A 142,040-nucleotide genomic window follows, 5' to 3' on the forward strand; every position below is an offset into this window, starting at 1 on the left:
AAGACGTTCCCAGCCTCCACCCCACCCTCCGTAATTCCCTACCTCGAGCAAGCCTAGAGTCCCTCTGCGTGAGGTATCCCACGCCCCCCGGCTGGCCCAGCAGACTACCCCCGACTTTGAGCAGGGGGTGTGGAAACCTCGCGCTACCACGTTAGATCCCACCACCCCAACAAATCAGCCGCCCCCTACTGCCAAAAAACGTAAGCCAGGAAAGCACACACGCACACCCATTTTTATTAGCCTTCCCTGGGATGGGGGTTTGTACCAATTCTAAAGTGCAACGTGCGTTTGAAGTTTGTGCACAAGCCAAGGAGAGGCAAAGCGCCCCGTTTGCGTCCGAGTCTCAGTGGGTCCACCAAACTCTCGCACAGCCAGCCTGCCTGTGGTTTGTGCAACCGTGTGTGTGAGTGTGTGTGCGCGCGCGCTCGCATCCGTGCCCGCGGCGCACGCGAGCCAGAGAGCCGGCCGTGGGCGCTGTCAGGCCCTGGGCGGGGGAGGGGGGTGGTGCTGGGGCAAGCGTGGGGCGGGGGCCGGGGCTCGGCCCGCCCCGGGAGCCGGCCCCTTGGAGCCTCGGGCCCTGCAATGGGACGTGTTCTCCTTTAAGAGTTAAGAAACTTGAAACCTTGTTTGCGCAACAATCAGCGCCGCGGAGCCGCCAAAGTGTCTAGACTGGCATATGATGGGAGGCAGCCAATGACTCCGCGGCGCTCCTCCGGGGGCCCTCAGTGTGCGTTTGAGGAGAACAAAAAAGAGAGAGAGAGAGCCGAGTCGGGGAGCGAGCGAGGGAGTCGAGCCGAGAGAAAGAGCCGCCGGGCGCTGCCTCGCCAGACCTCGCCGGGACCGCGGGGCCACCGGGAGGCACTTTTTGTGGAGGGGGAGGGGGGCGACCTCTGCAGCCACAGCGTCCTGGGCGTCCGAGTGGAGCGTGGGGCGGGCTATGACCTCTGCCTCGGTGGATTGCATTTTAATTAAGGATTCCCAGCAGCTCTTTGGGATTTTTACAGTTTCCACTCATGTGTTGACACCGCGTTCAGGAGAAATTCGCTCCAAGTGCATCTAGCGCCTGGGACCTGAGACAGAGTTGGCCTTTCGTGCATGCAATTCCAGGGATTTTGGTCTTGTTTGGGGTTCTTTTTCTTTCTTTCCTTTTTTTTTTTTTTCCTTTTCTTTTTGCAGGGAGTAAGAAGGAAGCCGAGGCTATCATCAACAAGCCTGCCTTTCGGATCCTGCAGGAAAAACCCATGTAGTGAAGCGCTTGGGTTTTAAAGGCAGGGCTTTCCAGACACATTTGGGGAGTTCAGCTCCAGCGCTTTGTGCTCATGGACCAACCGCGCAACTTTTGAAGGCTCGCCGGCCCATGCGGGGTCTTTCTGGCGGCGCGCCGCCTGCAGTCCCTCTAAAGCGCCGGGGCTGGAGTTGCTGAGCCTCCCGGCCGCCGGGGTCCATGTAGCCGCGGGCCGGGCGCGGACTGCGGATCGGCGTGCGCGCGTTCCACGCCGTCCAGCCCCGGCGAGCTCCCTCATGTTGCAGCCCTGCGGTGCCCCTTCGACGACAGGCTGTGCGCGGTTTGCACGGCGCCCGGCGGCAGAGCTTCATGTGGGGCTGCGGCCCGCGCAGCCGGCGCCTCGCTGAGGAAACGGACCCCCGGTAACCGGAGACCGCCTCCCCCCCCTCCCCCGGCGCCAAAGGATATCGTATGTTCAGGTCCAAACGCTCGGGGCTGGTGCGGCGACTTTGGCGAAGTCGTGTGGTCCCCGACCGGGAGGAAGGCGGCGGCAGCGGCGGCGGCGGTGGCGACGAGGATGGGAGCGTGGGCAGCCGAGCTGAGCCGGCCGCGCGGGCACGAGAAGGCGGAGGCTGCGGCCGCCCCGAGGTCCGCCCGGTAGCCCTGCGGCGGCCCCGGGACGCGGTGGGACAGCGAGGCGCCCAAGGCGCTGGGAGACGCCGGCGCTCAGGGGGCCCCCCGAGGCCCATGTCCGAGCCGGGGGCCGGCTCTGGAGGCTCCTCGCTGGACGTGGGGGAGCCGGGAGGCCAGGGCTGGCTGCCCGAAAGTGACTGCGAGACGGTGACCTGCTGTCTCTTCTCGGAGCGGGACGCCGCCGGAGCTCCCCGAGAAGCCGGCGAACCCCTGGTCGGGGCGGCCCAGGAGCCAGAGGGCGGCGGGCGGAGTCGCGAAGCCCGCTCGCGGCTGCTGCTGCTGGAGCAGGAACTCAAGACGGTCACGTACTCGCTGCTGAAGCGGCTCAAGGAGCGCTCGCTGGACACGCTGCTGGAGGCGGTGGAGTCCCGCGGCGGCGTGCCGGGCGGCTGCGTGCTGGTGCCGCGCGCCGACCTCCGCCTGGGCGGCCAGCCCGCGCCGCCGCAGCTGCTGCTCGGACGCCTCTTCCGCTGGCCCGACCTGCAGCACGCCGTGGAGCTCAAGCCCCTGTGCGGCTGCCACAGCTTCGCCGCCGCCGCCGACGGCCCCACAGTGTGCTGCAACCCCTACCACTTCAGCCGGCTCTGCGGGCCAGGTGAGCACGCCGCGCCCGGCGGGTCCTCGCGGTTCCCCTCCAGCCACCTTCCGTGGCCTTCTCTCTCCCCTTGACACTCGGGAGGGAGGACGAAGCTGCGGGTGTTCCCCTGGGTGCCCCGGGGCGTGGGAGTTCCCAGTGGAGGCGCCTCACCCTGGCAGCAAAACCGGGTAGTGGGTATGTGGGCGCATACATCAAATGGCAACTTCATCTAAGGCTTCAGCAAACTCATACGGGCGCGCTGCCGTCCATGGGGTCGCGAAGAGTCGGACACGACTCGGCGACTAAACAAACTCAGAAAGGTGCACGTTGCACTTTTCTCTGTGCAGCTTCAGGGACTTAAGGCAGACCCCAACTTTGTAGACAGTGGGAGAGAAGGGCAGGTCTAGGAGAGGCCAAAGACACCCCCCCACCCCCCAATTTATTTACCCCTAGTCCGAGCCGCGGCCTGAGGCATTGTGTGCGTATGCCTACACCTATGGTATACTTTGTTGGATCCAAGTAGATGCAAGTTGTAAATTCTGGTGTAGACCGTTCATGGCTGGAGTCAAAGGTGTTCGTAAATTGTCCCACTTGTTCCTGTCTATACTTTGGAGCAAAGCTTTTGCAGGGTAGCCTTTCTCAGAGTGAAGACCACCGTCTTCTTCAGATTGTTGCCAGCATCCCTTGGGTGTCAAATACCAGGGCCTTCTGTCATCATCATTCTCAATTCTGTGTCCAGCTTTTCTAGAGAATCAGGAGTCCTGGAGGTGTGTAGGTAGGGAAGGAAGCAGGCTATTTTAGTACCTTTGAGAACCGCTCCCCTTCTTTGTTCTGTTCCTGGGATTTTCTGTACACGTGATCTACCCAGTCCTGCTTACCTGAGCAGGCTCTGGATGCTGGAGCAGAGGGGAGGACAGATGGAGACTCCTGCATCCTCACCCCCTTCCCCTTGCACTACAGGGATCACACATTTTAGCCTGTAGCATCGTCTGGGTGTATGCATCTTAGGTGGCATGGAGGGGCGTTTGGGGTAGGGGGGAGAGGGGTGTTCTGCAGGGGTGTTGGGTCTGGGCAGGCCCTGAGTTCTTCCAGTCTGGCCCTTCTGGGGAGAGACAACACCCAGCCTGGGGGCATTTAACAGGGTCGGATCACACAGGTCTCCTGACTCCCGTTGTGGAAGGGAAGGGCGGGGCTGGAAGCACCGCTGTGTCCCAGGTGTCTTGTTTTTGTCTGGGGTGGTGGCTGGAGGGGAAGGACGGTGCTTCAGCAGTTGTTCCTGAAGACAGAGCCCTGAAGGGGGCTGGGGAGAGGCAGCGCTGATCTGATTGCCTGCTCCCTGTGCGGTCATTCGGATTGTCAGGGGCTTGGTCAGTCCCTTATCTGTGGCCCACTGCGGGCCTTTTGTGTTCCTTGTTCCTCTGACTGCTTCCCCTGGAAGTGGATTTTCCCACTCTTCCTCTCTGACTCCTCCCTGCCTCTGAGGAGTAGGACCTAATTGTGGTTGCCCTGTTCCTGGTCCCTTTTTTTCCAGTGGGAAAGAATATGTGGGGTTCCCTCTGCTCTTTCAGAAGGCCCCGCTGGGCATTTTCTTTCTCACCATGTCAGTCTGCTAGGGGATATTTGTTGAGCACTTACTGTGCCAGGGACCACGGTGGGTGATGTAGTGGGGAGAGTGGAAATATGAGTAGGATCCATGCCCTCAAGAAACAGAATCTTTGGGTAGGGGTCGGAGGAGAGACGGGACAGAGATGGGGGAAGTAGGGCCAGGCCGGGCGTCTGGGGTGTGCGTGTAACAGGAGCACCTCTAGGAGCCTTGCAGGATGGGTGGTAAAGGGAGATGAGTGTTGAAGGGGAGGAGGAGGGGGCCTGCTGAGAGTTAAGGTACCAAGCAAGTTCAAGTGCGTGGGTGGGAAGAGATGGGATGAAGAGATTGGAGACAGGCAGGACCCACCCTGCCCATACTTTTTGGATAAGTCAACTTGGGTCTTGGTTTGAATCTGGTGAACTTGAGCAGTTTTAAGTTAAAGGGCAAACTGCAGTGGAATGGTTCTGACCCACAGACCTGGTCCTAGGCTCTGTCCTGCCAGTATGACAACTTGACCTTGGAGGGGGAGTAATCTCCCCTCTCTGTCTACCTGTGGGTCAATGGGGTTGGCTTTAGAAAATTCTCAACATCAAGTTCCAGACTCAGCATTGGCACTTGACTCCTCTCCTTGTCCCAGAAGGAGGCGCTGTTGCAGGAGCTGTGCCTGTTCTCCGGCTTCTTCACTAGCTCAGCGCTGCACCCGGCCCACCCCCCCCACCCCCATTCAAGCCACTCCAGGGGCATTTGAGAGCACTGGTGGTCTGGGAAGAGTGTCCTATATGCACCAGATTGACCCTTTTGCTTCATCCTCTGCCTGATGGCTTAGGCCACCAGGACTGAGAACTGGGGGTCTGGCGGGGGGTGGGGCGCGGGGGGGCGGTACTGTGCTCTTTGCTGCCCACCCCACCCCCGCCTCCTGGCCGCCAGCCTGACTCCCTGAGCTGGGCGGGTGCATAGCTGGAGCTCAGCCGTGCGCGTCCTGATAAGGAGACTGCTCCTTCCAGGCCCCTGGGGGAGAGGGCTGGGGCACCGGCGCAGGCAGACAGACTGACAGATCTACACACACAGCAGACACACAGAGAGTAGGCTGGAATACACAGCAGGCCAACTGAGGGACACCCACCCGCACCCCACTGCCCCCTAGCACAGGGATCCCTAGTGACAGGCGGTCCCTCTCTGGGCAGTGTGGCTCCCTGCTGCTCAGAGCAAGCGCTGTCCATCCTTCAGCTTGCTTTGGGGCATTGGGACCAGTTTTCCTTGGGCCTCTTTTCTCATCTGTAAAGCCAGGGGGCGAACAGCATCCCTAAGGTCCTATGGGCGGATTCCAGGTTACACAGGCCTGCCCTCTCCCTCATGCTTGTCTCAGAAAGTGGGGTCCCCCATACCTAGCTCTGCCCTGGGCTTCCTGCTCCCATGGGACTCAAGCCCTGGCTTTCCCTCGTTCTGGTGTATCTTTCTGTCCCAGGAAAAGCCAGTTCACTGAGCTTGGTGCCTATGTGGACGGAAATGTGGAGAAATACTTTAATCACAGTTCTAACCTGTGTTTATAGAGCTCCTTTCTCCCGAAAGTATCCATTAACTTTGGAATAAATCTCCTGCTCTTTGCTTCACCACTTTTTTTTTCTGTAATTATATTCAGTAAATTACTATTATCCAAATTGCGCCAGGGAAAGAGACAGAGTTAGGGAGAGAACTTCTGAACAACTGGAGGAGGCCGCCTAGGAAAACACAGGGTTCCCAGGCCAGGACTATAGGAATTAGAATGGGCTAGAAAGTTTTCCTTTTATTTGGCCTGGCATTATCCCTTTGAAATGAGATCAATTTCAAGTTGGGCTTCCAAGCCCCCGCCCCGCCCCTCTGGCGGCCCCTCGGCCTGCCCGCCCTGCTCCTCAGAGCTCCTCCTTGGAGGTGAGGAAGGGGTGATAATGTGCAGTTTGCCTCTTGCTGGCGCCAGCCGGCCGCGCTGTTTATCTGGCTGCCGGGGGAATCTGGGCAATTAGGCTCCGCCGGCCTTAAAGCGCCAAGAGCTTCTTTTCGGCATCTCCCACCCCAGGGCTTGGGGTTGATCCCTCAGGTTCTGGGGGTGGAGGGGACAGGCACCCAGGAGGCCACTCCTCCGGAGGGTGAAAACTGGGAGGCCAAGGGAGGCACGTGAACCTTTCCTAAGAAGATGCTAGGCTGCACAGACGGGGTGGAAGGTAACATCTCCAGCTGAAACCTTACCAGGCAGTGGGAGAGGCTGTGAACTCTTCTGGCTTTGCAATTAGGGTCTAGATCCCAAAGGCTCAGTCCCCCCCTGGGGGCTAACCAGAGGCTCGTCTGGGCTGAGCTGACCTGAACTGGGCTGAGTGTTAGCCTTCTGATACACTCGGCCCCTGGCTGACTGCTCTCACTTCTGAAGGAAGTTGGAGGAGATTCCTGAAGTTAATGTCTGAGGCTGGCTGTCTGCAGAGGCTGGAGTTTCTGATCTCTTTCTCTCTCTCCTCTCCCCCACTTCCTCCCTCCCTCCCTTCCTCCCTTCCTCCTGCCCATGATCATTTCTTTCCAAGGGGCCTGTAGAGCCCTAAGAGCGCTCCCCTTAAAGTTTAGAGCACAGAAGTTATTATTAGGAAATCAGCACAAATTTTCTAAGTACTAAGGTAGCTTCTAAGAGGGGAGTGTGGACAGAGGGCCTGGAGGCACCTTACACTTCCTCTTCGAACCTTCTGTCCCACCTGAGTTCCCAGCATGGATCTGGGAGGGTCGATGTGTTGGAGGTGCCAGTGAGAGATTTGTGTATAGCAGCATTTATTCCCTAAGAGCCAAAAAGTGGAAACAACCTAATGTCCGTTGGCTCACAGATGGATAAACAAATTGTGGTATAGCCATCTAGTGGAATAGTATTCAGCCATAAATAAGAATGAAGTATGAGAGGACAGCATGGTTGAGCCTGGAAATCAGTATGTTAAATGAAGGAAGCCAGATACAAAAGTCCTCATGTTATAGGAAGCCTTTGGTGTGAAATATCCAGAATAGGCAAACCCATGAGAATAAAAAGTAGATTTGTGGTTGCCTGAGGTTTAGGGATTGGGAGGAATGAATGACTGCGAATGGGGCAGGGTTTCTTTTGGGGTGATGAAAATGTTCTGTAATTAGGTGGTGGTATTGGTCTTACAACTCTGAATGTACTAAGAACCACTGAATTGTATATTTTAAAAGAGTGGATCTTAGGGTATGTGAATGATAACTGTTTGTTTTTTTTTTTTTAAGTAGCTTGGTGTTGGTCCGAAACTGGCCTCCGCCTTTGTTTAGTTGAAGTAGAATAACATCGGCCTTCCTGTGTGGCCTTGGGTGGGCCCTTTACCTGCTTCTACCCCACTTGCCCCATCAGTTAAGAAGTTGAGTTGGGGGGAACCTCTGATATTCTAAATCCCGGTGTCTTGGGGGTGCAGTCTCTTTTTTTTACTTGCCTAGGATGGAAGTTAGTGAGGTGCTTCCAGTCTCTGTGCAGATGGTTTTGCTAGAACGGAGGAGGATGGGGGTGCCGGTAAAGTCCCTCCTGAAAGCTTTGCAATTCCCAGGTCTGTGGACTTGCTTTCTGCCTCACCCATGTGTTAGATGCCCCCAGCCCAGGTGTGTCTGTGGGTGGTATCGTAACTCAAGGCCTAAGTGGCTTCCGTGAGGGGGATCTTCTTGAGTCCCTCTTCCCCTTTCCAGGTCCCAGGTTACAGCCACTGGAAGAGATGCTGGGGTTGATTACAGTGGCTTGACTCCAGCCAGCACAGCCCATTGCTGCCAGATTTCACTTTTGGGGACAGATCTGGGGGCAGATGTCCAGACTTCCTGACCACGTGCAGCCTGGGCCTCAGCCAATCAGGTGTTTGCAAGAGGAACCCTGACACAGGAGTCGGAGGCCTCCTGATAAGGTAGTGGGGAGTGGTGGGAAGGGCATGAGGCTGGGGGTCAGGAAACCTGGCCTCTGGTTCTGCCTCTGCACCAGCTCCCTGTCAGACTCTGAGGGAGTCACTTCTGTTCAGGCCTCAGCCTTCTCCTCTGTACAATGGAGCACTGGCTTCAGTTCTCTTTCCCCATGGGTCTCTAGCCCTTCCTGTGTTTTGCTTCTTGTTCTGAGAGTCTAGTCCTCACTTGAGTCTGGTCTTTAGCTCTTCCAAGGTTGGTGGATAAGGGGGCTCCTACTGAAGGAAGCAGTTCCCCTCCCTGAGTCTTGTGTGAGGTCTCCTTTGGGTGACCCTTTGGGCCCTGTACGTCCTCTTTCTCCCTCCAGCTTTACCATTAACCTTATCACTGTTGTCTTTGTCCACATTATCCTGAATGCTTTCTGTGCATGGGATGTACCAGACCCAGCTGGGATGAAGGAGTGGAAGACTGAGTGCTGCTTTTTTTTTTTTTAACAGGGACCATTTTAAATCTTTTATGAATTTGTTACACTATTGTTTCTCTCTTGTGTTTTGGTTTTTTGGCCATGAGGCATGTGGGATCTTGGCTACCCAACCAAGTACTGACCCTATGCCCCCCTGCATTGGAAGGCAAAGTCTTAACTACTGGACTGCCAAGGAAGTCCCAACAGGGTACTTCTTGATTGCCTGTCTCATTGGGGTGTAGAGTAGAGGCAGGCCTGGGCTCTGATCCCAGCTCCACCATGATTGGCTGGGGAGGCACTGGAAAAGTCAGTTTTCTCATCTGTGAAATGGGGATGATAATGGTCATCTTTATTTTTGAGAAAGGATGAAATGAAAGTAGGTACCCAATGAGCATGATTAACCACTCTGTACCTAAGGTCCAAAGGAATGAAATACAGTGAATGAAACGGAAAGGCCCCAGCACAGACAGAGACACAGGGTAGGCATTCAGCGAATGTTTGCTTCGCTCCCAGTGGCTAATCCATGATTCAGTTTCCTTCTCCCCAATCCAGTCCACAAAAGATTCCCTGTTTCTGGACTTTGTTGAAGTCATTTCTAGCTGGAAAAGCCGGGTTGGGGAAGAGGTGAAGCTGCCTGCTCCTACAACTAATTGTGCCTTATTATAATTGCGAAAAACACTTATTACCCCTGTGTCATTCCTGATACCTGCCTAATAATAGTTATTACCGCTTTACTACCACTGAGAGTTTGTTTTAGTTTGCGATTTGATGGTGTTTAGTTTCATTTACAGAAAATGAAGGGTCATTTCATTCATGCAAATTGTTACTTAGTTTAGCAAATTGTTACTTCCCAGAAAGCAAGAGGCTAAAGAATTCTTCTGAAGACAAAGTATATGTTTTTAAGGACAAGTATTTTAGGCAAATGAAAGGAAACCCAAAGAAAAATGCCATAGACAATAAGGAATCACACAGGGCCTGAGGTGGGCAGCCATGGAGGCTGTGCTCCGCCCCTTCTCTTTACGGAGGGGGAGACTGAGGCCGAGAGCCAGCGGTGACTGGGGTATGGTCTCCCATCTGGGGAGCTGGGTTTGGCTTTTTGGGTCCTAGCCAGTCGTGCCCGCCTCGCCCTGAAGGACGTTTGCTCTTGTGTAGCTTGTTTGTAAGTGAGCTTCCGTGTCTCTGTGGGCCTCTGCACGCAGTTTTGGCTAGAGTTACCACACTTAGCAAAGGAAAACACAGAATGCCCAGTTAAATTTGAGTTTCAGGTAAACAACATGTACTATTTTAGCATAAGTATGTCCCAGATATTGCAGGGGGCATACTTATACTAAAAGTGTATGCCATGTGTATCCAAAATTCAGATTTAACTGAGCAGCCTAGCTCTGATTTTACCTGTACCCGTGTTTCTCTCATTATAATAATAATAGCTGCTGTTTGTCTAGATATATTTCTGCAGTTCCAAGAACTGTCTTGAGCATTTTATGTACTTTATTTGCTTTTGTCCTCCTGGCAGACCTAGGGAGTCTCTCTGATTATTTTCCCCATTTTGGAGCTGAGGAAACAGGCTCAGAGAGGGAAGGTAGCTTGCCAGCTGTCACACAGCCAAAGGTGATAGAGTGGGGACTGAGCCCAGGTTTGTGGCCTAAGACTGTGGCTTTCCCTGTGCTGTTCCAGGGGATTTGGGCAGCAGAGGTGCTGATTTCCTGGGAGCTGGGTTTATTATTTGAGGAAATCAAATCATCAAAAACATGTAGAACCCCTCTGTGTGGGCTTTCTCCTCCCAGCAGTGACACATTGACTCCTGTCTTCCAGAATCACCGCCACCGCCCTACTCTCGGCTGTCTCCTCGCGACGAGTACAAGCCACTGGGTAAGTGTGTCCTCCTTCCGACCCTTGGGTAGGTGTGTCCATCCCAGGCTCCCCTGCCTCAGTGCCGAAGAGCCCGAGAGAGCGAGGGGAGGAAGGGATCCCCAGCCTGGTTGCCTTTGAAATGGGGTGGGTGAAGTTTTACAAACACTCCCAGTTGGGCCAGAGCCGACCCAGCCTCTGCAGCGGGCTATTTACATCTAGAAATTCCTCGCTCATCATTAACCTCTCTGTGACCTTTAAACATGAGCCTGTGGGAGATGAATGGGTTTTGACTTCAGCATCTCATTGGAGGTGGCTTAGGGTTTCTGTCTCTTTTCCTCTCCTTCCCTCCCAGCCTTAGGTGGTTCTCCTTTGATGTGTATTAATTAGCACCATGACAAATAGGCTGAGCATGAAGTCACTGTCGAAAGGAGCTGTATGTGTCATTCCCTACCCCCACCCCCCACCTTTATTAAGCCAAGAAATTCACCTGGGCAGAAAGGGCAGTTGAAAAGTTTAGAAAGCAAGTGTCTTGGTACACTCAAGCATGGAGGGTACCCCTCAGTGGTAATGTCGTTGTTGGCAGGTCCCATTCAGAGGTAGGACGTGTTTTCTGTAAAGCCTTGGGGCTGAATGCTTAGCCCGTATGCTGGGGAAGATGCATATGGTTTTAAAAGTAGAGATGGCTTGTTTTCTGGCCCTCCTGGTTCCTCCAGTGGAGAATCCCTGTGTTGGGGTGAGTGAGTATGGCCTTAGTAGCACTGGGAGAGCGACTTGGTGACCCAGGGAGCTCCCATGAGACCTGAGCTTTAAAAGTCAGATGGCGTGGCAGTGATGCTAACACATTCCACCAGTGACCACAAAAAGTGGGTTTTGTTTTGTTTTTGGTAAAGGCCTCTTCCCGGTAGCGTGTGTCAGCACCATCTGGGAGGTCACTTCTGAGTGTCATAAACTTGCAGGCATCCAGTCCAGTTTTCCTTCCAGGCGCCCCCACTGTGGAGACAGAAGTGCCCACTGGTTCCCTTTGGGAGTTGGTCCTCCTCCGTCTAGGACGACAGAGGCTGTCCCAGGATGGGGTATGAGTCAGTGCCTTAATGGTGGCAACTTCCTCATTGCTTTTCCTGAAGTATGGTCATCTCGTGGATGGAGGAGCTTGATTTAGTTCTCTGAGGAACTGGAAAGGTCGTCTGGGGGTAGCCTGTCACTTGACAAATAGCTTATCAGGCTGAGGGGCTGGGAAGGCTGCCCAGCTGATAAGCAGTGGGGCTGAGGCAGAAACCCACAGTAGCCCCTGTACAGCTCAGCAGTATCCCACCCTTCCCTCCCAGGCCTGTCTCAGCATTTTCTGAGTTAACGTAACTGTACTAGTTGCTTAGAAGATCCCTAATTCAAAAGATGGGGGGAAAGAAAAACCAAAACCCTCAAATGTTCTTAGTAGATGTAGCACCTGAGTTTGAGTGCCGAGAATCATTTCTCTGAGGAATCGTGGGTCAGCTGGTGATAAAGCCACAAAAAATCAGGACCCTGTCCAGCAAGGTAGAGTGACCATTTGAAGATGAACAGGTGTCCCTGTTAATTTACAAATGGGACCACTGAGATGGAGAAAGAGGAAGTGACGTTTGCTGGTGCTCAGGAGTCAGAAGACGACAGCCCACCATTTGTGTGTGGCTCATGAGCCGAGAATGGTTTTTACTTTTTAAAATGGTTTAAAAAAAATACAAAAAAACCCCCAAAAAACCCCACCCAGAGCAGAAGACTCTTGTGGCATGTGAAAGCTATATGAAATTCACATTTCAGCATCCCTAATGGTGTTCTGCTGGAAGCCGGCTGTGTTGTCTGTGGCTGCTGCCCCAGGACCACAGCAGAGGTGGAGAGTTTCAGTGGAGACTGTATGGCTCACAAAGCTGAAAATACTCACTTTGGGCCCCTGGCAAGCAAAGCTGGTGACCCCTGATTTGACTAAGAGTGGAGGTGGGACTCGAACCCTGGGCTCCAGCTTCCAAATGGGGTTCTTCCCTGGGACTTGAGCAGTGACCGAGGCGGGGAGTGTTCTTTTCCTATGGCGGCCTTGGAGGGCCTTACTAGAAGCACCAGATGTGAGGGGTTGGAGAGTGCATGGCAGGGACTTGTAGCTGCAAGGGATGGAAAACACCCATCACCCAACCCCTGGAAAGTTCACAAAGCTGGCTGTGTTGGCTCCACAGTGCTTCACGAAGAAACAGGGTTACAGCCTGGGATGTTACTGCTTCAGACAAGAAGTGGCAACAAGACTTGGGGACGGAACACTTTGGGAAGATTAGGTATGAAAAGCAAAATTGTTTTACGAGGGTCCTACTTAGGCATTAAGGTTATTATCTTTTTTTAAAAGAGATTTTCCATCTGTCCCTATTTTCCTCCAAACCTGTTTGACCAGCAGATAACTTTCTCAGGCCCTGGTAAATAGTCTGAGTTATTTTTTGTATTATTTTCTTTTCCTTGCATTGTTAGTTTTTCATAAACAAAAAGTCAGTTCACTTCTAAGCTGCTGTGATCACATGAAACCAAAAAACAAAATAAAACCCAGAACACCCAGTCAGCATCTGGCAAGTGGGAAAAGAAAAAGGGAAAAAAAAAATAGAGAAGGCCAAATTGGTTAATGTTTCATCTTCCCGCTCCCCAAGCCATGTGGTAAAAGGAAAAAAATTCCTCCAGGATCGAATGGAATTCTAGCTCGCGAGGGCCTAGGCTAACGGTTTTTGTCTCAGGGTTTCCCCAGCTTGGAGTGGCTCTCCTGAGCCAGTGGGACCAGCTGAGCCACACTATGCTGGGTGAGAAGATAAAAGATGCTCAGGCCTTCCAGGAGAAGCATGCTTTCTGACTCCTGGACAGACCTGTCCCTTAACAGAGACAACACCCCATTGCTGGTGGCAGAGGCGCAGGCCCAGGAAAAACTTCCCAAGTCAGTCTGTCCCGAAAGGCACCGGCTTGTCTCACTAGCAGCTCAGTGTTCAGGAGAAAACGGGCAAAAGAATTTCCCATCTCCCATCTAAATTGCACTGCAGATAAGGGAAAACAAATAGTGTGCGCCGTATGAGGTCCTTAAAACTACTTAAACAACAAATGAATGCCTTGAAAAAAGAAAAAAAAACAGTCCAGACGTTGAAAGTTCCTCTGGGAGCAAGCAAGTTTGGATGTGAGAGAGTGGGGGAAGGGAGAGAGAAAACAGTTAATCTGGGAGCAAACGCTTGAGCCCTTAATTAGAGGGGTGTAAGCGGGACAGAGTGAGGATGGCTGGTAACTTGTTAAAACAGTTTCCCCAGCTCCAGCGGGAGGAAGGAAGGAAGGAAGGAAGGAAGCAAGAAGGAACAGCTTCAAGAATTTTAATGGTTGTAATTAAGTACAGCAGCTATGAATTGTTTAGGGGCTTAATTTAACCTTACCCAAGGAGGCTCCAAGTTCCTACTTGCTTGGTCCCCTGAACTTGGGTTATTTCTGTGGTCAGAGCAATTGAAACTTTTTCAGGTGCCAGGGCTGCAGCAGTCAGCATTTTCCACAAGAGTTCCAGGGTTGGCTGGCCTGGTCTCGTGCGATCGTGGGACGGGGAGTGGCAGCAGAAAGTTGTGAGGCACAGGCTGCCCTTTGCAAGCACCCGCATGCCCACATGTGCACGCGTGCGCACGCGTACACGCACACACACACACACACACACACACACACACACACGCATGCTTGAGAAATAAGAGAGGAACACCCCACAGCCAACTAAGTTCTCTTTCTCTTCCCTCCTGCAGATCTATCTGATTCCACATTGTCTTACACTGAAACAGAGGCCGCCAACTCCCTCATCACAGCTCCGGGTGAATTCTCAGGTTGGCATTTCTTTTTCCTTGCATGCTACTGTTATGTTGAATTTAAGGAGGGGGTCCGGTGGCAGGGGCCTGATGGAGGTCTTGTCGTTGTCCCTCCGCCTTTTCTTTTCCCTGGGCCTCCTACCCCTCAAGGAGAAGACGGCCAGTGTGTTCATCACTGGTGTTCTTGGGGTGAAGAACAGTCTGTATGAATGGGGCCTACGGGTGAGAACCTGTCCAGTGTCTGGCAATCCATGCTTTAACCAGTTGTCTCTTGTGGAAATGATAAAAACCCAGCCCAACTCTCCATCCCGATTTTGAAGGGATCCTTTCCCCCAGCTGCCGAGAGGCAGCAAAATGGATGTGTTTGTTTGCATTGTCTTTGTAGGTTTCTCTTATCCCCACCTCTAGGGAAGGACTGATGTGAAGGGTCAGAAGAGGAGAAAGTGGAGTGGGTAGAACATTCATGAAGTCTGAGCAGTGAGGAGTTTTCCAGAGGTTGTGGTTTCCATGTCTCTCTCTGGGCAGTGGATGCTGAGCTAGGAAGCAGAGAGAACTCTGCTGTAGAGCCTCCTCCCACTCCCAGCATTTAAGTGTTGGCCATAGGGTCTTTCCCATTCTGGGGAAGACGTAGATCAAGCTTTCCTTGAGAAATGACAGGTTAGTGGTGAGCCAGGGGTTTCAAGGGCCAGGAGAGACTCAGGTGTCGAGGTTTGTGGGGCCCTTTGGGAGCAGGGTGTGTAGGGGGCACTCTGAGGACAGCTGGGGCTCATGGCCTGGGTCTGCTGCATTGAGTGACAGCCCATTGGGCTGGAGATGCTTCCAGAGTGGGCATGGCTGGATCTCTGCAAGAAGGCCTCTGTCTGCATCTGAACCATCCTTCCCTGACCCCACCCCCATGTCATAATGGCAACAACAGTCATCGTAGCTATTTATTGAGTGTTTACTTTGGGCCATATCCTGTACTCAGGCCCTTTTATGATCATCAACTCACAACAGTAGGAAAGTGACTTGCCCAGGTCACACAGGAGCAGAGCCATCTGCCACCGTGCCTCTGTGCTCCTGACCACGGCTCTGTCCCCCACTTCTCTGTAAAGACTGGATGTACCTCCAGTGAACATATTCCACGGACTTCTGTCATTGCTCATGTACTCTGTCCTTGACTGAAGGGTCTCTTGATGTTGGCTGCTCAGGGCTGCTTGCTCAGTTCCTATGTCCAGAGCCCTTCCCCATCCATTCCATGTTCTGTCACAACCGCGGGAGAGCACAAGAGTGTGTCTATTTGGAAGACAGGGAAACTGGAAGCCAGAGCAGGAAGTGACTTGCCCATGGGCACAGAGGGGCTCATGACACAGCTGGTACTGCGGCCCGGGTCTTCTGGGCCCCACTTGCCTTCTGGTCTCTGGTCTCTGGTGGCCCCTCTGACTGGGCCGCTTTGTTTTCACCCCTGCCTTTTGACCCTACTTCTTAAAATGTCTTGCCCTGAAAAACCTAACTAGAGCAGCACAAGAAGTTGTTGTTTTAATCCCTTCTTTGCCCTCTCTGCCTGTGTGGATGGAAGCCACATATATTTTGAAGCAAGAGGCTTAAAAGTATTCCTGAATGCATGATTCCATGTCTGTGCCAACCATCAGAGTGTATTTAATTTGGATGGATTGCACTGGTGTCAGTTGCATGGTCGGATGGATAGTTTTTCAGCATCCCTTCCCCTTGTTAATGGTGGAAACTGCGTGTATGGAGGTGCCTTACGGGTTCATGGCATGTTCGCAAACGTCGTCTCTCTTGATCACTGTCATCCCAGAGCTAGCCTGGTGTGCGGCTCAGGCTGGAAGGAGCAGAGCCCAGAGAACCTGCTGGAGGCCCCTCCTTTACCGGGTTCCCGGGAGGGAGCACCCTCTAGAGGCTGGGAGGTCTCTGGAGACCCTGAGGCCGTTCGATCTGGCTGCCTTGGGGCCCAGTGGGCCCGTGTTTGGGGTTCCACCCAGTTATCCCAGAGCGGTCTTTGGTTCTGACTGGTGGGGTAGCGCTGGTGCCCTTTACTGTGGATGAGGATCATGTGGCTCTCGTGAGCAAGTCTGGCACCCAGCGCCTTGGGATTCTTAGGGGCTGAAGGAACTGGGGATGACATTTGGGATTTCCTGTTGGGGGGTGATTGGTCTGAGTTGCGGGTGGTCTCAGTAGGCGAGTAGAGCATTCCCTCCAGTGCGATCATCCAAGCCTGCCTCAGGGATGGCACAGGTCTCCTCCCGCTTGGGGGTCTCACGGTTCAGCTTTCCCAGCTTACTCGTGCCGTGGGGACCCCAGGACCAATGGGGTTGGCACTGCCTCTGCATGCTGGGAGCATGCAGAGTTGGGGCTTTGGGTGGCTGTCACCCTGGAGGATAGGCTCAGGCAGAGAGGCCCTGCAGGATGAGAAGAATGGCCAGAGAGGTCTCAGTGGATGGTAAACCAAGACTCATCCTATAAAGATGGGTGCAAAGGGCAGGGCGGGAGGTGAGGTGGGAAAGGTGAGGGCTCCAAGTGGGCAGAACGCGCTGGGCCAGGCCCTAACGTTCAAGGACAGATGATAAGGATGCTGATGCTGACCTTCATTTATTTAACGTTTGACGTTCACAGTTAGCACTTTGCTAACTGCTGGTTGTTCTCTGTCTCGTTGACTCATTACCACAGCCCAGTGACACAGATGTGACCCCCCGTTTCACAGGTGAGGACACTGAGGCTCGCTGCCAGGCCACTGCCCCAAATCCCCAAACCGGAGGTGGCAGGCTTGGGATGGGAGCCTGAGCCGTGTGACTGCCCAGCTCACGCATCGTGTAGGGCCCACCCAGCTTCCCACGGCAGCGATCCCAGCCTCCTCCCCCAGCCACACCTGGCCAGGTAGAGTGAGCCACCTGTGTGGCTCACTCTAGAGTGAGTCTAGAGTGAGTCAGCCTCTCACTCTAGAGTGGGTCAGCCTGTGCTGATTGAAGCACCAGGGACAGGGCTGGGGCCTGGCAAGAGGCAGCTCCCTAATGGGTGAACCTTGCCAACCACCCAGAGACCAGCTCAGCCACCACCACAGTCCCCTCTGTCTCTCTGCATCCCAGGGGGTGCCGCTGCCCCTGAGAGCCTGGCCTCTCTCAGCATCCTGGGACCAGTGTTTCTGGAGCAGGGTGTCTGCAGCCCGGGCCGGAGACCGCCCTTGTTTGCACAATGACAATGCCAGCACCCGGCCCGAGCCTGGCTATTTTTATCCAGCTCCAAGGTCTCTCTGCTTCACTTTCCTGTCCTGTTGTTGAGGCCGCATTAGGGGAACAGGGTGGGGGTTTTGAGGCGCAGTCATAGCTGGGGCATTTGAGGACACATCGGTGGGTGTCGTGGGGGCAGCAGGACACACGTCTGTCTTGGTTCAGCCTTCTGCTGAATGCTTGACACTCTCTCAACTGATCTGTACGTCACCTCCCCATGTTGATACGTGATCCACACCATCGACAACTGAAGCTCATGGGGGCAGGTGACTTCACAAAGATCACCCAGTAAGGGGCCAGAACGTGGAGCTGCCACTGAGTAAAGGACCCTTACACCTAGAGTCTTCAGTGGGATTTAGGAAACACTGAAAGCCTAGATGTCCCTTCTGGCGTGCCTTTAGGTCCTTGACACTCTGGCTTCCTTGCCTGACTGCTGCCCCTTGACTGCCTAAAGCCCCCTCAGGTCATCCTCTTCTTTTCTACAACATCTCCACCCCTTTCCCATTCCCTTGATTTTGATTTAGTTTGGGGAGGAAAGCAAGATTTGCTCTAGTTAAATTCATACTAAAGTGTGAGTGGCTGGTAGGCAACTCTTTTTGGCAACCGAAAAGCAAGATATGTGATAATTCAAAGAAATTGTAAGATAAAGGGCCGCACGGGAATGACCATTCTGAGGGCTGGGTTCTCTGGGCTCTAGGTTAGAAGCACAGAATGAGCAAGCCATAAGGAGCTTTTTTGCCCTGGATGAGGAGGGGCAGCCAGGCCAGAGTCGGTGCTGAGTGAACTCTGGGCGTTGACCAAGGCTTGTGGTGATGCACTGCTTTAGAAGCCAGGCCTGCCTGACTCCAGTGCTTGGGGGCTGGGGTGTGGAGCACTGGTTCTGCAGGAACTAGTGACTCCCCTCTAGGATAGAATATCCCATTCTAGTGCCTACTGGATAACTGTTCAAGTGCTCTATTAAGCACCCACTATACGTGAGTCATGGTGTGAGCTGCCTGTCATGGGCACCAGGCAGTCCTTTGTCTGGTACCTGACTCTGTGTACCAGTATCTCATCTCTTAGAGCATGCTGGTTTCTTAGAGCATGCATCGGTGAGGATGAGCCTCTCATTTTGAAGAGAAGGCCCGGGAAGGAAGAGAGCTATGTAGGACAATGTGGAGAGCTGGAGGTTTAGCTGGATGTGGATGTCTTTCCTCCACCAGTCAGACTGTAAGTGCCTCGAGGGCACAGATCATTCTCTAGGACTTGTGCATTCTGCAGATTGGCAGAACAGAGGCTGCCTGTTCTGGACTCAAAGGCTCAGAAAGGTCAGGAGAGTGGCTGAGGGCCACTCAGCAAGCATACAGCAGGTGGAGCCAGGTGACAGCTCAGATGGGTCCATGCTGCCCGCCCGCCTGCCAGGTGACAGCTCAGATGGGTCCATGCTGCCCGCCCACCTGCCTCCTTTCCTGTCACCGGTCCCGAGGAGGTTCCCCTCTGGGGTCAGTGCTGTCTGATATGTGTCAGTGCCTACAGAAGTCAGTAGGGGAGTTAGTTCACGCAATATCGCGTCCTCTGCTGTTTCTGGGCTTGAGCATGCTCGCCTCAGAGGCCCTGGTCCAGCACAGACCCTGGACCTCCTCATTCTCCAAGGTCCTCAGCTCAGCTCCGTCAGTGTGTGCTGAGCCTCTACAGCAAGGCGGGCTGAAGAGCATGGGCTGCACACCAGCAGGCCCTGGGTTCAAGTCCCGGCTCTGCCATTTCCTAGCTGTAGGACTGGGGGCAGCCATTTAACCACTCTGACCCTCGATTTTCTCACCTATGAAATCAGGGTGGAAAAGACAACGTATCATCTACAGTGAGGATGAAATGAGGTGATGCCAAGTGAGTCAGCCAAGGCTTGGCATACATGTGGTAGGTATGGCTGTTACAATGTGCCAGGCACTGTGCTTGGGCTGGAGACACAGACATAAAAATTACATCATCTCTGCCCTCAAGGCGCTCACAAACTGGTGAAGACACAACTAGTAGTCGTGGAAAGTGTTGTCAGAGGCAGTCAAGAGGGAGAAGGGCTTGGTGACTCACTCTTGGTGTGCGAAGTGGCCCGGGAAGACTCTCTGGAGGAGGTGATATCTAAGCTGGGTTTTGCAGGATAAATAGGAGTTTACCAAAGAAACAAGGTTTAGGATTGAGGGATACAGTCCAAGTAGAAGAAATACCAAGTGCAAGGGCCTGGAGGTGTGAAAAACAGTCTGATATTGAGAAACCTAAGGAGGGTAGAGGGTTGGAAAGGAAAGTACCTGATGTTAGTGGGAAATGAGGCATGAGGAGTCAGGGCCTGGGTAATATATATATTTTTAAAAGACTTTCCTCTGTAGTATACCGAGTATACAGATCGGTGTCCAACTTGGTGAATTTTTACCAACCGATGGCACCTGGGTGACAGGCAGGGCCTGGATAGCGTTGTTGTACATGACTGTGCTCAGCCTTCACATGTGACAGTGCTCAGGGCCTGTGGATCTCGGGGGCCATGTGTTGAGTGAGGTTAAGAAGAGAGAGCAGGAGGGCAAGGGGATCTACTTTTAGTTGGAAAGAGGGTTTCCTTTGGCTTTGGAGAGCAGGAAGGATGTGTTACTAGAGTTTGGGGCAGATGGTGACCTGACTAGTTTGCCTTGGACCTAGATCGGAGGTGCCCTTGGGTGTGGCCCACTCCTGCTCTGCCTACCCCCCAGGTCAGGCACCAGCTTGGACATTTGTGGATGGGGACTGGCGCTGAGCTCCTGGGTCAGGACCAGCTTGCCATTTCCAGTTCCCAAATGGCCCCAGACTCCTTGCCTCCTCTTGGGGCGGGGGTGGGATGCACTCCCCTCTGGTTCCAAAATCAGCAGCATTTGGATCTTAACACCATATCTCTGCCACGGGTTCTTTTGCTTGTTTTTATAATTTTTTTTTTTAAAGGTTCTAGAAACTTTTATTTATGGCTGTGCTGAGGCTTTCTCTGGTTGTGACGAACGGGAGCTACTCCCTAGTTGCGGGGAGCAGGCTTCTCCTTGCAGCGGCTTCTTCCGTTGTGGTGCACAGGCTCTGGGGCACACAGGCTTCAGTCGCTGTGGTGCACGGGCTTATGCGCCCCACAGCATGTGGGATCTTCCTGGACCAGGGATCGAAGCTGTGTCCCCGGTACGGGAAGGTGGACTCTTAACCGCTGGACCACCAGGGAGGTCTGTCTGCCATGTTTTCTTCCTGTTATAGCTTTGATCTACAAAAGAAAAAAAAAAAGGCTTTGTTTCCTCCCTAAAGCTTCCCAGGTATCTCACAGAGGAACCCATTCTTCCTGGGCTGGTCGTTTGGGGTTAGAAGAGAAGCAGTGAGGGGGTCGAGGCTGGAGCAACAGAGATGATGCCAGCTGTCCTGGGAGGACCAGGCCGCGTGAGGAGGCCTGGCCAGCATCATTTGCCAAGAAGTGCGTGGGGGTGGTGAGCAGTGCGCCTCTGTGGGTCCCAGGCTTGGCCTTGCCCTTTACCCTTTGCCCTGTGGTGTGAGCTCTTGTAAGCTCCTCTCAGTTTGCTCCCTATACATTGGGTCCATTGGACCACTGATCTCAAGGGCTCCCTGGTACCAGCTCCTGGACCTTGAGGGGTTGTGCAGAGCTGGGACTTCTGGCCTGCAGCATCTTAGCTTCTCATCATTGTCTCATCAGAGTAAAACTACGGCCTGGAACAAGGCCACGCAGAAGGAGATGGTTGGTGTCCTGGACTCCCCACCACTCACCACCCTGGCAATCCTAGTCCCAGAGTATGAAAACTTGGGAACTAGAGTTGGGGGTACACTTAATCCGCGATGAATCCAAGGCCCAGAGAAGGCAACTGATTCACCAGAAATCACACAGCTTTTACACCCTCCAGGGTCCCTGACAAAGGACCCCAGGGCTGGCGTGTTTCCTGACTGTAGGCTTTGGGATGACGAGTCAGTGTATTGAATGCATATTAAGAGCCTGCTGCATGCTGGTGCCGGAGAAGGCAATGGAACCCCACTCCAGTACTCTTGCCTGGAAAATCCCATGGACGGAGGAGTCTGGTGGGCTGCAGTCCATGGGGTCGCGAAGAGTCGGACACAACTGAGCAACTTCACTTTCACTTTTCACTTTCATGCATTGGAGAAGGAAATGGCAACCCACTCCAGTGTTCTTGCCTGGAGAATCCCAGGGACGGCGGAGCCTGGTGAGCTGCCGTCTGTCGGGTCTCGCAGAGTTGGACACGACGGAAGTGACTTAGCAGCAGCAGCAGCAGCATGCCGGTGCAGGTGCTCAAAGTGAAGAAAGCCAGGACTTTTCCCGTAGGAGCTGATGGTGTAGAAGGAGAGGCAGATAGCAAGCAGAGAATGGTGAGTGGTGCTAAGCGCTGTGGAGATGTGGACAAGCCTTCGTACCAGCACACAAACAAGAACAGGGGACTCTCTTGGGGTGGGAATGAGGTGTTCAGGGAAAGCTTCAAGGAGAGAGTGATTCTGAGCTGGGCTTTGTAGGATGACTCAGTGTTCGCCAGGAGGACGATAGGATGGAGACAGCCTGTCAGAAGGAATGAAGAGCTTGTGCAGAAGCAGAGGGATATGCAAATAGCATTGTGTGTTCTGAGTTTATTTGTGGTGGAAGGTTAATACATGAGAGATGGGGAATAGGGTAAGTTGAATCCAAAGATGTCCTGAATCTGGAAGAATGGCTGGAACAGAGGGGTAGTAGTTACTGGGGCTGGGGGACCTCTGGCGTATACTTGGAACTGAAGGGGCTCTGGAGCTTGCCTAGCATCCAGCACAGGTCCTAGCCAATAGCCAGAGGTCATTGGCTTAATGACATGAATGAATTGACATGAATGGTCATGGCATAAAGGGATGAATGAATGAATGGATTTTTGCCTGGGACAAAGAGAAAAGAGAGAGAAGACATAAAAATAAAGACAGATCGTAACACATTTAATAATCACATTTATGCATCCCAACAGGTCTATGAAGTAGCTACTTATGAGCCAAATTAAAGGACAAGTAACTGTGGCTCAGAGAGATTAACCAACTTCCGAAGGTTACCCAGCTAGAAAGCAGTGGACCTGGGATCAGACCCAGGCGGTCCAGCCCCTTTTGGGTTCCTTGGAGTCTGGCATGGTGTCCTCTCTGCCCCCTGAAAGATATAGGACTCCTCTGGTTGTTGCTCTTCTGGGGCTTCTGTATTCCTGGGTCTCTGAGGTTCAACGTGAACAGCTGTCATCGGGTTTTAGAGAGCCTCTGCTCGTCAATGGTTGCTGGATGAGTACCTGAGTACATCAGAGACGGCGAGTAGTTGAGCTTGTGAGTGGAGGCCGCTGGGCTGAGGGGGAGCCCTGTGGCCGTCCGTCCAGCGCTGTGTGCCTCTGAGCTGGAGGCAGATGGCCCCTGCCCCTCACTCCGCCTCTGGTGGCCTGTGTCGCCGGGGGAACCGGCAGGTTTTCTGAGGAGACCTGAAATTCTAGAAAACACACTTGGTTGCATCCAGCCTAATCACAACCATCTGTCTGCCGGGCCGCACGGCTCGCCCTCCTGTCCCCACTGGCACGCTTTCCTCCGGTGTCTGTAACAATCGGGAGCCGTGCTCGAGAGTTTCCTTGTCAGGGTAGAGCGCCTGTTGCCAAGAGCTCCTTCTTTGATGCAGAAAATATATCCTGAAGGTACTTTGTCAGATGTTTTTATATTAAACATTCTCCGTCCATGGCCCTTGGCCGCCATGGGAAGCAGAGATTCATCGCTTTTCCAGTTGTCCTCTGTGGAAAGAATTCCTGGTGTTCACGGGCCCTTTCCCTGTGCCTTTCCCCCACCCCGCAATCAAGGCCTGGCACCCCCAGCTTGAGAAGGTAAAGCCCGGAGGGGACTGGCACCTCTGCAAAGCCGTGGCTGCCCTGGCCCGAGGGAGGGACGCTACCTTCACCCCGTGGTAGAAGTCTCTGGAAAAACAGAGGTCTCAGGTCTGGAGCAGACATCAAAGGCACTGTCCCAGACTGCAAGGTGAATCATCGCCAAGGCTTTAATTGATCTTTAAAAGGCAAGGGGTAGGCTCAGAGATAGCCTGGAAGCCGTTTTCATCTCAGAGTTGTCCAGGGTAGTGCCAGCTCCGGACAGAGCAGGAAGGGCCTGGGCTGCCTGGCCTTCTGGGCCAGGTTAGGGGAGACGGTGGAGAGTGGGCTCGGTCACGCAGTCACACAGCATGAAATCCAGAGGAGAAGGGGCGGGTGGGTGAGGCTGAGCCAGGAGTGCAGCCCTGGGAAGCAGCTGAGTGGGGAGGAGGCTTTGCTGGGGGCAGGCACGGTGAGTAGGTGTGATGGGAGAGGGATGGGGGCAGAGTGTGGCCGGTCTGGCTCCAGCTCCAGTCTGCAACCTCTTGGGGGTGAAATGGGGCACCCGACAAGCCCTAGGCGGGGTCTTCCCCCTCCACCCATCTCTGCCCACAGGCTCCCCAGCCCTGTGTTACATCCTGGCCTTCTTTCCCCTCAGCTGCTGTGTGGTCTTCCACAGACTGCTCGTCTGCTCTGGGCCTCAGGTTCTGCCCTGCTGAGCCGAGGGGTATGCAGGGTCCTCCCGGGGCCATCTGCAGGGTCACAGGAAAAGAGGGGACAGTGTTTGCAAAACAAGGCTGCTTTCAGAGGGCAGAGGTTGGGAATGGGGTTTGGGGGGCTTAGCTGTGAGGGCTGTGCCTGGCACCCAGCTCAGGGCCTGGCATACAAAAGGTGTTGGGATTGTTTTGTGATTCACGGGAGCGCTTCCTCCCCGCCCCCCACTGTCCCCTGAGATGGAACAGATTCCACAGAGAGGCTCTGGCTTCACGTCCTGGGACCCTCAGCTCATGTTGTCTGTCTCAGGTCCAAGGAGACCCTATTTGGGTTGAGGGGAGCCTTGTTTCTGGGACTTCTGCTGTTGTTTGACCTGGGAGAGGGGCCAAGGAGGGCAGAGAGAGTCCAGGTACTTGCAGAGACAGACCTGTCTCCTCTGATCTGGCTGCCCAGCTGTGTCTTTAGCTCCTTGCCCTCTTCCTCGCAGGGCAAAGGTCAGGCAGAGCCCCCAGGGCTTTCTTTGAGTCAAAAGTTAATGTCAAATTTCACCCAAGGGCCAGAAGATCTGGGTCCCAGTCCTGACTCTGTCCAACATCTCCTGGTGGTCTCAACCTGCTTCTACTTGACTCCTCTATCTGTAAGATGGGTCAGTTGGTCTCCCACATTGGTTCTCAACCCTCTTTTGCACATTAGTCTCCTGAAGAGTTTTTGAAAAGCTCAGAGCTCACTCTAGAAATGATTGAGGGACTGTGCAACAGGGTTTTAAAAATTCGCCAGGTGATTCTAATGTGCAACCAGGGCTAAGATCCCAGAGCTCGACAGACCTAGAAGGGATCTGAGGTGCCTGGGCCATCTTCCCCTCAAGTCAGGAGCCTCGATCACTTGTTCACTCCTGGGATGGGCGTGCCTGGCAGCTTTGAGCAGCTGGATCCATTCGTTGGCTGCTCAGCTCTCGTCCCATCAGCTGCCACATGTGATCTGGGGGCCGGCAGTGGGAGAGTCCCAGTGCGTCACGTCTGACCCTCCCTCTGAAAGTCGCCAGGTGCCTGCACGTTGGAATCTCCACACAGCCTGGTGAAGTGGGCATTGTGACCTCCAGTTTTCAGGGGAGATAAATGAGTCTGGGAGATCGTTAATCCGATGCTTAAAGACACTTAGCTAACGGCGAGTGTCACCTCCATGAGGAGGTTCCTGTTGCATCTTCTGCAGGAAAGTGGGCTCTGTGTGGTTGCTCAGGAAAGCTGGAGGCAGCCCCACCTGAGCCCTGAGTCCCTCTCCTTGTTGCCCTCATGCCTCCCTTGGGTCTGAACAGCTTCACTAAAAAATAAAATAAGCCTCTTAGTACTGCCCTGTCCTGCTTCTAGACCTTGGAGTAGGGATGTGGAGTGGGGGGTATGAATGACTGGATGCTCGTAGACCCAAGAGGGCAGAGGTGCAAAGCCCAGGCCTTGGAGCCAGAACAGACCTGCGATTTAAATCACTTAGCCTCCCTTTTACAGGCTCACTTGACTCCACTTGACAAGTAGGCTTTGCAGCCCCTCATGGATGCCACGGAGACCCCACCTATACCATAGGTAGTGAGGCAGCTGGAGCACATTTAGCTTTCTCTAAAGGGTAATTAAATGAATTGGTAACCACATATTAGCAAGAGGGATAGGACTGTGTGAAGCACATACCCAAGGTAGGACCTTCCCAGGAAACCTAGAATCTAATTGGAAAGATTGGGGGGAAAATCACTTCCTAGAGAGGCGGGGAAAATGCTCTTTCCCAAGTGCGCAGTGTAGGCTGAGAGACAGCCGCTGCCCAGGGTCTGCTGGGGGTGTGTCGCCGGGCTGGGGGTGGGGAGGGGCAGCCTGGGCCCAGGGGCGTGCTGCACAACCGCACGGCCATGGGAAGATGCTTGTTCTGGGAAGGGAGCAGTCCTGGAGGGGCAGTAAGAAGTGAGGCCCACGGGGAGGGCCTTGAATGCCAATCATGGAAGTCCACAGTTGTCTCTAGGGTGGGCCATGGTTGCCAACCCCAGAAATACTTTTGATTGATGGGTGGATTGACCATTGCTTTAGAGAAAAGGTTTGTATGGCTCTGTCTTGACTTGGAACATCATTGACTAGTTTTCCTATTTTTGAAATTGTTGCAAATGGAAGGAAACACCGAAGGATCTTCCTTTTTCTTTTTTAATCGGGGTATAATCGGCCTGTAACATTGTGAAACTTCCCCGGTGGTCCAGTGGTTAAGACTCCAGGCTTCCACTGCATGGGGGCATGGGCTCAATCCCCTGGTCAGGGAACTAAGATCCTGCATGCCGCATGGCAGGGTCAAATGAAACATTGTTTTAGTTTTAGGTGTGCAAGGTAGTGATTTGATACATATGTGTATATATTATGAAATGATTATGGCATAAATTCAGTTAGTCCATCGCCTCATAGTGACAAATGATTTTTACTTTTTCTCATGATGAGAACTTTTAAGATTACTCTTGGGAACTTTCAAATATATAATACTGTATTATTAACTGTAGTCACCATGCTGTACCTTACATCTCCAGGACTTATTTATCTAATAGCTGCGAGTTTGGACCTTTTGACCTCCTTTATCCACACTCCCCGACCCATTTCTTTGGTAGCCTCCAGACCTGTGGGCTTTTCCTTATTCCAAAATGGAATGTTTATGAGGCTCACCCATACTGTTGGGAACATCGATGGTCACTCATTCGTTTTGGGTAATAAATACTCTGGGCACAGCCAGGGTTCTGTACTCCTGATGGGTACTACGGCAGTTCCCAGTTTCTGGCTCTTACCTGTGATGTTACGAATAAATATCCTTGGACAGGCCTTCCTGGGGACATAAGGACATGCTTCTCTTGGGTATATACCTGGGAGTGGCCTTGCTGAACTCTCCATCAAATACACTGTCAGCTCTAGTCCACACTCTGCCCGACTGCCATCCAAGACCAGGACACTCAGTCAGTCACTTCTAAGGGGGTTTTCGTTTGTCCCATCCACTTTACAGATGAGACCAGAGAGAGGGCCAGTGCCCGTCCTGGGCCCCACAGCTCCCAGGTGACAGAGCCGGGTCCAGACTTGGGGTCTCCCCACTCTGTGCCCAGGCCTCTGCCCACATAGGGAGAGAGGGTGCTCAGCCCACCACTCAGATAATCTGACTTCAGGGCCCCTTCCCCACCTCCCTGCTTCCCCTTAGGCAGGATTCTGGCCCCATATCCTTTCTGAAGGCCCTGGGCAGTGCACTCTGGGAAAAACAAAAAGGAGAAAAGAGTGAAAGGAAACCAAACATTGGAAAAGAAGTGTGTTTCCAATAAACTGGGCCTTTCACCAGTAGCCAAAACATTACATTCCTGTACCCCGGGAGCAGCCGGTCGGCTCTGCCTCTCCGGGCTGTAAATTTTGCAGGCACTGGGCTGGGACTCTCGCCTTGTCTGGGGACACAGATGGACAGTGTCCTTGGGGGCTTTGGATCCCTGGGCTTGGTGGGGGGACATGTCACATTTTCATTGGGTTGGCTTGGCCCCCGCGGGCCGGGCAGCCGGGCCCTTCTGAGGGAGCAGTGTGAGAGTTACCGTAAGAGATTTTCCTCGCCTGCCCGCCCCCTCTCTTGCTTGGGTGCTTTGATGGGTTGGAGGTGTTTATAGGCTTGATTCATGACCGAGTTACCAGGGTTTTCCACGGAAATAACTTATTAAAGGGGAGGTGCACACAGCGACATTGAAGTCTGGAGAGGGGCGTGTGCATCAAAGGCACCCGCGGCCCCGCCAGGCAGCCCTCCTTGGCCGGGAGCTCCAGACGAGGGCCAGGAGGGGCAGGGAAGGGGCTGGCCTGGGCTGCGGGAAAAACACTTGGACTTAAGCAAATACTCCCCAGACAAACCCAAATTCAAGTCCCTGGAAAAAAAGGGGGGGATGGAGTGAAAGCCTAGCATCCCTGGGCAACCCTCCGTGGGACCCTCCTGCTCAGATGTGGGGACACATGTGAGTGCCCAGATGACGCATGGTACCCGGACTGACTGCTGTCGTGCCTGCACCTCCCATTGGCCCAGGGCTGGTCCTTGGTAGGACATGCTGAGGCTGTGGGCTTCCTGTTGCCTTTTACCAGGAGAAAGGGTGAGAGGGGTAGAGAGAGTTTTCTCATTCTCCCCCTTCCCGATGGTGCCTCTCCTGTGGTTTAACTGCATCTGATTTGTCCTTTGAGGCTCAGTGGAAGCCTGCCTTTTCCAGGAAGACTTCAGGGATTGTGTAGTTCTGAGTGGCTTCTCTCTTTTCTGAACTTCCTGTAGCTTTCATCCCTACAACCCTCTGTTGCTCTGGGTTGATTTTGCACTGATTTTGTCTGCTGTTTCCAGCCACACTGTGAATGCCTTCTGGGTAGGGCCTAGGCCTGCCTCTCAAGGGAAACTGGTGGTGCTGGTGCTTGTCATTGCCCACCTCGTGCAGGAAGATATGGATCGAAGTCATTTCCTGCAACTCAGTTCTAGCTCTTTGGCAGTAATAATAATAGTAGCCATATGAAAAGTAATAATAATGGCTAAACTTTGAGTATAGCAAAACACGTTTGTTCTTCCTTAAGCTCATTCGGTGCCAGTAAGGGGGCTTCTGTTATGACTTTGCTCTCATTTTTCAGATGAGAAAACGGAGGCTCAGATGGGAGAAGCAGTTTGCCCAGGGGTGGCAAACAAGCTAATAAGCGGCAGCACTGAGGTTTGAACACAAATCCACCTGACTTCAGAGCTTGTGTTCTCGGGCAAGTCACTTTACCTCTCTGGGTCAGAGTAACCCCCACATTGATCAAACTGGTTGGAGAAACAAGACAAGCCCTCGTGAGGCTGAATAGGGTTTGTTTGGTTTGATTTAGTAAGATGCAATCTATGTAGTAAAACTGTTTGAAAGTGTACTGTCCTGTGAAATTTGACAGTCATGTAATATTATCATAACCAAGAGACAGAACATTTCCATCACCCCCCAGAAGTTACTTGGTATTTCTTATGGTCAACTCTTACTTCTCTCCCCAGCTGCTGGCAACAACTCATATGTCGCTGTCTTTCTAGTTTTGCCTTTTCCAGAACATTCTACAGATGTAATCGCATTGGAAGTGGCCTTTTGTAACTGTTTCTTTAGCTCAGAATAATGCTTTGAGATTCATTTGTGGTGTTGCATGGATGGATATTTGGATTATTTCCAATGTTTTTGGCTATAAACATTTTGTACTCAGGTTTGAGATTATTGGGTATACGGCTAAAGGTATGTTTAACTTTATAAAGAATTGCCACATGGTTTTCCATAGTTTGTACCATTTTACCATCTCACTAGCAGCAGAAGAGAGTTCCAGTTACTCTTCATCCTCATCAGCTCTTAGTATGGGCAGTTTATTTTTGAATTATTCTAATAGATATATGTGGGCTTCCCTGGTGGCTCAGAGATTAAAGCATCTGCCTGGAATGCAGGAGACCCGGGTTCGATCCCTGGGTCGGGAAGATCCCCTGGAGAAGGAAATGGCAACCCACTCCAGTACTGTTGCCTGGAGAATCCCATGGAGGGAGGAGCCTGGTGGCCTACAGTCCATGGGGTCACAGAGAGTCTTAATTCATATTTTTCCTATTGATGAGTGATGTTGAACTTCTTTTCATGTGCTTATTTGCCATCTATGTCTGTGATATAGTGTCTGTTCAGGTCTTTGCACATTTTTTTAATATTGGGTTGATCACTTTATTATTGAGTTTTGAGAGTTCTTTTATATATTGATTATCAGTCCTTTAAAAGATAAGTATTTTGTAAATGTTTTCTCCCAGTCTGTGGCTTATCGTTTCCTTTTCATAATGGAGTCTTTTAAAGAACAGAAGTTTTTAATTTTTGCTGACATCCAGTTGATTAATTGTTTCTTTTCATGTTTTTGTGCTGTATGAAGAGCTCTGCCAGACCTAAGGTCACAAAGGTTTTCTCCTATGTATTCTTCTAAAAGTTTTACATTTAGGTTTGTAATCAATGTTGGATTAACTTTTGTACAAATTGTGAGAGATAAGCGTCTAGTTTTTTTTTTCTTCTTTTTTTTTTGCCTATGGAGGTGCGATTATTCTAGTACCATTTGAGAAGACTTACCCTTTCTCTTTTGAATTATGTTGGCCTTTTCGTGAAAACTCAGTCGATCATTTATGTCTGTTCTCTTTCTGGACTCCATTCTATTTCACTGTCTATGTGTCTATCCTTTTACCAGTGCCATACTGGCCGGATTATTGTAGCTTCATTGTGAGTTGTTTAAAATTTTTGTTTGTTTTGGCTGTGCTGGATCTTTGTTGTTGCATGTGGGCTTTCTCTGGTTGCAGAGAGCAGGGGCTTACTCGTCAGTGTGGTGCCTGGGCCTCTTGGAGCAGGGGCTTCTCTTGTGACGCATGGGCTCTGGGGCACGCGGGCTTCAGTGGTTACAGCTCTGCAGCTCCGGAGCACAAGCTCAGTAGTTGTGGCCACGGGATCTTCCCGGATCAGGGCTCGAACCCACGTCTCCTGCATTGGCAGGCAGGTTCTTTACCACTTAGCCACCAATGAAGCCCCTTAGTAAGTTCTGAAATTGGGTAGCATGCGTCCTCCCACTTTCTTCTTTTTCAGTGTTCTTTTGGCTATTACAAACGATTGCATTTCTATATTAATTTTAGAATCAGTTGTTGATTTTCTACAAAATCCCACTGGGATTTTGGTTGGAATTGCATTGAATCTATACATCAGTTTGGGCAGAATTGACGGCTTGATATTATTGAGTCTTCCAATCAATGAGTAGGGTATATCTCTCCATATATTTGGGTCTTTGATTTGTCTCATTGGTGTTTTATAGCTTTCAAAATATGGATCATACACTTTATTATTAAATTTATGCCAATTTTGTTCACATTTCTCATTACTATTATAAATTGTAAAGCATTTTCCTATTACTTATTACTAGTATTGAGTTTATGCATTGACCTGGTATGCAGAGAATTTTAATGGCTTTGGTGCTTGGTGCCATGTTGCAGAGGGAGAGTTGCAAAGTGGAGAATTATTTTCTCCTGGGCTCTTCGGAGCATCACCTATGCCCCATGATTTTCCCTGAGATAGTCAAGTGTGAATTTATCCTACCAAGATGCATGTGACACTGAGTTGCCTCAAACTTTGGGCATCAGGGTTCTGTCTATGACATGGAAGGCAGTGGAGAGGACTGAATCAGGCGACCTGGAGAGATCCCTTGCAGTTCTGAGCCTGCTGCTCACTGAAGCCACAGGCTGGGAGCTTTGGAAGAGGACTGAGTCCTTGCTTCAGGGAATCCTGCCCTGACTTCACAGAACGGAGTGGGCAGGGGACTTGCCTGGGGTTGCACAGTAGTTGATGAGTGGACAGGGCTCCTCTTCTCAGACTTGGACGGGGAAAGACAGCCCAGCACGGATATGGGGAGGGAGGGAGAGGCTGGCGAGGCGGCCCTCGCTGCCAGCAGCCAAGAGGCCGCCAGGAGCTGTGACCCTCAGAAGTAGCCAGTTCACGTTTGGCTGTTTTCAGAGTATAAAAGCACCGTGCTTGGAAATGCGGGTTTTGGCTGACCTCGCCTCGAGTGTGGAGTTTAAAGGCCTTTGTAACTCTTTGGTTTGGAACCGGGTCTGGGCACAGAAAAGGGAAAACGCTGGAACCCGTGAGTGTTCATTCCAGTCGCTCTGCCTGTGGGAGACGGAAGCAGCTTCCTCTCGCCTTCATCACTGCAGGCAGCCCCAGATCCTAAAGAGTACCAGCGGGGAGGGATGGGCAGTGGAGGGAATGGGCATCCTCTGCCACAGAGGCCCCTGCCTGGCCTGAATCTAACAGCCCCAGGAGCAGTTAAGCACTTTATCCCCAACAGCTTTAATTTTCATGGCACCTCTCTGAGTTCTCATCCCATTGTACAGATGAGGAAACTGAGGCTCAGAGAGGTTTCACTTAACCTGCCAGCGTCACAGAGTAAAGAAGTTGTGACTCAGACCCAAGTTTTCTCTGAACTCAGAAGCTGGCGTGAGGGGAAAAGCCACTAATGGGCACAAGGTTTCTGCTGGGGTGATGAAGAAGTCCTGGAACCAGATAGTGGTGATGGCTGCATAGCGTTGTGAATGTTCGTAATGGCACTGAATTGTATGTTTAAAACAGTTATAATGGTTAATGGTGATTATGTGTATTTGTGATCTTTCCCCCATCCATGCTGCCTCCCGCATAGCAGACTCCTTGGTGTGTCAGAGAGTGTGGACTTTTGCTGCTGTGCCTTCTGGCTGGTAGGACTGCCCGGAGTCCAGGCAGGAGGGCAGGTGGGGGCTTTGGCCAGTGGCTCGCCATGACTGGGCTGGCCGTTCCATGCCATCCCCTTCTTTAAGAATAGAGAGACACTTAAACCCTGGCGGCATCCCCGAGAAGGTGCTGGGACACTGTCCCAGAGCTCTTGATCCACACAAAAGAGGTGGGACCTGGGTGACCATGGCCTGCCGGCCACCAAAGCCACGCCATAGTCCAGGGCTGGGCTGGAGCCAGAGCCAGAATAGATGGCCTGGTGCCTGCCTGGTTGGCCTCTGATCTCTGTCCCTTGGCACTGCTGAAAGTTATGACTCTTTCCCCCACAAGAGCCTTCCCCTTTGGGAGGAAAATTAGGGAAGGAAGTCAAAACCTTAGAGGCTGACATTTTTTTTAGACACACATAATGAAGGATGTAGGGGGAAATGATGGGAGGTACTTTAGCCAAAACAAACACACGAATAAATAAAAGGGGCTAAATGAAGCAATCTTAATCATTGTTGCACGAGTGAGAATTAGCTCAGGTTGGCTTCTGAGAAGCAGAGCCTGAGATGGGGATTTGGACACGCTCAGCTTACAAGGTGGCGTGTCCTTGGGAGAAGCGAGTGAGGGAAGTGGGATGGAGCAGTAAGGGTGTGGGCTCAACTGGGGTTTAGCCTCAGCCTGTTCCGCGGGGAGCTCTGGGACGGGCACTGCACCTCAGAATTGGGCACACCTGGAGGCAGGGGGTCAGCTTTTTGTTCCCATCTCATTGGCTGCGGGTAGGTGTGCACACAGACACGCATGCACACACACTGGGAGGGACTGTAATTGCCTGACCAGGACAGTTCTTCCAGTAAGGGGCATCTGTGAACCATTAGCAGCCCAAACCTCCCAATAGCTGGGGACTAAGGGAATCTGGGCCAGGCATGTAACAGCATCCTCTCCATAGGTATAGAGGAGTTTATTGTTACTATTCTTGCTACTTTAGCTGTGTGCTTGAAATTTTTCATAGTGAACATTAAAAAAAAAAAAATCTGTTCTGGGACAAGGGTCTGAGAAGAAAGGAAGAAAAGGGTAACGTTCCCCCAGTGAGTACTGGCTTTATGCCAAGCATATCACTGCCTTCTTTCACCTGGGTTAATTCCCTGATGCACTTGGAGAAGTTGACTTGGGACATACTTACACTAGAAGTTATTCGTAATTCAAATTTTAAGCAGGCCTCTTGTATTTTACCTGACAGCCCTACCTAGAGCACATGTCTTGTAAGTGGTGGAGCTAAGATTCATCCTCATATGGGACAGACACCAAAGCTTATGTGTTTCAGCCTGGATGGGTACAGCACTAACGAGGATTTTGGAGGCAGTATCTTGCTAGGGCGTCAAAAAGGTCTTCCCTGGGACCTCCCTGGTGGTCCAGTGATTCAGACTCTGTGCTGCCAATGCAGGGGGCTTGGGTTCGATCCTGGGTTGGGGAACTAAGATTCCAAATGCCACGAAGCATGGCCAAGAGATTTTTTAAAAAGAGAGGTCTTGCCCGACAGCAGAGCCCAGTTAGAATCAATCTGGGCAACTTTGAATAATCTTGATGATGCCTAGGCTGCTTTCATTATTCATGAGTGTGGAAAGGAAGACACAAAGACCGAGAGGGAACCGTGGTCTGGTACCTGGAAAGTACCCAGGGTCCCTGCCCTGGCTTGGGCCCAGGAATGTGCTGGGGTGAGGCAGGGAGTCGGGGCCCCCGTTCATCACCTTCCCAATTCAGCATCCTCCCATGGCTCCCTGCCACCAGCAGGCGGAAGTTCAGCCTGGCACACGGGCCCTGTCCCAGACTGCCAGCATGCTAGGCTCTTTCTCGGCCCCCGAGCCTTTTGCTGCGCCCTTCACTTGGACTGCACTGCCAGGCCGTTTCTGTCCATCGGGCCAGCTCCTCCTATTCCTTCCAAAGATCCAACTCATGTCACTTCCTCTCCGGCGCTTGCCCTGGCCTTCAGGGCAGAGCTGGTCATCCTATCCTTCATTGACTCATGGTGCAGACTCAGTGATAGCAGTTCATGTCTTAGCAGGAATGAGCGAGGGGTCTTCTAGCCCCTCCACTGCTAGCTCGGTACTTCTCCATGTCTGCAGGTCGTGCCTGGCATGGGGAGGAACTTGGTAAGTGGGTACTGAATTGAAGGCAGAAGGAAGGATTTTGATGAGGGAGTGGAGTTCCATCTTTCCTCCCCATCCCACTGTCCCCAGGAAGGCCCCCCTCTCCTGACCCTCCTCGTCTTGGCTGGTCCCTGAGTTCACGTGCCTGGAGCCCGGGCTCCTTGTAGCCTAAAGGTAAACAGGTTTAAATGACTTGAGGGAGGTAAAAAAAAAAAAATGCAAGTGAGCCAGGAAGTTGAGTAGTGCCAGCTCTGGACCTGGGTAGGTGGAAAAAGACCCCGGTGGCAAACCTGGAGCCTTGGAGCCAGGCCCCAGCCAGCCTGGGCTGAGCCTCCGCTGCCCAGAACTCCCCTCTGGATAAACACGGAAGTGAGGCGCACGGCCTCCCCGCTTTTGAGATGGGCTATGGCCCAGAAGGGGGCGGAGGAGCTGGGGAGGAGGATGGGGAGCCAGGACCCCTCTTAGACGAGGGAGCCCTAAGGCACTTGCTCTTTGAGCATGGGAAGAATGGCTCTGAAAAAAATTGTTGCAAAACACACAGAATATACAATTTACCATTTTAACCATTTTTAAGTGTCTTCAGTGGCATCAGATACATTCACGTTGTTACGCTATGCATCTCCATCCATCCATAGACTGTCTCACAAAAGGAGAATGGCTGTTTTAAAGTCTTGTGTTAAATTTTGTTGAAAATACACACCTAGATGCTGTTTTCGCATCACCGACTGGGGACATGAATAAAACAGCTGCTGGCGCTTAGGGAGCTCCCTTTCTTGTGGGACAGCTAGGACCAAGGAGCCAAGGGAGGTGGGCTCCGACGCGTGGTGAGGGCACGACGGGATGTGTGTGGTGGGGCGGACGTTGCTGGTCTTGGACTCTGAACTGGATCCTGGGTGATGGGGCACGTGGGCTACTTGTGGATACCCCTGTTCATGTCTTCCCATGAAAACGGCGGGTGGTGGTGCATGAAACGAGTGCCGTGATGACCCAGGAAGCTCAGAAATAAGGAGAAAAATGACTCTTAGCCACAAGTGCCATGCCTGTTCCCCCTGGCCTTCAGGAGCTTGTCTCACGGGTGTATTTTCACACTGTTGCAGTGCAATGGCAAAGAAGAGAACATTTTCTGCCCTCCTCCACCTACTGTCATCTTGGAATCGCTTTTCCAATGGCGCACCCCCTCCCACCCCAGGCTTTGGAATGCTTATGAATAACCCTGCTTACTCCAGGGAGCAGTTCTACTGTTCCCCCTCTGAGGGATGGGGTGGGAGTGGGGTGCTGCTCCATTTGGGGCCAGAGGACAAGCTCGAATGGAGGGGCTGAACTGTAGAAGGAGCAGCCCAGGTGCTTTGGCAGCTTGTGGGGCACCTTCTTTTCTGAGCAAGCTTATGGACGGTGGATGCTGGGACTCTTGATGCAGCATCTTCAGGCCCTTGCATTGCACTCTCAGGCACCCGCCTCTCGGTCCTGTATCACCTGTGGGGAGCTACGGCCCCTATCTAGCTGCACACAGAATCCAGGTGTGGATTGCTCAACCCAGCAGCCTTCCAGGACACTAGAGATGGCTGGGAAATGTGCAGCTTGATGTGTCCATCTTTCTGGGGCTTCGGATCGTCACTCCCAGGGCCTCCAGGGGAAGAGGGCCTCAGCCAGGCTGTCTGTCTCCCAGTGCAGCTCCTTCATCCTCCGCACAGAGGGATGAGGGTCAGGGGTTAGGGGTCTGCAGTGGCATCATTTGGGTTCACTTAAAACACAGACATTTGCTTTTGTTTTTCAGAGAAGCATATAGCTCATTAATGGAAAATGTGGAAAGCATAGAAAAGCTCAAAGAGGTAATCCTCCCCCTCTCAGAGATAACTACTGGGAAAGGTTTTGGCTTATTCTGTTTAAATTGTTTTTCTGTTAAAAAACGTAACTTTGTGTCCTGCCTTTCCCCCCTCAGCACTTTTCCTAAACATTGTTTTTGATGGCTGCTTCTGTTCCAGCCTATGGATCTCCCAAGGCTGAGTCACTCGCTCCTCAGCAGGACACCCGGACTCCCAGGTGTGTGGAGGGCTCTGCTCACAGGGCAGGCAGTGGTTCTTGCTTCTTCCTCTACTGCTCCTCTGGGCTCTGTTGCTCCCTAACTGGGCCTGGCCCAGGGAGGTGGTCACCCTGAGTGAGTGGTGCTAACCACTCCCTCCTTTGTGCTTGGGCAGCCCCAGATACGGATGGCATGCCTTTCTCAGTTCAGTTCAGTTGCTCAGTCGTGTCTGACTCTTTGTGACCCCATGAATAGCAGCAGGCCAGGCCTCCCTGTCCATCACCAACTCCCAGAGTTCACTCAGACTCACGTCCATCGAGTCAGTGATGCCATCCAGCCATCTCATCCTCTGTCATCCCCTTCTCCTCCTGCCCCAGTCCCTCCCAGCATCAGGGTCTTTTCCAATGAGTCAACTCTTTGCATGAGGTGGCCAAAGTACTGGAGTTTCAGCTTTAGCATCATTCCTTCCAAAGAAATCCCAGGGCTGATCTCCTTCAGAATGGACTGGTTGGATCTCTTTGCAGTCCAAGGGACTCCCAAGAGTCTTCTCCAACACCACAGTTCAAAAGCATCAATTCTTCGGCTCTCAACTTTCTTCACAGTCCAACTCTCACATCCATACACGACCACAGGAAAAACCATAGCCTTGACTAGACGGACCTTTGTTGGCAAAGTAATGTCTCTGCTTTTGAATATGCTATCTAGGTTGGTTATAACTTTCTTTCCAAGGAGTAAGCGTCTTTTAATTTCATGGCTGCAGTCACCATCTGCAGTGATTTTGGAGCCCAAAAAAATAAAGTCTGACACTGTTTCCACTGTTTCCCCATCTATTTCCCATGAAGTGATGGGACCGGATGCCATGATCTTAGTTTTCTGAATGTTGAGCTTTAACATTTTTTCACTCTCCACTTTCACTTTCATCAAGAGGCTCTTTAGTTCCTCTTCACTTTCTGCCATAAGGGTGGTGTCATCTGCATATCTGAGGTTGTTGATATTTCTCCCGGCAATCTTGATTCCAGCTTGTGCTTCCTCCAGCCCAGCGTTTCTCATGATGTACTCTGCATAGAAGTTAAATAAGCAGGGTGACAATATACAGCCTTGATGCACTCCTTTTCAGTGCCTGTCTCAGGTCACCTTATTGGAAGCTTTCTCAGGTAACCCCACCTTGGGGTGGCCAATGGGTGCTTGCCCTCCTCTGTCAACTCCCAGGAAGGAGGAGCCTTTGCACACCCTGCCTAGATCGTGTGTGCTTCCAGAGTGGGCATCGACCCTGCCACGTTTAGCCGCTTTTCTTCCTGACTTTAGGGGAAGGCCTTAGTATTCCTGAGCTATGTACTTCAGGGTGGGTTCCTGAACGTTTTGGTTTCTTTGGAAATGAGAGTGGTTACTAAGGTCCTGTTGGCCTGGTTGTGGTGTAAATGAAGAGAGATAATATATGCCAGGTGCCTAGTATCGTCCTGGGGCCTACTGGGTGTTTGGTAAGTGGAGGGGGTTGTTCTGAGTGACCCCGAGAAATTGTGCTGTCCTGCCGTCTCCCCATTTGCCCGCAGGAATGAGCAGCCCTGGCGGAATGGTTGGCCTCGCCTGTGGTTGACTCAGCCGCAGTTGGATGAACTACACCCCTGTTCCCTGTTCTCCTGCCCACGCTCTGGTTGGGGAAACTGAGGCCACCATGAAGTTCCGCCTACACTCGGTGTCTCTTGGCGGATCCCATGAGGGTGGCTTCGGAAACGGCTTTGGAGATTCAGGAACACGCTGGATGCATCAGTTGGTGAGCCAGGGAAATTAGCAGTAACGAGCTCATTTCGATAGCAATGAGCTGAGTCTCCCTCCAGCTGCCAGACATTTATGAGGCTGGCTGGGTGCCGGCGGCCGGAGGCCTCCAATGGCCCTCACCCCTCTGCCTTCCGGCTGGAAAGAATTCGTATTTAAAAAATAACAATAATAAAAAAATGGATCTCCATCTCCTGTGGCCTTCTGGTTCTTTTGGGTCCAGGTGGGGAGATGGTGGATGCCTTTTCCCCGTGAACTCTGTGTGGGGCAGTCAAGACAGGAAAGGGTCCTCTGCAGCCCCAATGCCTGGAGTCTCAGGGGCCTACACAGATGTCTAGCCAGCCCTCTGGGCAGTAACTTTAATCCCAAGAAGGGGACTCAGCCATGATGCTCTCACTGGTTGTCCCTTCCCTAGGGGAAGACTCTGTGGCACCCCCGCTCCATCCCCGCCATGCAGCTGGTGGGTCTCAGGTCATGCCTGGCATTTCTGACCCTCTCCACAGTCGGTGCCCCCTCTGGAACCCCAGCCTTACTTAGGGAAGCCCAGTGGGTTCTTGGGCATGGTATCCTCCGAGCTGCCCACTCAGCCCTCTGTCCCGAGACCTGCCTCTGCTTCTGGCCTTGGGGTGGGGGTGCATTTACTGAGTTCTACCTGAATCCTCAGCCCTGAGATTTGTTTTCTTGGAGCCCCCCCCACCTGGAGATCCTGCATTCCAGAGCTGCTGCCCCTTGATGGTCAGCACGCGGAAGGCCATGCCCTGGCAGCGTGACTTTTCCCTCTGTGGGCCTCAGTTTCCACCTCGGGACGTAACCAGGCTCTGCTCTTCCATGAGTCACCCTGGCTGTAGCAGCTGCCCCGGGAAGGCTGAGCGAATGGGTGGACGCATGCACCAGCCAGAGACCCTGCAGGGCCTACTCCCATGGCATTCTGAGCGTCCCCTGCAGTGAGAATGTAGCAGCTGAGAGTGCCGTTTCTCAGAAGGGTTGGTGGCTCTGCAGTGAGGCAGGTTTTCCCAGCCTCCCACCCCACCCCCTACTCCCAGCCAATGCTGCAGGGTTGACATGGGCTGTGTTCTCTTGGGGTGGCTGGTGGTGGGGCTTAGATGGTGAGCAGGGGGTCTGGCATGGAGTCAGTTTTCGTGTCTGCAAAGTGGGTGTCTTCCTGGAAGGGCTTTGTGTGGCATGGGAGTGATATACAGTGGCTGTGCAGGGATTGTCCATCTAGCTATCAGTGTCACTGACGTCCTCTTTAGGCAAAGACGCCTACAGACATTAGATGGCTTGTTAGTGAAGGAGGCGGCCCAAGCCCCGCCCCAGCAGCATTTCCTCTTTCTTCCTTTTTGAGCATTTAGAAAACAAGAGAAGCACAGAGGAAAAATAGGTTACCCTTAGCTCTACCACCTGAAAGGAAATTATTATCATCTAACTAGCTTGAAATAGTATTTTTCTTGTCATCCTCTTTCTTAGCAAAAAATGGGAAGTATTATAGAAATCTGCTATATAGGTATATGTACATACTGCCAAATGAAAAGAAGGGAGTTATTATTAGCAGCTGAACTGAATTAAAAGTATATATAGCCATTTGTAGTGCTCTGTTTTGCTCTTAGCAATATCGAGAACATTGGCTTAATTCAACATATATTCTGTAGGCTTTCGAATGTCTGCTTAGCGTTTCGTGTCATGGATGTACCATATTTCCTTACTAGTATCCTGGTTGTTGCAGTGATTTTTTTTTTTGTAACTCAGAAGCATGGCCTCCTGGTAAGGGCCCTCGTGCACATGTGCACATCACTGGCTATTCCCTTAGAATAAATTCCTAGAAGTGGGACTGCTAGGTCAAAGGCCACGCACTTTTAAGGTCAGAGTGCTCTCCGGAAAGGCTGTACCCATTCTCTCTCCCAGCAGCCGTGAACGAGAGGGCCCGGATCTTGTAACTCACAACCCTTTGCTCTTTCCAAACCACGAGCCCAGAAAGAGTTGAGGGGGGAGGAAAAAAAACCACCGTGCTGGGAGCGACTTCCTGCCAGAGGAAGGGAGGCACTTGGTAAATAGTCCACTCCCAGTGTTTGAGTGGATGCTCCGCGGCCTGCCTTGGGAGCAGAGGAAAGAGCTGAGACCTGTCCATGTCTCAGGTGGCTTCTCCTCCCCCTGGATGGGGCAGATGCTGACCATCTGAAAGGCCACAGGAGCGTGAGCGCAGGACGTGTGCCTGGGCTGACCCTGGTGTCTGATGCAGGCGCATGGACCAGACCGATGGTGAATGTTTGTTGAATAACAGAAAGCAGCTTGCTACCGGTGGAAGCTGGTGTGAGCTCTTTGAAGTAGGGTTTGAGTCTTGTTCACCGCTGGCTACGCCCCTAGCCTAGAACCATGTCCCTTCTCCATAAACTCTGGCTGGGTGAACGAAGGTTCCCAGGGACAGATGCATCCAAGAACTTGGCAGAGGAATGGTCCAGATCTCCACAAGGGAACCGATGACCCATTGTGTGCCCCATACATCCCCTGCCCTGCTCCTGGGTGCTGGAAAGGGCCGGACAGGGAGTCTGGATGCCAGTTTCATGCCCCCCTCCTGTGTGAGCAGGGGCAGTTGCCTCGCTGACTGAGCCTCAGTGCCCGCACCCACCAGCACCAGCACTCAGTGGCATGTGGGATCTTAGCTCCCTAACCCGGTATCGAACCTGTGCCCCCTGCAGTGGAAGCTCGGAGTCTTAACCACTGGACCACCAGGGAAGTCCCTTAGCCTGTTTCTTAAGGGACTAGACTTTGTTCTCAGAGGCACCCTTCTGTGGTCAGGATGTGGGTGAAGAGGCTGTCAGTCGGCAAGACTCTGGCCCCACATATCCAGCCAGATGGGGTCCCCCAGTGACCTCAGGATGGAGGGTACCTGCTGTCCCAGCCTGGTCCCTGCCACTGCTTCCTACCCACTGGTCCTCAGGGGAGGGGATATGGAAATGAGGTGATCAGGCCCTTCCCCAGCACCTCCATTTTGAATAAGGTTGTGGATTGTTTATTTGAGAGAAGAGAGGCCCCAGCCAAACATCCTGCTTTTAAAGTCTGGAGCTCCAGCCCCAGGCCATTCAGCCCCACCCTACCACCCAAGAGGCCCTGCTTTTGCAGCACTTTCGCAGCACCCACCCGACTGGCATGCCTTCTGCCCGTCAGCTTGACTCCCCCATCCCCTCCCCACCTCTCATCTCCCTGCCTGGGGCCCACAGTAAAACAGCTTTTGGGGGTCTCTCTTTTCCCTCCTGCTCTGTTCCCTTCCACTCCTTGCCCTAAACTTCCCCTTTGCTCAGGCTAAAAGAAGGGCTTCCTACTCTAGGAGGGACTGTTACTTTAGCAAAAGACTTTCCCATCTTAGATTTGTGTCTTCAAGTTCTGAGTACAAGATCATTTTGTTGGTGAGGACATAAGAAAAGCAAAGCCCTTTGCTCAGGGCACATGGCCCATCAGCAGCCTAGCGCAGGACAGAGAATCGGGCTGGGAAAGCTGGAACTCCAATGCAGCCTCTGCCTCCAGCTTCCTGTGTGACATTGGACAAGTCTCATTCCCTCTCTGGGCCTTAGCTTGCTCCTACACAGTGTGAATGGATGGTCTCTTGAGTTCCTTTCCACCCCTGCTTCTCTAAGTGAGAACCACGTGACATCAGGTGGGGAGGCCCCTTAGAGTGCCTCCGGAGGCCTGTGGCACCCCGACCCCTCCCTTGCGCCCCACTTCCCGCAGCCAGTTTGGAGCCAGAGACAAAAGCGTACTCTGGGCGGAAGGTGCGGCCAGTGGGGATGTGTGCTGGTGCCGGGCTGGCGGGCTCTGATAAGAGGCCGAGGCTCCCCATGAATCAGCTGGAGGTGCTGGGGGTAGGGGAGATAGGGCAGGCTGGCACCCTCTGGGACCTCATACAGGTGAGAGGTTTCAGGGCACAGGCAGACAGAAAGGGACCCCGGCAGCGGTGCCTCTGTGCTGACTCTTGTCCTGTTTAGTGTTTGCAAGCCTGGGATTTTCTGGCCCCAACAAACCTGGGAGCTTCAAACAGCCACGTGACCCTGAGGCTCTCTCCTGGTCGTGGGACAATGTGTGGGATGGGACGTGTGTGGTTTCTGGAAGTTAAAGGTCTCCCTTCCCGGCGAGCCAGCTCTTTGTTCCACATCCTCAAGGACCCTGACTTCAGCCTATTGTTCCTGCTGCTGACACAGAGGCTCCGAGTTCCTCTCTGGACCTGGGCTGGGGTGGGGGGTTCCTGGTGTTGGCGGTGGGGGCTGGGGGTTGGGATCTGTGCATACCTGCTTGTGAAAAGGCATCCTCTCATTCAGGGAAAACCTCATTTGGGGACACCCTCTTGCTGTGTAGGAGCCTGAGACAGCAACTGCCAGGCTTTTGTGTCTTTTGAGTTTTGTCAAACTGAGGCTTGGCGACTTGTGGCTGCAGCTGATTCCGCGCCCTTGGTGGGCATGATAATTAAACTGCTCGGGTGGCCAGTCAAGGACGAGGTTCAGTGTGACAGTAGCTGATGGTGGCATTGTGGAGAGGACTCACTTCTGGATGTGAACGGTGACGACAGCCCACTAGCAAACCCAGCGTGTCCCCCCAGTGCGGCGTCATTTGAGTCACAGTTCATTGTGAAGAGCTGGGTTCTCCAGCGTTGGGAGGAGGATCTCAAAATGCAGAGACCTTGGTTCTGTAGGTTTAGTTTTAACATATAAGAAAGGGAAAGGCGTCTTTAAGTCACTTTCAGTGAACGCTATGCAATTGGGCATTTATTACGTCAGTTATTGGTACGACAGTACTAACACAAAATTCCTTCTGGCCTGATTTTCAATTTACAAAGAACAACCCAGTTGATCCACTTGATCTTCCGTGAGAAAATCCAGCCAGGAAGACAGAAATTCTTAGCTCCACTTGGCAGGTAGGGATACTGAGGCTTGGCAGGAGTTGCAGTTTGCTGAGGGCATGTATCCAGCCAGTGGGGTGTGGACGGGCCCTGGGCCTCTGGCTGCCGAGGCTGGCCCTTGCCGCCACATCTGCCCTTCCCTTGAGAGCTTCTTCTGCCCCTGTAAGCCAGCTCGTCCTTGATTAGGATCCCTTTGGTCAGTGGAAAGTTCTGGCCAGATGCCTCAGCTCCCCTGTGGGGAAGCCAGCCTGCCCATGCCAGCTGCTCTTTGAGGAACCCTGTCCTCATTTTCTTGTTCCTTGGGAGTGGGAGAGTTTCATGGTCAGGACTGGGGATGCTGTTGACAGAGCCCACTGGGCCAACGATACCGCCTCATCTGCCCACATTGCTTCTTCACCTGAAGAGTATATTCATAGATGGTTAAGTCCAGATTACTTTCCCTTGGCAATGGGGTTCCCCCCTACTCATATATACTTAGTAGAAGTTGAAAAGTGAGCAGCGTAAACTTGATAGAGGTCAAATGAAACACCCAACCTTAGGATGCAAGGCGAACGCAGGTGGCTTGGGGATCATAAGACGTTGGGGTTATCGGTGGAGGCTCCAGCCACCTTTTCCTCAGGGGGCTGAGTGCAGCCACTTGTTCTGTGTAGGAACCACTAACTCACCCTTCTCACCCCTGCAGAGATGGCCTAGAGTTTCCCCTGAGAGTCCTTTGGGTTCTGCAGGATCACACAGCTGCCCCCGTCTCCTAAGTTGCCCCACTGCAGCCAGCCCCCTCCCCGAATCCTGCCTGAGCTACATAAATCACCCTAAGAGCACATTCCTTGGGGGATTTGTAAAATAATCAAAATATTTGGGGGAAAGACCTTAAGATTACTTATGGCTATTAGTGCGATCCATATATTTTGGCACCAAGCATGGCTTAATTGAAAAAATCTGTGCACTTGGTGATTTCTTTCTTTCCATCTTTTTTTTTTCTTTTTTCATAAGGAGTAGGTCCAGAGAAAAAGAGTGGTTGAGGAAAAAAAAAAAAAAACAGGGAGGAATTGAATATCAAAAGGGTTTGTGTAGAGGAGCTGTTTACAGAATTTTGGAAAATATAATGCTAAATGGAAAGTAAGCCCTGCCTATATAGTCCGGAATTATTAATAGAACGGAGTTACCAGGCACATAATGAACCTTTTAAGAGACCTGGGACAACTTTCCCCGTTGCAAAACAAGTTTCCTTCGAATAGCACCATTCACGCAGCTAAGGGCATTGGGTTACAACAATAAATAAAAATGAACAGCGCCCTGAGAAATTCAAGGAATGCACCAACGATTCAGTGATTTAGTATGAGAAAACACTACTTAAACATTTAATTGAATCGCATACTTTCATCTTTAAAACGCCAGCGTTTGAACCGCCACCTGAATCTCTCTCTTCGCTTCATTAGATGGCAAGGCTCCTGGGGGAGGGGTCGCGCTCCCGCCCCTTCACAGGTTTTTCCCTTCCCTGCTGCGCCCTAACTCGCTTTTGCCCGAGATCATCAGGAAAAGGCAACTGGATGGGAGTTTCCTGGTAAAGCTATAGAGAGAGGCCTGTGTGTGGGATGTGCTTTTTCACAAGCTTTATTTGCGAGGACTTGGTCTTAGCTTTGGGCTCCCCAGATGGCAGAGTGGTATAGAATCTGCCTGCAATGCAGGAGATGAGGGTTCCATCCCTGGGTCTGGAAGATCCCCTGAGGACGGCATGGCAACCCACTCCAGTGTTCTTGCCTGGAAAATCCTGTGGGCAGAAGAGCCTGGTGGGCTACAGTCCATGGGGTCACAAAGAGTCGGACACGACTGAGCAACTGAAACAGCGACAATAAGAAGGAGGTCTTAGCTTTGGAGCCCTGTCCGTCACTGCCCCTCCCCAGAGGCTGTTTCCGCCTCTGTCTAATGAGGGGCTTGGATCCGAGCCTCTGATTCGAGGCTTTGTCATGGTACACATGGTACATGGCACACCAGTACTGTGCCTGGTGCCCAGTCTGACTCAGTAGCTTCCCCGCCTGCCCACGTTGTGCCTTCGATTAAGACTTTCTGGAGTAGGCGCGCCTGAAAGCCCTTCCAGGTGTAGGAAGCCCAAGGGCAGGGACACAGTGACGACAGGGCTCCTCCTGGGGCCAGGCCTGCTGCACGCGGCCTCCCTGGATCCTCAGGTCTAGAGACTTTGTGGTTTGAACTTCGGGGTGGGCTGGGACGATGCTGGGAGGCCTGGACCCGGGTGACGTCCTGGAGTCAAGTCTGTGTGTGTGGACAGTGGTTCCAAGGTGCCGGGTCGGCAGAGCCGGCCGGGGCCTGCTGACAGACTGGGTTTGGCATCCAGGAGAGCGAGGGGAGACCCTGGGTCTGCAGCACGTTTTGCAGACCTGGCTGGGGGCTGTCAGTCAGGGTTTTAGTGTGTTCACACCGTGCACACCGGCGATCACTGCCTCAAACGTTCAGCGTGGCCGAGGCTCCCGGGCTCTCCTTAAACATTCACCAGTGGCTCTCTACTGACGGCTTGCCATGTTCAGACCATGCTCTGAGCCGCTGTGCGGGACACAGGGTCAGGGGAGGCTGGCTTTGCTCACCCCTGCCCTTGATGAGCTCGTAATCTTTTTCATGCTAAGACAGAAGAGCCGTGTGACCTTAGGTAAGTCAGCTCGCAGTAAGACTTGTGACCTTTATCTTGACACCTAGGAAACCCCCCAGTACCAAATACTTGTTTTTTGTGTGAGCATCTTCTTGGACTGTTCTATATCTTATCTCCCACCTAGACTGGGGCCTGGTCAGGACAAGGATGAGTGTTCCATGTGACAGCCACCCAGTGAACGAGCCATCTCTCGTGTTCATTCTGGTCCATTTACCGGCACCTCCCTGCAGCCCGGCCTGTGCCTGATGCCAGGATGCAGAGCAGAGAAGACCCAACCCTGGTTCCCACAGCACTTCTTGTCTCTCTAGTAACTTGGGCCTGGGAACAGCTGCTGTAGCTGTGATTTGTTTGGTGCTAAGGCAAGGTTTTCTTCTTTTGAGGGGTCCCGAAAGCAGACCGTGAGATAGGAATTTGAGTGCATGGTTTATTGGAGCAGGGGGTTGACCCAGGAAATAGCAGTGGAGAGTGGGGAAGGGATGGGGTGGGAGAAGCCAGGGCAGGGAGCATTGTATGAAGCCAGTTAGCTCTGTGGATGCTCGGAGTGGAATCCTCCTGGGGACTTTGGGAAACAACATGTAGTTCTTCACCTCAGGGTTATCCCAACTGAGCAGGGGGACCAGTCCATCACTCCTGGGGTGTTCATTCCTGCTACTTCGAGCTCTCAAGCAGAGGAAGCCCACAGCAACCTCTCAGGAGTGTCCTGGGACAAAAGCAGGTCCTGGTGTTTAGAAGTTGACCTGTGCACTGAACTGGTGCAGGCTGAGGGGGACATGGACAGAACACCAGCAGTGTTCATGGGCAGCCTCCATGTATCAGGCCACTGGTGGCCCCCGGACCCCGCCCTTGGCCGAAGTTTGTTCTCAGCAAAGGAGAGCCTGACAAGCCCCTACCCTTTGCAGGGCCAACACTGAGACAGGCCCTGGGTTTGAGGTTCTCTGGGTGAAAGTGCTTTGCACACTGTTGAGTTCTATTCTGCGGGAGAGGGTGGGAGGATGGGGGAGCAGGGGTTGGAGGATGATGGTGGGTCAGGTGATTAGGTGATCATAGCTCTGCATAGAGGGCTCAGACCACCTTACTCCAAAATCAGAAGACAGGGCCAGTCGGTACCCTATGGTTTTGGGGAAGCTACTGAACCCACCTTGCCCGCTTACCATGAGCCTGGAGTGGGAGCCAGTACAGCGCTCAGCCTGTTGCCCAGGATAAAGATGCTCAAGAAAAGGCCACTCCCACGCCCATCCCTCACAGACTGAGAGCTTGTGCAGCCCTTCCAGCGTGCTGGACCATGGCCAGTGGGAAGGGTTCTGTCACTGCCTCTTTCACAATAGGAAACTGAGGCTCGTAAGAACTAAGACTGAACCTGGTCACCGAGCCCCCTGGGTCACAGCGTTTTCCTGATGTGACAGGTGTGCGTCGAGGTCAAAGCAAACCACAAAGCCAACCTGGGAGCGGGGAGGAGATGGGCCAGCTACACGCTCTGGCCGCCGCGCTCACCTGTCTCAGGCAGGTCCTGGCATCAACACATTGCATTGGCCAAAAAGTTCATTTGGGTTTTTTGTAACATCATATGGAAAACCCCAAATGAACTTTTCGGTCAACCCAACATTTAGGCTCCCTGGGACTTGAGCCCCTGATCTGTGCACCCTGCCTTCTCAGTGTCTTGACCGTGCTGGGCATGGAGCAGGCTTTTAGTGCCAGAGGGGCTTTGGCGGTCAGCCAACCAAACCTTTGTTTTCTTGGGAAGAGGAAACAGTCCCAGAGACACCAGTGACTTCCCCGAGACACAGTGACTTATTGACGAGCAGAACCGCGGCCAGGCCCCGGATGGCTGGCGTGCTTTCTTCCTACGCCTTCCGTAGGAAGCGGCTGTGTAAAGTCCGTTTTATTATAGTTGCTTATAAACATAATAGAAATCCTTTACATTTAGTGGTGCCTTTAAGAAAAAAAAAAGCAGTTTACAACCCAGCTTTTCACTTGCTTCTTAGGAAACCCATTGATGGACAAACAGGCATTGCCCGTTTGCAGGCTGTAATAACTGAGGCTCAGCAAGCCTGCCAGGGTCTTGAGTCCCCCAGGGCACTGATCTTTCAGCCGTACATGGATTTTAGTGGGTCAGTGTTGGAAGTCTTGGCTGGGAAGTGCTCTCCCCACTTTCTCACAGATTATAGACATTTTGGGGTGGAGGGATTTGGGGAGGAAACCCCGGGCTGGTGTCCAGAAGGAGTTCAAGGCCACCTCTGGCCTGGCTTGCTGTGTCACTATAGGGAGTCCCCTCACCTCTGTGCTTGGAATTCTTTACACTTGGCTAGGTGGTCACATCACCCTCAGTACTTACAGTTTGATGGTAGCAGGCATGTAATTTAAAAGCCACATACAGAACTGTTTATTATAAAGATCTCAATAGATTGCTCTGGGATCCCAGTGGGGGTTGCCTAGGCGAGTGCAGGAGGGCTTCATGGAGGAGGTGACCTTTCGCCCTGGCTGGGGATAGTGAGGGACACTCCAGGGAGGACTACAAGGGGATGCCAGTGGCCTTTGCCAAAGGCGTACCACATGCACTGTGGTATTTTCATGCATTGTCTTGTTGAATTCTTACAACACACTGCCCTGGGAAGGTTGTTTAATCATTGCCATTTGGCAGATGAGGTCATGGAGCCCCAGAGAGGGCGGGGAGCTAGTTGGGGGCCACATGAAGCGGGTTGTAAAGCCCCTTTGTCTTCTTTCTACCTCTCTGAACATTGCCACAAAGGCCCTGAGGCCCCGATCAGAATTTCTCAGCACTTTCAGGATCTGAGGTCTGCAGAAGGTGCTGAGGTTCAAATGGTGTGCCCAGGTGGGGAGTGGCAATCCAGTGTCCACCGCAGTGCAAACAGCCTACCCAGCCTGCCCATGTGTCATCCCAGCTGTGGGATCTGGGCAGAGTTGAACCTTCTGTGAGTCAGGCATCCATCTACAAGGAGCCCCTGGGGCTCCTCCCTGCCCCCAGACCCCTCAGCACTGCCCCTCAGGTGCCTTCTCTCCAGCATACACCAGGGGTGAGCATGTTGCCTCTGCATACCTGCTCCCCTCTCAGCTCTCTGGGCGGCCTTTTTTTTAAAGGGTCCTGTGTTATGGGTGTGAAACATCGGGGTCACTCAGCTCAAGATATTTTTGCACAGATGGGGTAGCCCCAGCTCTCAGAAGGGAAGTGACTCGCTCAAAGTCACACTGCATTAGGGGCTGGGCCAGAACTCCTGGCGAGGCCTGGCCGGAGTGTCTCTTGGGGACTCTGCAGCCCTCCGCCACGGTAGGATGGCTCACGGGATTTGGTACACACTGCCCACCTTTTATGACTCTGGTGCCTCACCCTAAACAGCCTCGTGAACTTGAGAAGGAAACTTAGAACATTTTCCTCCTCTTGATGCAAGGGCTTCATTGGTCTTTTGGAGATTTGTGGGGACAGGGTGTTGCTGAGGGAAAAAGCCCCAGCCAGGTGATGCTTCCTGGCACTGCCTGCCTTCACCATCAGAGGGCCCAAAAGGCAGCATGCAGGGTGCTTAGGGATTCAAGCTCTGGGGTCAAATGTCACAGTCACCGTGGGTGGTCACGGGCTCATTTGTCCTCCTCTATAATAGTGGGGATAATGGGAGCCCTACCTCAGGGGCCTGATTTAATAACAGGCCTGTAGGAAGAGCTCCATGAATGGGTCATATTGTTATCTGGTCCTTGGAGACAAGGAGGGCACTTCTCATCCCTCCCTCTGTCTCCATCTGACTCTCTTGTGTTCTCTGAACTCGCTCACTCTTACTGACTGGCCTCTTGCTTGTGCTGTCTTTAAATCAAGGCAGGGGTCAAGTTCAGAGTCATACTTGCAAAAAGGTCAGAGTTTGCCAGGCTCCAGGTGACCCTGCCTGAGGCGTTGCCTCATTGCACTGCTCAGAGAGTTGGCTGCAGTTTGCAGTATGCAGGGGTTCACACCCACTTCTTCCCTGGCTGTGCTCCCCTAGCACAGGAACACACACACACAGTTCATGCAAATCCTCACGAAAGCACCACTGGTGGCACGTGGTAGGAGCTCAGTAAATGCATGTGCCCGTTTTATTTTCTGTCCCTTGGTGGTGGTGTTACCAGGCGGGCACTCTGTGCTAAGCATTAGAGGGTTGAGCAGACTAAGTGCCTACTAGCTGTTCTTGCCTGGAGAATCCCAGGGACGGGGGAGCCTGGTGGGCTGCCGTCTATGGGGTCGCAGAGTCGGACACGACTAAAGCGACTTAGCAGCAGCAGCAGCTGTTCAGCACAGAGTTGGGCATTTTTAATAAAGTGTTTTCCCATGATTCTTGTAAGCACTGGGAGTGGGGGCAGTATAGTTCATCAACCCCCATTTTACAGGTGGGTTCACTAAGGCTCAGAGAAAAGGCACATGTCCACTTAAGGCAGCAGTGCAGGGGTCAGAAGTCCATTTAATGATACAGATGCACTTATTTACAAAATAGAAACAGTCTCACAGATATACAAAGCAAACTTATGGTTACCGAAGGAGAAAGAGGGGGGAGGATAAATTAAGAACTGGGGATAAACAGATACATACTGCTATATGTAAAATAGACAAAAACAAGGATCTGATGTATAGCACAGGGATCTTGTAATAACCTATAATGGAAAAGGATCTGAAAAAGTGTGTGTGTGGGAATCACTTTGCTGTATGCCTGAAACATTGTAAATCAACTGTACTTCAATTAAAAAAAAAGAAACTCGTGTTAAAAAGATGATCTCATAAAATAAAGTCCATTTAAGACAAGAGGGCACAAAGGACAGGGTGAGCCTTATGGCTGCCTTCAGAGGCAGCAGTGAGGCGCTGGGGGAGGGAAGGGGAGCCCTGTGGTCTGGGGGCACCGTGTGTCTCACCTTGTCCAGAAGAGAAGGCTTCCGTTGGAGCTTGGGATAGGCTGCTTTGTCCTTGTGCCTCGGCCCTCCTCTGCTGTTTGCTTGCTGTGTGACCTTAGGCAAGTGTCTTTCCCTCTCTGGGTCTATAAGGACTGCTCGCTCATTCACTCTATTTTTGAATTTTCTGGAAACTCGGGCAGCTAATCAAATGTGTTGGTTCTAGTGCTGTCCTTACTTTTCAAAAACTCCTTAGGACTGTGGGGGGGGTCATGGCCCAGCTCTGAGGGTGACCTTCATGTTGAGGAGTCATCATCAGGCTGGGAAGCTGTCAGAAAGTTCCCGTTTGCTCACAGGATGGTCCCAAACATGCCCGCGTGGATTCCCAGGCCCCTGCAGCGTGCAGGACCGCACTTCCCAGAGTCCCCGCCTGCCCTGAAATGAACAAACCATGGTCCATGACTGTTACTGGTCCTCAGTTTCCCCCTTTTGTACCAGGAGAGGGGACAGCGTGGATCCGCACTTTTCACACTTTTTCAGGTGCTGCTCTAAAGCATGAGGGAAGGAGTAGCTGTCCTTTTGCCTGTTTTAGACCCTGAGATTAACAGTAAGATTCTATATGGGAGACAAAGGGCAGTGAATGTTCCATTGCTAAAGAAGGATACAAGCATTAAGAACCGAGTAGATGATACCTTCTGGCTCAAGTCCATTGTGATGAGAATATTATTTTGCTAAGGTCATCCTTGGATGACCCCAGGGCCCTGTGATCGCCACTGGAGCCTTCTGCTCACCTGCAGAAATGGCCCTACCTGGGCTCCAGGTGGAAGAACCCACAGCATGTCCCCGGACTTTGTGGGTACTCTGTGGCTGACAGGGTGCTCACCGCTGACCTCCTAGCACTAGTCCGGGTGAGGCAGCTGCTGTTGCCACTGCCATTTTAGGGATGAGGAACTGAGGCTCGGGGCAGGAAGAGCCTGCCTGAGGTGAGAGGCTGGGCCATCACAGTGGGGGCCGGGTGGTAATGTCCCGCTCAAGGGCCAGGCTGGGCTTGGCCCCCACCTCTGCATGGGGCTTCCAGCCAGCAGAACCCACAGTGGGGTTAAACAGAAAGGCCTCCTGGAGGAAGGAAAAGATTCCCAGAGTTCTGTGCTTCAAGCCATTTTGGTTAAAAAAAACCTAATTAGAGGTGACAATGGTGGCTTTGTCTGTGTGCTCACGTTTTCCTCCCTCTTCCCCACACCTCCCCCTTCTCTGTCCCTCATTTGTTACATCCATGGGAAAACTAGGTAACGTTATAATTACTGAAAATATTGTGGGTCCGTGGAAGCTAGGGGGCGGGGCCCCATGCCTGGGAGTGCAGGAGGCCCTTTTAAAAAAAAAAAAAATTTTTTTTTTTTAGGCTTTATTTTTTTCCTTTCGTTTGGAAATGGAGCCCTTTGCAGTCATGCTGTCACAGTTAAAATAAGGTTTAAATTACAGGCCAGCCCGTGGCTTTTCCCCTTTCTTTCAGAATTTTTGCCAACTTGCAATTTACTTAATGAAATCCTGCTATTCCGTTTAACGGGGATATTTTTTGCAGATGTTGATTTAACTTAGCTTTGCAAAATATGTGAACTGTACCGTTTCTTTTCCTATTTTTAACGGTTTCAGGATTCTAGTTCAGCAACTCCGCCGGCTCTGCCATGCCAACCATGGTGTTTACTCCCAGCCCTTGAAAATATTTGTTTTCCATTGCGCTGGCTGCCCTCCCCTCCATCCCACATGCCCACAGAGGGGAGGGGTCCCATACACAGCAAATTCTTCCAGAGGCGACTCAGTCAGTTTCAGTCATGGGTGGAACTGGACTAAAGGGACACCAGAGTTTCTTACAGTCCAGCCCCCTTGTTTTGAGGGAATGGATGCTCAGAGTGGGGAGGTGACTTGCCTAAAGTCACACAGCAAATTAGGAGCATGGTGGCTTGAGGCATAAGCTGGGTCCTGTGGACAGAGGTGAGAGTAGGGGGGTCAGGGTGTTTTTGCCTTGTGGCTATTTTGGCTGGTTCTTCTCTCTAGGAAGAGATCTGCCCCCTCCCCCTCACTTCTGGGGCGGGGGTGGTTTGGGCTTGACTCTCATGTGCCAAGGGAAGTTCGGCTTCATATTTACCTGAGGTGGCTGTAGCTAGTATAGACATACCCTGAGAGTTCTGAGACTTGATGCTGTGGGGAAGGGCTTCTGCTACTTGGCTGTCTTCTGTGACCTGGGTAAATTGTTTCCTCTCCCTAAGCCTCAGTTTCCCCATGTGTACAGTGTAGGTTAGAGTCCTCGTCTCTGTCAGGATCTAATGGAGGAGGCCAGTGTGAGAAGCTCTGGCCTGAAGCCCAGCAGGTGTTCAGGGAATGCTTTTACAACATCCTCACACACTGCCAACTTGGGTCCCCACGGGAGGACACAGGAAGAGAGGTGTGACATGCGAGTGAACCGGGGGTCTGTGGGTACCAGGATCTGGGTCAGATACAGTAGGACACACCCCTTCTCTTCAGTGTGGGAACCCCCCCACCCCCGCCGCCCCCAGCCACCCTTTCATTAATGAGGGCTCACCCAGAATGACAAGGACTCCCATGGTGTCAGGAGAGAGTGGGCAGATTATTTTACTGAGTGGGGGCAGAGGCTCAGACTGGCAGGGGACTTGCCAGGGGCAGAGCTCAAACCCAGGGCATCACTCTTGCTGGCTCCTGTGGTGATGGGGTCGGAGGGTCAGGCCCTGAGGTTGGGTCTCTCTCTGAGTCCCTGGGTTGGGGGCTGGTACATCTTGACCCTGGCCCCTTTCAGGGTCTCGCCCCCCGTCTCTTGGAGGGCTCGCCTGGCTCCAGCCTTCTGGAGTGGGCTAAAGGAGATTCTGGAGGTGGGGCCAGCCGGGAGCGTGGGGGCAGCGATTCAGTGCTGGAAGGCGCCTGGCTGGGCCTGCCCCGATCGCCGCATTCCGCACACACGCCCTAGATGCTGGAATGTCCACTGAGCTGCGAAGGAAGTGCTGGCAGGACAACAGAGCCGCGGGCGGGCGGAACGCGATGGGCCCGGGCACTGGGGATCGGGCCCGCTGCAGACGTGGAGATGGCCGGGCTAGGGCCAGGGATGGAGGGACGGCCTCCTTGGCAGGCTAGGTGACCTCAGGGAGCAGTTTCCCGTGGCCTCGAGGGGCTGGTTTCTGGTGAGGCTGACGGAGAGGACCAGGGACCCTCCTTGAAGCCAAGTCCACATTATACAAACCCCATTTATATAAAGTGGTTGTTGTCTTTGTGTATGTCTGCGGGTGGAGGTGGTGGGAAGGGAAGGGTGACTGGAACTTTTGTTGCCTGAAGAATTCATCACATGGATCCTTGTATATTCATGACCCTTGGTTCCTTAACACTCTCCTTTTTATTACTAAATATAAAGTAGCATGTCATCACACAAGCAATGTAGTTATAGCCTCTTTTTATAACACTGAAAATATACTGGCAAAGCAGAAGTCTCCCTCTCTTTCCCTGCAACTTTCCTTCTGAGGGTTAACCGCAGCAGGGTGAAAACAGCAACGAGACAAGGTAGATTAAAAAATAACAGCACGGCAAATCCGGACACTGGTGACAATCACAAAAGCACCGCGGAAGCGTTCAGACTATTTTCATAAATCCAGCTACATGCTCAGTTTCCAGGAGAGACATAGCTAAACAACATCATCTAGGGAGGTTGAAACTGAAGAGAATTGGTGGAGGCGGGTGGGATAGGGAAGATAATCTAAGTCAGTGCTAAACAGAGAGAAAGCAAGTGCAGCAGTGTTAACACAAGGTAATATAATTCCAGGCAAAAGAGCATTAGAAGGAACAAAGAGGCAAACTTTACAAAGATCAAGGGTTGGCAGACTTTGCCGTAAAGGGCTAGATAAACATTGTCGGCTTTGCAGGCTGTTCTGTCTCTGTCCCACTGCCGAGCTCTGCCGCTGTGGCATGCACACACACAGACACACACACACACCACAATGCTCGTGGCATACACACACACACACACACACACACACACACACACCACAATGCTCGTGATCATGTTCCAGTAAAACTTCAGTACCCCAAACAAGTGGCAGGCCACATTTGGCATTTGCTGACCCCTGACATAGGTCAAAGCTGAAATGGCCAGAAAGATATAATAATCAAGAGTCTTTATACACTTAGCAACATAGTTTTGAAATCTCTAATAAATCAGAAGATGGATAGAGCTTCCCTGATGGCTCAGTGGTAAAGAATCCACCTGCCAAGCAGAAGATGAAGGTTCGGTCCCTGGGTTCGATCCCCTGGAGAAGGAAATGGCAACCCACTCCAGCATTCTTGCCTGGAGAATTCCATGGACAGAGGAGCCTGGGGGGGCTACAATCCATGGGGTCACAAAGAGTTGGACATGACTTAGCAACTAAACAAGAACAGCAACACAAAAGATAGACAGAAATAAAAAGGGAATTTGACAGACCTCCAGAAGAATGGGAGTTTGTAACATGGCGCTTTCTGAAGTTGACAGATTCAGGAGACGAGTGAGAGAGAGAGGATTTTATGAAGACCACTGCAAACATTTTGCACTGTGTGCGTTTGTATGTTTCCTGGTGCTTGTCCCATTGTCCTATGCCAGGACCCTGTTCCTCCTCCAGGTTGTTTAGAGTGGTCTGTCTTGTCTCGAAATGGACTTGATGGGTCAAGATAAGGTTGAAAAAGCTCTGCCTCTTCAGCATTATGTGCTGCCACAGTTGTGGAAGCCCCACCTACAAAATCCACCTGTCTCCCAGTGTTAAACACACCCAGTTGTAGGCAGGGTCCCCGCCCTGAATGAGCTAATAGTCAGTGGGATGGAGGGATGTATGCCCTGACTCTCCTTGCCCACCCCCTTCCTGTGGCTCCTTGTGCCCCCAACACCCACGGGCACAGCCCTCACCGATGCCTACAGACTGTCTTTTCTCCATGAGCCCTTCCGTATTCTGTGATCTGGCCTCAGAAGGCTGCTCTTGCCTTGACTTTTGCCCATGTGCCTTTCCCAGCCCAGCCCTCAGCCTCAAAGCTCCACTCCACCCCTTCCACTCCTCCGTGGTCCCCCTCAGCATCCTTCTGAATGAATTTGATGGCCCAGCCTTCTTTGCCTCGCTGCCCCTCACTTAGGTTCTTGGTGGTCATGTCCTTTCTTCCCCAGGCTTGGAGTTCTGAGGGCAGAGGTGCACCCGGTCCCCTGACCCCCGGGAGACCCGCCTTGTGCCCTGTGGGGGCTCTGAGCAGTGACTGGATATGGAAAGGGGCGTCCATGGAGAGAGAGCCTCCCTTCCTCTTGCACGCCCCCTGGGAGCGGAGGTTAGACTGCGTGCTTGTGAGTCCCACCAACACCCCTTCACCATTGGGTGACCTTGGATGAGTCAGGAGGCCTCAATTTCCTCAGTGTCCAGCGAACAAGCAATTAATAATATTCCCCCCTACCGCCCACCCACCCACCCAGAGTTGTGGGAACTAGATGCCTGCCATGGGGTGAGCTGGCAGGACGTGTCAGCTCCTGGCACAGTCATTCCCTATCCCACGATTCTTTGTCCTGGATGCTCTTGATCCCATTTCACAGATAGGGAGCCTGAGGCCCAGAGAGGCTAAGGCCATTCATACCTGACACATAGCTAGTAAGTGGCAGAACTGGGATTCGAGCTGAGGCCCCTGACGCAGGATCCCACGAGGAGGTGCATGCTGTCCCCAGGGCCTGTGCTCAAACACGCCCAGATGCACTGAGTCAGGGCCATCCGTGGTGGCTCCAGAGTGTCGCCTTCCCGGCTGGTCTCCCGGCCTGGCGCTGGGGCCGCCACGTCTGTCTAATGCTAGGAAGTCGATTCGGTTTGGTCTCCTTCCTGCCCCTGTCATCCGTCCCCTGGGGAAGCCAGCTCTGTCACTACCATGCCAGGCTGCTGAACCCTCTCCTCATGGGATCGTGACATATCAGCCAGAAAGGGGCCTCTTAAATCTTGTGAAAAACATAGATTCCTGGGCTCCACCCAGGACCCATGAATCAGAATCTCCAGGGGCGGGGCCTGGGAATCTGGACAGAAGGGCCCAAAGCAGGGGAAACACTGGTTCTTTTAACCCTTTTATCTTTCAGTTAAAGAAGCTGGGCTTAAGAGAGGAGTCTGTGTTGCAGGGAGGGTCAGAGAGCCTGGGGGCCTGAAAAGCCTTCTCTGGACCCTTACCTGGGCCACAGCTGCTGCCCCTTCCCAGCGCTGGTGCCCTCCACAGCCCTCCCCTCCCCTGGCCCCAGCCCCAGCCCTTAGCCTCGGACCTCTAGGAACCCTGTGCAATGGAAGTGGTTGCGAATGGGTGTGCAGAGACCTTCTGGAAACTCAGGCTCTGCTTGGAGACTTCCTGTGTCTTACAATGTTATCTTCAGAATAGGAAACTTTGCCCCATTTTTGCAACGCACATCCTTTGCCTGAGAGTCTGTGGTGGTGCCGGCCAGCCGGGGCGGGTCACTTCGCAGGCAGAGGCAGGGAGTCGTTCTGACAGCCATGCGAGGAAGACCTCTTTGCCTGCTACCCACAAGAACAAACAAACAGACCCTTTTGCAAAAATAATTCCTGTTGGCCAGACTCATCAGGAGATTTGTTCCTTGAGCCCAGTGATACTGAGGAGCAAGTTGTTCCTTAGAGACAGGCTCCCTAGCCACGAGGCCCAGCTCTGCTGCCTAACCTCTGGCAAGTGATTTCTGCTCTCTGAGCCTCGGTTTCCTCTTCCGTAAAGGGAGGAGGTTGGGCTGGATAAGTTCTGGCGCTAACAGTGAACAGCTCCCCAGGTATCCTTTTGATTCCTCTACTTCCTCGGAGTTTCTCTTTGAAATCAGCATGCTTTTGCTGTTAGACAGTATGTTCTGGAGTACCCTGTAATTTTCCGAGTTTCCACCAATCCAAGACAGGCATGCCCCTCCTCACCCTCAACTCGGAGACATTCACATGACCCATTGGGGTGGTGGGTGGATTTCCCGAGTGACAGGTTCCATTTTGAATTGGGAGCAGGGAAATGCCCCTCGGAACTGAAAGGGAGCAGACTTTCTGCGGGCTTGCAGTTAGTTACACGCCCGGTCCAGAGCTCACTTCCTATGGGCCAGCTGCAGAGAATGTTTATGCAGTTTCTTTTATTCCCCTCAGACTGGAAGTCTTAAGGAGGACTCTGGTTTGAGGGAAAAAAATGTGTGTGTGTAGCCCACTAAATAACTTGGAACTGACCAGAAGGACTGATGTTTACAGAAACGAGAGCCTCTCTGATTTCCTTTGACACACACTCCTTGCCACAGGACTGATGATTCCTGCTTTCAGGGAGTCCGGGTTGGTGCACCCTTGCACACAGTAGGCATGACGTGAGCGTGAGAGAGGAGCCCCACCTCCTGGGCAAATGCTGTTCTTGCCTCTCCGTGGCACTTCTGTTGGCTGAACCCCAAACCCACAATGAGTGGTTCTTGAAAACATCCTTCCCACTCTTTCCCCTCAGGGAATTGCTTTCAGGGTTTCAGGGTGGGGCCCTGCATATTCCAGGCCTGGGCAGGGCAGCTCTCGTGGCTGGGTGGGAGCAGTCGGGAGCGGGGGTGCCTTGGAAAGGTAGAGATGGTCAGACTCTGGCATGAGTGACCTGCTAGGATCCGGTTCTTGGTGGGTCTCTGTAAGTAAGTGAGTCGGTCTGCCTGTTTGATGGTAAAGACCACGAGGAGGGAGAGGGTCAAACCTCGAGGATGCCCAGATTCCAAACATGTGGGTGAAGATCCTTCTGGCCAAACTGTGGGTCAACTACAGAACCCATGGTGACCATGGCAGGACGTCCATCTGGGGGCAGATGCAGGCATATGGCAATCCCCAGCCTTCATTGTTTTGTTGGTCTTACCTGATAGCAATATGTGAAGCCCAAGGAAGGGGTGCAGGAGTGCAAAGGGATTGGTAGGGACAGGGAGAAAAGCATCCCCCAGTGCACCTGGCTTCCCCACCCTGCAAGACACAGGATGCATCTTCCCCATGGGACACGGGCGAGAGGCCCTGCTAGCCTAAGGGGCACCTCTGAGGCTGGCTTCATCACCCAGTGGGTGCTCCAGAGTCTTGGTGATCCAGAAGATGTCAGGAATGTGCAGAGGACCGGAGCCGCGGGGTGGTGGTCTTAGGATGGGGGGCGGCGGCTCTGGATCTAGGAGGTGGGGGGTGGAGGGAGAACAGTCTTTCAGCCTCAAAGTTGAGCCTGAGGTCAGTGCCCCTTGGGGGGCGGGCTGGGGGGAGGCTCTGCCTTCCCCTGGGGTCCCTAGGCAGGCAGGCTATGGGGTAGCGCCAGGACAGGGGCACCCTGGGGAGGCTGGCGGCTCCAGGTCTCCCTGGCACGGCTCCAGCCCCCACGTGCCCAGAGACACAGGCGGTTGCTCCTGACTCGGTGGCCTTGGGGACCCGCCCGGCCGGAACCTGCCATTCCCCCGTCAGTGCCGCCTCCCTGACTTGGCAGGGCCATCTCCTCGCGCTGGAGCAGCCCTCGGTATTTCCAGCTTGGCCCTCTGCCCGCCTCGCTGGGGCCTCGCAGTCTGTCCTCCCGGGCCAGGACCAACACACCCTCTCAGCTTGACGGCTTCCCAGCCGTGCCCGGGCCTCTTCCTGCCACCCCCGACTCCCTGAGCCGAATCTTCGGTCCCCTCACCTAGCCTGCCTCTCAGAAACCATCAGTGGCCACCCTCTACCCCCATCCCCCGGAGGTGAAATGCACTTCCTCCCAGGGAGAAATGTGGGGCCTGGCTCACTTAGAAATCACCGAGGAAGCCATAAACATCCTGGGTTCCCCTGCTGCAGTTGACGCCCGAGGGGTTTCCACGTGGGGTGGGGCCCCTGCCCACCCGCTCTCACGTGGAAACACCCCATTTGGCTGTGTCCCCTGGCCACACGCCCTAGGAAAAGCTGCTTCTTTCAGATGGGCACGGAGATAATTGGGTGGCACGTTGGTTTGCGGGAGCCAAGGGCTCCCTCTCCTTCCTGGGCGGCCGCTGAGCGACCTGGGGGTGCTAGAAGTATAGCCCCCCAAGTGGCTTCTTTTCCAGATGCACAGAAGGGGAGCACTGAAAACCCAGAGGCTCACCAGTTCAGGCCATTGAGGGGTGGGTGATTGGAAAGGTTAACGTCTGGGAACCAAACTTTGTGATGTTCTAGAACCACAGATGATGCTAACTAGATAACGTTTCCCGTTAGAGGTCATTTGGAGATGTGCTTTAGTGCACAGATAAGAGTGATTTGTAATTGGTATGCCCATTGTTTATACAGCGCTAGTAGAATAAACAGTTCTCCTGAGCCTTATTTATATTTTGCATTTGTTTATCAAAACTTTTTTTTTCTAACTTCAACCCAGCTGCTTTCGGAATTATTACAAACTCTGGATTTATGGGTCCTGATTAGTGATACTTTATGTATGTGTATGAGAATTTATTTTGGCAGCATGCATGTTTTATCCAAGAGCCTCAGTGCATAGGGTAAGGGAAGCCGAAAGTGTCCCTTCCTCCCCAGAACGTCAATGCTGTAAGAAGGCTTGGGAGACAAATGTTTGTCTTATCTGATCAAAATCATGGAGTAGATAAAGCATGAGATTTCAAAGTGCCTTCCTAGACTAAACCCTGAGGGCTTGAGTTCGCAGAGCTTAACTGGGACACTGTGGGTGAGGCTGACTCCTGGGGGATGTGTATGTGGCCAGTGGAGGATAGAGGAGACGAGGTGACCAAAGGATACTTGGCAGCAGTTTCCAGCAACAACAGATATTTCTCCTTTATTTATGACCTGATATCTTGTCATTGTTCAGTTGCTGTCACATCCAACCCTTTGTGACGCAGTGGCCTGCCGCACACCAGGCTTCCCTGTCCTTCACTATCTCCTGGGGTTTGCTCAGACACACGTCTATGGAGTCAGTGATGCTATCTAGCCATCTCATCCTCTGCCACACTCTTTTCCTTTTGCCTTCAATCTTTCCCAGCATCAGGGTCTTTTCCAATGAGTTAGCTTTTCGCATCAGGTGACCAAAGTATTGGAGCTTCAGCTTCGGCATCAGTCCTTCCAATGAATATTCAGGACTGATTTCCTTTATGATGGACTGGTTGGATGTCCTTGCAGTCCAAGGGACTCTCACGTGCCTTCTCCAACACCACAGTTCAAAAGCATCAATTCTTAAGCGCTCAGCTTTCTTTATAGTCCAACTCTCACGTCCATACGTGACTACTGGAAAAACCATAGCTTTGACTATAGGGACCTTTGTTGGCATAGTGATGTCCTTACTTTTTTAATACGCTGTCTAGGTTTGTCATAGCTTTCCTTTCAAGGAGAAAGCGTCTTTTAATTTCATGGCTAACCTGATGTGTACTCTCTATCCTTTTTGTCCTTCACTGGTCTTACAGCTTACCTTTGACATTCACCCACTAGCATTGGCATCAACCCTTCAGCGTGACTTCTAATCAGGAATTAATGGTGCCACTTAGCCCAAGGCTTTGGCACTGGTCTCAGGAGAGCTTTGCTCTGATTTCACAATTGAACCTCACTGTTACAGGGGACTACATTTCACACTGAGGTTGGTCACCTTGTTCTGTTGATCCCCATTTTTCTTGAGGTGTTTGTCTGTATAAAGACCTCCCAAAGACTTGACCCAAAGAGGGGCTCACACTTCTATCCTCTTCTTCACGCCTGAACTCACCCGAACCACTTGAATAAACCTGAACACAGCTATAGCCTCTCCTGCCCTCTGCTCACCCAGCTCCCATCATTTTTCTTCATCATTTAACCTTTTCCTGAGGCTAAAGCGAACAGGTGAAGTTAGAAGCACCACCTTCCCCCTACCTACACATACACACACACACGTTGAGGGGGATGTTGTAGCCCCATTTTACAGATGGGAAACTGAGGCACGTTGTGCTTTTGCACGCAGGTAGGGTAGACACTCTGGGATGGAGTTGGAAAAGGAGACTTCTGGGTGTTTGGGTTTTCTGCTGTTATTTTTAACTCTGGGATGAAGCATCCTTTCTTGCAGTTATGGCCACGACACAGGGCTGGGATGTTGTGAGACTCTTGATGTAACTGAAAGGGCCTGGCCTGTGAGTTCCTGACCAGGGAGGAAGTGGTTAGGTGGCCAAGAATGCAACCTGCACCTCCCAGATTAATTAATAATTGAGCGCTGGCCCCTGGCCAGAAGGAGCCAGGAGAGATACAGTGAACCGAGAGTGGTTAACTGCAGTGGGGGAAGGAAAAGTTTGACTTTGCCTGTGGCTAAAAGGGAAATTCACAATGGCCGTGATTTATGAGCTGAATTACTTCGGATCCTCCTTTGTGGGCCCAACTCGGGCCTGCACTCCAGGAATGCAGAGCCAGTTGTGCCCACGGGGAAGGGAGGTGGGAGGAGTGGGGGGTCAGGCGCCAGCCTCAGTGGAGGAGGTGTGGGTCAAACCCCTAGGAGAGGACCAGGAGAGAGGCTGGCTAACCGCCTGTTGGAAAGTGTGTAGGCTAGAAGCTGAGTGCCCATCAGGTCACCCTCTGCAAGAAGGATGGGAGGAAAAGTGGGTATGGAGTCTGGTTCTCCTGGGTTCAAATTCTGGCTGATTGGCTTTGTGACCTTGAGCCCAGGGCTTAACTTCAGTGACCCTCCACTGCCTCCACTGTAAGATTCTGCCCACCTCCTAGAGTTGTTCTTGGGGTTAAATGAGATGGGGTGTGGGGACAGATGGTCACTAAGAGCCCCTGAATTCCCATGGGATGAATGGAGGCCTCAGTATTGACCCAGCAATGGCAGGGTCTTTACTTAGCAAAGTTCTGCTAATGTGTGCTGGGCCCGTGCATGTCAGGTGTGTGCCACTTGGTAAAGCAGACACGATTATCCAACCTCCTTCCCCAACTAGAGTTGCTTCAGACTTCAGATTCAGGAAAGGCACTCCTTCCCCGCCCTTGTCTGGCGGGTCCCTGTGGCTGCAAACAGCCCTATGGAGGAGGAGGAAGTAGTTCTAGAAGGCACTTGGGTGTTGCCATCTGTTGGGTTCAGCCCAGGTATCTACCTGGGCTCTTTGCCTTTCATAGATGACATTAAGAATTATGAACTGGGAACTTCCCTGGTGGTTCAGTGGCTAAGACTCCAAGCTCCCAATGTTGGGACCCAGGTTCAGTCCATGGTCAGGGAACTAGATCCCACATCCTGAAATCAAGAGTTTACATGCTGCAACTAAAGATCCACATGTCAACAAATATTGAAGATCCTGTGTGCTGCAACAAGAGCAGGCACAGGCAAATACGTAAAGATAAGTATTTTAAAAAGGATTAGGAATTGGATCATGGCAAACAAGCCTTGTACCCCTCTCTACTGAAAAGTTAGCCTTGGGAATAGGAGACCAAACAGAAGCACAGTTGACAGTTGTGACATGGCTCCCACATTTTGCTGCATTGACTTGAGTCGTGCAGCTCATGCGCCTATGTGTATCTGGACATAGACTAAAGAATTACTCTGAGGGACTTACTGAGCCGATGGCTCACTTTCCCAAGATGCTTGGCTGACAGTGGAACTGACAGTGGGAGGAGCACCTTTGGCCTCCAGAGACAGGGATGAACCCTGATCCTCCTTCCTCATTAACCCTGTGGGCAGTCACCCAGCCTCTCTGAACTTTATATGCCATAACCTAAAAAGGGGTCCTTTATGAATGGACTTGGAGAATTGGAAAACCCTCCACAGTTAGATGGAGAAGGCAATGGCACCCCACTCCAGTACTCTTGCCTGGAAAATCCCATGGATGGAAGAGCCTGGTGGGCTGCAGTCCATGGGGTCGCGAAGAGTCGGACACAACTGAGCGGCTTCACTTTCACTTTTCACTTTCCTACATTGGAGAAAGAAATAGCAACCCACTCCAGTGTTCTTGCCTGGAGAATCCCAGGGATGGGGGAGCCCGGTGGGCTGCTGTCTATGGGGTCGCACAGAGTCGGACACGACTGAAGCGACAGCAGCAGCAGCAGCCACAGTTAGAAACAGCATCCTACCATCACCACTGACTGGGGGAGACCCAACTTCTTGACTTGGGCTATAGGAGCTGTAAGAGCCAAGCTTGGCTGCCTCCTTCTGCTTTGGAAACTGACCCTGGACTTGGGATTGAGGCATGGGATGCAAGTCTATGGGTCTGTGTCCACCTGCAGGCCTGCTGTGATGGACAGTTGCCTGACTTGCTCCTCCTCCGCACCTCTAGCCCCATATCAAACAAGCCATGCCTTTCGAGGCAGCTTGGAGCTTGGGCAGGGACGGCGCCCAGCAGCTCCAGCTGCGCACAGTAGCGCGACTGCAAACAGGAGACCGACTAGCAGGGATGAGCTTCTGCCAAGTCCTAGGTCATTTTGCAACATTTTTGTAAGGAACCTTTAAATCTCATGTTACTGTGTTCTTTACAGCAAATATTAATATTTAATTGTGGCTTAATGATCTCTCCAGTCAATATTAGCTTTTTGCTTATTATAAAGCATCCTTGTTTGCTCCAGAAATGTGTAAGAATGATCCAGGCAAGCCTCACTTTCAGAAAATCCAGTATGTAGGACCCTGTCTTCACTAAAATTAGGTACCTTTGTGTTTAAAGAGAAGGTTTCAATGCAAGGATTATTTGTAAATTGAATGCCTCTGCCCCTGGGACTTTAATTTGGGGGTGTTTATCCCAAAGTGTTAGTTGCTCAGTCATGTCCAACTCCTTTCAACCCCATGACTGTAGACTGCCAGGCTTCTCTGTCCATGGAATTCTCCAGGCAAGAATACTGGAATGGGTAGCCATTCCCTTCTCCAGGAAAGCTTTCTAACCCAGGAATCTAACCTGGGTCTCCTGCATTGCAGGCAGATTCTTTACCATCTGAGCCACCCAAAACGCATCCCAAAGCATTTCTTTAATGTAAATAAGGCATATTTGACTTGCAGAGGTCACATGATACTGGCTCATGGGTAAATAACAACAAGCTGGTGTTAGATGAGGCATATCTTTGAGAGCTTTGCAAATAAGAAAATCAGCTCCCATCCTGTTCTTTGGCATTTCCATGGAGAGCCGTGCTCCCTGTTCCATTCACCCTCGCAGACCTAGCAAGCCTGAGAAATTAAGTCCACCCCATTGCCAAACAAGATGACTGTAGGCTTTAGGTGATTTTATTTTATTGAAACAAGCATGGCACATAGCAAGCTCATCTGGTGTTCCATTGGCTGGGTTGCATCGTGAAGATCAGCAAGTAGGGATGTTGCTTCTCCCTCCCCGGCTCCGTGCCCTGGCTTCTAGACCTCCGTGGTGTCATCTGTTCAATGGGAATGGCATGGCTGCTGCGTTTTTTCCAACCTGGGGAAAATCCGATGATTTCCCGAGTGCCCGCCCAATTGCGCATCCAGATGCGCAATTCCAGTCATCTGTTATTGACAGTGTCTTGGTCAGGAGGCAGGGTGCCTGGTCCCGGGGTGGGAAGGGCAGAGGCCAGGTGAAACCTCATCCCCGGCCAGCCTGCTTGCAGGTGGGTGAGGTGGAGACACACGCCCTCCTGATGCGGGCATCAAAGAGCATCATGGAGGAGGGGCTGAGTGGTTCAGACCCAGGGACTCAGGAAGGCTTTTCAAAGGAGGTGACACTGGGGCCTTGGTAGTTGAGTAGGAGTCTGATGTACTTTGGGGAATGGAGGAAGAATCTCACTTTCATCAAGGGCCAATTACTGTCGTTAGGGCTATCATGAACCCGCCCCCCAACCTTGACCCCTTGGAGTGAGTTACACTGGCTTCATGGGTGTTCAGGGATGTGTGCCCCACTCAGGGCCTTGTGCAGAGAAGGGGCCTCTGCTCAGTTTAAGGCTCCGCTTTCACTACTGAAATTCTGGATACATTTTGAACAAGGAACCCTGCCTTTTCATTTTGAACTGGGCCCCCCAGTTCTGTAGCTGGCCTCGACACTCAGAGGTGTAGTCACCTGCTCACTGTAACACAGTCGTTAGGATCTGCACTCGTTCACCTCTCTGCTGCCTGTGGTCTCACGGAATTTTCCAGATCAAGAGAGAGTAGACAAACTACACATGGGGGCGGGGGCGGGGGGAGGTGGCGGGGGAGGTGTTCAAGGCACAGGGAGCTAAAGGATCCTCCTCACAGGGGACGGTGGAGCCAGGGATTTGAGGGGCCTGGGTTGTCGGGGCCTCCCCTGATTACCCCCTGGGATGTTTCTGCAGCAGCATAGGTTCCTGCCTCAGAGACAAGTTGATTGAGGGCAATTTTAAGGTACTTTGCTTTTATGGCTTTACATTCGGTCCAGGTAGAAGTCTGAGGCAGGAGGTTTGCCAATAAAACTCATATTGTATTTGGGAAATAAAAGAGAAATGGAGGTGCCCTGAATTCCCCCGACAGGGCAGGAGCGTGTCCCCAAATGGGCTTCCTTGAAGCACATCGCCGATTACCAGAGACCGCTTCCCCCTACTTCTGACGCCTGCGCAGGCTGTCCCCATCTGAACCCCCAAAGGGCCGACTTTGTTCTCTGTATTCTCAGATTCAACAGGGAAGTCAAGGTGGGGTTGAGTCAGTGAACTTTGGTACCTGAAGGCTCAGGTGAAAACCCACTCTCCCCCAAGACAGGAACCCCAAAGAGCAGCCAGGGACCTGGCTCCTGTGAGAATCCAGGAGTTCAGCCATCAGCAAGGCTGACTCGCAGGCAGGGAGGACGGGGGGCCCCTTCCCTCTCACAACTGCTGCCTCTCTCCTGGGGATCCAGGTACCCAGCTTCAACATTGTACACACACAGTGCTTTTTTAGAATCTTTGCAGGGTTAAGATGAAGAGCCAGGCTTTCCCACCCCAGGGGGTCTCTGCCTAAGGAAACAAACAAACTTACTCAGAATCCTAACTTTGTGATAAAACAAAACGACCTGGAATGAGAGCAAAGTTCAGAGCCTTTTGTTGCAGAAACTGGTTCCTTCTGGAAAACGTGGGGCTGATTTTATAAGCTGCTTATCACCAGCTCTCCCCTCCCCTTGGAGACTGAAGCTTTTCACCGTCCTTCCCTCCAGGACACAGGGAACCAGAATTCTCCCACCTAGACTCGAATTTCTGCCTGAAGTCGGAGAGGTTCTCCCGCCCAGCCTCCTTGCTGTTGTTTTTCAGTCACTAAGTCGCACCCAACTCTTTGCCACCCCATGGACTGCAGCCCACCAGACTTCCTTGTCTTTCACTATCTCTTGGAGTTTACTCAAATTCATGTCCATTTAGTCAGTGATGGCATCCAACCATCTCATCCTCTGTTGCCCCCTTCTCGTCTTGCCCTCAATCTTTCCCAGCACCAGGGTCTTTTCCAATGAGTCGGCTCTTTGCATCAGGTGGTCAGAGTATTGGAGCTTCAGCTTCAGCATCAGTCCTTCCAGTGAATATTCAGGGTTGATTTCCTTTAGGGTTGACTGGTTTGATCTCCTTGCTGCCTCTTTGGCGTCTTGTCTTTTCCGGCGTAGGGTGTTGGGGCTTCGTTTAGGACCGTCAGGCCGGGCCAGGTAGGCCTGCCAGTGTTTCTGGGGTACAGTCTGATGCTCAGCTCTGATGGAGAGTGATCTGATCGCAGCCTCAGTGTGGCTCTCAGAGCTGGGCCTGCCTGCAGAATGTTTTTAAGAAGGAAGCTTGGACCACAAAGCACCAAGGCCTGGGGAGAAAAGCCACAGCCCCCGGGCCCAGCGAACCTGACAAAAGCTTACAGGGACAGCAGGGCGAGAAGGATGCTGATGGAAGTGATAGGTCCTGCTGGGCTCCGGGGATACTACGTGTGGAGGAGACCCTGAGCAGGCCTGTGTAGTAGGGCCCAAAGGAGAGCTTGTTTTATGCCAGGGTTGCAAGAGGAGCTCATCTTTTCAGGATCCATTCGCATACTGCAGGAGATTAAATAACAGAAACCTTACCCATCTCAGCCCAGGCCGCCACCTGGTTCTGCTGGAGACATGGGAGCGAGCAGGCAGGGGTCAGGGTGCCAGGGGTGAAGGAATCCCGCTGGGTCCAGCAGGACTGTTCTTAGAGACCAGTGACAGCTCGGCAGGCTGACCACTGACAGCGCATACTCCCTCTAAACCCTTCAGGGTGGCGCTCCCTGGGCCTCCCAGAAGAGCAGAGGCAGCGTGCAGGGCCCAGCAGAGAGAAGCAGGCTTGGGGTCAGGCCATCCGGTCAGGATTCCCACGCGGCCTTGCTCTGTGGCCTCTGTGACTTGGGGTCTGTCCTCAGAGAATGGGGGTGATCCTGCCTCCTGAACTGGGTGCAGAGCAGAGAGCACCCGGCACCCCCCACACCCTCCAATTACTCAGCCAGGTCAGCAGCCCTTTGCTGAGGTCACCCTCCATTACTGAAGTGTATGTAGAACACGCTCCTTGTGTCAAGGAAAGGAGATGGGAGTCCGTGGGAGAAGCTGTCCTGAAACACTGGAAAAATACATGTTTGCAGGACTGCATTGGGGTCTATAGATAGTTGTTAGAAGGCATGGTTTTTGAAAACCCCCAAAAGGTGGGCAGTGTCTACTGGGGCCTCCATATTGCCACATCTAAAGACGACTTTGAACATCCAGTCCTTATAGAGCCGCCAAGTGCCGGCTTGGAGTGGACATGGATGGGCTGTTACAACACAGACTCTGTGCCATTACCCTGCAGGCCTCTGGGGTTTTGCAGCTCATAGGTTGTAACCACAAGAGAGTAATGCAAAGTCTCCAGTCTCCACATAGACGTGAGCTTGGATCCCAGATTGGCAGCTTCCTAGCTGAGGACTCTGGACTCACTACCTGACTGTTAGACCTCAGCTGCTTCTAAAAATGGGAATTACTAAGAGAATGAACAGTATGATGAGACAGTGCATTTAAAGTGCTTCATACTCTGCTTAGCATTGGGTAAAAGTTCATTAGATGTTGGCTGGTATATCATCATCATTATTACTACTATTACTACTGGCTGGTTTATCGTTGTTACTACTGTTGCTCCTCTTCTCAGCATTTCCCCCTGATCCTCAACTCCACTGACACATTACCTGACCTAATATGAATACCCTTATGAACTATACAGACTGAATCAATCTATTCAATAATTTATACAATATAGAGATAAGATATACAGTGGTAATAATACTAGTGAAAAAAAATAGCTGTTAACTTACAGAGTGCTTATTTTGAACCAGGCATTATTTTGCACTTGAAATTAATCCCAGCAGCCCGAGGCAGTAAGCGCTGATTGCATCCCCATTTTACAGTTTAGGAAACTGAGGCCCAGGTAGTGAAATCACTTACCCAAGATTTCACTGCTGGTGAGTGGCAGGGCTGAGATTCACACACATAGGCAGCTTTGTTCCTGGATCCTGTGCAGGAGACACCCAACTGGTCCTAGCTGCCAGTCTATTGTGAGTTTCTCCTGTAACCCTGGCCAGTTCCTTTCCCTCTTGGGGCCTCAGTTTTGCATCTGCAGAATCCTGAATTGTGGCCACACGGACCACGAATTTCCTGGACTCCCTCCTCCTGTTGTCATTTTCCCTTTGCCTGCTTCACTGCTGTCCAGGGGGTAACCCCCAGCCCTCCTGCCCCCAGCAGAGCGGCTAGTCAACTGTCTGGAAAGTGGTGGCCAAACAGTCCTTGGCCCAGAAACCAGCGGCTGAATGAGCCCCCAAGGTGGACCCCGTGAAGGCGGCGGTGGTGGCCAGACCGCCCGTGATGTAATGACCGATTAGGAACTTCCTCTTGGAAGCCTGGCTTCCTCCAGGGGCCAAAGGTGCGGGAGTTGAGGTGGGGGCGGGGAGGGGCGGGTGGGAGCGAATAAGAGGAAACTCCTGTCAGCTGGGCCCTGCTTTTGGAAAGCTTTCAGCGGAGCGGCTCGTTCTAAGCTGTTGACCATTAACATGGCCCTGTGCACATTCCTTCTCTGCTTTTACTACCGGATCCCAGTGAATAAAGGACGGGTCTCCCCCTCCCTTAACGAAGAAAAAAAAAGAGCCTCTAATTAATGCTGCATCTTTAGACTTGCTGCAAAACCTGAAGCCATTTCTGCAGCTTAAAATGACAAAGGAAGGTTAAGTGGAAACTTCTTTTTCCCCCTTTAGTTTGATAACAAAAACTACTTATCTAATGGGCAAACAAGGCTTTTAAAGGGGTGTTAGGTTAACCAGATGCAGGGCCACGTAATTACTCCCAGGCCTGGGAGCCTCAGATGAAAAAGCTCCTGGTTGGATGGGAACTTAAAAGCCGTGGGCATAACATGGGACAGAAGAAAGGAGTTTTCCAGGAGGGCAGGCGGCCCCAACAGGGCTCTGTGCAAAGGGGATTGGAAAAGCCAGCCCTAGGCTCCTCCTTGGCTCTGCCACCAAATTGCTGGGTGACCCTGGGCAAGTCACTTAGCTTCTCTGAACCTCCCTTCCCAGCTCTCGGTGGGGTCTGCCCTGGTTTCATTGTTCATTTAAGGTGTGGCTGGGCCAGCCCCCGGAAAGGCAGGGAGGCTGCTGTGGCCCAAGGGGGTGTGAAGCAGCAGCCAAAGCTTTGAACGTGGAGGAGCCTGAGCAGCCCAGCTAGGCCCTGGAGACTGGGGGACTCGGGGCCAGCTTCCTGTGAATGCCCTGAGCCTTCACATTTCCCTTCCTTGGAGTCTAAGCCATCCGGAGACTTTAATCTGGGCACTTCTGTGGTTCGCCTCCCAGGGTGGGCAAGTCCAAGGCAGTCTGGCGCGGCGGAAAGGGGAAGTCACGAGGGAAACAGGCTGCATTGCGTGTGTTCAGGCTTTTGGAGTGTGCGGCCCACGGGGGAGCGCACAGGAACGTTCCTGCCCTTTGTTTTGACAGAAAGCTGCTGATTCAAAGAAGCTAAAGGCTTTCCTTGGGATTTCAGCTTTCCTCGCCTTCCCCAGACTACAGTGGGCCCCATAGGTGCCCCAGCATCCCCACAAAATTACACATTGGGCTTGCAGGACCCTCACTTGGTCAAGAGGCCCAGAGGAAGGAATACCAGCCATTGGAGGGGCTGGCTGCAGTGCAGGGGAGAGGACCTCCCGCTGGGCCAGTCTCCTCCTGTCCATGACAGGCATCCACCACCCTCTGGTGGCAGGAATGTGGGCGCCACCCAGAGGCCAGGCCACCCTTGTCCGGCCTGTCCCCTGGGCCCCCTGGGAGCCCTGCTGAGACCACTTTTAGGACAAGCCACAGAGGGCTGGCCTTTGTTGTCATCCTTTCAAGGCGTCGTACCTACGATGAATTGCACAGCTCTTTAGCGCATAGGTCATGATTTTTGACAGTGTGCATACCCGAGTTCCTGCTGTTCAAGATAGCAAACATTTCCAGCATCCCAGAAAGTTTCCTCATCCCCAGGGGTTACTCCCCAGAGGTAATCCCTGTTCTGATTTCTGTCACTTTACTTCATTTTGTCTACTTAAGAATTTCGTATCAGCGGAAACAGCATATCTTTTGGGTCTGGCTTCTTTCACTCAGCCAGATGCATCTGAGATTCACCCACGTTGGGGCGTGTTTCAGCAGTTTATTACTTTTTACTGGTGAATCGTGTTCCACTATAGTGCGTTCATGCTCAGTTGTATCTGACTCTTTAAAACCCTATGGATTGTAGCCCGCCAGGCTCCTCTGTCCACAGGATTTTCTCAGCGAGAATACTGGAGTGGGTTGCTATTTCCTCCTCCTGGGGATCTTCCTAACCCATGGATCCAACCTGAGTCTCTTGCGTCTCCTGCATTGGCAGGTGGGAATTTACCACTGTACCACCTGGGAAGCCCTCTTGTACTGAATGGATGTGCCTTATTTTTGTTGATCCATTATCATAGCCTGTTTGGGCTGTGATCACAATGATACCCTAAATTGGGTAGCCTAAATAATACATATTTATTTCTCACAGTTCTGGAGTCTGGGAAATCCAAGGTCAAGATGCTTGCTGGTAGATCTGGTGTCTAGTGAGAGCCATTTCCTGGTTCATAAATGGTTGTATTCTTGCTATAGTCTCACACAGTAAAGTGACGGGGCTTTCTGGGGTCTCTTTTCTGATCTGTTCATGAGCTCCTCACGTCCCAAGGACCCTACCTTCTAATACTGTCACGTCAGGGATTAGCATTTTCAACCTGAACTTGGGGAGGGACACACATGAGCATTTAGTCCACTAACATCCATCCTCCTGCTGATGGACATCTGAGCTGCTTTCCAGGTTTGGGTGATTACGGTTAGAGCTGCTGTGAACATTCATGAAGTCATAGATGCGTAGAGCTCACTGTGCAGAGGGGAAGACTGAGGCCGGGAGAAGAAAGAGCGCCTGCAGATCGGGGCCAGGAGAGAGGACACCTGGCTGCAGGACTCCTGGCCCCCGGTCTGGTGCTGCTCCTCCAAGTCCGCCCCAGACATCACGCCAGCCCGCGCCTCTCCTCTCCCCCTCCCCCCGGAACCCTTCCAGCCGGGACCCAGAGTCTGGCTGGGAACTAGGCCAGGCCCTGAGCAGGGGGTAGCGAGCAGGAGTTTCGGTCAGAGAGCGGTCATCTTTGATGTTGTTCACTCGGGTCTGACTCCCCGGTATTTATTTGCAATTAAGGAGCTGGTTCCTAATTAGGCTGATGGCGGGACCACAGCCTTGGAGCCATGAGAAGAAAAAGATCTTCTGCAAGAGGCTGTCCCCTCGTATCCTGAGAGGCAGCTCAGGCTGCAGATGAGAGGCATGATGGGTGGAGTGGAGCTCTGCGTCTGAGGGGAGTGGAGAGGGGACCCTGGGTTTGGGGGTGCCTGCCTGCTCATTCTCAGAGAGCGTTGTCAGCTTGTGAACACGCAGCATTAGATGTGAATACACGTGTGTGTGTAAACAGAGCCGCAGGAGCACTCATCTGTGTCCCTCATGTTCAGCTATTCATCGCTTCACTTTGATTTCTTCACTTAATGAGCACCTTTTTGCACTTCAGGTACCAGGCTGGGAGCTAAACCTTAACATTGGTAAAGTGCTTTACAGTTTGCAAAGGCCTCTGCTGTCCGTTGTCCTGTTGTAACCCCCCATGGTGGTGATCCTGGGTCATGACCCCCAACACCCGTAAGGAGCCCTGGCCTTTGAAGGGTTAGGCCAGCATGGGGACAGATAAACAGCTGCTTCTTTCTGCTCCAAATTGATCTGCTGCTGGAGTTGCCAGAAAGTTCAAAGAGGGACTGTGTAATTGAGGTACTCAATTATGAACAAGTCCATTTTACAGATGGGGAGATTGAGGCTTGGGGACATTCGGTGACTTGTTCATGACCACATATCTAGTCTGTGGTGAGAGTTAGGTCTGTCTCACTCAGAAACCTTTTGGATCATGGGACAAGCACTGGTTAGAATTCTGGGGTCTCTAGTTCTGGTCCCACTTCTGCCACCCACTGCTGTATGTCCTTGGGCAAGTCACCTGGTACCCCCCAACCCCCGGGCACCATCTTTGGGGCACAAGGACACTGGGCTCAGTTGATGGTTCCCACAGGCCACTCTCAGGACTGAGTTTTCACTGGTCTATGGTGAAAAAACAAGAAAATTTCTTACAATGTAAATATATTTTTAGATTTTCTGATTTGATTTTTTAAATACTCTATTTTTTGAGAATCAAATTATACTTTCTTTTGTGCTAGTGACAGTAGATGGTCTTGGGGTTTTTAATCAGTCTGTATGTGACAATATAAAATTGTAGTGACCTTGTAATATTCCCACCCCACCCCCATTAAACAGTGTATTGGTTTGTGAAATTCCAGAGTATTGGGGCTCCCTGGATGAAATAGTGCCGTGGGACCCTCAAGCTCTGGAGCCCAGAGACCCTGAGAGCTAGGAGGAGACGAGGAGGCCTCAGGCATGGTGACAGGCTTACCTGCTGGGCTGCTGTCTCAGGATCAAACCTGAGACCCTAGACCTTGCCCAGCACCTTTCAGGCCTGAGGCCATCAGCCCCACCTACTGGGAAGGATTCCAGTAAGGGGTAGTGTGACGGCAGTGTGCCCACACTTGGCATATATTCTGTTTCCTTCCTCCTTCCCTTGCAGGGTGTTCCAAGAGCACCCTGGGGATACACGCAGACTTGGGACAGATGCAGAGAGGACTAAGACCCACCCCTTCCTCCTTGAGAGTTGAGGCCAGCCAGGGATGCTGACCAACAGCACAAACACCTGCTCAGGCCAAGAGCGAGGCTGCATTTGAGGCTCTAGGCACACAGGAGGGAGAGGTCAGAGAGGGCTTCCCAGAGGCGGCAGTCCATCCCTTGGAATTTGGAAGACCTGGCCCAGAGCCCAGGCTTGATGAGGTGTTACTGCTCATCCAGAGGCCACAGGAGGTGAGGCCCGGACTAGGCGGTGTCCCTGAGCACCATGGCTGGGGCCCAGGGCAACTCAGGGGCTGGGTGGTTTATCCCCATGCATAGGGTTCCATCCCCCGTGAGGAGCACCGACTGGAACAAGACCCGAGACACAGGTGTTGATCAGGGTTGGGGCGTGGTTAGATGATGAGGGCACAGTTGGTTTGGCTTGGCTGGGGTTGGAGGTGCTGAGAGGAGGGGGACAGGAAGGCCCACTTGGCCTTGAATTAAAAGCCTTTTAGGAGCTTCGAGGGAAGAAGTGCCCCACCCCTGGGGTCCCATTACTCTTCTCTCTGTTAAACTGCTTCTTAAGCTTTTATGAGTGGCTACACCCTGGGGCAGAGCTGCCCCTTTATGACTAGGGTGGCCCCTCTGTGCTTATCTGTAGAGGCGGGCAGCAGTGCTCCCTCCCTCAGTAGGACTGTGTGAGTCTTCAGGGGATGAAGGCCTTTCGTTTGTGACTCACCAGCTTGTGGGTAAGCACTTCTAGGACTCACAGACCACGAGAGCTGTCATGGTTGCAGATAGGGAAACTGAGGCTCTGAGAAGGTGGGGGGCCTGTCTGGAGTATGGAGAAGAGCTCCCCTCGAGAGTGTGGCCTGGCACTGATGCCAGCCCCAGCACTCTTGAGCGTGTGCCCTTGGCCGGTTATGGCACCTCCCGGGGCCTCAGTTTCCACACCCGTGGACAAGGCTGGTAGCAGGTGCACCAAGGCCGTCGTGAGGAAGTCACCTGGCTTACGGAGGGCACTCAGAGGTGCCCGCTGCCTGTGTTGTCGTGCAGCGTCCTCCAGGCATGCTTCTTTGCCTCTGCACCTCTGTGCCTGGTGCACTGACGGAGTTCTCACCTAACGAGAAGGTTGGTTTCGGAGTTTCACAGCCAGGCTGGGACGGTGCTGCTTCTCTGCATCTTGAGAGCTCTCAGACCAGTGCCAGATGGATGGATGGAGAAAGGGACAAGGGCGTGGGGTACTCCTGGCGGCCCTCCTGCTGGGACTGGCCTAGTGCCCACTGGTGGAGGGGCAGGTCAGCTGAGAGCAGGGGGGCCTGTTTCCCCCACTCTGACCACAGCTAGAACCATGAGGGGTCTGCGTAGGGACCATGAGACAAAGTATACATCCTCAGGGGCTAGCCTGGGGCCCTGTGGCTGGGACCTTAATGCCACCCTTTGAGGCTGTGCCCAGCCCCAGGCCACAGCAGAGCAAGCAGCCTAACAGGAAGCCCTCAGGTGCACAGTTCCCTGCTGGGGGCGCCTCCCAGAACATAAGGGAATGTCAGGAGCTCGGTCACCCTGCTGCTCTGGGACGTCTAGGCGGGACTGGACTGAAGGCCGACAGAGCTGACCTCACCCAGGCTCCTGAATGAAGTTGTTGGCAGTGCTTTCTCCCTCAGGTGTGACTGGACTTTGCTCTGTTTCTCTGGGAGGAGCTGAGCCATAAAGGGCCTCACTGTGTCCTCATCAGGCCTCCAGCAGACCTTCTCCCCCTGCCAAAGCCCCAGCCGGGGGCCTGAGTGGGAACACTTCACCCCACCGGGCGGTCTGCTTCTCAGAGCCGTGAGCTCAAAGGAGAGCCCAGGCGTTGAAATGCTTCAGAATCTGAGGCCGGCCACGCCTGAGGGCAGGGAGGAGGGGGCTGCCCTTCAAGATGGGGCCCTTGCTATACCTGGAAATTGTTAAATTCACGCAGACGCATAGAGGTGCTCCCAGCTGGAGTGAAAAGGGATTCCAGTCTTCATCCAGGCCACATCTTTGCTGTCACTGGGGAAAGTGGGGTCTGGAGAGGAGCAGCTGGGAAACTGGAGCCCTTGAGGAGCGATCTCCTTTCCCACTTAGAGACCCTTCATTTCTATGTCTCACAGAAGCGGCTGCAGTTCTGGTGAAGACCTGCACTTCCTGCCAAGAGAGCCAACCTGAGGGGCTGGGGTGGGGGCTGCTGGGAGACTCTGCATCACGCTCAAGGCTGAGGCTGGGAGCCATCAGCATTGAGCAGCAGTGATTCCCAGCTGCAAGAGATACTGGGGGCCATGTCCCCCACCCCACCCTATCCTGCCTTCTGATGCCTGAGTCCCCTCCAAGGGGTGATTTACACCCCTCCATTGCCTCACCCTGGTAGCTCACACAGTAAAGAATCCACCTACAATGCAGGAGACCTGGGTTCAAGTCCTGGGTCCGGAAGATCCCTTGGAGAAGGGAATAGCAACCTACTCCAGTATTCTTGCCTGGAGAATCACATGGACACAGAAGCCTGGCGGGCTATAGTCCACAGGGTCACAAGGAGTCGGAAATGACTGAGCGACTAACTTGCACTTCACCCCACTCTGTTCAAGTTGAGGCTTGGACTGACTGGGTTCAAATCCTGGTGGTGCCACCCGCTAGCTGGGTGGCCTTGGGGTGCCAAGTCTCAGATCCTCATCTGTAAAATGAGAAGGTGGCCTCCTCGCCATTTCAGGAGGACCCAGAGAATCACGTGTGGAGTGAGGCCTGCAGAGCACAGCACCCAGAACAATGTAGGTGCTCACCGTTCAGCCCCTCCCTTGGGTGTGTGGGTGTGTGTCCCTCTTCCGCCGGCTTGTAAAACTCTATGGGCCGGAGCCGGGTGTGGCTCGTGTTTGGGTGCCCGTGGCACCTGGCACAGTTAGGTGCCCTGCCTTTGTGTGTGTTTGTGGGTGGGGCTGGGCGAGGGGGCCTGCAGGTTAAGTTTGAGGACAGCCTGGCCCGCAGTAGACGCTCCGCATGTCCGTGGGGTGCTAGAAGCTCCACGCACCTCCCCCTTCTCCCCGGGCCAGGCAGCCATACCACCTCCGCTGCCCGGGAATAACAGCTGCGTGCCCTGTGCTTGCCCCGCAGACGCCAGCATGTCTCCGGACGCCACCAAGCCGAGCCACTGGTGCAGCGTGGCCTACTGGGAGCACCGGACGCGGGTGGGCCGCCTCTACGCGGTGTACGACCAGGCCGTCAGCATCTTCTACGACCTACCTCAGGGCAGCGGCTTCTGCCTGGGCCAGCTCAACCTGGAGCAGCGCAGCGAGTCGGTGCGGCGCACGCGCAGCAAGATCGGCTTCGGCATCCTGCTCAGCAAGGAGCCTGACGGCGTGTGGGCCTACAACCGCGGCGAGCACCCCATCTTCGTCAACTCCCCGACGCTGGACGCGCCCGGCGGCCGCGCCCTGGTGGTCCGCAAGGTGCCTCCCGGCTACTCCATCAAGGTGTTCGACTTCGAGCGCTCCGGCCTGCTCCAGCACGGCCCCGAGCCCGACGCCGCCGACGGCCCCTACGACCCCAACAGCGTCCGCATCAGCTTCGCCAAGGGCTGGGGGCCCTGCTACTCCCGGCAGTTCATCACCTCCTGCCCCTGCTGGCTCGAGATCCTTCTCAACAACCACAGATAGCGCCCCCGCCACCTGCCCCGCCGCCGGGGGGGGCCCCGTGCCCAGAGACACAGCCCCCACGGACGAACCCCCCCCCCCCAGATATCATCTACCTAGATTTAATATAAAGTTTTATATATTATATGGAAATATATATTATACTTGTAATTATGGAGTCATTTTTACAATGTAATTATTTATGTATGGTGCAATGTGTGTATATGGACAAAACAAGAAAGACGCACTTTGGCTTATAATACAGATATATTTTCTTTCTCTTCCTCCTTCCTCTTTATGTTTTTTTTTTCTTTAAAGAAAATGATACAGCAGAGCCAGGTGGAAAAGCCTGGGTTTGGTGTCTGGTTTCTGAAATATTAATGCCCAGACAAAAAGCTAATACCAGTCACTCGTTGATAATAAAGTATTCGCATTATAGTTTTTTTTTTTTTTTTTTTAAACTGTCTTCTTTTTAACAAAGAGGGATGTGCAGGGTTTCCGTGGGTTTCTGACCAGTCAGGCATTTGAAACTTGATTTCAGTCTTTTAGCGGTTAAAGAATAGAGGGAATTACATTGAAAAGGAAGGAAGGACCTATGTTTGTTCTTAAGACCAGAGAAGGTTCTGTTGTTCCTTCCCTCCCTTGGCTGTGGGGTGTCCACAGGATTCAGGAGAAGGAGGGGGAGTTTGTGGTCCATCCATCCTGGGTAAGTGCTTCCAATCTGATGGGGAGGCTCATGCTCTGGCTTACGCCAGCTCTCAGTCTGATGTCCATATCTCCCATCTCTGAGCTGTCTGCAAACTAGAAGACTAATTCTCACCACTTTGGGGAAATGATCTGTGGAAGAAAGACTGAGATGGTGGGTGTTGGACCCACTTAATGGCCTTGTGGAAGCTCCCTGAGCCCCAGGGTGAAACTCCCTTTTAGGACCTAAATAAGCTACCCTCTGATCCCTCACCAAGGAGGTCAGAACCTGCCCATCTGGGGCTGTCCTCATGATTGATGCAAAGGCAGGTGGTTTCTTTCTTCTCTATAAAAGGGAAAAAGTTAAAGGTTCTGGAAGGGTAAATGACTAGCTCATGAAACTGACCAAGGTTAGAACTTACATCTAATTGTAGGACCAGAGCCATATTAAATCAGTTTCCTCTCTTGAGAAAACTCAAAAAAAGAAGGCTTTCTTGGCCAAATAACTAGGGAATGTTACATTGTATATCTTCTTTCTTGGAGATTTACATTAGCCTATTAAATGCTCTGAGAAGTCCTGTGTATTATCTATTGCTGCGTAATAAATTATCCCAAAACTTGGCAGCTTGAAACAACTACCATTTATTATCACACAGTTTCTGTGCTCAGGAATGTGGGAGCAGCTTAGCTGGGTGGTTCTGATTCAGGGTCTCTTGAGGCTGCAATCAAGCTGTCGGCCAGGGCTGCAGTCATCTGAGGCTTAACTGGGCCTGGAGGACCCACTTCCAAGCCTGCTCACGTGGCTGTTGGCTGGAGGCCTCAGTTCCTCACCACATAGGCCTCTCCATTGGGCTACTCATGACGTGGCTTGCCCGAGAGCAACTGATCCAAAAGAGAGAGACCAAGTGTGAGGCTGCTGTCTTTCCTAACCTTATCTCAGAAGCGTCATTCCATCACTTCGGCCATGTTCTATTGGTCACACAAACCATTCTTGCTACAGGGTGTGTGTGTGTTGGCGGCGGGTGTGTGTGGGGGGCGGGGGGAAGTGTTGCTACACTAGAGTGTGAATGCCCGGAGGTGGGAATCATGGCCACCACATCCTCCAAGAACTACACTATTTTTACTTCATTTCCCAAAGTTCTATGCCAGTGGACTCCTTTCCACCCCTCTAATTCTGTCTCAGACCCAGGTCAGCCAGCCCAGTCCCTTTCACTCCACTCTGCCACCCCAGACCCGAGCTTCCCAGGAGTCCCCCCTTCCTCTGCTGTCCCCGCTGTCCAGGCCTTGGTCCTCCTGGGGCACAGTGAGCAGAACTGTGCTCTGTTGGAAGATGGGTTCGGAATCACTATCTGTCTTCTTTTCAAGTCAGTGATTACCGACATGAACTGTCTGTGAGTCCTTACTACCCGTGGCGCGAGAACCTCTGTGAGGGTGTTCTTGGCCAGTCCCCCTTTCCAGATGGAGAAATGGAAGCTTATGGGAATACTGTCCTGTGCCCAAGCTCCCTGGGGGACAGGACATGTCTCTGTCTCAGATGCAGGCTGGGCGTCCTGTCCAACGTCCTCTCGTGCTGGTTGTGACTGGCTTTGCTGGAGTGGGCCTACCCCCTGGGGACCACCCTTGAGTCTGGAGGGCTGAACTCTGGGGACCCAGGGGCCTCAACCTTGCAGCAGTCTTGCTCCCAGGCCTGCCCACTGCCCAGGCTGAGAACCTCCCTGAGCTCCTTGGAAGGCCTCAAGTGCTGCAGAGAGGCCTCACGGCTGCCTTTCTTCGCAGGGGTCTGAGGCTGCAATTCTGGTCCCTCAGTTCACAGGGGGAAACCGAGCCCCAAACAGGACAGGCTGAGTTGCTGAGGTCACAAGTGGCAGCAGGACCTCCATCCTCCCCCTTTCCCAGTCGTGGTGCCGGCAGAAACTTTGTGGTTTCCCCAGACCACCCAGGGATTGGTGACTCAGGCTCCAGAAGACACTTTCTAAACAAGGCCCTGTCTCTGGAGAGCCTGGTGGGAGCTGGGTCCTTGCAGGCTCTGGGAAGTGCGGTGGGTGGGGTTTACTGTCCCCAGGCCCAGGCCTAGGATGGGGACAGAGGGGGAATGGATTTCCTGCTATTGGCTAGATTTGTGGAGAGGGGTTAGTCCCTCCTTTGCCCCTCTCTCTCTACTGCACAGCCCACCCCTACGTCCTGTCTCTTCCCTGCCTTAGTCTCTGAAAGTGTCTGGGTGTGAGAGTGTGGAAGGATGGATCTATGAGCCAGAGAAGTACAGCTTGGTGAGTGAGGAGTCCTAGAAATCTTGTGTTCAGGCTTCAGCTGAGAAAACGCAAGGCTCAGAGAGAGCTATGAGGAGCCCAAGGTCACACAGCAAGTTCGGGGCAGAACTGAGCCTGAACCCCAGGTCTCAGAACGCCTGATCTGGCTGCTTCCTCAATGTCTGAACACAGATTCCCTCATTACTCCAGAGAGTGTGCACACACCTCTGTTCACTTCTGGGAACTACCCCCATCCCTTCCCACTATCTGTTCCGGAAGCTTCCATCCCACACAATTCAGAGGGCTTCATTGTTCCGGCTGTCTTTGGCTGTAACTGCCTTGTTTTAATCCAGACTCTGCCACTTACCACATAAAGTGATCTGAGGCATGTTATTTAACCTCTCTGTGCCCAAGTTTCCTCATCAGAATTACAAGAGTATTTCCATCCTAGGATTGTCAGGAAGATTACATGAATTAATGACTGTTATGCAATGGCAGCCCACTCCAGTACTCTTGCCTGGCAAATCCCATGGACGGAGGAGCCTGGTGGGCTGCAGTCCATGGGGTCACTATGATTCAGACACAACTGAGTGACTTCCCTTTCACTTTTCACTTTCATGCATTGGAAAAGGAAATGGCAACCCACTCCAGTGTTCTTGCCTGGAGAATCGCAGGGACAGGGGAGCCTGGTGGGCTGCCGTCTATGGGGTCACACAGAGCGGGACACGACTGAAGCGACTTAGCAGCAGTCCAGGATGCCAGGGCCTCCACCAACAGCTGCTGTGGCCTCTTGAATAGGCCTCCTTCCCTCTCCCACCCCTTTCAATCCACTCCTCACCCAGAGTCATGGTCTGCACCCAGATCTTTTTTTAACAAATAATTAATTTATTTGTTTTTGGCTGTGCTGGATCTTCATTGCTGCTCAGGCTTTTTTCTAGTTGCGGGGAGCAGGGGCTGCTCTCTAGTTGCAGTGCACAAGCTTTTCGTTTCAGTAGCTTCTCTTGTAGCAGAGTGTGGGCTCTAGGGCACGTGGGCTTCCGTGGCAGCTCCTGGGCTCTAGAGCACAGGCTCAGTAGCTGTGGTGCATGGGCTTCGTTGTTTCGCGGCATGTGGGTTTTCCCCGATTAGGGGTTGGATCCATGTCTTCTGCATCGGCAGGCGGATTCTTTACCACTGAGCCACCAGGGAAGCCCCGGCACCCAAATCTGACAGTGAACCTCCTCCATGTGATGGTGACCTCTCCGATGACTGCCTGTGTCTTTAGGATATAGAACTGCCTCTGAGAGGACCTAGCCCTGCCCTGAGTCTTCTTGGCCCAGTACCATCTAACGCCACACTCCAGACCTCTCTGTCCCCACTAGGCCTTTGCCCAAACTGCCCCCTGCTCCTGACCATGCCCTGGCCTGCCCAGTGCAAGATCTGACCATGCTGCTGTCCCCTCTCTCCTCCCTAGGAGTCTCCTGGAAGCCAGAGATGTCTTATGATCTTGGTCTAGCCCAGTGCCGGACACAGAGGATGGGCTTTCTGGATGTTTGTGGAGTGAAAGGGTCATGGGAGTACTAGATGTGGGCGTGTTTTATAAACTGCAGGAATGAGCAGGCATCCAGAGGGGGGTATGTTTATTAGTACCATGCGTCTCCATGACAACCCCAGCTGACTTTTTCTAGGCCTCTAAGAACCTTCACACCCTCCACTAGCCTCAAGCCCCAGTCCTATAGTCTTATTTTACCCTCTTGGGGCTGTGGTAGCAAGAATTCCTGATTTGAGAGGGGACATCCCTTTAAAGACTTAGAATACAGAATCAGAAAATGTCTAGTTCTATTACTGTCATAGAACTGAAGCTCAGAGAGGTCAGGCTGCTAACCAGGGTCACACAGCAAGGCAATGGCCAATGGAGGCCAAACCCTTGACCTGGGGCTCCTTTCAGAGTTGAGCTCTCAGAGATGCTGTAAAGGCTTCTGAGAAACCTGCATTAGTCTGACCAAAGCAGAGGAGAGGCAAGAAGGTTAGTGGTAGAGATCATTTTTTGGTTGTGTTTGTTTTTAATTGTGGTTAAAAAAAAGAACATATATAGTGTAAAAGTGACCAGTTGAACCATTTTGCAGTGGCATTAAGTACATTTGCACTGTTGCACAATCATCACCACCAACCCTCCCCAGAACTTTTTCATCTTTTCTATGTTTTTGTGGTTAGTGTTATTATTGTGGTAAAATACACAGAGCAGAAACTTTGCGATTTTAACCATTTTTCAGTGTGTGGTTCTGTGGCGTTAAGAATATTCTCCTTGTTGTGTTTCCTATGCTTTTTAATAAAAGGCAAATGAAGACAAAGTTTTACAATTCTTCACCCTGAGGTTGAGGGTTTTGCTGACTTCCGGCAGCCTGGGTAACCCAGAGGAAGCTGTGTGTCACCTTGGCCTGGGTGGGCTCGGTGGAGGATACTGGGAAAAGGGGAGTCCAGTGAAGGCTGACTGTCACCAGGAATATGAGTTGAAACAGCCTCTCAGCCTTGCTGTTTTCAATGCAGCTCATAGTGAGGCTAGTGGAGTGTAGATGAAATACCTAGAATTTCTGAGTGTGAGACCAGGAGCTCATGGGCTGAGCAGAGGATACAGGTGGTTTTTAATGTGACCTCCTTGACTCCCGGGGGGCACTGTGGGAGACCTGGCTGAATGGCGCTAGGAAAGGCCCCTCCCTGGGCTTTAATTTCCCCTCGAAAATGAAAGGTCTAAACCAGATGTCTTGATGATGCCTTCTGGAGGAGCCCAGGGCTTCTAGAGATTGTTTGCTGCCCACCCCAAAACCTAAGGTGGACTTTCTCTTTTAAAAATTTCATATATTTGTTGATCTTCGGCCGTGCTGGGACTTTTTTGCTGTGCCAGCTTTTCTCTAGTTGCAGTGAGCAGGGGCTACTCTTCTTTGTGGTGTGCCGGCTTCTCATTGCAGTGGCTTCTCTTCTCACAGAGCCCAGGCTCTAGAGCACAGGCTCAGTAGCTGTAATACACGGGCTCGGTTGCTCCAGAGCACGTGGGGTCTTCCTGGACAAGGGATCGAACCTGTCTCCTGCTTTGGCAGGTGGATTCTTTACCACTGAGCCACCCAGGGAAGCCCTAGGGTGGGCTTTCATATTGGATCTGCTGAGAGGAGCTGGGGCGCTTGCTAGTAATAGAACCCTTACTTTGTTTAGCAATAACCATAACAGTTTTCATTTATTAAGGGACTTGTTATTAATATATACTAAAGTGTTAGTCACTCTGTCATATCTGACTCTTTGTGACACCATGGACTATAGCCTTCTAGGCTCCTCTGTCCATGGAATTCTCCAGGCAAGAATACTGGAGTGGGTTGCCATTCCCTTCTTCGGGGGATCTTCCCCACCCAGGGGTCAAACCTGGGTCTCCGCGTTGCAGGCAGATTCTTTACCATCTGAGTGTTCTATACTAGGCACTTTGTATTATCTCATTTAATCCTTATCCCTGATTTATAGATGAGGCTCAGGGAAGTTAAGCAGGGTCACATAGCTAGTAAGTATCAGATGGAAGATTCCCACCCAGATCTCTGGTTCCAGAGCTGGTGTTCCTACCTACCCACCCCCACCCCCCTCATCCTTCGAATGAATGGTGCACTTCTGAACTTGACTGAGCTCACAAGCTTTGGAGGCAACTCCCGGGGCTCCAGGCCCAGTTCTGCCTCCAGCTAAGTGACTTCGGATAAGTTATTTAAGGATTCTGTGCCTCAGTTTCCTCATTTGTTAGCATGGACACCTTCTAGGATGGTTAGGAAGATGAAATTAAATGGGTTTCTATTTGTGAAGCGGTTAGAATAGGACCTGCTTATAGTCCCATTTAGCATTTGTTGAATTTTTAAAATACTATATTTATTGCCAGCTTTTGGGGGTCGGTTTTGCTTGAACCAGCACATTAATTGGGAATGTTTATTGATTGTAGTTTCACTTTCTAGTTCTCATCTTTGAGCAATGAACAAAATGGGGCTTTAGGAATGCCTAGGAAAACATGCATATAAACAACACTGCATACATGCATGCGGTCCAAGTCGGCTTTCCTTAACACTGCGAACCAAACACATCTATTCATGAGTTTTTGTAGAAAAGGGGGGAAAAAGATCTTCTCTGTTGGCCATAGAATGTTGGCTAAGCTCCTTAAATTGTCTAAAATGGGCAGCATTTTGGTGCTTTCTGAGCATGTGTACTGGAAGCAGATCCTTCGGAAGTGGCAACCCTACCCCCACCTCGTTCCCACTTCGCTCTCCTAGTCCACCCGTGGAGCGACGATGCTTGCCATTCCTGGCCCTCATGACAGCTCTTTTGACTCTTTAAGAATCCCCAGCTTTGTGCTGCCCAACATATAATGTCAATACACGTCAAAAACCACATCGGATCCCCAGAAAGCCGAGTGGCGCCTTGGTGACAGGCCTCGGCTGGCTCCCAAGCTCTCCGCACTCTGGGGCTCCGGGGCTGAGGTCTGACCCTTGGGCCCCTTGGCCCCATCTGGGCGCACAGCCCAGGTCTCTGCCAGGCCCTGGCTGTGCTGAGGGGTGTCCCTGCCACAACTTGCAGGGAGGAAGAAACAGCTTGAGCCACACAAAGATTTTTAAACAAATATGCAGAATTAGTCTGCATATTTGGGATCCCATTCTATCCAAGTCTGAGGCTGTAGAGTCCCAGGGGTCTTCCACTCAGGGAGGGCTCTGGCCGGCCTGGCCCTAGCTTAAGCAGGCGATGTCATCAAACATCCCCTGGGACAATTTCTAAACCTCAGGAGTGGGCTCCCAAGTGACCAGGATAAGCCAAAGGCCTTTGAGGTAAGTCTGTTCTGGAATTTGTCATGGTTAGGGTGAGAAGAGCCACGAAAACCATCTCTGAATGAGAGATTTTGCCACCTTCTTGGTCAAGCCTTCTGTCTGAACTGCAGTTGCTGAGGAATTTGGGCTGGTTTTGCAGAGAAGTGGAAAGCTTTGATGTTTGAATCCTGGCTCCACCATTTTCCACTCTCTCTGAACTTTTCATGTGTTTCCTCTGGGCTGTGGTTTTCTCATACATAAAATGAGAATGATATCCTCTATCACGTAGGGACCAAATGAGAAAGCTTGTAGTGTGGGGAGATAATTCTCCATGGGACTCTCTAAGAATCTTGGCAGCAAAGGCACAGACTGCTTGTATTCCAGACTCTTTCTTCAAGGATATACGACAACCAAGAGCCTTAGAGATAGTGTCTCCCTCTGGTGCAAAGGACGGGCATTTAACTAACCCTTATAAAAGATTTGGGTTCCCAAGCTTAGGATTCTGCTCCTATAAAGCACTCTACTGGGTGTGAAGTTGTCACTCGCCCCTCTTTGCACCACAAGAAAACCAATGCAGACATGCTGCCAGCAGTGCCCTGAGTACTGGAAACCCGTCGTCTCTGAACCAGGAGTCTCTCGTCTTCTGTCAGCATCCAGGAAACAGGGCAAGCTAACTTATTGTCTTACAAATTGGGTAAAGTCTCAGATCCTTTCATAGACTTTGACAGTGATGCAGGAGGGATCTTGAGAGAGACATGGCTTTCTGGATAAGGAAAGAGGAGGGTCTTACAAGCCAGTTAATGGAATTTTGAGGAAGTCCATGGAACTCAGTAGCAAATATATTGATCAAGATTTATGGCCAATTGGGCAATAAAGTGAAGTGAAGTCGCTCAGTCCTGTCCGACTCTGCGACCCCATGGACTGTAGCCTACCAGGCTTCTCTGTCCATGGGATTTTCCAGGCAAGAATACTGGAGTGGGGTGCCATTGCCTTCTCCAGGGGATCTTCCTGACCCAGGGATCGAACCCAGGTCTCCCGCAATGCAAGCAGATGCTTTACCCTCTGAGCAATAGATGTCCCTATATTTTATTGCCTTTTATTGAAGAGAGTTTCTCACTAGAATTTCTCCTGGGGGATGGAGGTTGTTCTTGCCTTTTAGATAGCAGTTATGGAGATGGGTACTTACACTGAGAAAGGAGAGAAATTCACCACTGACATGGACAGGAAACCGAGGGATCCTTAGAACTTCAGCTGGTTCGCTTGAGACAAGAGGGTGGGACAGTCACGCTCCTTAGGGAAGAATGATGACTCACCCCCTCATCCAGTGTGTCCTACTGACTTTAGATCCAGGCAGAGGTGACAGTCGGGAGTCTATAAGTGGGTCCTGGCTGCTCTAAGGTAATTTTGACTTTCTTGGGGAAATTTCCCGGGGGAAACCATAGGTGGAGAATGGACTGGTATCGGGGCTCTTACTACTGCAGGTTGGGTTTGTCCTGATGGGGTCCACTGGGCGGCGGCATCTACTCTGCATCAGTGTGCCAGCTCTGCGAATGGGCACAGCCACTGTGCTCAGTGGGCAGAATGACTGTTCTCATAGCTCCAGCCAACAGTCCTCTTGATGGAGTTTGTTATAGTTTTGTTGTCTCTTGGATCTAACCAATGACCTGGCTGTTTAATTTGTCACTAGGAGAACTACAAACTGGCAAATTAAAGACACCTCTCTGCTGCTGCTAGGTCACTTCAGTCGTGTCTGACTGTGCAACCCCATAGACGACAGCCCACCAGGCTCCCCCGTCCCTGGGATTCTCCAGGCAAGAACACTGGAGTGGGTTGCCATTTCCTTCTCCAATGCATGAAAGTGAAAAGTGAAAGTGAAGTCGCTCAGTCGTATCCGACTCTTAGCGACCCCATGAACTGCAGTCTACCAGGCTCCTCCATCCATGGGATTTTCCAGGCAAGAGTACTGGAGTGGGGTGCCATTGCCTTCTCCAAAAGACACCTCTCTATAGGGTCATAAACTGTTGCCACTAATTGAGGCTGCTGATTGAACTTTGTTGGTCATTCCTGCAGACACCTGTTGGAAATGGTCTGTTCTCTTATGAGACTGACTGGCATGCCTGCCCTAGCCAGCCTGCCCCCTGTAGCTGCCTGAACCTATCCCCTACCAGACATGACTACCCTCAGAGACCAGAGCAAGGAAAGGATGGCATGTTTCTACACAGTCCGCCAAGCCTGAGACTGCTGCCCAAAGTTGACCTGTAAGCATGAACCGTGGCTGCTTATGGGAGATTGACTGCTTCAGACCTCTGACCCCGTCTTGGGGCTGTGGATGTATGCTTCCATGCTGTTGACACATTTTTAAGTTATGTTGTCACTGGCAGTCAGATCAGCCAATTCCAGCCACAGCATTTTGGCCCCGAAGCTGATCTGGGTCATGTTTTCACATTCAGGGCCATTTGCAGTTTAACAACGGTGCAAACTTACTGCAGAAGACACTTGACAATGGGCTGCTGGTCAAAGTGTTCATGACCGTCCCTGCTCCCTGCTGTTCACAGGGATGGTCTAGGTTGAGTCAACATTCCCAACTTTCTCTCCCTCCCCTCTTCTTGGTCCACACACCTGAATAAGGCAGCTTGGTTGTTGATTGTGACTGTCCCCAGAAAGGGATCACCCAACTCTGGGTCACCTCCTGGGTAATAACCAGGATGAAAAGGGTTGGGGAGTGGATTTATGGAGATTCTGCCCTAACCATTCCTGGGCCAACGACTTAGTTTCCCTGAATGGCCAGCCTAGTGAATGCACCCTATGCTTGGTAGTCTGACCAAAAGGAGATTCCGATGGAGTTCTCGTTAGTTTTTATTAAAGTCCCTTGCCACTCAGTGTACCTGGCCCTTCTGGGTGAAAGGTTTGGGTACAAGTAAAGGGTGAGTGTGGAAAAGATAGATACTGGGAGAGAACACACAGCTTTTGTGGCAGTGGAGGAAAAGCAGCAACCCAGCACCTGGGAAGGGAACACCTTGCCTATCAGGACCTTCTTCACAATGGGCAGCACCCCGTGCAGCTGCCACATTGGTGCGCATGCCTTAAATGCACTGCTGGATTAGCTATCTACCACCAAATACCACTGACCATGATTTGATCACTATTTCTCTTAACCTTCGCAAACCAAGAAGTTATGGGAAACAGCATGAGATATCCCCTATTCCTGCACCTCCCATGCAGAACACCTGTCAGCACCTTGGAATGTCTGCCTCACCCAGCTCCCATCACTCAGGCATCTGGTGGAACTGATGGTGTTGACAAATAGGACGGGTTGGACTGACTAGTTTGGGGAGATAGTCTTTCTAAAAACAGTGGAGTTTGTTACACAGCAGTAAGTAACTGATACCATCAGCTCTCTTGCTTCACGCTCCCAGCAGTGCTTTAGCGTCTGTGGGATGATGCCTGTTTTATAGATGAGAAGCAAAAACTCTGAGAGGTGAAGTGATTGCCTGAAGGTCACACAGCCACGTGGTGGTGCTGGGTTGTGACTGAGTCTGCCTGACTCTTATTCCAGTGCTCATTAGCTTTCCCTCATCTAAGGTGCTGGGATGCTTTCATGAACCTCGAAGACCCTGGCTTATAGAATTTCATGCCTCTCAGCCAGTGCCCTAACTCTGAACACCATGGTTGGGAGGCTGAGAAGGCTGGGGAAGCATAAAGCAGCCAAAGGGCTTCCTACCACCTTCTCTCTACAAGGGAGTGGTCTCAGTTTCTTTATCTATGAAATGGGTCTAATACTTGTTTTCACAGAGTGGTTGCAAGGAATAAATGAACTTGGAAGCAGGAAAGTGTTTTGGAAAACAAGATGGGAACTGTTGCAAGCACTGATGTGGTCTGAGACATGACCTAGAAGAGAATAAGGGCTTGATAGAGGGCTGGGAGGACTTCCCTGGTGGCTCAGTGGTAAAGAATCCGCCTGCAAGACAGGAGACCTGGATTCAATCCCTAGATCAGGACGATCCCCTGGAGGAGGAAATGGCTACCCACTCCAGTGTTCTTGCCTGGAGAATTCCACGGACAGAGGAGCCTGGTGGGCCACAGTTCACGGGGTCGCACAGAGTCAGACTTGACTGAAGGGGCTAAACAGCAACAGCAGCGGCACCAGCAACAGAGGGCTGGGAGGGAAAGACAGCAGAGCAGAGAGGGCCAGTCAGACACACACACTGGCCCAGGGTTCTTTTATCAACTGTTGTTTGTCCGCTCCGATACCACCTGCCTTCCTGGCCCTTAAACCTGGCCACTCCTTTGGGTTAAGCAGGAGACTTAACCTTTAGGGCAGTGGTATGGTACTGACATAGACTGAGTCCCCCTCCCACTAACGGAATACTCACACTGGACTCTCATGCTAGCCCTTTCTACAGATATGGCTGTCCTCTTTTATAGATATGGAAGAATGAGGCTAGCAAGAGCTCAGTGCTTTGCCTGAAGTCTCACAGGAAATAAGGCATAGAGCTAGGGTTCGACTGAGATCACTCCTGCTTCAAAATCTGCTGGCCTTTGGGCTCCGAGGTTTTTGTATCCTAGACTTTCAGCCCGAGAGCAGCCAAGCACACCGAGACTGGGACCAGGGCAAAGGGGCTCAGAATCCTCCCCGGTGGGTGGTGTCTCACAGTGAGTGGAGTCCAGTGCTCGCTTGTTCGAGGACAGACTTCCAGGCTTAGAAGGGGCAGCCCGGGACCACCTTGGCTCCATCACACGATCTTTCTGTGGCATCACCATCACCCTCTCGTAGTGGATCCCTCCACCAGCCTCTAGGAACTCTGTTTGTTCCCCTCTCTATGCTGCGCCCAGATGGATCTTCCTAAAATGCAGCTTAGTAAGTTGTTCCTCTGCAAAAAGCTATCCTTTGGCTGCCCATCAAAGTCCAAGCCCCTTACGGGATGTATCAGGCCCTTCTCAGTCCCCTCACCCTCCCAAGTCTGAACCAACCATGTTCCCTAAATAGGCCAAACTGATTTGTGACTCCAAACCTTTGCTAATTTTTGAAAAAATATTTATTATGTATTATTTGGCTGCACTGGGTCTTAGTTGTGGCACACAGGATCTTTAGTTGCGGCATGTGTGGGATCTAGTTCCCTGACCAGACCTCGAACCCCCCAGCCCCCTGCATTGGAAGCATGGAGACTTAGCCACTGGGTCACCAGGGAGGTCCCTCCAAGCCCCTGCTTATGCCGTTCCCTCTTCTAGGTGCCTTTCACCCACTCTGGTGCTTCATTGTCAAACTCCTTTCCTTTAAAGTTTGGAATATCTTAAAAGTACTTAACACATTAGGAGATAAGCACATGTGTTATAAATGGCATGGTGAGGATTGTCTTCTCCCATCCAGGCGCCCTTGGGTCACCTATTTGTTGAGTGCTTTTGTGTACAGAAGGTATTACTGGAAGGCTGGGGGCGTCTTCAGGTGGTGATGGCACAGTGTCTGTGGCTGCTACACTTTGCGGAATCTCCTAGAAAGGACTTCCCTGGTGACTCAGACAGTAAACAATCTGCCTGCATTGCAGGAGACATGAGTTCGATTCTTGGGTCAGGAAGATCCCCTGGAGAAGGGAAAGGCTACTCCAGTGTTCTTGCCTGGAGATTTCCATGGACAGAGGAACCTGGTGGGCTACAGTCCATAGGATCACAGAGTCAGACATAAGTGAGCGACTCACTTTCACTTCTAGAAAGGAGGTTTTGCTTTATGAGTGGTGCCTAGGAAACCAAGGAGATGGACGAGTGTAGTGGGGAGGAGAGACAATAGCTCCACCTTCAGCTCTCACTAAAGAGCAGAACAGATTCCAGATGGCTGAGACTGCAAAATGTGAAAACAAACCATGAAATAACTAGAATAAAATGTTCATGATTTTAATCTCTGGATGGGAAGGGTCTCTAAGCACCAGCAGTCATGGAAGAAATTATAAAGAAAAAGATGTATGTATATGTTTGTGTGCTTGAGATTGGAAACTTCTGTATATCAAAACATCCCATAAATAGAATTAAAATAACAACACATATGTAAAGAGCCCTGGCAAATCAAAAAGAAAAAAATTAAGAACCTCAATAGGAAAAAAAAAATGCACAGTGGACATGAAAAGAAAATTGATGAAGGGGAAAAAATGTGACTAAGTTTATGTTTATATTTGAAAGTAAGTGTCTAAAAATATGTTTAACTTCTTTAGAAAACAAAACCTCAATTGAAACTGCAAGATGTTATTTTTCACTTATCACCTTGGCCAGACTATAAAAAAAATAGCCCTCAACGGGGCTGAGATGGAGTGAGGTAAATAAGATGAATGTACTTCTGTGCTGATGGGCCAACAAACGGGGCGGGGGAGCAGTTTTCAGGAAATCAGTTTCTCAGTATGGATCAAAAGCCTTAAAAATGTTATGCCCTCTGTGCCAGCAGTTCTGCCTCTGGGGATTTTTCCTGAGAAATATTCATTTGGTATGGCAGCAAAAATTTTAAAAGTCTAACTGTCTAATATAAGGAATTACAGAAATGATGGCACATCTATGTGACAAAATTTTATGCAGCTTTTAAAACTCACGTTTAATTTTTTTTTTATGTTTAATTGTTATGGCAATTGTGCCTGAGAAAATGGGAGGGAAGATCAAAGTGAGCTGGGGGAGTTTTTTCTTTCCAATTTCTATTTTTCTGAACTATTTATCCTACCATCAGCATGTGTTATAAAGAAAAATATCATGTTTTAGAATCTTTTCAATTATTTGGAAAATTTATGATATGACAAATGGGAAAAAAAAACCTAGTGATAAATCTATACATATGTAAAGTACTTCATTTCCATATGTACATAAATAATACAGTAAGCACTGAAATTCCATCCCTGACACATATATATCAATATTGTGATATTAATGCATAAACATGTATATAAAATATATCCAGTGAATATTTCTGGGTTGTGGAATTAGGGGTAGTTTTAGCATTTGTTTTTTAAAAAATACTTTCCCATGTTTTTTAAATTTTCTACAATGAGCATGCATTATCTTTATTATATTATATTAAACTTTATTATAAATTATAATTATAAAACCAGACTCTCCACTATAAACATTGAACCACAAGGGATTTGGTGTTTAGTCTTAATTAAACATTTCTATCTGCCAGTATTCTGCTTAGTTGAAGTTTGTATTAAATGACAATAAATGAAATTTACATTTTTACCCCCATTTTTTGGCGGTGCCCCATGGCATGTGGGATCTTAGTTCCCAGACTAGGGCTGGAACCCGCACCCCCTACATTGGAAGGGCAGAGTCTTAACCACTGGACTGCCAGGGAAGTCTGAACCTTACATTTGTATAGTGTACTTCACCTCTCAACTATCTCCCTTGACCTCTATAGTACCTCTGCAAAGTCCTGGGAAAACTTCACAAGACATAAAGGGAAAAGTGTACACACACACACACACTCACACACAGCTGAGCCACAGTCTCGATGGCTCCAATCTCGTATAAGCCCCACACTGTGGCTTTAGGTGGCCAGGCCACAGCACAGCTTTCTAACTGGGCTCCCTGGCCTTGCTGCCATCTGTCAGGTCCAGGTGGGAGTTAGCAGGGTAGGAGGGGAAGAGAGGCGCATGCCCGCAGTTCCCAGAGAGGTGATGGGGCGCATTTCCTCTCTCACTTGGCTTTCAGAGAAGACTTTTCGGCTGCTCTCCCTGGAAAACCCCACCCTGATCAATGAGGCTGCTGTCCCTCTGGATGCCGCACAGACCCGCCCTTCTCAGCTCAACAGTGGGGTTGGCAAAAAAAGGACATTTCCTTGGAAGAACAGAAGACCATGCTTCCAGGGAAACTGCTTTCCATTCTCTCAGTCATTAGGTTCATGTGTGATGGGTTTCTGGGGTGCTTGGGATACCGACGGTTCTGTGAGCCTCAGCACCAAAACCCTAGTTCACAGATAGACTGAGACACCTTTGAGGGAGAGGGGACACAGGTCAAGCAGGGTTAGGGGGCAACATTGCATTAGACATGTTGTTGCTACACACTGGAGGCCATGCCATAAAAGAGAGTTTAGAAAGAGAATAATAATGTGGATGATGAGGAGGAAGTAACTGTTATTTATTGAGCACTATCTATTATGTGCCATCTATAATCTCATTTAATTATCCCATCATCCCTGTGAAATAGGTAATGTTATGTCCAATTTGCAGATGGTGAAACTGAGGGAGGTAAAGTAACCTCCAGATACTCAGCAAGTAAATGGCAGAGCTGGAATTCAAATCTAGGTGTTTCTTCCTCCTAAACTAATGTCCAGAATTTACCTGGCATATAGTATTCTCAATGGAGTTGTTTGAAATGGATGGACTTAAGGAATATCTTCTGAAGGCGAAATCATGGCTCAGGTGCTTTTTACATGATATCTCATTTAATCTCCACAACAGCCTTTGTGGGGTATGTGTAATTGTTCAGTTCAGTTCAGTTCAGTCGCTCAGTCGTGTCCGACTCTTTGCGACCCCATGAATCGCAGCATGCCAGGCCTCCCTGTCCATCACTAACTCCCGGAGTTCACCCAGACTCACGTCCATCGAGTCAGTGATGCCATCCAGCCATCTCATCCTCTGTCATCCCCTTCTCCTCCTGCCCCCAATCCCTCCCAGCATCAGAGTCTTTTCCAGTGAGTCAACTCTTCGCATGAGGTGGCCAAAGTTTCAGCTTTAGCATCATTCCTTCCAAAGAAATCCCAAGGCTGATCTCCTTCAGAATGGACTGGTTGGAGAAAACTGAGGCTCAGAGGTTTGTCGAAGGTCAAACTGAGCCAAATAAAGGCCTTTTTTAGGGAAGCACTCGTGGGGAGAATCAATCAGGAACAACCTAGACCCAGGGGCCAGAAAGGACTAGGGAATGGGGTGGGGCAGGGGGAGCTGGTAACTGGATGCTGTCTTCACCCACAGGAGGCAGTAGAGGGTCCATGGGTAACTATGATTTAGGACAAGCCACCCTGGCCTCAATTTCTTCATCTGAAAAATGGAACCACCAATATCTAGTATATTTGGGCTTCCTAGATGGCGCTAGTAGTAAAGAACTTGCCTGCCAACACAAGAGACTCAAGAGATGTGAGTTCGATCCCTGGGTCGGGAAGATTTCCTGGAGGAGAGCCTGGCAACCCACTCCATGTTCTTGCCTGGAGAATCTCATGGACAGAGGAGCCTGGTAGGCTACAGCCCTTGTGGTAACAAAGAGTTGGACATGACTGAGCGACTGAGCACACATATTACCTACTATATAGAACCGTCAAGAGGATTAAGTGAGATAATGCACATGACTTGCTGAGAGCAATGCCGAGCTCACAGAGAATGGCAGACAAATGTGAGACCCTGCTCCTTCCACCCACGTCCCTTCCCCTTCTCTACTGGTCTCTGTCAGCTGGCCAATACTCCTGGTATCTGGAAGACCACTTTGGCACACCAGCTACTGGTCCCTGTCCCAGACCCAGCACCAGTGTGTCATCAGGGTTTATAGACTGAGACCCAGCTGAGCTGCTCCCTGGCTATTTGACCCTGTGTGGCTTATTTACTATACTCCCCAGGTGGCTCAGAGGTAAACAATCTGCTTGCCAATACAGGAGATGCAGGAGAGGCGGGTTCGATCCCTGGGTTGGGAATATCCCCTAGAGGAGGAAATGGCAACCCACTCTAGTATTCTTGCCTGGAAAGTTCCACGGACAGAGGAGCCTTGTGGGCTGAAGTCCACGGGGTTGCAAAGAGTCAGACACGACTGAGCAACTGAGCACCCACCACCCAGCTTATTTACTCCCTCTGGCCGTCAGTCTGGGCTCTCAGGATTGCCAGGGGCAGGGAATGCTGCCTGGACCATCTCTGGGGCCCCGCCATACCCACGTGAGCCACTCAGCGCCCCCACACTGGGTCTCCCCCCACAGCCTGAACCTCCTCCGCCCTGACCCTGCATACGGAGGCTCTGGAGGCCGAGCCAGCTACCTACTCCCCAGGGACCATCCTAGAGGCTCCCTTCCCTACCCGTGCCAGCTGACAGACCAATCCTTCTTTCTCCCACAGCCTCTGGAAGGGGCCCTCCCACTCCAGCAGGGGACAGGAAAGTGACTCAGTCCCTACAGCCCCCTCCTCAGACTCACACTTACAGTCTTGCTTTGGAAAAAGGGTGGTTTTCGTTTCTTCTTTTTTTTTTTCTTTTCCTTCAAGTGCTCTTGCTCTTCTGTCCCTGGGCTGTCTCTCCCGCGGGCCTCTGTGGTCTGGGCCAGGAGTCTGTGGCCAGCCCTTCTCCATCGGCTCCCGGTGGAGGGTCTCGCCATCAGGGCGGGCTGTGTGGCCCTACTGTGCGTAGTGGGAAAGAGGCTGGCCTCTGGAGGCCCCGGCTGGCCCCCTATTATATTGGCTTCTATTAAACTGAAACACATAGCACGTCTATTACACAATAAACCACAGCTATTTCATGGATCAAATTAAGTTTTATTTGGGCAAATTACAACCTTTCCTACAGTTGTGCCTTTGTGAGGCCATTCCTTTTTAATAAAAGCAAGCATTTCTGGGGCTAGCCCTCCTGGACCAGAGCTCCATGGTGGGTTGGGGGCTCCGGCCAGGGCTGGCAAGGGTGTATGTGTGTGTGTGATGGGAATTCTTGGGGCCCCTCTTGGGAATGGATTTGTCCACCTTCTCCCCCTGCCTCTCCATCCTGAGGTTGCCATGGAAGTCTGCAGAGAACTTCTCATTAAACAAGAAAAAAAGCAGCAGCAGCAACAGGAGGAAAGCATTTCCCGGAATCCGGGAGGAAGCGTGAGTCACCAGGCCTGCTAAGTGAGCCCTGCGTGGCCACTGCAGCGCCTGCCCAGGAGGCCTGGGGAGCAGGGCCAGCCGTCAGGACTGCGCCAGGCCTGCCCGCATAGACATGCCCACTGCCCAAGCTGACGCAGGCTCCAGGAATGCAAACAAAGCTGGGTGGAGGGGCCTTCTGAGGGCCAGGGCGCCGGGCCAGGCAGGAGGGAACCGGCCTGGAGGAGAGGCCTGCGGAGGGGCCTCAGGCCCCTGACGAGCCCCACTCTGGTGTCCTTGGAGCCCCGGCTGCTGGAAAGATACCCTTCCTGGTGTGACTGCCCTGGCACTGCCTCTGGCCTGGCCTCCAAACTACTCCTTTTGGGGTAGGGACACGAGTTCCCCTAGGTCAGAGGGTTTCCAAATTGGTCCCTGGATCAGTGGCACTGCATCACCTGGGGACTGGTCAGAAATGCAGAGTCTCAGGCCCCCACCCCAGCCCTGGTAGATCAGAAACGCTGTGGGTAGAGGCCAGAGAGCTGAGGTTTAACAAGCCCTCCTAGGCGACTCCGATGTGCGCTCAGGTTTGAGGACCGCTGCACTTCATTTTCTCCAAGTCAGCTTCAAACCCACATCTGCTGGTTATTTATTGACCAAATTAAGAGGTAATGCTTAAGGAGCGCCTTCTGTGTGCCAGACCCCAGGCTAACCGCTTGACGCATGCTTGCTCATTCACTCTCCACGTCAACCCCGTGACATCATCTTCTGTGATCATTTCTCCATCTTACAGGTGCCATAAGTACTGCTTTTTAGCCAGAAGCCAGTGTTCTGGGACCTTGTAGGTGATGGGAGATCCTGGACTCAACTCAGATTTGGCCCATATTGATTAACTGGTTTACAGAGTCCTATCCAACTCTTTGTGACCCCATGGATGTAGCCCCCCAGGCCCCTCTGTCCATGGGATTTTCCAGGCAAGAATACTGGAGTGGGTTTACGAGGCTGACCTTTCCCTGTGTAACTTTTCTTAAATGCCCTTCAGAGACTATGCTGCCTCCTGAGAGGTGGTGGTGGAGAGAGCTCTCATTCCAGAACTGGGAGGGATCAGGCAGGTGGAGCCTGAGAGGCAGGGTCCTGTAGTGTCTTGTTTCTCCAAATGTGGTCCCTGGGCCAGCAGGGATCAACATTACCCAGGAGACGGTTAGAAATTCGAAATCTAGGGCCTTGCCCCAGACCTGCTGAATCCAAATCTGCATTTTAATAACATCCTTCTGGTTTGTGTGCACATTCAGGTTGGAGAAGCGGGGTGAGGCACACAGACATGTCCCCCAGCCTTGTCCTGCCACATAGAGGGACAGGGTAACAGGATCTGGGATCTGCACCAGCCTCAGCCCAGCTCCCATGGTCTCAGCTCCCCTGTTAGCACAAGCATCCCCTGAAGACCCTGGAGGGAGCCTCCAGCCCTTAAAACCCACAGGCAAACTAATACAGTGGGAGGGACTCTCCCTCTGATGAGCCCTCTTCCCAGAGTTGAGGGTCTTAACTCCTTCACCCTTTCCTCCTAGAACATGCATGTGTGTGTGCTCAGTGCTGTCTGACTCTTTGTGACCCCAAGGACTGTAGCCCCTCAAGCTCCTCTGTCCATGGAATTTTCCAGGCAAGAATACTAAAGCGGGTTGCCATTTCCTCTTCTGGGGGATCTTCCTGACCCAGGAATCAAACCCACATCTCCCATGTCTCCTGTATTGGCTGATGGATTCTTTACTGCTGAGCCACCCAGGAAGAATATGCACTCTGCGTTCAAACCCAGACTTCACCACTTACTCTGATTATTGTTGCAAACTTCTAGTTCCTTGGTTTTCCTTTTCCATGAAATAAAGTGAAAGTGAAGTCACTCAGTCGTGTCCGACTCTTTGCGACCCCATGGACTATAGCCTACAAGGTGCCTCCATCCATGGAATTTTCCAGGCAAGAGTACTGGAGTGGGTTGCCATTTCCTCCTCCAGGGGATCTTCCCGACCCAGGAATCTAACCTGGGTTTCCTGCATTGCAAACAGGTGCTTTTACCGTCTGAACCACCAGGGAATAGGGTAACAATATTTCATGGATCATACATTTTTGTTGTGCAGGTTAAATCTATGAATACACATCAGGTACTAGGAACGGCGCCTGGCACATCACTACACAAACATTAGCTACTTGCTTTCAGCCTGCCTTCCCTCCCTCCTTTGGCTGGCCCTTGGGCTGGGGTGGGATATAAAGAAGGCGGGACTGACTTGTGAGGCCCCAGAAGTGCAGTGACCAACCCAAGGCCCCAGTTAGTGAAGGATGGAGCTAGAGCTGGAGGGGGTGTTCTTGGCCAGCCTGCCCTCATGACCCCATGCTTCTGCCTCTACTACAGCTCAAGCCAGTCCCTCGAGGAGACAGAGGGATCCAGAAGGTCAGAACTGGCAGAGGATTGGGAAGCAGATGGGTCCTAGGAATGTGGTTCTAGGCTCTTTCATCAGAATCTCAGTTTCCCCTGGTGGTACCTCGCTCTTGCAAGGAGCAGGGAGAGTCTTCTTCTTTTTTTTTTTTTTTTCTTAAATTAATGAATTTTTGACTGCTCTGGGACTTCGTTGCTGTATGCCAGCTTTCTCTAGTTGTGGCAAGCCAAGGCTCCTTTCTACCTGCAGTGTGCAGGCTTCCCACTGCAGTGGCTTCTCCTGTTGCAGAGCACAGGCTGTAGAGTGCAGGCTCGGTAGCTGTGGCACATGGGCCCAGTTGCCCCGTGGCATGTGGAATCTTCTCAGTCCAGGGATGGGGCCTGTGTCCCCTGCATTGGCAGGCGGATTCTTAAACCCTAGACCACCAGGCCAGTCCCAGAGTGGGTCTTCTGTGTGGACCTGCACGGAGGTTAGCTGCTCCTGGCTTTGCACCCCATCCCACCACAGTTGCCCTGTGTGCCTTGACTGGAAGGCAGGCCTTTGGCAGATGTGTTAAGACCCCAATAGTGGGGCTTCTGGTTTCAACACGCTTGTATAAAAGGAGTTGGAAGATGTCCCTCTCATCCTCACAGCAGGAAAAAGCTGAACAAACTGAAAGTCAACAACTTGTAGATCCATCAGAGAATTGAGGTCCCAGGGCAGACTGCGGCTCTAAAATCTGGAGAGACAGGTGAATATAGAGGATCACAGCTAAGATCAGCTTACCTAAGCAGAAGCCGCCAAAGCCAGTAACTATTACGAACACTTGAATGGTAATGTTTTTAATTTAAAAAAATGTAAATTGAAGTATAGTTGATTTACAATGTTGTGTTAGTTGGTAGTGTATGGCAAAGTGATTCAGTTACATAGATACATATATATGTATATATATTTTTCATATCCCTTTTTCAAGATTTTTTTTATTTTTAAAATTTTATTGAAATATTGCTGATTTACAAGTTTAAGTTCTGCTGTACAGCAAAGTGATTCAGTTATACACACATATACACATGTATGTCCTTTTTAATGCCCTTCTCGTTTATAGTTTATCACAGGATATAGAATATACTGCAGTTCCCTGTGCTTACGGTAGGACCTTGCTGTTTATCCATTCTATGTATAATGGTTTGCATCTGCCAGCTCCAACCTTCCACTCCGCCCCTCCCCAAGCTCCTCCCCCCCGGCAACCATACGTTGTTTTCTGTTTGTGAGTCTGTTTCTTTGTAGATAAGTGCATTTGTATGTATTTTATATTCTGCCTTAAGTGATATTATATGGTATTTGTCTTTCTCTAACTTACTTCACTTAGTATGATAATCTCTGGATTCATCCATGTTGCTGCAAATGGCATTATTTCCTTCTTTTTTGTGGCTGAATAGTATTCCATTTGTGTATATGTGCCACATCTTCTTTATCCCTTCATTGGTTGATGGGCATTTTAGGTTGGTTGCATATCTTGGCTATTGTGAACAGTGCTGCTCTGAGCATTGGGGTGCATATATCTTTCAGATTATAAATTTGTCTGGATATATGCCTAGGTGTGGGATTGCTGGGTCATATGGTGATTCTTTTTTTAGTTTCTGAGGAACCTACATACTGTTTTCCACAGTGGCGGCACCAACTTACATTCCCACCAACAGTGTAGGAGGGTTCCCTTTTTCTCCATTTGTAGACTTTTAGTGATGGCCTTTCTCATCTGTGTGAAGGGGTATCTCATTGCAGTTTTCATTTGCATTTCTCTAATAATTACCAACGTTGAGTATCTTTTCATGATTGTTTGACCATCTATATATCTTCTTTGGAGAAATGTCTATTTAGATCATCTGCCCATATTTCTTTCCTTTTTTAAAATTAATTTTTATTGGAATATAGTTGCTTTACAATGGTGTGTTAGTTTCTGCTGTACAGCAAAGTGAATCAGTTATACATATACTTATCTCCACTCTTTTTCAGATTTCCTTCCCATTTAGGTTAGCACAGATCATTGAGCAGGGTTCCCTGTGCTAACCAGTAGGTTCTCATTAGTTATCTATTTTATACATAGTAGTGTATATGTAGGAGAGGGCAATGGCACCCCACTCCAGTACTCTTGCCTGGAAAATCCCATGGACAGAGGAGCCTGGTAGGCTGCAGTCCATGGGGTCGCGAAGAGTTGGATACGACTGAGCGACTTCACTTTCACTTTTCACTTTCACGCATTGGAGAAGGAAATGGCAACCCACTCCCGTGTTCTTGCCTGGAGAATCCCAGGGACGGGGGAGCCTGGTGGGCTGCCGTCTATGGGGTCGCACAAAGTTGGACACGACTGAAGCGACTCAGCAGCAGCAGCAGCAGTGTAAATGTATAGTGCCTATCCTAGTTTCCCAGTTTGTCCCACCCCAAACGCTTCCAGGTTCACGTGGAAAAGATCAGAGAAAAATACCCTCTTTTGGGTAGGGGAAATAAACACTTTAAAATATGCCGTGACAAAGGCCTACCCCTCAGGAGAAACATACATTACCAGAGCCTTGTCTGACCTAGAGGAAGGGCAGTTAAATAATTGCAGCCCTCTTTAGCCTTACTGTCTCATTTAAGAGGAGAAATAAAGGCTAAGATATACTTAAAAAGGCCGCAGCCCAGGGACTCAGATCGACTGAAAATCAGAGATTTAGTGATAAGAATATAGTCTGTTTCCCCTTCCCAACATCTTACTGCTAATATAACAGATCATCAGTATTATAATTGATTACAACTGAAAAAGCTGCAAGACACAGCCTCTTTTTAAGAAGGAGTTCTTAGGGAAGCTCAAAGATAACAGGGGAGGAAAACACACACAGGTCAGCTCCTAACCAAATTAACATAAAGCCCTACACTAAAAGCCTCATTACCTAAGTTTCTATAACCTGATATATCATATCTGGTTTTCAACAAAAAATTAAATGGCATACAAGAAGACAAGAGAAAACAGTCTAAAGAGACAGGCAAGTGTTAGAACCAGACTCAGATATCACAAAGAGTTATGGAAGTAATCAGATAGAGGTTTTAAAATATTGATGACTTTGGTTAGTATTCCAATGGAAAAAAGTAAATAACATGCAAGACTACATGGAGAATGTAAACAAAGAGGTGGAAATTCTAAGAAAATATCCAAAGGAAATCTGAGAAATGAAAACCATTGTACCAAAATAAAGAAAGTCTTTGATGGGCTCATCAGTAGACTGGACATGGCCAAGGCAAGAATCACTGAACATGAAGATATGTCCTTATAAACTCCCCAAACTGAAATGCAAACAGAAAAAAGAATAGAAAAAAAAAACAAAAACCGTGGGACAATTGGAGAAGGAAATGGCAACCCACTCCAGTGTTCTTGTCTGGAGAATCCCAGGGACGGAGAAGCCTGGTAGGCTGCAGTCCATGGGGTCGCACAGAGTTGGACACGACTGAAGCGACTTGGCGGTGGCGGCGGGTGGGACAATTACAAAAGGTGTAACATATGCATATAACTTCCCTGGTGGCTCAGAGGTTAAAGCCTCTGCCTGGAATGCGGGAGACCCGGGTTCGAACCCTGGGTCGGGAAGATCCCCTGGAGAAGGAAATGGCAACCCACTCCAGTACTGTTGCCTGGAGAATCCCATGGAGGGAGGAACCTGGTAGGCTACAGTCCATGGGATCGCAACATGATTGAGCGACTTCACTCACTTACTTATGCATAAAGGGAACACCAGAAGGAGAAGAAAGAAAAGAAGAGAAATTTTTGAAGTAGTAATGGTTGGGAATTTTCCAAAATTAATGTCAGACACGAAATCATAGATCTAGTAAGCTTGGGGAATACCAAGTAAGCAAAATATAAAAGTATCTATACCTAAGCAAATCTTGTTCAAACTGCAGAAAACCAAAGAGAAAGATAAAATCCCAAAAGAAACCAGAGGGAAAATACACTTTATCCACAGGTGGGTAAAGGTAAGAATTACATCAGGAAACCATGCAAACAAGAAGGGAATGGAGTGGAGATTTTAAAGTATTGAAAGAAAAAAAAGGCATCAACCTGGAATTTGGTATTCAGAAAAATTATACTTCAAGAGAGAAAAGTAAAATTTCTCAAAGAAACAAAAACTGAGGGAATTTGTCACCAGCAGGCCCGCCCTCCAAGGTATGTGAAAAGAAGTTCTTCAGAGAGGAGGAAAATAGGTAAGAAACTCAGATCTGCATAAGCAAAGGAAGAATATCAAAGAAGGAATAATGAAGGTAGAAATCTTTTATTTTCTTATTCTCAATTGATCTAATAGACAACTGTTCAAAGTAAAAATAGCAAAAATAATAGCAAAACCCGAGCAATATAAGTATCGGGTGATTATAGTATATGGATAAGTGAAATAAATACCAGCAATGTTATAAGGGATAGGAAGAAAAATTGGAAATACCCTACTATAAGGGATCATGAAGCAATATAGTTATTGAAAGTAGACTATAAATTATAATCTATAGATTATATAGACTATAGATTATAACTATAGATTAGTTGTAAATGTATATTGTAAACTCTAGGGCAGCAACTAAAAGGGTTTTTTAAAAGAAATTTTAATTGATGTGCTAAGAGCAGGGAGAAATGGAATCATATAGAACCAGATGAAGCAAGAGAAGAAGAGGAAGATTAAAAAAAGAAACAAGTGTAACAAATAGAAAACAATTATAAACATGGTACATATTAATCCAATTACAGTAGTAATTACCTTAAATATGAATGGTATAAATATACCAATAAAAAACAGACTATCAGAGGCATAACTAAATGCGACTCAACTATCTGTTGTCTATAAGAAGCCCATTTTGTTTTTGTTAATTTCCACTGGAGTATAGTTACTTTAGAGTGTTGTGTTAGTCTCTTGCTGTACAGCAAAGTGAATCAGTCATATGTGTACATACATCCACTCTTTTTTCGATTTCCTTCCTATTTAGGTCACCATAGTGCATTGAGTTTGAACATTCTCTGGCATTGCCTTTCTTTGGGATTGGAATGAAAACCGACCTTTTCCAGTCCTGTGGCCACTGCTGAGTTTTCCAAATTTGCTGACATGTTGAGTGCAGCACTTTCACAGCAGCATCTTTTAGGATTTGAAAGAGCTCAACTGGAATTCCATCACCTCCACTAGCTTTGTTCGTAGTGATGCTTCCTAAGGCCCACCTGACTTCACTTTCCAGGATGTCTGGCTCTAGGTGAGTGATCATACCATTGTGATTATCTGGGTCATGAAGATCTTTTTTGTATAGTTCTTCTGTGTATTCTTGCCACCTCTTCTTAATATCTTCTGCTTCTGTTAGGTCCATACCATTTCTGTCATTTATTGTGCCCATCTTTGCATGAAATGTTCCCTTGGTAACTCTAATTTTCTTGAGGAGATCTCTAATCTTTCTCATTCTATTGTTTTCCTCTATTTCTTTGCATTGATCACTGAGAAAGGCTTTCTTATCTCTCCTTAATTTGGAACTCTGCATTCAAATGGGACTATCTTTCCTTTTCTCTTTTGCCTTTAGCTTCTCCTCTTTTCTCCGCTATTTGTAAGGCCTCCTCAGACAACCATTTTGCCTTTTTGCATTTCTTTTTCTTGGGGATGGTCTTGATTGCTGCCTCTTGTACAATGTCACGAACCTCTGTCCATAGTTCTTCAGGCACTCTGTCTATCAGATCTAATCCCTTGAATATATTTGTTACTCCCACTATATATCATAAGGGATTTGATTTGAGTCGTACCTGAATGGTCTAGTGGTTTTCTCTACTTTCCTCAATGTAAGTCTGAATTTTCAATAAGGAGTTCATGATCTGAGCCATAGTCAGCTCCTGGTCTTGTTTTTGCTGACTATATAGAGCTTCTCCATCTTTGACTGCAAAGAATGTAATCAATCTGATTTCGGTATTGACTGTCTGGTGATGTCCATGTGTGGAGTCTTTTCTTGTGTTGTTGGAAGAAGGTGTTTGCTCTGACCACTGCATTCTCTTGGCAAAACTCTGTTAGCCTTTGCCCTGCTTCATTCTGTACTCCAAGGCCAAATTCCTACTTTTGCATTCCAGTCCCCTATGATGAAAAGGACATCTTTTTTGGGTGTTAGTTCTAGAAGGCCTTGTAGATCTTCATAGAATCGTTCAACTTCAACTTCCTCAGCATTACTGGTTGGGGCATAGGCTTGGATTACTGTGCTCTTGAATGGTTTGCCTTGGAAACAGAGATCATTCTGTTGTTTTTGAAATTGCACCCAAGTACTGCATTTTGGACTCTTAACTAGGAGGGCTACTCCATTTCTTCTAAGGAATTCTTGCCCACAGTAGTAGATATAATGGTCATCTGAATTAAATTCGCCCATTCCAGTCCATTTTAGTTCACTGATTCCTAAAATGTCAATGTTCTCTTTTGCCATCTCCTGTTTGACCACTTCCAATTTACCCTGATTCATGGACCTAACATTCCAGGTTCTTATGCAATATTGTTCTTTACAGCATTGAACTTTGCTTACATCACCAGTCACATCCACAACTGGGGTTGTTTTTGTTTTGGCTCCGTCTCTTCATTTTTTCTGGAGTTATTTCACCACTGATCTCCAGTAGCATATTGGGCACCTACTGACCTGGGGAGTTCATCTTTCAGGAGACTGTGTGGATCACAACAAACTGTGGAAAATTCTTAAAGAGATGGGAATACCAGACCACCTTACCTGCCTCCTGAGAAATCTGTATGCAGGTCAAGAAACAACAGTTAGAACTGGACATAGAACAACAGACTGGTTCCAAATTGGAAAAGGAGTACGTCAAGGCTGTACATCGTCACCCTGCTTCTTTAACTTATATGCAGATTACATCATGCGAAATGCCAGGCTGGATGAAGCACAAGCTGGAATCAAGATTGCTGGGAGAAATATCAATGGCCTCAGATACTCAGATGACACCACCCTTATGGCAGAAAGTGAAGAAGAAATAAAGAGCCTCTTGATGAAAGTGAAAGAGAGGGAAAAAGCTGGCTTAAAACTCAACATTCAAAAAACTAAGATCATGGCATCTGGTCCCATCACTTCATGGCAAATAGATGGGGAAACAATGGAAACAGTGACAGACTTTATTTTGGGGGGGCTCCAAAATCACTGCAGATGGTGACTCTAGCTATGAAATTAAAAGATGCTTACTTATTGGAAGAAACACTATGACCAACCTAGAGAGCATATTAAAATCAGAGACATTACTTTACCAACAAAGGTGCATCTAGTTAAAGCTATGGTTTTTCTAGTGGTCATGTATGGATGTGAGAGTTGGACCATAAAGAAAATTGAGCGCCGAAGAATTGATGCTTTTGAACTGTGGTGTTGGAGAAGACTCTTGAGAGTCCCTTGGACTCTCCTAATTCATCCTAATCTCCTAATTCATTCCACACCCCCTCAGGGAGCAGGTGCGTGGGCTTCTGACTGGTTGGGGTACAATGTGAGGCTGACTCAGCTCAGCTGAATTCAGGGACACAAGATGGGAAGAGTTCCCCAGATGGAGCGTTTGGAGATGTCCCAAAGCTGGGGGTCCATTCCAAGCTGAGAACACAGCCTGAGCGAGGCTTGGAGGGTGGCTAAAGCAGTGTGCTTGAGGCATGGTGAGCAGGCTAGATTGGATCATGGACCCCAGAGATGGTCAAGGTGCAGAAGTCAGTGGGCCCAGTCATCTTGACATAGAGATGAGGAAACTGAGGCCCAGGAAACCTCCCAGTTGTCACACTGCTAGATTTACTTCCATCCTGGGACCTCACTGAACTTGGAGAATGAGACTTTTGATTAGCAAGAAGGATAATTTAGCGACGATAAGGGATGGATTCTTACTGATTGATGAATGTGTGTCAGGCACTGCTGTGAGGGCTTAACAGGGGATATGCAATTTTATCTTCACAAGTAAACCTGTGAGTTAGAAACTATTATCTCCATTTTAGAGTTGAGGAAACTGAGGCACAGAGTGGTTATTAATGAGTCCTCAATGCTTTCAGGACTTCAGCAGATACCTCTCACTGCCTCGTCCACATCCACCCAGGCATTTCTCGCTTGCCGTCTCAGCAGCTGCTCTGTTCCTCTATCCACCTGTCCCGCCACTGCAGCTTCAGGAAAGGCCAGCTCCAGGGGAGCCACCCATGGTGGCTCACCTCTCCTGCAAGAGATTGTTTCAGGAATACACATAAGATGTCTTCTGGCCTGTTAGAGGTGGAGGGAAGTTTGGGGAATTCTGGAAGGAGTTCCTTGATTGTAAAAAGGAGAGAATGAGAGAGAGAAAGACAGAAGAGAGAGAGAGACCCATGGAATATACCGTGGCCCCTCTTCCACTTCTGAACATTGTGGTGTCTGCATGTGATGTTGGAATGATGGCAACGACTTTAGGTCCATGAGGAGACAATTCTGACACAGAAGATGGCAGAGCAAAGGCAGGAATTAATGGAGACCCTGAAGATGTGGATGAGCTGCTGAATTTACTAACCCAAGATGGGCTTCCTCCCATTTTCTTGACACAGGGGAGCTCACATCTCCTATTTGCTAAGCCAGTTGCATCACTGTTTTCTGCTCCTTGTAACTGAAAGCATTCTTGTTGGTGGAAGGATGAACCCCAGATCTCCTCAAGTGTCATTCAAGACTCAGCCTCCTGGCATCCCGTTTCTTGTCAGCATCTGCTCCTCTAGCCGGAGTTGAAGGCTGGCTAATCCCAGGATGGGCCGTGCTCTCTGGAGCCTTGGGGTCTTTGTATTTTCTGTTTCCTCTGCTGCGGTGCCCTCCCACATGCCGGTTTTACACACTCCCTCTTCTCTCCTGAACCTGCGGCTGTAGCACCCTCTGTGCAGAGTCCCACAGCACCGGCTGCATGATGATGATGAGCACCGCTCTCACCACCCAAGTTTTCCTGTGTCAGTATCTGCCCATTTTCCTGGACTGAGCTCTGGACTGAGGGCAAGCCCTGGCCGCGTCTGTTTCTGGGCCCTTGTCACAGGGCCCGGCCTAACACACATACCTTCTAAGTGGCTGTGGGATAAATAAGGGTGTGGGAGCTCTCTGGGTACCCCAGAGCTCCTGAGGGGGCCTGCAGACATCAGCAATATTAACAGTGATCGTCAGTGAGCCGCCAGATGTTCCATACACATTGTCTCCTATGGCTCTTTGTGGGACTGCCGGTCTTCTTTTTCAGATGAGGAAACTGAAGCACAGAGGGCTAAAGTGAGGTGTTCAGAGCCGGGATTTAAATGTGAGTTTTCAGCAAAGTGAAAAAAGATATACATAGAATTACCCATGTATGATTGTGTATGGGAGCATTGAGTGTGTGTGATTGAGTATATGTGTGTGTGTTTAATTGCCTTAGGATAGTATGAATATTGGCCATTGACTTCCAGTTTTCCCAATATTTTAAATTTTGTTTCAGAAGCATAATGGGGGAAAATTTTAAAATATATAACCAAAGGTTTAGAGAATTAACTTTAGGCTGGGCTGTGTGCCTGGAGGACTTCATTTTCTTAAAGATTCTGTGGTGGAGCAGGAAACCCACTTCACTCTGTGTTCCTGAGATGCGATCTGAACCGTGCAGTATCAAGATTTCCTGATCCCCTGTTCTCTAATCTATACTCTCATGAATTGGGGGAATTTTTATTTGTTTTTTTCCTCCTTCCCTCCCTCCCTCCCCTGCTTATTCCTTACTCTTTTTCTTCCTTCCTTCCTTTTTTTTTCTTTTTGCCAGAAAGTAAGGATAAAGAATAAGCAGTGTTTGCATTTTTCTAGCACGACTTACATTTTTCCTACTTAGAAAAGGTTAAGTCATTAGGTCATTGGCATGTGGATAGGGAGATAGGAGGAAACTCAGTTCCAAAAATCCACCTCCTTTCTTTCTTATTTACATGAAACTTTGTGCTGAAGTCTTCTCAGGGGCCCAAGCATGAGCACACAAACAAGATCAGGTCATAACCATTCTGTTCTCTGCCCCTCGCCCAGCTGGACCCTGGGTGGAGCCCCAGGACAAAGCTCTGGGGGGGCTCTGGGCAGCAGATCCAGCCCACCCCAGGAGGGAGGCCCCGCTGCCCTGCTTAGGCTCAGAGGAGGAGAGAAGCCGCTGGACTGAGTAGCCAGGCTCCCCCCGCTCCAGCCCAGCAGAGAGTCTGTGCTCAGAGAGGGGAGGCCCCAGTCCCCGCCTCCAGGAGATGGGGCTGTTGTGAGAACCCAGTGGGAGGACGCGGGGACCCAGTGGGAGAGAGGACCAGGCTGGGCCAGGAGCTCGGGCAGTGTGGGCTGAACGCAGTCCACAGCCTGGGTGGGGGGAGCTTTTGCAAGTCAAAAGGCATGTGTTTTGAGAACCCTTCATCCTGCTCTTGGCTTAGGGCTCTCACACCCCTGTGAACCACTTCTTGCAGCACTGGTGTTCTCCTCATCTTGTGTTGCAGTCACATGAAGCCCTAGCACCCCTTTCTGCTTCCCCCTGGGCTGGCCACCAGTAGCTGCCTGTCTATGCCATCTTTTTTTTTTTTTTTAATTTATTTGCTTATTATTTAATTTATTTTTGGCTCAGTAGTTGTGGGGCACAGGCTTAGTTGCCCTGTGGCATATGGAATCCTCCAGGACCAGGGATCAAACCCATGTCTCTTGGATTGGCAGATGGATTCCCAACCATTGGACCATCAGGGAAGTCCTGTCTATGCTATTCTGAGGCAGCATGAGGGTCAGATGAAGAGACTGCAGGGCAGTGGAAAGAACTCTTGATTTGATCAGAAGCCATGAATGTCTCACAGTCCTGCCACGAAGCTGCCCTTACCACCTCGGACCTCAGCCGCCACCCTCCCGGATGGGACATCTAGCCTAAATGTCAGGAGGGGCCTTCTTAGCTCTGCAGTCTCAAGGGAAGGGCTGGGGCAGCTGGAGGGAGGCTGGCAGGGAGCTGAGCCCTCTCTTGTTGGCTCCCGCCCCATCCGGCCCAGCTCCCAGACAGGGTTCGAGGCAGTGGCGGCTACTGGGTAACGCAGACCAGATGCAGCCCTTTCCTCGGCCATGCTCAGCGGCCTTCCTCCTCCAAGGCCTTGGGGATATTTGAAACCCCGTGGAGTTTGGCATCAGAGTCTGGAGTGGAAACCACAGCTCCATTACGTGAGCACATATGATCTCCCTGGGAGAAGAGACGCAACCGGCCTCAGAGCATGAGAGACGAGTTGGAGGTTGCTAGCCTCAGAGGACACTTAGGACGGTGTCTGGGACCCCAGGGAGGTGAAGTCCAGGGCACTCGGGGCAGATCCTGGTGTGACCTCAGAGTGGCAGGCTGCCTGATACCAGGGGATGGAGCAAAGGCCAGGGCCCCTTAGAGCGGAGCCTTGAGCCCCGAATGAGAGCTGGACGTCCACCAGGGAACCATTCTATCTCCCCCGCCCCAGTGGATTGCACATTTTGAAAGCTTTGTGTTTGCCACACAAATCATTGAGGAGAGAAAAATTCCACTGAAAGGGAATGACCTCCGTATCCCCTCCCCCAGGGCAGAACAAGCAACTATGTCTGCACGAATTAGTGAGAGATGATTTCAAAGTCACTGCCAGTTAAGATATTCCAGCTTCTGCCACTGCCTAGTTGGGTAACTTTGGACCAATAATTTTGTTTTCTTTTTTCCTTTTTCTCTTTTTAGCCTCAAGGCATGTAGGATCTTAGTTCCCCAACCAGAGATAGAACCTGCGCCCCCTGCAGTGGAAGCACAGAGTCTAAATCACTGGACCACCAGGGAAGTCCTTGGCTAATAATTTAGTATCTCCAGCCTCAGATTCTCATTTCCCAGTAGAAATACTGAGCCTCACCCTGGGGTGGGGGTGGGAGGCTCTTCAATACGCATGAAAGGTCCCAGCAGAGGCTCACAGAGGCAGGTTGGTGTTACCCTCAGATGACATAGATTAAATCCTCATATCCCGTATCTAATAATCCAAGATCATCATAACTGTTCGTCAGCAATGTGGTCAACAAAAATAATGGAGACACCCCCTGGGGGTGGAGTGGTCAGACTGAGGCGTCCAGTCGGCTGGCCTGAGAGTAGCACCTCCCAGCTGGAGTGACAGTCAAGGGCGGGCACTTTGAATGCTGCTGCTGCTCTGCAGTCATGACCCTTATGGGCAGAAACCAGGGCTGAGGCCGTCTCTGCTGGCCCTTCCTCAGGTTCTTTCTCTCCAGGGGTGGAAGCTCAGGCAGGGCCCTGGGTCCCTCAGCTTTGGTTCTGCTCAGGGTCCACTCATCTGGGCTGCTTTAGTCTGGCTTTTTCTGTGTGGTGCAGAGTTGACCTGCTAGATCACTTAGTAACCTCAGTTTCCTCCTCTGAAATGGGAGCAGCAGGCACATCAGTTCCCTGGCCAGGTGTTGTGAAGGATAGGGAGAGTGGTCAGTGGGTCTGGTTGGGTGGAGAGACCTCAGGCTTCAGGGCACCAAGGAGCAGGAATGCAGAGCAGTCAGCTCTCCTCAGGGGCCAACTCCTAGGAGAAGGTACAACCCCTGGCATGGGGTCTGGAAGTGGGTGGGGCAGATTCTCAGTAAATCTAAGATTTGTGGAAGGAAAGAGATTGTATTTGTTAATGGGCTTTGAAATAGGCCACCTGGGCCCAGTACTGCAGATGTTTCTACCCTTGCCCAACCGTGCCCTTCCTCATCCTCGTTCGCATCCATCTCTGCATTCATGCAGCTTACTTATCCCACAAACACTTCTCGGGCACTCTCTCTGTGTCCTGCGCTGGGATACAGCACAGAGTGTGGTGCTGGCCCTCATGGGGCTCCCACTATACTTGGGGGGCAAGACCTTAAACAGATAGCCGGGGGGCTTCCCTGGCGGTCCAGTCGTTAAGACTTCGCCTTCCAATGCAGAGGGTACAGGTTTGATCCCTGGTTGGGGAGTTAAGATCCCACAGGCCTTGTGACCACAAAACCAAAAAAACATAAAACAGAAGCAATATTTTAACAAATTCAGTAAAGACTTTTAAAAATGGTCCACATCAATAAAATCCTTAAAAAGAGATCAAATAGCTGGATGCATTAGTACAAAGATTACAACACTTACCAGGAACCAGGAAGAAAGAGATGGGCTATTGCCAAGTTCACAGCAAAGACCAACTCCTCCTGAAGGCCAGGACTTGCTGCAAGCCTGGCAGGGCCCTAAGCCCTTGATATTGACTCACGGGATCCTTGCCACATCCCTATGGGATGGGAGCCATCACTACCTCCATTTACAGAAGGGGAAACTGAGCAGAGCCCAAATCTCAATTGTTCCTTTCATTCTGTGCCCTAGGAGGGCAGGCTTCCTTCTTCCTTTTTCTGCAAATGAGGAGACTGAGACTTTGGCCAGAGTAAAAAGTGTTTTTCAAGGTCACAGATAGGAATGGCTGAGTTCTCCGGTCCTTCTCCTTCCAATGTCCAATCAACCTAGGACAGAATTTTTAGCCCAGTGAAGAGAAATCATCCCTCAAGGAATGAACACGTGATTTAGTTGTAGAGACAGACATTGTGGAAGATTAATTGTATTCATAGTCCCACAGTTCTTCACCCCTCCCTGTATCCACCTCTTCTACCCAGTAAGTCTGCAATGCCCTCCACCCCAGGATGGAATGTTCTGCCCAGTCTTTGATGCTGGGCTCAGTTCTGTGACTTGCTTTGGCTGATAGGATGTTAGCCCATGTGGTGCAGAGGCTTGACAAAGCACTTGCAGTTTCCTCTTCTGCCGTGGTCATGAGAACATGCCAGCTAGCTTGCTGAGTGACGAAGGCATGTGGCCCATCATCACAGCCAAGGCCATGGTAGGTCAGCAGCTGACCCCAGCCAGAATCAGTGGAGCTAACTGAATGAACCAACTCATGAGGTAAGAGAGTGTTTGCCACTGAGGCTCCGGGTTGTTTGTTGCGTGGCATTACGAGGCAGTCCGCGACAGATGCAGATGTGTATGCAGCCCGTGTGGCTGTAGATGCCGGTGCTAAGGGCTCTGCTGGAGTCTGCACAAAGCAGGAGCAGAATAGTTAATTCTGAGCCTAGAGGTCAGGGCATGAGTCATAGAAGAGTATGAGTGAATCTCCAAGAAGTAAGACGGTGTCATAGGCAGATAAAGCAGGCATAGGCACAAGGTGTACAGTTATAAGGCGTGTTTGGGAAAGGGCAAGTCAGCCACCCAGTGTGGCCAGTACATGTTGGGCAATGTGGGAAGTGAGCCTGGACTGCTCCATCAAGGAGCCCAGTGGTGGCAAATCCTGAGTGCCACGGTCTCTAAGTGGGCAACAGGGAGCCATGGAAGGCTGACAAATTGTGAGGGAGTACAGCGGATTGAATGTTTGTGTCCCCTCGAAATTCACATGTTGAAGGACTTCCATGATGGTCCAGTGGGTTAATCTGCCTTACAATGCAGGGGATGCCAGTTCGATCCCTGGTTGGGGAACTAAGATCCCACATGCCGTAGGGCAACTAAGCCCTGTCTGCAACTACTGAGCCCGCGCATCACAACTGGAGAGTTTGTGCCTCTCAGTGAAAGACCCTGCAGGACACAGTGAAGATACTGTGTACCGCAACTGAGACCTGATGCAGCGCCCCCTAAAAGTCATACGTTGAAATCCTCACCCCACAATGTGATCGTATCAGGAGGTGGAGCCTTGGGAGGTGATTAGGTCAGGCGGGGTGAGCCTTCACGAATGAGATTGGTGACTTTTAAAAGAGACCCCAGAGAATTCTTTTGCTCTCTTTCTGCCATGTGGGGACACGACAGGAAGCTGGCCATCTGTAACCCTGAAGAAAGCTGTCGCTGGAACCCAGTCTCGCCGGCACCCTGATCTTCCACCCTCCAGAACCCTGAGACGTAGTTTACTTCTGTTGTTTTGAAGGCGTGCCGTCTATGATACTTTGTTACAGCAGCTCAAACTCAGACAGGGACCTTGATACCTGTTCTGCCCCTCTGTTGCCAGGTCCTCTGTATTTGGTCCACCCTTTGTGTCCCCCACCTCCCTGCCCTGATCCTGACCTTCTCTCAGTAGGGCTCTTGCTCATTCTCTACATGGAACCCGGGACTGACCCCCAACAGTCCTTCCCTAGAGAAAGGATAATCAGAACTTGCATCGCCCCAGAGCCTTTCCCAGCATTAAAGTCAAGGGACTCGGTTCTGAGGCTCCTCTAGGACAGGCCTTTGCAGCTGGGGAGGCCATGACCTCTGGAGTCTGAGACTACCTGCGGGCCAAACCGCGTCATCATGGACTGAGGGCACGACGCTGGAGAGCCCTGTCCCCTCCCAGAGCTTCCCTAGCCCCTGCTGCCTTGAATCCTCACTGCACCTTGGGATGCTGGTATCCCTGAGCCGTAGAGGCTCAGAGAAGTGTAGCGATCTTCCCAGGGTTGCAGAGCAAGATGGGGGCCAGGCAGCATGGGACCCAGGCTTTCTGTCCAAGTGCCACGTCCTTCTGGGACTCCTTCCTGAAATTTTGTGAGGTAGGATGGTACCTTCTCTCCAAAGGCAGTTGCCAAGAATTTCTCCCTACTGAATACATACTGTGCTTCTCCCAGAAGGAGGAGGACCTGTTTTCCCTCCCCTTGACTGCCCCTGTGACTTTCTTTGAAAAGAGAACACAGTAGAAGTAACTCTCCAGTTCCACCTCTAGCCTTCAATGGCCTAGGCCTTCTGCTTTCTCTCTCTCTTTTCAAAAAAAATTTTTAAAGAATATTTTGTTATGGACCATTTTTTAAAGTCTTTATTGAATTTTTAAACAATATTGCTTCTGTTTTATGTTTTGGTGTTTTGGCTGTGAAGCATGTGGGATCTTAGCTTCCCTACCAGGGATTGAACCTGCACCCGCTGCATTGGAAGGTGAAGTCCTGACCGCTGAACAGCCAGGGAAGCCCCCTCTCTGTGTTTTGGAGTCCAGCGGCCTTGCATGGCAACCTGAGCAGACAAGAGTGTCAGGAGCCATGTGGGAAGAGAGGCCACGTGGAGCGGAGCTGAGGTGCCCCAGCACAGGCCTGAGAGGGAGGCCTCGTGGCTGAGATCCCAGCTGAAATCACCAGGCTGACGCCACAGGAAGCAGGAGATACCCCCAGCTGACCTACGGACCCTTAGAACTCGTAAAGCAGTTATTTCAAGCCACTAAGTTCTGGGCTGGTTTGTTACATGGCAGAGATAACGGAAACAGGTGGCCTTGTGGATGCTTGGGTTCCGTAAGTCCCTGGGACCTCTAACCCCCTCCAGAGCCCTGAGCCCTGGTTGCCATGGTTCCCAGGCAGATGGCGAGGGCTCCTCCTGTTTTCCTCATTTTAATGAAGGTGAGGGGAGTTGTATGGTTCCCCCACATCCCACTTCAAGGCATGCCTATCACAAGCTAACAGAGTTCCCATGATAAGAATGACAAGCTAAGAACTTGAACTCTGCAGTCAGACTCCTGGATTTAAGTCCAATCTCTACCAGTTTCTAGCTGTGTGACCTTGGGCAATTTACTTATTCTCTCTGTGCCTTGGTTTTTTCATCTTCATTTTATAGTGAGGTTAATACTCGTGCCTATCCCATAGAGTTCCTGTGAGGATTAAATGAGATAATATATATAAACTCTGAAAATAGTGCTTGACTCATTGTAAGCCCTCAATAAATATCATCTATTGTTTCAGTACTATTAGTATTACTAGGTTGCAGGGCTCTGAGCTGGATATTTCAGTGTTCTGGAGATGTATAGCTGACATCTAAACAGGAAAGTTATAATACAGAAGGATAAAAGTAAAAATAAGAATATGGTCATATCTGGGAGGGGTTTATTTTATCTTAGATTTAGGAAGTCTTCCTGAGGAAGGTGACAATTGAGCTGGGTTTTAAAAAGTTTTAAAGGAGTTTTCTGGCTGTATCGATTAAGTTTACACTTGGCCCTAAATGAAAACAAACACAAAAATAACAGTGACTTAAACATGATAGAAGCTTGTGTCTGACTCAAGTTGAAATCTGGTGGTGGGAGGCCCAGGGCTCATAAGTTTCTCCATGGTGAAAGGCACCCAGGTTCTTCCTATTTTCTTGTTCCACATGCTTGTCCTCAAGCCTTCACGTGCCTCCTGGTACAAGGTGGCTGCCAGAGCTCCAGCAGCCGTGTTTTTAAGGACACTCCTGGAAGTTGTACAGTGCACTTAGAAGCCATTGTCAAGGCTCAATCCCATGGCCCAGCTAACTGCAAGGGAGGCTGAGAAACATGTTCTTTATTTTGGGTGGCCATATGCCCAGCTAGCTAACACTCGGGGGTTCCATTTCTAAGGAGGCTTGAGGAATAGACACTGGAGGTCACAACTGGCCAAGTTTGCCACATAGAGGACAGATGACAGGAAAGGACTCCCACTAGAAGGAACAGCATATGCAGAGGTCTGTGTACATGAAACACGTGGCTGGTTCTGCCGCCACAAGATCTTCCAGGATCTTCCTCCTTCTCTCCTGAGGCTTTCACTGCTTCAACCTGGCTGCTTCCATGGACTTGCCTTTAGACCAGCTTCTCGCCAGGCAGACACGTCTCACTCCCAGCTCTCCTGTTGCTCTGGAGGCTCCCTCCTACCCAGTGCCTCCACGGGAGAAACTGCGATGCCCAGAGGAGCTTGTGGTCACTGAAGAGACAGAGTTGTGAGTGGTGGGGCCTCAGGGAGAAGGACCTGAGCCCAGACAGCTGGGCCGGGTGGCTGAAAGGGGCCCCAGGCCAGGGAATGCTGTAAACCAAGGCGAGGAGGTGGCTCTTAAGGCACTTAGGGGGCCGTTGAGGAGAGCTGTCCCTGCTGGTCCTGGGGGCCTGAGGCCTGATGGGCTGGGTGCTTGGGGGAGGAGAGCCTGTGGACCCCCCAGTCATGTCTCACAGAAGTGCTGGTCGCGGTAGACTGGGGCCATGGGGTCCGTGCTGTGGAAGAAGACTGGACGCCAGAGAGGATGGGATCTGGGAGTGGGGAAAGGGAAGCACGGGCCCTACCCTGAGCCCCCTCTGGGCCTGGAGGCAAAGAGTGGGAGATGTACCCAGCACAGGCCTTGGTGTGGAACTCCAGTTCTGCCCTGGACATGCTGGGTTGCTGGAAGCCTCTGTTTCCCCATCTGTAAAGTGGCTGGCTGGCTGCTTCTCAAGGGCATGCTGAGGGTTCCAGATGATGGAAGGACCGGTGTGAGAGCTCAGGTGCTGCGCACAGTGCCTGTTACCATGGAGATTTCTGAACGAAGGACCTCTCACAGGCACAGGGTTTCAACAAAGCAGGATTTCCTGGTCTCCAGGACCCATTTGGAACCTTAGCTTCTCAGGCAGCCGCCTTGGACCACCTCTGCACCCGTGCCCTCAACTCCCAGCCTTTCATAGCCTCTGGCTCCAGAAAGCCTTGGGTCAAAGTCTGGAATGTAAACGTGAGCCGCAGCCCAGGCCTCACTACCTGGCCATATTCCATGAGCCTGGAGACTCAGGCAGAGGAGACCTGGTGGCTAGAAAACCCCAGTGCTAGAGGGAATACTCACCCAGCGAGGACTCATCACTCACACGCCCACAGGGACTAGGACAGTGGCTTAGGGGGTGGCATGCAGTCTCTTTCATACTGGAGAGCGTGTGCCTAATCAGCTCAAAGGAAGTGTTTTTATATACCCCCCTACTCAAAGCACTGGCCCTGAAAGGCAGGACTGAAGACTGGAGACTTTGTGATCTGGATTCCCAATCACCAGTGTCTGCTCTGTAATGTATTAGGGGATAGGGAGGCTTTTATTTTTTTTTACAAACCAATAAAATCAGCCCAGCGTGGAAGAGAGCAGTGCCCATCTGCTTTGCTTCTGTGATGGAGGTGGGGTGAGAGTCCTGGGTCTGACCAGAGGGGAGGAACCCAGAACAGGCAAGAGATGACCGTTGTTCTCTTTGCCTGGTGTTGTCCCCTTGCGGGAAGCTGCTCCCCATCATCATCGGCCCCAGGTTTCCTACAGGATTGGCCATATTGACTCTCCCCAGGTGGGGATCACCTGACCCAGGCTGAGCCAATCTCTGATTTGTGCAAAGAATTTGGAATCAGAACCAAAAGACTTCAGCTGAGGCTGGCTGTCTTCGCATCTAGAGGCCAGGAGCTATTGACTGCTGGGCTTTCTGCTACTGGTTGGAATGGTGGACAGAGCCAGGGGCTGCAAGGAAGACGAAGGGACAGAGGAGAGCAGCAAGGTAAGAGGAGGGGAGCCCTGCTGGGCTGGAGCCCTGACGGCACCCTTTCCTGAGACCCACTGGGTCCTGGTCGAGGATTCCAGAGGGTACCCCAGGCACCTTTCTGTAACTTCCACGCCCCTCCCCCAATATCTTCCTTTTCTTGTTGTAGCTAGTTGTATTTTTTTAATATTTATTTTAATTCTGGCTGCTCTGGGTCTTTGTTGCTGCATGCGGGCCTTTCTCTAGTTGCGGCAAGTGGGGGCTACTCTGCAGTTGCTGTGCGCGGGCTTCTCATTGTGGTGGCCGCTCTTGTTGCAGAGCATGGGTTCTAAAGCTCAGAACCCATGGTGTGAGTTGCAGCTCATGGGCTTAGTTGCCCTGTAGTATGTGGAATCTTCCCAGACCAGGGATTGAACCTGTGTCCTCTCCATTGGCAGGTGGATTCTAACCACTGGACCCACCAGGGAAATCCTTGCTAGCTACAGGACTTGCTAGTTTAGGCAAGTTTGTGCTGCTACTAAAATAATCCCAACTGATATGAAGAAAAGCACAATAAGACCTATTTTTCCATGACTGCCACTTACTGAGCCAGCTGCGTTGTTTCACTGTGTCCTTATAATGACTTTATATGGTAGGTAATGTATTGTTTCCATTTGGCAGATGAGAACATTGAGGCCCAGAGAGGCTCAGCAATGTGTCCAGGGTCACACAGCTGACAGGAATGAATCTGGGCTGGCTGATTCTAGAGGCTGAGTAGGAGTCTTCCTGTGCACTTCCCTTCCCTGCTAGAAGGGGTTGCAATCAAAAGCCACTGGCCTGGGGGTTCTGTTGAGCCTTGTACGGAGCCTGTGATTCTCTGTTCCACTAAGTAGGTTTGTACATCTTGAAAAACAGTCAAGCTAGTGGGGGTTTAAATTTTCAGTACTGGGCTAGAGGTGGCCTCCTGAGGGAACTCAGCCAGGGCCTGGCCGAGCCCCCAGTCTAGGCTGGATGAGGATGCTGCCATCATGTCCTGCCACGGCTTTGAGCCCCACCTCTGAGTCACGGGCTGACCAGCCTCGGGCAGATGGTCCCCCCCCGCAAGACCTAAGTCACCCCCTCTAGGAGGCCTTTTCCTGTGGCTCTAATCGTCTTCTGTTCTCCCTGATACTCATTTTGTCATGGCCCCCACTCAGAACCCTTGGCTGGGTTCCTCTGCCGAAGACTCATGCAGGACAAAGCTGATACCTGGGATAAGCTCGGCCCCTGCCCTCACCCCAGGTGGGGAAGGGGGTGGTGCTTGTCCTTGGAGACAGAGAGAGAAGACCCAGCACTGCCTGGGCTGTGAGAACCCAGTAAATTCTGGAAGAAATAGCACTTGGCAGCTCCTTCAGGAGACTCAGGGAGCACTCTCAGGGATGGGCCTGGCTGGGTGCAGACAGGCGGAGAGAGACAGAGACCAGCTGTCCCTTCCCTTAAAAAAATCTTGAAAATTTGCTCATTTGAATTCTATGTATGTATAGTTTTCAAAGTTAAGTGAGATCACATGATGTATTTTATATCCATCTATCTATATCTATCTATCCGTAGGTAACAGATATCCTTCCAAATGAACAATCACTGGACCACCAGGGAAGTTCCCTAGATAAAGAATTCTAAGTAAAAGGAAAGGCATCCTCACTTAAGTCCAGAGCAGAAAAGGCTCATGGTCCAGCCCATGACTGTTTTCCATGTTTGCCCAGGTAGAGTGGAGCCCAAGGGCAGTGGTGGAGGAGCTAGTGCCTGTGGCCTCTGGGCTTTCCTCTGTCTGGAGTCCCTTTGCCAGAGGTGAATTTACCCAGAGCTAAAGGAATATCCGCTTCAGAGCCCCTCACTCACAGCAGCCCTTCCAAGACTCTGTAACCAACGCTCAAGTCACTCAGTCATGTCTGACTCTTTTGTGACACCATGGACTGTAGCCTGCCAGGCTCCTCTTTCCATGGGATTTCCCAGGCAAGAAGACTGGAATGGAATACTGGAGCCATTTCCTCCTCCAGGGGATCCTCCCCACCCAGAGATTGAACACAGGCCTCCTGTGTCTCCAGCATTGCAGGCAGATTCTTTACCATGGAGCCATCGGGAAAGCCCTCTGTAACCAATACTATATTCCTAATTTGGTATTCTTATTCTTCAAACAGCCCTTGAGCTGTAGAAGCCTCAGGCCCTCACACCTGAACCCTCTCGACTCCAGCTCAGCTCTTTCCCTATGGATTTTAGTCACCTTGAGTCCCCAGCACCCAGCCTGCTCCTGGCCAATCATGCAGAACAGGTTGTGGAGTGAATCAATGAGGAAAGCAGAGGAACGGAACTTGTCCAAGGTCACTCTGAGGTCAGTAACAGAGCTGAGACCAGAGCCCGGGTCTCTACTCCCCGTGTGCAGGGCCCTGCCCACCTCACCGGGTGACACCTTGGCCTGAGTTTTGCCCTCATGACATCCAGGAGGTGCTGGGAGCATAAACAGGGTTGTGCTGTGACCTTGAGTGACTGGAAGGAGACCCAGCTGAGGGAAGACACCCAGGCTGCCCAGTGCATGGAGCTGCAAGGCTGGCATCTGTGTTCCTGACCCTCTGCCCGCTGTCCTCTTAGGGTCCTTGTAGCCAAGCATCCTGAGAGCCACCCTCTGGGCAAGCCCATCCCCCGAGTCCTCTCCCTCTCCAGGTCCTAAAAGCCATGTTGAGTTTCTGTCACTTCTGGGGCATCCTTGAGGGGGCTGCTGACAGGCCGAACAGATGATAAACATAGCCACATGTGTTCCCTACTCAGATTGTATGGTGTTGAATGAAAACAGCAGCTTAGACAACAAGATGATCCCCTTTTGGGGAAAATAAGTCCATATTGATATGTGTGTATTCACGTGAGTGCAAATCTAGAAAAACACCCACAAAGTTAACAAAAGTGATCTCCAGGTAGCAGAATCCTAGTGGGTTTTTTCTGAATTTTAGCTTTTCTGTGGTTTCTAATTTTTCTATCATCATCAGGTATTACTTGTGGAGAGGCAGCATAGTGCAGTGTTTAAGAGTCAAATAGGGCTTGCATCCTAGCCCTCGTTCATTTTTAGCTGTGTGTGTGTGTGGGAGAGATGGAGGCAGGTCACTTGACATCTTGAGCTTTAGGCTATTCATCTACACGATGAAGTGGAATTGAACATTAAGCGCTTGACTTATTACAGTGGAAAAACCTGGTGGACCCCAGCAGTGATAGAATTTAATACCACCAGTAACGGGGCAAACCCACCTGAGAAGCACACAGCACCGAGGTTCCTGGATCCAGTCTTGAGGAAACGTCAGACACATCAAATTGTGTGACATGCAGCAAGGCACCTGAACTGGATTTTCAAAACGTGCCAGTTGGATGAAAGAAGGGAAGAAAGAAAAAGTCTGGAAAACTATTCTAGATTAAAGGGGATGAGAAAGGTGATCCTTGATTGGGTTGTGAGTAGGATGGGGACGCTACGAAGGGCATTATTGAGACAGTTGAACAAATTTGCATATAGAGAGGACATTAGATGATAGTATAACAATGTTAAATTTCCTGAGTGTCATCACTGTATAAGGATGTTACAGGGAAACATCCTTATTCAAAAGAGAGATTTGCTGAAATACTTAGAGGAAGAATACCATGATGAATATACCATGCTGTCTGTAACTAACTCTTCAATGGTTCAGAGATAAAGTCTGTGTAGCAAAACTGAATTAAATATAATGCTCAGCACTGGGTGGATCTCAGTCCTGACAAGCCACTACTCCATCTTGCCTAGGGTTGCCTCTCCAATCCCTCCCCTGAGCCCCCTTTCTCCTACCCCTCCCCATAGGGGAGGCTCTGGGAGAACAACAGGAGTCAGGAAACAGCCATCTCCCTGAGATTCAAGCCTTCTCCAGACTCACGCTCCTAACAGCCTCTGCCCACTCGCCCTGGGCCCTCCTTATTACAGACACACATGGGTTATCTTCCTCCTCCAATCTGCTTGCATAGTTCTCTTGGCTTAGAAAGCCATCCTGCCCTTTCCAGTCAGTAAAATCCCACTTATCTTTTAAAGAATGCCCACACATGTGCTCAAAGGCCTACCTCTCTCCCAGCCCAAGAAAGAAGCATGGTTTCCTGGAATGGCTCTTGGGCTGTTATCCCACTCTGTGATGCTAAGGTCAGTTGATCACCTCCATGAGCCTGGGAGCTCCAATTCACAGGGAACAGGTTGCAATCACCCGTGTCTGTAACATATCCTGAGCCATAGTAGACAATCTGCATGTGTTTATTGCCCAAGGGTTAGGTGCCAGTATGAATCTATGAATCGGGTGCTATTTGGAGAGGGAGAGGGAGAGAGGGAGAGGGAGAGAGGGAGAGGGAGAGGGAGAGGCTGCATGGGGTCTTAGAGCACATGGGATCTTTAGTTGTGGCATGCAGGATATTTTTTAGTTGCGGCATGTGGGAACTTTGATCTTTGTTGTGACACGTGAACTCTTAATTGCAGCTTGTGGGATCTAGTTCCCTGGTCAAAGACCAAACCTCGGCCCTCTGCATTGGGAGTGTGGAGTCTTAGTCACTGGATGACCAGGGAAGCCCCCTTGGAGACTAGTTAAAAATACACATTGGTATGTTCAAGTAATAGAATACTTATGCAGGTATCAAAAGAATGACTTGGATTGGTATGGAATAATTCCAGATGTAACAGGAAGTGAATGCAGTGAACTACTTCTTATTCGTGTAAGAATAAAAAGCGTGTAAGAATAAAAGCGTGTGTCCTTGTAGTAGCAAAGATTGCCTCAGGAAGAGGGGAAGCGGGGCTGGGAGGATGGGGAGGGAGGGAGAGTTCTTGAGTTTGTGCCTTGCATATGTGAACCTAGGTGTAACAAATTACATGATTTAGATTTATAGTAGAGCACGCTCTGTCTGAGGGAGCCTGAGAAAATCCTAGGAGTTGGGTGCTGAGGAAAAAGAGAAGCAGGTGGGCGTTGCCCCTGGGTGGAGGAGGCGTCTGGTCTCTTTCCTGTGGCTCTTGCTAGAGGACCCAGACTGTGAGCTGCATGGCAGCAGAGAAGGGCAGTAGCCTCCCAGAATCCTCAGCACCACAGGCATCTCTCACATACTGGAGTCCCGTCCTCTGGGCCCTGCAGCGTCTCGTGCCACCCTCTTCCACAGAAATGCCCTGCCTCCACTTTTCGCATGCAGAGTCATACTCAGCCTTCAGGGCCCTACCCAGTGCCTGTCTCTGCCAGTGATCCTCTTACCCCCATATCAGAGGCCTCCTTCTTGCCATCTTGCTCACCAAGGCCCCTTTGCTCCAAAGGCCTCAGGGCTGAGTGGGCCCAAGTAGGAGAGCAGGAGAAGGAGGGGAGGGTGTTTAGAGGATTCTGGCCCCACTGGCCTTTCTCGGGCCCAAGACCACCTGCTGCCCAAGCCCTTTGCTCGTTCCTGTGTTGGGCAAAGGACTGCCTACTCCAAGCCCATGCTCCCCTTTCATTACCTGAGGAGCAGTGAGAATGTCATGCCTCCTGGGACCCCTTTGCACAGGGAAGGGATTGGAACTTGGATATCACAGGATGCATGGTTAAAGGAATGTGCTTCCTTGGTGGCTCAGTGGTAAAGAATCCACCTGCAATGCAGGAGCTGCAGGAGATGCCGGTTCGATCTCTGGGTCTGGAATATCCCCTGGAGAAGAGAATGGCTACCCACTCCAGTATCCTTGCCTGGAGAATTCCATGGACAGAGGAGCCTGGTGGGCTACAGTCCATGGGGTTGCTGAGAGTCGGATATGATTGAAGTGACTTACCGTGTAAGCACATGTTTAAAAGAAAGTTATTCTACCATTTGTTAAAATGGTTAAAACAATAAGGAAGGAAGGCTTTATTCAGGACTATTGCGATAGATGTTAAGACTTCACAATAGCAGGGAGAGATCAGGCTCAACTGTAGATACAGCAAACACAGCGAGGCTTAGAGCCAACAAGAGGATGAGGGGTCAGTGGATGGAAAATGACTAAGAGGAGCCATCAAGGGTAGGGGCGATTCTTACTAAACCAACTTAACAGGACACCTGCTTAAAGCAGGCAAGGTGGTCAGGTATCGAGGGTGGGGGATTCTCCACCCTCCCCCTGGGCGGGGCAAGCCAAAGACAAGACCCAAAGACAAGACCTACTTGAAAAGAGGAGCCTGTCTGAAGTTTGATCAAGGAGAGAGTGTTTGTCATATGTTATAAGATCTTGGGAAAATTCCCCTTTTTATAGTGAGGAAACAGAGGAGGCTCAGAGCAGTCATTTGGGCATTCTGCTTTAGTTTACCTTCCCCCGCCCCGCCAGAGGCTCAGCCCCGAGACTCCTGCTGCCTCTGCCCCTGGCCCGCACGCTGTGGGTGAAAGGGCCTGGGCTCCAGCCCCACTGTGACTGCTGACTCAGTGCTGTGTAACCCTGGTTTAGTCTGGCCCATCTCTGGGCCTCTCAGTGTGACCCAAGAACAAAGCCACCAGAGTCCTCTGGCCAAGCCCTGGGAGCTCAGGGGAGCCGGGTGGTCCGGGACTGGGCTGGGCAAGGCAGTAATTAGCTGAGAGCTCCTCTGGAATGTTAAGTACCCAGCCCTGGAATGCAGCTCCTGCCGGCTGCAAATACCCCCCACCATCAGATAGGCCCCATAGTGAAGATAAAAATCAGGGTCGTCAGGCACACCACCCCACCACCACCAGGCACACTTCTCAGGCTTCTCCCAGGGTTGGGGTTCCCTCCATCTTGGGGCTTGCTTGGAACAAGTTTTTGCAGATGTGTTGTTGTTCAGTCATTCAGTTGTGTCCGATTCTTTGAGATCCCGTAGACTGCAGCACACCTTCTTTTCACTATCACTCGGAGTTTGCTCAAACTCATGTCCATCAAGCTGGTGATGCCATCCAGCCGTCTCATCCTCTGTCATCCCCTTCTCCTTCCCTCAATCTTTCCCAGCATCAGGGTCTTTTCTAGTGAGTCAGCTCTTCAGATCAGGTGGCCAAAGTATTGGAGCTTCAGCGTCAGTCCTTGCAATGAATATTCAGGGTTGATTTTTTTGGATTGACTGGTTTGATCTCCTTGCTGTCCAAGGGACTCTTAGATGTGGTAGGGGCTTCTAAGATGACCCCTGCCTCCTGGTACTAATGCCCCTGTAAAATCCCCTCTCCTTCCATGTGGGCTAGCCACAGGGAAGGCTTCTGACAAACCAAAGGCAGCAAAGTGATGGAACATCACTTCTGATATGAGGTTACAAAAGGATCACGCCTTTCATCTGAGACACACTTTTGCTCTCTCTGTGGGAAGCCAGTTGCCATGTTGTGAGCTGCCCAACAGAGAGGCCCATGCAGCTGGGCTCTGGTCAATAGCCAGAGGGACGAGCAAGGCCAGCAAGGAACTGAGGTCTGCAGTCCAGCTACACATGAGGCGCCAACTCCTGCCAACAAGCCCATCAGTGAGCTTGGTTGCAGACGCATTCCCCAGGTGAGCTCAGATGACTGCAGCCTGTGAGGAACCAGGAGGCAGAGGGCCAGCTAGACTCGGCCCAGCCTCCTGACCCACAGAAACTGGCTTGCCCAAGGGTCACAGACCCTTGGGACTGCCAGGTCCAGGATTAGAACCAAGGTTTTCCAACTCTCAGCCCCGTGTGCTGGGCCCTAGGCCAGTGGTTCTCAAACTTTAGTTTGCCTCAGAATCATCTGGAGGGCTTGTGAAAACCCAGACAGCTGGACCCTACTCTGAGTTTCTGGTTCTGTAGGCCTGGGTGGGGCCGAGAATGTGAATTTCTGACAAGTTTCAAGTGGTGCTGATATGGCTGGTGGAGGGCCACACTTTGAGAACCAGTGCTTTAGCATGTCTCCCATATCACTCTCCTGATGGGTCCCCATAAGCAGAGACCAAGGGCAGTTTGCCACATCCTGAGTGCCTATCTGGGCCCCATTTCTTCTGAGGGAGTGGGGTGTGGGTTGAAAGAACCACAGAGGGCCGTGCCCTCTCTTGTTCATCTTTGCAGCTATTTCTGACCCGTAACACCCATAGATGCATATGACATTCCAGGATTTTATAAGGTAACATTTTTGGGAAAAGGTAATTTCTTTTTATAAAAACCATACCAAAAGTATTTTATTTTGTTCGGGAATAGTTGTGTTAAGGAAACTACCAGTAGGATGTCGATAGGAAGTGAGATCGTTCTCTCAGCTGTAATGTTTTCTGTTTCCATGTTTTGCCACTAGGGGCTGATTTTATCCATTACTGTATTTATCTTTGGGGCACTAAAGTTTCTATCTACCTATCATCTTTATTTGATTTTAAAATACTTATTTATTTGGCTGCACCAGACCTTTGTTGTGGTATGTGGGATCAGGTCCCGTCCATTGAGAGTGCAGAGTATTAGCCACTGGACCACCAGGGACGTCCCTAGAATGTCTATCTTGAAAGCTGATGCCTTGAATATTAGCTAATTGGTGGATCTGTTTTTATAGATATACATTCATATGTGGATGTGGATTCAAATACAGATACAGCTGCAGAGATACAGATACAGATGAAGATGTAGCAGTGATGTTCCCTAAGGGGAAAGGACATGCTCCCTCCCTCCTTCCCCCTCCACCCAAGTTGCAGGGGGAGCCAACTTGGACACATCAACATATCAGAGCAGCAAGGTGGAAGGGGCCTGGGTGCCTGGGCAAGCTCATGGACTAGTATCACCATTCCAGTCCTAGACAATCTACCCCTAGGTCATCATAGGAGAGAGAAGTCAACTGTATTCTGCCATGGCTCTCATCCATCACACGCACATGTCCCCCAGCAGACTACAAGCTCCTTAAGAGTAGGGCCAGAGATTCCCTCTTTTGTCCCACAGCTCCCAGAACAGGGCCTAACACATTTCTGCTCTGGTTCTGCCCCTTAGTAGCAGGTGACCCAGGGCAAATGACTTCCCTGGCCTCCTTCCTCTTCTACAAAATGGCTAAATAACATTCTCATAAGATTCTCATCAAGCTTAGTGAGATGATGTGCATGAAACACTTAGCCCTGTACACCTAATAGGAGATAAATAAATGGTGGATATTATCAGCTATGTGTTCAGAAATCACATCATCCCCTCCCACCCTGTTTTTAAAAAATATTAATTTTTATTTCTGTATTTGGCTGTGCTCAGTCTTAGTTGCAGCATGTGAACTCTTAGTTGCAGCATGTAGGGTCTAGTTCCCTGACCAGGGATTGGTCCCCAGCCCCCTGCTTTGGGAACACAGAGTCTTAGCCATTGGTCCACCAGGGAAGTCCCCTCCCACCCTTCTTTGCTCCCCTCCCAAACCATTGCTCCCAACTTCCCTTAAGGTAACATCTAACCCTCCTACCATGGCCCCTAAGACCCTTTATGATCTAATCCTGACCACCTCTCTAGTCTTCTCACACATATCGTGAACTCTACAGCCAGACAGAGTTGCTCTGGCATCCTGTCTTTTCCAGGGACTTGTCCTAAAGGTCAGAGTGAAAGGTGTGAGATGTGCTAAGTACAAATGACCCTGGAAAATTCCTTAAATGCCCATAGGTACAGTCATCCGATCCCATCACTTCATGGGAAATAGATGGGGAAAGAGTGTCAGATTTTATTTTTTGGGGCTCCAAAATCACTGCAGATGGTGACTGTAGCCATGAAATTAAAAGACGCTTACTCCTTGAAAGGAAAGTTATGACCAACCTAGATAGCATATTCAAAAGCAGAGACATTACTTTGCCAACAAAGGTTCATCTAGTCAAGGCTATGGTTTTTCCTGTGGTCATGTATGGATGTGAGAGTTGGACTGTGAAGAAGGCTGAGTGCCGAAGAATTGATGCTTTTGAACTGTGGTGTTGGAGAAGACTCTGGAGAGTCCCTTGGACTGCAAGGAGATCCAGTCAGTCCATTCTGAAGGAAATCAGCCCTGGGATTTCTTTGGAAGGAATGATGCTGAAGCTGAAACTCCAGTACTTTGGCCACCTCATGCGAAGAGCTGACTCATTGGAAAAGACTCTGATGCTGCGAGGGATTGAGGGCAGAAGGAGAAGGGGACGACAGAGGCTGGATGGCATCACTGACTCGATGGACATGAGCCTGAGTGAACTCCGGGAGTTGGTGATGGACAGGGAGGCCTGGCGTGCTGCGATTCATGGGGTCGCAAAGAGTCGGACACGACTGAGCGACTGAACTGAACTGAACAGTATCCAGACCTAGAACTTCTCAGTGAGAAAAGCCCAAAACAGGTTTCCTCCAGTGTAGGGAAAGGTGGCTTTATCTTCAGTTGAGCATCATATAACATAGCTGGCTTATGTTTATGGGCCTCATGAGACCCAAAATATGTGTCTTTCATTAGTTTCACATTCAAAATGAAACATTCATTGATTCTCCTTCTGTACTCCCAGTTCTTATAACATGCACTGCCTCTTACCTCCAAGCCTTTGGACATGCTGTTCCTTCCACCACCCTACCCTTCCTGTCACCAGCTCCACTTGGCCTGGCCAATCCTCATTCCTCTTTCAAACCTCTATGCAAGTGCCACTCCCTCAGGGAAGCCTTCCCTAACTACCCACCCCTCTCCTCTCTGGGCAAGCAGAATACCCTGAAACTCCTCTGTTCTGTGCAGCATGCCTCCCACTATACAGTCAGCCCTCCTCCTATCTGTGGCGTCTCCATCTGCAATTCAATCAACCCTGGATGGAAAGTATTTGGGAAGAAAAATCCAGAAAGTTCTAAAAAGCAAAACTTGAATTTGCTGCTGGCTGGGCAACTATTTACATAGTATTTACATTATATTTACAACTATTTACATGTCATTTACTCAGCATTGTATTAGGTACTATAATCTAGACATGATTTAAAGTATACAGGAGAATGGAGGAGGAAATGGCAACCGGCTCCAGTATTCTTGCCTGGGAAATCCCATGGACAGAGGAGCCTGGCTGGCTACAGTCCATGGGGTGGCAAAAGAGACAGGACTTAATGACTAAACAACAATACCGGAAGATTCCGGTTTGTTACATGTAAATACTATCCTACCTTAAATAAGGCACTTAAGCACCTCTGGATTTCTGTAACAGCGGGGATTCTGGAACCCATGGCCCCGGCCTCCCCACGGGTGCGATGATTGTACATTTCTGCATGACGGCTTGTGGGTCTTTCCTACCAAGTTCTTCCTTCTCTTCTGTTTAATGCTAGGTCCCCGGCGCCTAGCACAGAAATTGGCGGACAAGGGGTGCCCACTACGCGCTCATGGAATGAGCTGGCCCATGAGGGAACTGTGGCCATGGTGAGGGATTCCTTTGCCTGCATCCGCCAGCATCCTGGGGAGGGCAGGAAGGGGGCAGGGAGCGCTGCGGGGGCCTCTCCGCCCCGTCGTCCTCCCAGACCCTTTCCCTGCCCAACAGGGCGCCACTGGCCTGTCCCACACCCTCTCTGCCGCCTGCCCAGTGACCTAATTATTGTTTTTTCTTCCAGCCCCGCGGAGGGGAAAACAGAAATTCCTGGTGGATGACACAGGCCCGGCGGCCGCCTGAGAGCCGAGCACGGGACCGGCTGGGCCGGCTTCGCCCGCCCTGAACCCGCCGCCCGCCCCGCCACCAGGGCCGCGGGAACCCGTCATCAGCCTAAGTACAGAGCGGGCGGCGGGGCGGGCGGCCGGGAAATTGCCGGTTCCCGCTGACCCGCGGGGCCTGCGGGCGCCCGGAGTCTGGGGGCCCGGGGCGGGCAGGCAGGGGGAGCCTGGGGGGCACGAGTGAGCATCCCGGCTGGGCTGGCGCGTCCTCACCGTCCGCCACCCGGCCGGCCCCGGGAAGGGGAAGGATGGGGATCGCAGGGGCTGCGCTCGGGCCCCAGGGGGTGGCGGGAGGCGCCGGCGCGGGGGCGGGAGGGGAGGAATTCGGGCGGCTAGGCCCTGGGTGCGGCCCCGGCGCGAGGCCAGGGCCCCGTGGCGCACAGCGCAACCCAGAGTGTGCGCTTGTGTGTAGGGGCGGGGTGTTACCACCCCTTCCCTTTCTGGTCGCTAACCCCAACTCTTACAAGGAACACTGGGCTCGCGGCCAGACTCATGGGGTCGTGCATTCCCACCCCGATGGACTGCTTCATTTGCCGTGTGTCATCTGTGGGCCCTTGATGCTGGAGGGAGCCTCAGTTCCCCCATCTGTGAAATGGGTTAACAACTAGGGATGGCTGTGAGGTGCGCGGTTCCACCCTCTTCTCTCCGCGTAGCAGATATGAGCTGCTCCACTGTCTTTCGATTATTAGGGGACAAGGCACTCGGTCTCTCAGAGCCTTCCCTCAACTAATAGGAATTGAACTCCTACCCTGGGCCAAGTGTGTCTTAGGCTTTGGGGTTATAGTGATGAGTAAGAGGGACAAAATCTTACATTCTCAGTGGAGACAAACAACAAGTAAATAATACATGGATATTCACATCAGATAAGGTAATCCTTCAGGTGGTGACAGGTGCTACTATAATGGGCTTCAGAGAGTAAGAAGAATGGTTCTGTTTAGGCTCAGTGGTCCTAGAACGAATGTCTTCGTGTGCAAGTGCCCTTTGAGCTGAGATCTGAGTGAAGAGGGAGGCACTTATCTAGGGGAAGGCTTTTTGGATAAAGCAAACAGCAGGTGCAAAGGCCCAGACTCCCCTACTCGCTCCTTGTTGGCAGAATCCACCTCTCAGGTTCCTGGGCTCCCGAAGCATAAAATCACTCCCTTTTTGTCCCTCAGTCCGCAGGCAGGAAGCATAAAGAACAGATCTGGAGTCCAACAGATCTAGTTTTAAATCCTGGCCCCACTACTCACAGCTGTGTGACTTTACATAAGTCACTTAACCTCTCTGAGCGGTAGTTCTTCCATCTGTCAAATGAGGAAAAAAATGATGTGTTCTTTACAGGCTTGTATGTGGGGTCAGTGAGGTAACCCTGACATGTGGCAAGCCCAGACTTGGGCGTACCTATGTGCTTGAATGAATGATCTGTGGGATCCCTAGAAAAACCTCAGTTTTCTTCATCTGAAAATTGGGTCTTTCTCTGACTTGGGCTGGTCTTTTCTTGGTCTTGGTGGTAATGGGGAGATGTGGTAAAACTGTGAACGACGTGGGCAAACTCTTGGGGACAGTGCCTAGCTGTGGTCTGGTGTTGGTCACCTTCTGAGACTCAGAGCCTTATTTGCAGAGAGAGAAGCCACCCACAGCTCCCCCACCCATATTATCCAAAGCCTACCCAGGCCTTGGATATTCAGTGGGGTTCAGAGAGGAAACCTCCAACAAGTCTAGGTCAGAGCAAAGCTATGGCATTGGCAAAGTTTGTATTTGATGTCATCACCCTCTTCCTGTGGCTCCCTCTCCCTATATCCCTGTATAAATTTGTCCTTCCTTTGGGAAGAACAGAAGCTCAGTCATACCTGAGGGAAGATTTCAGTCTTTGGAGATCGTTCTGCTACATTCTCTTATTTGACATGTGGGAATCTGAAGCCCAGAGGGGGCAAGAGCTGGCTAGAGAACACAGCAGTCCTGAGGTATGAGAACTCATACCAGCAGACGTTTGATCCAGAGTTGTTTTCTTCACTGTACATCATGGACAAATTCCACCCCTTTTACAGAAGGAAGAAACTGAGGCCCAGGGTGGTGATATGCATTAGCAGAGGCTTCCCAGACCAGCAAGGGGCAGTGAGGAATGGAGAATGTATTCCAGGCAGGGGTGGAAGGAGGTGGGAATTTTCGTGGACCCATCACATCATTCCCAGGCCCATCTGTTTTGAAGATAATCTTTCAGACTCCCTAAGGGAAAAGTCATTTGGGGAGATCTGTGGCCATTGCTTCCTCTTCTTACCCAGGAATCCTAAATTCCCTATCTTGAAGGGTCAGTCCAGCAGGTACCCAGGTGCACACTGGTACCCTTGTCCTTCCGGCTCCACCGAGAGCCAGCTGTGATGGCTGAGTCCCACAGTGCCTGGAGGCAACCATGGTCAGCGTGGGCATCACCGCACCCTGCCCAGTGGCTCTTGACTGCTGTTGTGGCCCGTGGGAGCTTTATCTCAGAACGTAAACACGGCAGCTGGCTCTGACAACGAGCCCCTCCTGGCCTGTGGTTTTGCCACCAGCTGCTCCAAGTGGTTGCTTTTCATTCCTTCGTTCATTCGCTCAGGGCCTATCAAGTGCCGGCCTCTGCTCCGCATAGTCAAGGTAGAACAGTAAACGAGACTGTGACTCTTGGGCCTCTGGAGGTCACATTCTAGGGTAGGGGACAGGCAATTCACAAATGTGCACAAAAATATTAGGGCAGATGGAGGTGAAAGGTGAGGGGTCAGTGAGGGATGGGGTGCTCTTTTTGATTGGGAAATGAAGCAGAGGCCCCAAAGACGTGGGGGAGGTGCCACGTGGCTGTCCGAGGCAGGAGCAGTTCTGAAGGTGGGAGCTGAAGGCGGGAAGGCCAGTGAGGCAGGAGCCCGGCTGGCATTCTCAGGGCACATCAAGGAAGGCAGTGTGGCTGGAGTGAGTGGGGTTGGGGAAGGGTGAGGGGACCGGACTGCATTCTTTCTGGCTCTGAGTTGCCGCATTTCTTCTGTGTCTGTCTGGAATTGCAGCTGTGCCCTCCCAGCGCAGCCCGGACATCCCAGGAGCTGATTACAGAGCAGGCTGTCTGAGCTGCCCCTTTGCTTCCCCTCTCTTTTGGCTCTCTCCACCCTTGCACCCCCTTCACCTGTTCTACAAAGCAGGATTAAAAGGAGTTTGGAGTCTGAAATCTCTGGATTCCAGACTAGGCTCCATGACTTAGTGATTGTGTGAGCCTGGTGAGTGAGTTAAACTCTCTGAACCTTGGCTTCTGTGTCTGTAAAACGGTCCTAAACATACACACTGCCTAAATAGCTATGAAAGCTAAGTGTTCACCCACCCCCTGACCCAGTGGGGGTGCTCCTTGGTACTGTGCCACCAAGAGAGGTGAATGTGCCTGCCCAAAAGGCACAGGGCAGGGTGATCCTGGGAGCTGGTTACAATAGCCCTGAAATGGAATCAACTCCGGCGTCCATCAGCAGAAGGAAGGACAGCAACATAAAGAAACCATGGACAGACAGATGCAGCAATATGAACGATACTGACACGCTGTTGAGTGAAAGAAGCCAGGTGTAAAGAGTAAGTTATTCCATTAGTAAGAAGTTCAAGGACAGGTAAAGCTGATCTATGGTGAGAGAGGCTGTCATAGTGGTTGTCTTTGGGGGTTGTGGACTGAAAGGGGGCTTGAGGGGAACCTCCGGCGTGTTGGAACTTGTTTGTCTTGGTCTGGTTGTCACATAGGTTTTTGTTTTGGGGGCCGCCTTGGGTCTCCATGACTGCGTGCGGGCTTTCTCTAGTTGCAGCCAGCAGAGGCTACTCGCTGGCTGTGGCGCTAGGGCTTCTCGCTATGGTTGGGGCAGAGCATGGGTTCTGGGAGCCCCGGCTTCCGTAGTTGTGGCGTACGGGCTTCGTTGCCCTGTGGCACGTGGGATCTTTGCGGCCCAGGGATTGAACCGGTGTCCTGTGCGTTGGCAGGTAGATTCTTAACCACTGGACTACCAGGGAAGTCCCATCATGTGGGTTTATATGCATGTCAAAGTTCATTGAACTTGAGCTCCATGAACGACTTGAGATTCATGTGTGTCGTCCTATGTATATTTCAATTAAAAGGTAAAAAGTATACCACCTGGAAAGCTGGTGAAGAGTAAAGGAGATGGAGAATGTAGTTGTGCCTGTATCAGAACTGGCACCTGGGGACATTCTCTGCTTCCCAGCACCACTCTGACAGGCAAGGACTGCCTTCCAGCACTGACGTTCTGCTGTGGTGGGGGTGGTGGTCAGTTGCTTGTGTCCAGCTCTTTGCAACCCTATGGACCATAGCCAGCCAGGCTTCTCTGTTCGTGGGAGTTCCCCAGCAAGAACACTGGAGTGGGTTGCCATGCCCTCCTCTAGGGGATCTTCCTGGCCTAGGGATTGAACCCACATCTTCTGCATTGGCAGGTGGATTCTTTACGGCTGAGGCACTGGGGAAGCCTGATGTCCTGCCATAGACCAAGCCTTAGCTAGGATCAGATGATGCTGTTAGAAATGAGGGATGAAAGGGGACTGGGTCTTTTTTTCTCATAGATTTGCTTCATCTTAAATGTGGTAATTCACTGTGGTGCTCAGATTCCCCAGCCTGGTGTGCAACGAGGACCCTGAAGTGGGGAGCACTCGGCTTTCCTGGTGGGGGGCCAGTGAGATGGCATTGAGAGTGACGCTTCTATGTGTAGATGGGCAAGTTTCCTCAGAGAGAGCCTTGAGCACCCCAGGCCCACCGTGCAATGGAGGGGCAGAGCCCCACTCCCACCTCTCATTGACCCGCATCCAAAATGCCCCAGGACCAACTGGCTGGAGACCGCTGTGCCACTTCAGCCTGTTCCAAAGTCACTGTCCCGGTCCCAGAGAGGGGAGTGGCGTCTCCAAAGTGCACAGGAAGTTTGCAGCAGAGCAATCAAGGCCATGGGTGGGTGGGAGAATGAGAGGCTCAGGGCTTGGGTTGCCAGCCAAGCTTTTCCCTTATGCCCAAGGGGGCATGGCTGGGGGTTGTGTTCCCCTTGATCTGAAGAGGGAGGGCAGCCATAGTTGTAACCAGGGAAATACCTGACATGACAGGGGCTTCTCTGCCAGGTACTGTGGAGGGTGAACCCAGCCCTTCAGCTCTCTGAGCTCCTCCAGGACAGGAGCTAGGGCTGTCTCGTTCACTGCTGGGCCCCGGTGCCAGGCACACACATGAGACAGTAGATGTTTGAGGGAAGAATAAATGAATGCGTGAGGAAAGACTGCCAAAGCAGGCATGTTGATGCCAGGGAGGGAAGGGCTCATTCTGGTGCACAGGGATGTGAGTGTGTGTGTGTATAGGGAGGGGGTGATGCAGGAAAGGTGTGTGTGTTGGGGAGGGGGTGATGCAGGGAGGGTGTGTATATGTGTCTGTGTGTGTGTGTGTGTAGGGAGGGGGTGATGCAGGGAGGGTGTGTGTGTGGGGGTGGAGGGGGTGATGCAGGGAGGGTGTGTGTGTGTGTGTGTGTGCGTGCACGCGTGCAGGTAGAGGGTCACCTGGGCTGAGCCTGTGTGGTTGCAGGGGTTTCAGAGGGAGCTGCTGAAGGTGGGGAAAGACAGGAGGACTCTCTTGCAATCCAAACACCCCGAAACTCGGGTTCTTCCTTTATAAACCAGAGGCCCCTGTGAAGCTGTTGGGGCCGGGGCGGGGGAGGTCCCTGCATCCAGAAAAGGCAGCGCCTTGGTCCAAGATGCAGAAAACCTGGGTTCCCACCCTCCACTGGACTCCCAGCAGGCAAAACTGGAGAGGCAGTCCTCCTCCGGGGGAGTGGAGGCAGCCCAGGCCTCTCCCTCTGGGCACGCTGGCCCTTGGACAGGGACTCTCCCTTGGGACTCCTTTCCCTGGGAGGCCTTGGAGGACCTGTAGCTCACCCCTTGGAGAGAGCCAAAGGTCTGCCCTGGGTCACTCAGAGAGGAGAAGCAGAGCAGAGACTGGCTTTCAGGCTGGGGTTTCCAGCCTCCACTGTCTACCATGTGTAAGGGCCTTATTCAGATCAGTCAGCACAGTGCAGGTAGCCCCACCCAGAACCCCACACTCTCTTCAGTTAAACTGGGAGCCCAGTGTCCCCGTGCAGGAGCAGGGCCCCTCCTGTGGGGGCCTCTTCTCTGAGAGTGCTTGCAGCCTGTACCTGCTCACCTGCCAGGCTCAGGATGAGGCGAGGGCCGCCTTCAGAGAAGCCTGTTCTCAGGGCCTTGGTTACGGTGTCTTCTGATCCCCAGGGCAGGGCCCGTTCTCCTCCACCAGATCCAAGACTTAGGTCTCAGTTCTCTAGCCCTTGGGCACTGAAGCTCACCCAGGGGAGCCCAGGGCTGGCTAGGATCGCTCACATACCTCCTACTGCAGGCCAGGGCCCTCTGTAGACCTGGGGTGCTGGCCTGGGTCAGGTCTGGCTGGGGTAGATCTTCCAGCACCCTCTTCCTGGAAGCTTCTGTGGTCGTGTCTTTCTGGTTGCTGTGTCATCCTAGACCCCAGCATAGAGTGGGGTTTTGTGATATTGAAAGAGGTGACTTGGAATGCCATTTGAGAGGCTCTAGGAAGAGATCCCAGGCCCTCCACTCCACCATCCCCCTAACTCCCTGGGAGTCACAGTCTAGAATTCCACCGAGAGAGGCACATGCCTTGACATTCTCTTCATGAGAGTAAATCACAGGATTGGTTTATTCTGCTCTTGGGCCCAGAGGCCTCAGGAACTTCTGAGAGCCAAACTGAAGATATGGGTGGGGAGAGGTCTGCTAGCCTGTTCTTCAGCCTCTAGAAGAGAAAAGCTGAGATCCCAGGGAGGGGTGGACCTCTGGAGACAGGCTTGGGCTGCAGGGGCCCTTGGGGCTGGCGGGAACAGCAGGGCCTGTCTGGGAGGGAGCCTCTGACAGACGCTTTATCAGGCTCTGTCGCCGGCGTTATCTGTGGCTTCTCAGCAGAGAAAGAGCCACGGTCCTCAGCCACCCTCAGACCACTCCAGGGCTGGAACAAAGCAGCCGAGTCAGCTGGCGGCCCCATGGCTCCACTGTTAGACTGTGGACTGTGCAGCCCTGGGGCCCACGTGGGGTATTCGGGGGGGGGGGGGTGGCTGGCTTGGCGACGGCCCGTCTGCTGGGACTCCTCCGCCAAGTCCCCACTGCCGCAGGGACCACCTCCCTGGAGCCTGTCTGCAGAATGGGGATGGGGCACCAGGTCACCCCAGCCCCTGCAGGGCCCGGCTGAAAATGTCAGCCACAAAGGACAGGACACAGGGCGGCCTGTCCAGGAACAAGGGCCAAGTGTTGGCGTGGGATGATGGCCGGGGCTGAGCTGGTCAAATGTTTACTTGGAATGGTTCCAAGTGGGCACCCTCCAGCCACGGGGGCAGCTGGCGTCTGGCATTGGGCCCTCCTCTACCCACCACCATGGGGCAAGACAAAAGTTCAGATCCATCCCAGATGGGCTCGAATCCAAAAGCGCTCAGAGGGGGCTGCCAGAATAGGCCTTGGCATTGTCACTCCCTCCTGGTCCCTACCCATTTTGGGGGAGAGAAATTTCTGGGAGGCCAGTTTCAATTGCTTTCCTTCTGGAATCACCTGTTGCTCTGGCTTCCTGCAGGGCTGCCATGTATGGTTGGGCAGGTTGGGCACTGCAAAAGGACACCTTGCCACTGAAGTAAATGGACCTGAAACCTTGCAACTGGCCATGAGCTGCATCAGCCCAGAGGGTGCTTTTCTGCAACTGTCTGCTAGGAGGGGGCACCTTTGTGTGCTGAGCATTGGAGACATTAAGAAGACAACATGATTCTCTTGGTAGGACTAGCTCATAGTCTGTTACAGATAGGGTTGCCTGATATAATACAGGATGCCCAGTTGGATTTGAATTTCAGATAACAACAAATACTTTTTAAAATGTATAATTGTGTCCTGTGCAATTTTATAATGTTTGAGTGTCGTGGGTGAATGCTCTCTGAGTGTCTGCATGTACTGGGCCCTGTGCTCCGTCGTCCCCGACTCTTTGTAACCCCGTGGACTGACTGTAGCCCACCAGGCTTCTCTGTCCATGGAATTTCCCAGGCAAGAATAATGGAGTGGGTTGCCATTTCCTCTTCCAGAGGATCTGCCTAACCCAGGGATCAAACTTGCATCTCCTGCATTGGCAGGCAGATTCTTCACCACTGTGCCACCTAGGATCCTCTCTGAAGTCTGGTTAAGTCAGACCTTCCCTCCGGTCTCCCTTAGCACATAGGGCCCTCGGGGTCATGAAGGAGACTGTGGGAGGCTGAAGAGAGGCCAGTGTGGCTGGAGAGGAGCTGGAGAGGCAGCAGCGGTGAGATGGAGTGTGGACTCAGAGGCCGGGGTTCTCTGAGTGAGATGGGGCCACAGGAGGGTTTGAGCAGGGACCTCACATTGTAACAGGCTCCCTCTGCTGGTGGTGTTGAGAATAGGCTGGAGGGGCCTGACCGAAGCAGGCTGGCCTGTGAGGAGATTGCATCCATGCAACGGCTGGCTGCGGGGCAGTGATTTTGGAGCTAGAGAAAAATGGCTGATTCTGGATGTAGGAACTTTTTGTCATGGAAAATGTCAAACACATACAGAAGTAGCAAGGATTATGCAAGGAGCTCCCATGGCCCCATCACCCACTTTAACCATCATCAGCTCACAGCCAATTTTGTTTCATACAGACTTTTCACCCCTCTTGACAACTGGATTATTTTGAAACAAATCCCAGATATCATGTTATTTCATCCATAAATATGTCAGTATATTATATCACTGAAAGATAAGGCCTGGGTATATTTTGAAGCAGGAACTACTAGGAATTTGCCCCCAGACCTCAAGCTATTAAGAGAGAGGAGGCCCCTGACCTCATGAAATCAATGGCTCAGCAGTCAGTTCCCTGGTCGTAGGACCATCTCTCTAAGCTTTCTCGTGCTTTCCTCCTCAGGCCTCCTGTCTCCCGCCCTCCCGTCTGCGCGCATTCCTAGAGCAATGCTCCTCAGGCTGGGGCCTGGGGACGCTGGCATGGACTCACTTTTGGAAGTTCCTGCTTGCTCCCCAGACCTCACAGCAGCCCGAAGCCTCCCCTCTCTCTGATCTCTTGAGAACAGGACGGTGCTGTGTCTGCAGCTGAGGTTCCCAAGGCCCTCACAGATGGTCGCTCCCCGCAAACTGAGGAAAGGCAGGCACCCCTGGTGAATGTGAGGGAAGCGCCGGGAAGTCACAGGGTGAGAGACAGACAGGGACACAGATTCAGACATCAGAACCCCTTGAAAGTTCAGGGAGGCTTTTTGCTCGCAGAAGGCCACCCCCTCCAGGAAGCACCCGGGCTTATCTCCAGTGTGCTGGGAGACCCTGCAGGGGTTCCTTCCCCTCTCAGGGTCTGGTCGTGCAGGGCTTCTGCCTTCTCCCGTCCTCTCAGATTCGGCTTCCTCTAAGTCCCCCAGATGAGGGGAGTTGAGGGGCAAAGGTAAACTTGGGCGCAGGCTGCTGGGAACGTGCTAACCTTGGACCCAGCCACCCACACTCTGAACTCTGTGGCAGGCATAGTATCCCCGCTTTCCAAAAGAGGGAAGTGAGGGGCAGAGAAATAGACACCCGACTGGGATCCCCTGGTTTGTGGGCAGTACAACCAGGACTTGAGTCTAAGGCCAAATGCTCAGCGTGCTGCCCAGGTGCCCCCATGGTTTTTGAGGTCCCACCCCCAGGCAGAGCCCTCCTCAGTAGGCCGAGTTTCACCAGTGCGACCCAGATTCTAGCCACTCTGCCACCTCAGAACCTCCTAAAGCCTGTGCTCCTCTTAGCCTCCTCAGGGTGACGCTGGGAGGCTGACTGACCTTCCTATTCCAATCACCTTCGTTCCCCAAGCCCTGTCCAGGGCTGGGCTTCATGGACACCGGATACACCAACATGTTTCTCTCATTTCATCCTCACAGCAACTGAGTGAGGTATTACGCCCATTTTACAGATGTGGAAACTGATGCCCAGAGAGGAGCAGTGACCTGCCTGAAGCCACACAGCCCCACTCTGGTGGAGACAGGACTGAGACCAGAGTTCTCTGACTCCCTGCACTCCATCCACTACACTGCAAGAAACTGGCTCAAAACACCTAACCCAGTGCCATTTGGCTGTCCTGGCTTCTGGCAGCCTTTTGTTTTCTTCCCCAAACAACTCCTTTGTCTTAGTTTCACCTAGGTAGGAACGCTTGATCTTTCTAATAATTGTGGGAGAAGGTATGATGATTGGTCTTTATAGGTGAAGTGCCACACATGGCTCCAGGGACATTGTGTTTCGAAACTTCCTGAAAGTTCCCCAAAGCTTGAGTTACTCCCTAGAGCTGCCCACAGATGCTTACGTTCTTCTAGCTCCCCCTACAGCCTTTCAACAACATCGACTCACCCTGCAAAACTTTCTGCAAAGTTTTCTTTCCCCTTTAAGTCAACACCTCCCACGGTTACCACATCTGGACCTTCTCCTCAAAAGTTTGGACCCACCGTGTCCCTCCTTGCTCCCCATGTTCAACAATAGTCAAAGCACATTTGCCTTTTGTAACTCCATCTTCCAGAAACTAGGATTTGGTACAGGCTTAAACTAGGGAGGCTGTCAAGCGTGAGAATCACAAAAGCGTGTCTGGGTTTCCATCAACCTGAGAGCTCTTTGTGGGAGAGATCTGTGTCCTCCAATCAGATTACACTAACAGTCTTTCAGGGAAGGCACATCGTCTCCCCCAGAGTCCCCAAGCCCCGGGTCAAGGCCCCTGTGGAGCAATGATGATGGCAGTGAGTGGGGAGAGGTGGCTCTGGGCTCTGCTCACCACCAAGCCTGTGGGGAGCACTGCATGTCTAGTAGAAGGATGGAGCCTCTGTTTCCTGAGGTTCAGGCAGGACATAGGGAGGACGGGAAAGACCCGGTGGGGAGGCAGCTTTGGGTTGGCTCTGTGTACCCGCCTATCTCAGAACCCAGGGGAACTTGGACTTAGGCCTCAGCGAGACTGAGTCCTCCCAAGAGTGAGCGTGTTTGGGTTGAAGCTACTGTTCCTGGAGGCAGTAGCTGAGGACTCGGCATTCACTGTGGGGAGGGGCAGGGTCCAGAGAGGGAGGGAGAGTAGAGGTCAGCTGATGTCCGAGTCCCTGTGGTCTTGGGGCCTCCACCCGGGATGTCTCGCTGCCCCTGGTCACCCCGCTCAGGGCTCCCATAGGCCCCCCAGCCCCTCACACAGGCACACTCCTGCTCTCATCCACTCTTCTTTCTGGGCTCTCTTTGCCCACTCATCCATCCGACTTTCAATCAACATTCAACTGATCATCTACCAAGTGCCAGGTTTTTGTTTGTTGGGGGCAGAATTTACTGAGGTACAATTTACATATTGTATACTCATCCCTTTTTATTGTGTGAGGTTTGACAAATGTTCAACAGTGGTGTAAACACCACCATAATCAAGCTATTGAATATTTCCATCAGTATTTCCTTCCTGCCCCTTTGTCACCAGCACTTCCTCCTCCTCCCAGCCCCTGATCTATTTTTTGTCCCTATAGTTTTGCCTTTTCCAGAATGCCATGTAAATGGAATCACGCAGCAGGCAACCTTTTGAATCTGGCTCCTTTTACTCAGCATAAAAGCTTACGAGAGTCATTTGAGTTCTTCCGTGTATTTCTACTTGGTTCCTTTTTTATTGCCCAGTGAGTTTTATTTCCGTATGAATTGTATAGATTCAGAGTTGTATATGTGTAGGTAATTTATTGGGGCTTCCTCAGTGGCTCGGCAGTAAAGAATCAGCCTGAGATGTAAGAGATGCAGAAGATTCAGGTTTGATCCCTGGATTGGGAAGATCCTTTGGAGAAGGAAATGACAACCCACTCCAGTGTTCCTGCCTGGAAAACCCCATGGACAGAGGAGCCTGGCGGGCTACAGTCCATGGAGTCATAAAGAATCAGACACGACTGAAGCGACAGAGCACACAGGCGATTTATGCATCTACTCATCGGTTAATGAGCATTTGGATTGTGTCCCGTATTTGGCAATTACGAATAATGCCGATGCAAACGTTCATGTGTAGGTTTTTGTGCAAAAAGGAATTTTTATTTTTCTGGGGACGATACCTCGAAGTGGGAGTACTGAGTCGTAAGTGTATGTTTAGCATTATAGGAATCTGCCAAACTGTTATCTGGAATGGCTGTACTATTTTCAAAATAATAATAACCTTCTCAAGTCTAAACTCTAACTTGAACATCTTGAACAAATGCCAGCAGGAATTCTGTTCCTAACTGAAAGCATCTCTCTTTTGGGAAAATGTAAGTCGCAGAGAGTTGGACACGACTGAGAGACTGAACTGAACTGAGCTGACTGAACTGAAGTTTCCATTTCTCTAGGTAAGTATCCAGAAGTGGGACTGTTGGATCCTATGTGGATTAAGTTTGTCATAAGAAGCTCCCAGACTATACACTACCGCTAGTAATGTTCAGGTTTCAGTTGTTCCACATCCTGACCAAGTGCCAGGTTGTTGTTTTTTTTAATGTTTCATTATGAAAATTTCCAACATCTAAGAAAGTAGAAAGAACAGTACTTTACTGAACCTCCACTTACTCATCAGCAGCCTTCAGCAACTACCTCCTTATCAGCCTTGGATCGTGTTTCCTCACCCCACCCACCATGACCCAATTATTTTTGAAGCAAATCCCAGATGTCATACCATTTTATTCATAAATATTCAGTGTTACCTTTCCATGGTACCATTATCACATCTAAAACATGCCATTATCCCAGTTAATATATAGCCAGTCAGGGCTCGCATTTTTCTGATTGTCTCCTGAATGTCATACTTAATTTTTTTTTTTTTTTTGCAACTTAGGTGTTTGAATCAGAAAGCAAATAAGGTCTTCACATTGTGATTGGTTCACATGTCTTTAAATTACTTTGCTAGGAAGTCACTTGGGATAGTTCTTCTCTTTGTGGTTATGTCACTAATTCAATGTATATATTTATTTGCTTCATTTTACTTTCATCTTTTATGAATTTATTTAAAATTTTATCTATAGTTACAAAGTCTATGATACAGAATATATTTACAAAGGTATAACTTTCATTTGTGCCCTCCTCATCCCATTCCCCCTTCCTCTAATTATTAATTTGAAAAAAATTATGCTTTATCCTTCAGTTAGGTTCAGTTCAGTTGCTCAGTCGTATCTGACTCTCTGTGACCCATGGACTGCAGCACGCCAGGCTTCCCTGTCCTTTACTAACTCCCAGAGTTAGTCATCAAGTCAGTGATGCCATCCA

At 51.1% G+C, this 142,040-nt stretch overlaps 1 protein-coding gene across 3 annotated transcripts; it reads left to right on the forward strand.

The window, feature by feature from the left end:
* Positions 1–561: 561 nt before the first annotated feature.
* Positions 562–78,466, forward strand: SMAD6 (SMAD family member 6). Of its 3 annotated transcripts, XM_027553040.1 has the most exons (5): positions 562–2,513; positions 10,253–10,309; positions 12,493–12,588; positions 14,059–14,136; positions 76,644–78,466. In XM_027553040.1, the coding sequence occupies exons 1-5, from the start codon at positions 1,697–1,699 to the stop codon at positions 77,183–77,185; spliced, it is 1,590 nt and encodes a 529-aa protein (XP_027408841.1). In that variant the 5' UTR covers positions 562–1,696; the 3' UTR covers positions 77,186–78,466. The 3 variants fall into 3 exon arrangements, with proteins under 3 accessions (XP_027408841.1, XP_027408843.1, XP_027408842.1); XM_027553041.1 differs by lacking the exon at positions 12,493–12,588 and having other exon boundaries at positions 566–2,513; XM_027553042.1 differs by lacking the exons at positions 12,493–12,588; positions 14,059–14,136.
* The last annotated feature ends 63,574 nt before the right edge of the window (positions 78,467–142,040 follow it).

The sequence above is a fragment of the Bos indicus x Bos taurus genome, chromosome 10 (genome assembly GCF_003369695.1).
Source record: "Bos indicus x Bos taurus breed Angus x Brahman F1 hybrid chromosome 10, Bos_hybrid_MaternalHap_v2.0, whole genome shotgun sequence".
Taxonomy (NCBI): Eukaryota; Metazoa; Chordata; class Mammalia; order Artiodactyla; family Bovidae; genus Bos; species Bos indicus x Bos taurus.

Coding starts and splice junctions, on each gene's coding strand:
- SMAD6 (XM_027553040.1), top strand. CDS start 1,697: ATGTTCAGGTCCAAACGCTCGGGGCTGGTGCGGCGACTTTGGCGAAGT. Junction 10,310..12,492: donor CGACGAGTACAAGCCACTGG/GTAAGTGTGTCC, acceptor TTGGCTCCACAG/TGCTTCACGAAGAAACAGGG. Junction 12,589..14,058: donor GAACACTTTGGGAAGATTAG/GTATGAAAAGCA, acceptor TCCCTCCTGCAG/ATCTATCTGATTCCACATTG.